The 139831-nt window shown below is 51.5% G+C and overlaps 4 protein-coding genes and 1 long non-coding RNA gene across 12 annotated transcripts in view; 4 read left to right on the plus strand and 1 right to left on the minus strand.

The window, feature by feature from the left end:
• Positions 1-881: 881 nt before the first annotated feature.
• Positions 882-55818, plus strand: LOC109453798 (sarcoplasmic/endoplasmic reticulum calcium ATPase 3). Its single transcript, XM_074320853.1, is given in 33 exon segments — positions 882-1193; positions 11692-11709; positions 11966-12048; positions 13548-13652; positions 13826-13964; positions 14252-14332; positions 14423-14508; positions 16097-16561; positions 18201-18289; positions 18470-18572; positions 19841-19972; positions 20344-20469; positions 21630-21848; positions 21964-22299; positions 24053-24273; positions 25199-25401; positions 26007-26092; positions 28699-28832; positions 29397-29514; positions 30021-30138; positions 40255-40375; positions 40377-40610; positions 49056-49203; positions 49482-49553; positions 49994-50063; positions 50318-50414; positions 50729-50809; positions 51063-51204; positions 52894-53021; positions 53481-53571; positions 53983-54048; positions 54378-54476; positions 54591-55818. Coding segments are annotated over 33 exon segments (4395 nt in total). The 5' UTR covers positions 882-1075; the 3' UTR covers positions 54657-55818.
• On the minus strand, positions 46167-50793 carry LOC141569013 (uncharacterized). Of its 2 annotated transcripts, none has more exons than XR_012492404.1 (4): positions 50675-50793; positions 50328-50492; positions 49365-49595; positions 46167-46773 (listed from the first exon to the last, which is right to left on the minus strand). It is a non-coding gene; the product is annotated as an uncharacterized LOC141569013 (long non-coding RNA). The 2 variants fall into 2 exon arrangements; XR_012492405.1 differs by lacking the exon at positions 46167-46773 and adding an exon at positions 47883-48943.
• Positions 55819-59305: 3487 nt separating the features above from the next.
• CAMKK1 (calcium/calmodulin dependent protein kinase kinase 1) lies at positions 59306-85756 on the plus strand. Of its 3 annotated transcripts, none has more exons than XM_074319509.1 (17): positions 59306-59443; positions 65841-65929; positions 66199-66583; positions 67474-67521; positions 67978-68031; positions 68416-68467; positions 68727-68860; positions 69252-69288; positions 70070-70091; positions 71326-71414; positions 74517-74716; positions 76580-76633; positions 77281-77354; positions 79083-79170; positions 79372-79500; positions 81461-81564; positions 83689-85756. In XM_074319509.1, the coding sequence occupies exons 3-17, from the start codon at positions 66218-66220 to the stop codon at positions 83759-83761; spliced, it is 1524 nt and encodes a 507-aa protein (XP_074175610.1). In that variant the 5' UTR covers positions 59306-59443; positions 65841-65929; positions 66199-66217; the 3' UTR covers positions 83762-85756. The 3 variants fall into 3 exon arrangements, with proteins under 3 accessions (XP_074175610.1, XP_019599358.2, XP_019599357.2); XM_019743798.2 differs by lacking the exon at positions 59306-59443 and adding an exon at positions 63853-63874; XM_019743799.2 differs by lacking the exon at positions 65841-65929 and having other exon boundaries at positions 59322-59443.
• A 9603-nt stretch (positions 85757-95359) lies between these two features.
• Positions 95360-129614, plus strand: NCBP3 (nuclear cap binding subunit 3). The gene is made up of 14 exons (XM_019743796.2): positions 95360-95606; positions 97516-97581; positions 99128-99233; positions 106854-106979; positions 109880-110008; positions 110209-110285; positions 111020-111128; positions 113461-113560; positions 113850-113953; positions 115793-116102; positions 117426-117580; positions 119404-119559; positions 120350-120512; positions 120974-129614. Exons 1-14 carry the CDS (start codon positions 95424-95426, stop codon positions 121080-121082), a joined length of 1893 nt encoding a protein of 630 aa, XP_019599355.1. The 5' UTR covers positions 95360-95423; the 3' UTR covers positions 121083-129614.
• A 118-nt stretch (positions 129615-129732) lies between these two features.
• Positions 129733-139831, plus strand: part of ITGAE (integrin subunit alpha E) — a 54411-nt gene continuing 44312 nt past the window's right edge. For all 5 annotated transcript variants that reach the window (XR_012492243.1, XR_002138378.2, XM_019743791.2 and 2 more), the window contains exon 1: positions 129733-130674. Coding sequence is in view for 3 of the 5 variants with exons in the window: in XM_019743791.2 (XP_019599350.2) it covers positions 130641-130674 (34 nt within the window). In the remaining 2 variants the exon portion in view is untranslated. The remainder of the gene's footprint in view (positions 130675-139831) is intronic.

Here is a 139831-nt window from a genome sequence, read left to right on the forward strand (position 1 = left end):
GTGGGGGGTAAGTTGGAGGATTGAATGAGACTGGCTGGGTCCCTCAAGCTGGAGGAGGAGCCAAGCAGACTTCTCTTTGCTGCTCCTGTTGGCCTGGTGAGTGGTTCTGCCTCCCCACAGCTCGCTTCCTTGACCTGTATCCCCTCTTCTGGCACCCCTGGAGAGGCTGGAACTCAGGGAGCACTTGAGGTGGGGGTTCCTCAGACACGCCTCTCCTTGGGCCGAGGCCACTCTCCCTGGGGGCCCTAGCCCTGGCCGGAGGCCTCCACCCCACCTCTTAGACCTCTCTAGGGAGCCCCACCCCCACCCCAGCAGTTACATTTCCTGCTGTGGTGAGGGTGTGCGTCTAAGGTAACAAGACTGTTTTGCGTTCTTAGGTACTGGTTTATTGTTAGAAGTTCTGCTTCTATGAGGAATAACCACTAATTGCTGGACATTTGGAAAAGAATGAAGAAAGCACAAACATCAAGAGAAGAACGCATCAAGTAATCTCCGAAGGAGGTGCGCTTATTCACAGGCTTCTGAATTCCCTCTAGACCCAGAGTCTGCAGAATTCCAGTTGGGAGTAGAAAGCCCCTCAATGGACACCTCCATTTTGCAACCTCCCAAGACTCCAGAAGGCTCAAAAGAAGGCATCTCAGAGCCCGGTGCTCCACAGCCCGCCCCGGATCTTGGCCCTTGGGGGCTCCCCGAGCTCTGCGGACAGAGGCCGAAGCCCCTCGGGCCACCAGCACTCGGCTCCCCCAAGCTCGGTGCGCTCTACGCCAGCTGCCTCAGTCCCTCTTCTGCAGAATGGGAGGGTGGCCGGGGGCACTGCGGGGGCGGGGCGGCGGGTTCCCAGGGCGGCCGGAAGGAGTGAGTGCGGGGGCGGGCCCCGCGCCGCCCCGCCCCGGGGAGGGAGCCCGGGGCGCAGCATCCTGGCGCGAGCTTTGGCCGCCGCTGCCAGTGCCGTCGGGGAAGGTCCCAGCGCGGACATGGCCGTGCGCGGCGCCCGCTCGGGCCCGAGTCCCCCACGCCGTGCGCAGTAGCCCCGCGAAGAGGCGGCCTCGACGGTGCAGACTGTCGGGCGGGAGGCATGGAGGCGGCGCACCTGCTCCCCGCCGCCGACGTGCTGCGCCACTTCTCTGTGACCGCCGAGGGCGGCTTGAGCCCGGCGCAGGTGACCAGCGCGCGGGAGCGCTACGGCCCCAACGGTGAGAGCGCGGGCCGGGCCGGGACAGCGGGGTCCGCGCGTGCCGCAGTCTCAGTTTCCCCCCAGCACCGCGGCCGCGGAGCGGTCCACCCCCACACCCAGCTCTCTGCCTCCGCGGGCGGGCAGGAAGCGAGGGCTCCGGAAACCTCTGCAGATGCTCTTGGGGCACCCGGCGGGGCTGTGCGGCCACTTTTTCGGGGGGTGGGGTGGGGAACGGGTTCCGGGTTGGGAGGCCGGACGCCTGGCTCCCCCTCCCCGTTCCCCTGCCTCCAGGACAAGGGACCTGCACGGTCCTTACGTGCTGACCACCTTCACAGACCCCATCCACCTTTGCAAACCCACCCCCATCGGCGGCCAGCGCTGGATCCCTGCGCTGCACTGCAACCCGCCCGCATGGTGCAGGTGCGCACACGGAGATAGACTGGCGATGGACCAGCCAGGGACTCTGAGGCCCAACCTCCCAGCTGGCCCCTAGCGTCTCCCCCAGGGCTCAGTAAAACGCCCAGAAGGTGCAGCCTGTCAGCTGGTAGCCTTGGTGCCCCCACCCCCACCCCCAGGTCTTCCTCTTTCTGCAACCCGAGGCGGATGTGGCTGGCGGGAGTCGGTGGGGGCTTTGAACTGCTGTGGCAGGAGACCCACCTCCCTGGGGGGTAGCAGGTTCAAGGCCACGCTAGGGGAGTTAGTTGCCTGGGGAGGCCTTTCTGTCCTGGGTGACCCAGAGCGCTGCCTGCCCATCTGGGCAGGGAGGGAACCTTCACGCTGGCGCTGTCTGGGTGGGAAAGGTAATACTTTTTCATCCTGAAAGGAGTGTGGGAGTCTCCGCCTGCCAAAGGGCACAGCAAGTGCCAGGTACTGTCCAGATGTGACCCTGCCACATTTGGAGGCCCTGTGAGGGTGGAAGATATAGAGCGACCTGGGGAGCCATATCGCTTCCAGGCAGGACTTGCCACCTCCTTCGTCCATCCCTAGAGTGTTAGGGGTCCAGAGAGAAATATCCCCTCCATCCCCAAAGTGCAGCCTGGACCTGTGTCCTTTCAGGATTTGGGGCCTCACTCTTTCAGAGTTCCCAGCTAACCAGAGGAGGACAGTGCTCTGGCCTGAGCGTCTCACTGCTCTGGGCTGGCTGAAAATTACAAAGAGCTGTCAGAAAGGAAGCTTTGGGTTTTGTATTGGTTTATAAAAACCACCTCTTATATAAATATTATCTTTCTGGAGCAGAAATCCTTTTTCAAAAAAATTAGTTGCTATATTTAGTTGTGCTGTGGGAGGAACTAGGGAGATAAATATTATTTAATATCCCCCCATTAGTGACTTGGCAGAGAGGGTGTCATTGCTGCAGGAGAATGGGGCAGCTGGACCTGTCCCCCGACCCTGGGGAGGTGGTGGGGGTCAGGCAGCAGGTCTGGGGTGCACAGCCTCTTCTCTGCCACTGTGGCCTCCAGCTTGGCAGTTCTGTTTCCCAAGGGAAACTCGAGACCCAGCTGTTAGTTCTGCCTCTAGAATCATATAGATTCTGCCCTGTATGGCCCTGGCCAGCACCCCTCTTTTTTCTGGCCCCCGTGTCTTCATCAGTTCAGCAGAAGAGAGGCTGACTGGGGAAAAGGGAGCCACTAGTTCTCTCCATGCTGTTTTATCTGGGTGAAGGGATTTTGGGGTGCCTTGGCCACTGAGCACCTGTGTGAGGTGATGGGCAAGAATGTTAATGTGATGTGTAGGACCACAGAAAGGTAGATGAGCATGGGAAGGGGGTACATCAGAGGATGTGCATTAGGAAAATTTGGGAGGCCATTGATAGGCTCCCCTGTGCTAGTAATAATAAAAGTTAATGTTCACTGAGCACTTACTATGTGCCAGACACTTTTCATCTTTTATTTCATTTCTCCCCCAAAACAACTCTGAAAACAATTGTTATCTCTATTTTACGGAGGAGGTAAACTAAGGCACCAGGAGGTTAGACAGCTTGCCCAGGGTCACACAGCAAGTGGTAGAGCTGGTTCTGGGTGCCTGCCCCTCTCTGGGCCTCATTTTCCCTGTCTGTGTAAGGGGGTCCCCGGTTCTCCAGGCTCTGGGATCCTGGTGTTGGTGCCTGTGCTGGCAGGAGCTGGGGTCAGCTGGCAGGAGCTATTCCAGCTTTGCCCCCGGCCTCCATGGGGCCTTGAGGGCTCTTCCCTTGGGTCACTGATGGCTTTTCCTCAGGAAGCATTCCAGGGCTCTGGAAGTGGTCAGGTGAGGAGAGGGGAGCCAGCTGCCCCTTGCTGCCTCATACTCTCCCCACCCAGCCCCAGCCTGAGAAGGAGGCACAGATGTCCTCCAGTCTCTACCTGCACAGCCTCTAGGGTGAGGCTGACGGGTCTTTGAACCATGTGATCCTGGATAAGCAGCTTTGCCTCTCTGCCTCAGTTTCTTCATCATAAGCGAGGCTACAAGAGGACCCATGTCATAGTGTTGTTTGTGAATGTTCGTGGTACATCAAACCATCCCTCCTTGTAGCAGAAGAGGCTGGGCCTGGCTCCTAGCCAGAAGCTGGGTGGTGTGGTGGGTGGAACCTGCAGGTGGAGGGGAACACCCCAGGGACTAGTGTCCCCCTTACCCAGCAGTCTATGCACCTGCAAGGTCGTTACCGCTGGAAACCACAAGGAAGTTATTTGCTTAAGTCCTGAAGTTTGCAAATTACACCAGCAGGAGGGAGGACGGGAAGCAGCGGCTGGGGCTCCTGCGCTCCCACCTTCTCACCCTCCTCCCTCCTTAGAGCTGGGGGAGGGGGCCTCAGCAGTGCTGTCAGTGAGAATGCCAGCCACCTGGGAGTCCCCCATACATACAGAACACCGCGTATCCCAACCCTGGCCTGGAGATGTGTCCTCTGAGGCCTGACCAGGGCGATGCGTGAGATGCTCCTGGCCCAGCGCCTCTTGTAAGCTGGCCTTTCTCTGCAGGTCCTAGACGTGCTCAGGGCTCAGTTTCCTCAGGGGGCTTTCTCCAGCCTTTCAATTTATCTTTTGAATAAAAATGCATACATAGTACAACATTCACAGGGTATCCACAGAAAGACTCTCCAGCCTGTCCCCAATCACCACCCACTCCCAGTTATCCTCTGTGTCTTGTTTCCCCTTCCCAAGATATTCTGCGCACATGCACATCTGGATCTGTGATCTGTGATCTTTTTTCCACACAAGAGTGGATTGCGAGCTGTTCTGCCCCTGCTTCCCACGTGACAGTCACTGTTGGAGCCGGTGCCACGCGGAGCATCCTCGGGCTTCCTAGTGGTTACGCAGGTGGTTACGCAGTCTTGCGTTGTGTGGCTGTCCCGGCATTTCTTCACCCTGGCTTTTGATTGGCACTTTGGTTGTTCGCAGCCTCCGCTATCCCACCTGTTACAAAGGCATATCCTTGTCCCCATGTCGTTTCACACACTTGTGAATATCACCAAAGGATAAATTCCCAGAAGTGGAATTGCTGGGTCAAAGGGCGTGTGTAATTTAGTTTGACAGCTGTTGCTAAATTGTTCTCCATAAAGTTCTACCAAGTGACCAGCCTGTTTCTCACCTCACCAATGCAGTGGATAATTGGACATTTTGATCTGTTTCAATTTGATAGAAAAGTGCCCTCTCATGGTTTTACTTTGGATTTCTCTGCTTACTAGTCAGGTTGGGCATTTATTCATATATTTAGGAGTCATTTGGTTTTCTTGTGTCTGTGGACAAGCTGCCCATCACCTTTGCTGGATGTGCCAAAGCAGGAGGCAGAACTGGGTTGGGCCTGTCCTGCCAAGTGGGCCAACACCCAGGGGCCCTGGAGAGCCCAGTGAGAGTCGGGAGCCATACCAGGAGGTCTCCGTGGCTGGTCTCTTTTCAGGGTAGCTGGGGGAGGGGAGGTGACGGGAGCTGGAGCCCCCCCCTTCCCGGGCTTCTCGCTGCCCATCTGTGCAGTGGGTGTGACAGCCCCAGGGCTGCCAGATGGGAGGGATGATTTGGATTTAGATTCCTGCCAGGGAAGTCAGCTGTGGCCTTAGCTCCTGCCCTTAGCACAGGCCCAGGTGGCCACTGGAACTCCTGGAAGCCCACAGAAACCAGGCCAAGAGGAGTGGGGCCGGTCAGGAAGGAGGAGGGAGTGAGATCTGAGTGGCCCACTGGCTGAGTGACCTGGGGCATACTTGCCCTTCCTTCTCCTTGGTGTCCTCAGTAGAGCAGAGATCAGACCCTGAGACTCCCTCAGGGCTTTATGGATGTGCAATGACTCTTGGACCTGAGAGGAGGGTCGCTTGTCTGCAGAGATTTGGAAGTTCCAGGTCATTCAAGCTTCACTCTGGTTTTCACACCCTCATGCTGTTGGGCAGCCTTAGAGCCCCCTCCCAGAGGCAGCATCACGCCCGTCCCTCGGAGCCCTCCATCCCCTTGTACCAGAAGCTCCCCGAGGCAGGGCAAGGTCTGCACACAGCACAGCTGGCACACAGATGCTGAGCAAAGCTTTCACTCAGGTGTTTTAGTGCCAAATCTGCCAGGTAGGCTGTGGGCCCTGCAGAGCAAGGCCCCCTGCAGCGTGGGGCCAGGTTGTCCACTCTAGGTGGGCCCTGGAGACCTGGGCAGGGCCAGGTGGGTTAGGTGGGGCTGCCGAGCAAGGGCCTCTCCCTTATTCTGCAAGTGACAATTTAATTGCTCTGCAAATTTACCTTTGAGGAAGATCTTGGTAAGCACTTGCCTCTCCCAGCTGGAACTGACCTTTAGAAGCCGAAATACCAGTTTCCAGTGTTGGGAGAAGGAAGGAGTTAAGAAAGGGGAATTAGGGTAGCAGGTGGTACTTGGAGCCTGGGGGCAGCCCTGGGCCTGCACCCTCCTTCTCCTGCGCTCTGGGCTGTGGGCCCAGGGCACTGGCCTGAATCGTGGGGCAACTGGGTAAACAATTCTGCCAAGCTGTGTGTGGACGCAAGGGTGACTCAGCCCCTCCCCACCCTGGAGGCGCTCCAGTCAGGGAGGGCATCCCCCAGGCTGATAACTGCTGAGAGAAGGACAGGGTGCTCAGGGTATGGGGCTTTTCTGGGAAGTCTTCCTGGGAGGCTGGAGTTTAAATGAGGAGATGGGGAGGGGTACCCTGCACGCAGGCAATGGCCCAAACAAAATCTTAGAAGCAAAAAAGCTTTAGCAAAATCAGGGGAGGAGGTAGCAATCCTGAGGCGTCTCGCTTGACTGGCAGATGGATGGATGTATGTCTAAGATATGGGAGTGATTCTGGAAGGGCAGGCTGGGGCAGATCCCAGAAGACCTTGAAGGCTATGCTAAGGTTGGACTTTATTCTGCAGGCCAAGGAGAGCCACTGAAGGTCTATGAGCCTGGCAGAGGCAAGGTCATTCATTCATTCATAGATTTTTATTGAGCACCTACTGTGTGCCAGATAATGTTGCAGGTACTGGGGTCATTGCACTTAAGAAAATCCTACTGTCATGGAGCATACATTCTAAAAGCTATTATGGCTAATGTTTATTGAACATTTACTGTGTGCTGTGCATATTCTAAGTGTTTTATGCATAGCATGTCACTTAATTTTCACATGAATCTTAATGAGGTAGTTACTATGATTATCCCCATTTTGCATATGGCGAAACTGAGGCACAAAGGGGGTCACAGAACTACCAAGATTTAGAGCAGGATTTGAACTCAAGCCCTCTAGACGAGACTCCTTGCTCTAAGCCACAAAGCTTCTCTGATCATATCAGACCTCCTAGGCCAGCCCCACATCAGCCTATCTGTGGGTATGGGCCAGCTCAGTCCGGCAACAGAGACCCAGAGCAAGGGTCGGCTGGAAGAGGCCGATATATGAGAGGTCCAGAGGTCTACTATTCCAGATCAGTGGGGGTTGCATGCTCCTGGGCCGGCCCAGCCGGGACATGGGAGACAGCAGCACATCCAGTGCAGCCTGGCAGCTTTGTGCAACCTACCAAGAGGTGGGCATGTGGCACTGCTGAGGGCCCAATGCCACTACCATTTCTAGGGGAACTGGCTTAGCCCCCAACATGTAGCCTGGGGATAGCAATGGGGAACCAGAACCTTGCAGGGGTGCCTGAGGAGGAGCTGGGAGGGTTCTAGCCCAACCTCTGGGCTCCCTCTGTGGCCCTGGGACTCGATCTTGTGAGAAGAGAATTGGGTTCAGGGTTTTGGCAGGATTGGAGTTTGAAGCAGACCAGGCCCAAGCAGACAGGGCCTAGTAACCCCCAAAACACCTCCAGTGAGGACAGCAGAGCCTTTGGACCGGGATGATTTTGGCTGGTGGCTCTGGGGCCACAATAAAGGGATGAGCTGGTTGATGGGACGAAAGTATCCAGCCCAACAATCAGGACATGGGACACCAAGTTTTTTCCGGTGACTTTGGCTAGGGGACGTAGAGGGACGAGGGTAGGGAAGGCAGGACAGCCTAGGAGTTAGCAGGAGGTCCTGAACAGAGAATTGAGGGCTAGACCGCCTGAGCTCTAAACCCTTTCTGCCACTTCCACTTCCCAGCAGTGTGAGCAGGAACTAGTCACCCAACCTCCCTGGACTTCAGTTGTCTGCTTTGTAAAATAGGAATAATAATGGCATCCTTCTCACGTTGTTTGAGAATCAAGAGAGTAATGCACGTGAGGAGTTAGCATGGAACCTGGCACACTCCCCCCAATCACTCGGCTGTAATTATTCTCCTGTGCTCAGCACAGTGCCTTCGCATTTACCTGTGGACATAATGGAGGTAAAGGACCTGGCACACTGCTTGGTACATGGTGCTCAGTAAATGGGGCTCTTATTAATATTAACTCAGTAAATGCTCAGTAAATGGGGCTCTTATTAATATTAACGAGAATCTTCACAGCAGCCCTTCAGTGTGGGGGCGGATACCCCATCTTCCAAATGAGACTCAGAGCCCCACAGGGAGCCAGCTGCTCGGGCAGCACCAGAAGCATATGTACAGAGGGTGCCACAAAACTGTGTACACATTTTTTTTTTTTTTTTTTTTTTTTTTTTTTTTTTTTTTTTTTTTTTTTATTGGGGGAAGGGGAACAGGACTTTATTGGGGAACAATGGTCAAATTGTTGTCCTTTCAGTCTTAGTTGTGGAGGGTTCTGTTCAGCTTCAAGTTGTTGTTCTTTCAGTCTTAGTTGTGGAGGGCGCAGCTCAGCTCCAGGTCCAGTTGCCGTTGCTAGTTGCAGGGGGCACAGCCCACCATCCCTTGCGGGAGTCGAACCGGCAACCTTGTGGTTGAGAGGACAGGCTCCAACCAACTGAGCCATCCAGGAGCTCAGCGGCAGCTCAGCTCAAGGTGCCGTGTTCAATTTTAGTTGCAGGGGGCGCTGCCCACCATCCCTTACGGGAGTCGAGGAATTGAACTGGCAACCTTGTGGTTGAGAGCCCGCGCTCCAACCATCAACTGAGCCATCCGGGAGGCAGCTCAGCTCAAGGTGCCGTGTTCAATCTTAGTTGCAGGGGGCAGAGCCCACCATCCCTTGCGGGACTCGAGGAATTGAACTGGCAACCTTGTGGTTGAGAGCCCACTGGCCCATGTGGGAATCGAACCGGCAGCCTTCGGAGTTAGGAGCACGGAGCTCTAACCGCCTGAGCCACCGGGCCGGCCCCCGTGTACACATTTTAAGAAAGGAAAAGTGTATTAAAATTGTAATAATATATACCAATAACAAAAGATGAATGCAATCACGTTTGACTTCTGCAATTACAAGAGGTGCTCCAAGTCGTTACCGTCAGTGTCCAGACCCTTCTGATTATGGAGAACTACTGCTTGTGCAACACTGACCAAAGTGTCCACTTGTGTACATTTTTTTGGCAGCCCCAGTATGTGCATGAGTAGGATGGGCAGGGCGTCTGCTATGACATCATGGCTGGCTGAGCATCCCCCCGGTGCAGTAGGTGGGGGTGGTAGGGGAGCTTTGTGGCAGAAGCCAGGTCCGGGAAAAAGGGTGTATCCGTCAGGCTGACTAGGTGATGCTGTAGTAACAACTCCCAAATCTCAATGGCTTAAAACAATAGAGGTCATTTCTTGCTCACGCTGTATATAATACATCAATGTCAATGGCAGGTCATCGGGAGGCTCTGTCTCCTGCACGCTCTCAGGGTCACAGAGCAGATACTATCTCACAGGTTGCTGGTTGCGGTAGCAGAGGGACACAGAGCTCCCGATCTGCACTGTCCAATATGGCGGCCACTAGCCTTATGGGGCGATTTAAATTTAAATGAATGAAAACTAAGTAAATTTAAAATTTAGCTACTCAGTCACACTAGCCACATTCCTAGTGCTGAGTAGCTTCCTGTGGCGGGTGGCGACTGTATCGGACAGTTCCGCTATAGGATACTTTCACCACCGCAGAAAATTCTGTTGGACGGCAACCTTCTAGAGTCTCGCACCAGCAGTTCAATGCTCCCATCCAGAACGAACACACATCCTGCCTTTCACAACGCACATACAGGGGCTGGGAAGTGCGGTCCTAATGTGTTCCCCCAACGTGGGGAGAATCAGAAGTACAGTAAGTTCTTACTTAACGTTGTCGATAGGTTCTTGGAACTGCAGCAAAACAATATATAATAAAACCAGCTTAACCGTAGGCTAATTGATATAAATAAGAGTTCAGTTCTGCTGGCATTCATCAGCGTTATAAAGAAATGACACTGAACAAAATGATGTTATTCAAGGAGCTGCTGTATTTGGGGAACAGCGTAATGCCCACCAGAGAGTGGACCCTAGGTCAGCTTGTGGATCAGAGAGCAGAAGGGGAGACCCAGGTGGAGGGGTAGAGAAAGAAGTATTTTTAGAGACTGACTGAGGCAGGCAGAGGGTGGTTGGTGGGGGGACTAGAGCTGGTATGTGTGTCGTGACATGTGTCCCAACCCCAGACCTCACCCTTGCCAGAAAAATGCCTTAAGTAATACGGTGGCCTAGGGGCTACATGCCTGACAGAGGGAGGGGTGAGGGAGACAGCAGGAGGGGTTCAGGTGAGGACTTAGAGATAAGCTCTTCCTTTGGTCAGGAACCCTGAAGATAGCCACAGAGGTGAGGGTTTTAGGCGTCTCGCGGGTAGAGCGCGGCAGACGCAGGCTGATGTGTGCCACGAGGTTGACACTGTTCAGTGCTGAGCCTGAGGCCAGGCCAAGATGACCTCTAAAGGACCCTACTTCATCGGAGAACTGGCCCAGAAACCAGGCCTGGCCCTCCCCCACCTTTCCTGTATGCTACAGCTAAATAGATCAGAAGGAAAAAGTCTGTTTGATTTTAATCTCAACGCAGGACACTGGAGATTACATTTTCCACGGAAAATGTCAGCCATTGCCTAAAATAGGACTTTGGAGAAAATGTTAGAAAGTGTATTTTTAGGTTATATGTTTCCCTCTTGGATTCCTGCAGTCCAGTGGGCTGCTTGATACTCTCCATGGTTCAGCTGCCAGGTGCAGACCCCAGACCTTCCAAACAGATGGTCTGGGAGTGGGCTCCCATGGGAAAAACTGATGGCAGGTACTCAAGACAAAAACAGGTGGACAATGTAAGGACCTGTGTCCAGGAGGAGGAAGAGAGAGCCAGCCTGGCATGGGGCCTCAGAGTCTGAACAAGCTCCTGAGTGATGCCCGCACTGCCAGCCTGGAGTCCATCCTCTGAGGAGCAGGGGAAAGAGGAGACAGGGCTCCGTTAGGCGGGGTCTGGGAGGAGCCTGAGGCCTCCTCCCGGAGCACGGCCTGAGCTTGCCCCTTGGAGGGAGAAGCCCATTGGAGTCCACCCTCTTCAGCTCAGCTCCCGCCCCTTTCTGCAGACCCACATAGACACACCTACTTGCTGTGTGACCTTGTGCAAGTCACTTCTCCACTCTGAACCTCAGTTCTTGCACCAGTGAACTGGTGGGAATTCCCGCCTTGCCTGCCCTATATAGGCTGTTAGAAAGAGTCAAAAACTTCAGATACTGAGGCCCCCAGCTCCTCCGGGAACAAAAGGTGCTTCGAGAAATATAGGAGATAAAAATGGAGCCCACAAAATGACAGCAGGTCTTGGAGGTGTTTGAAAACATTGTTCTTCAAAATGTTCTATGGATCTGAGTGGGATTGCGCACGCGGGGTGGGTCGTCACTGAGTTGGCCTGGAATGCAGGGCCTGCGATTCAGCCTCTAGGAGCTGAACTGTACAGGGTTCCTCATTGCCTGCCATGCTGGCTGCTGGGGTCGTGTCCAGGGGAAGCCCCCGGAGGGTGGGGCTCAGAGGGCTGGCTATGATGCCGACCTTGGCTCAGTGCTCCTGCGGGAGCAGGTGTGTCACAGGCAGCCCGAGCTGATTTGCAACTTGAGAGGGGGGCGACCTTGCTATGGGGGTGGAAGCATCTGGGCTTAGACCATCCATTCTGTGACCTCAGAGCTGTGGGGACATATCCAGACTATTGTGGTAGTCTGGGTGGGCACAGGGGGAGGGCTGCTCAGACCCCTCCAAGGCTCCATTGCATAACCTAGTCGTTTCTTGTCTCCTCATGGCTCCGGTGACTGCTGGATCCCGCAGAGCTCCCAACCGAGGAAGGTGAGGCTTGGGCCAGGGTGGGCTGCGAGGCCAGTCGGCGACATCCTTGGGCCATTCACTGTCAGATTGTGTCCTCCCCTCTGTGACAGAGTGAGGACCTGCGGAGCCCCCAGCGTCGCCCACCTGTGCCTCTCAGGGCCTGGGGCTCTCCCTCTTCGAATAGTAGGCCGGGTGGTCCCCGGGGACGACCCAGCACTGAATGGGGTCAGGTCCGTCCATCTGGGGTGCAGGCCTCACGCAGTGTCCCCCTTCCCAGGGAAGTCCCTGTGGGAGCTGGTGCTAGAGCAGTTTGAGGATCTCCTGGTGCGCATCTTGCTGCTGGCTGCCGTGGTCTCCTTTGTAAGTAGGGTCCCATCCCGTGGCATCAGGCAGCCTGGGGAGGAGACGGGGGGAGAGCCAGGGCAGGGCTGTCCTCTCAGCTGGGGGCACCCCTGGGTCCTCCACACCCCTGCCCTGCTCCGGCGTCAGCCTCCCTGTGAGCCCTTGCAATCCTCCACCGGACCTTCCTCCCACCTGTCCCTTCCATCCTGCCTGTCAGAACGTCTGACCCTGCTATCTTGGCACAGGGTTTCTCAACCTCAGCACTATTGACATTTTGTACCAGATGGTTCTTTGTTGTGGGCCTGTCCTAATCGCTGCAGAATATTATTTAGCAGTGTCCCTGGCCTCCACCCACCCAATGCCAGTGGCACTCCCCAATTGTGACAGTCAAGTCGTCATAAGTTGCCACATGTCCCGGGGGGGGGGGGAATCACCCCGGTTGAGAGCCCCTTCCGTGGCTCCCAGTGCCTCTCAGGAGACTTTCGGCCTTAAGTTCTTGCAGCATCCTCGGGGCCACTGCTCCTCTTTGCTCTTGCTCCATTCCTGCTGCCCGGATCCCTCCTGGACCCGCAGGGCCACGGGGCCAGGCTGGAGCAGTGGGGGAGGGGTCAGTGGTTGTCATCAGTGGCTGAGCAACAGAGACCCGAGGATAAAAGTGGCTTCCCTGAGGGTGGGCTTGATTCCTGCCCCTGGCCCTGTGCCCAGCAAGGCCTGGGGAGGAGGGAGACCTCATCTTGGTGACATGACATGCAAGAGCAGCATCGGCCCTGGTGGGACCAACTGCCCCTCCAGCCAGCTATGTCTGTCCCTCCTGGCCTCTCACTTTCCTTGTGGAAACCGAGGACTTTTACAGAGAAAAAAAAGGCCCATGGATAATTGACTTTCAGGGATAAAAGTCATGGATAAGGCAGGTGCCTAAAACGGCTGAGCCGAAAGGGTGCCGGTACCCCTTCACAGTACAGATGGGCACACGGAGACCCACGAGGGGAGTGACAAGTATCCAGTTGGGCCAAGAGGTGGGAACGAGATTTGAACCTGGTCTCCCGCCTCCGGGCCTGGGCTCTGGCTGGAATCGTGCTCCTCTGGCCCAGGCCTTGGAGGGTGAATGTGAGCCTGCAGCGGGATCCCCTGGGCTTGTTAACACGGACCGCTGGGCCCCACCCCAGAGTCTCTGAGTCCGGACATCTGGGATGGACCCTGAGATGCGTCTGTAGCAAGTTCCCAGCTGACGCTGATGCTGGTCTGGGCACCACACCTGGAGAACCACCGCCAGGCCGACAGTGAGACCTCCAGCTGTGGGGCAGCTGTCCGATTGCCCCCATCACTGAAAGTTGGCGGGTGGGACTTGGGCTGTGGCTGCCACTGCTTTCAGGGTCTGGGTGTCCTGAGTCAAGGCCTTCTCAGAATAGCCCTCTCCAAGCCCCGGGCTCCCCAGTGGCGTCTCCCCCAAGTGACTCGGTACAAAGGAAGTGGTGAGCAGACCCTGGCCCACAGCTCACCAGCTCTGATCCTGGCAGGTCCTGGCCTGGTTTGAGGAGGGCGAGGAGACCACAACAGCCTTTGTGGAGCCGCTGGTCATCATGCTGATCCTCGTGGCCAATGCAATCGTCGGCGTGTGGCAGGTGAGAGGCCCAGGGGTGGGGCTGGACCCTGGGTTCTCACGGCTGCTGCGTGGAACCTCTACCGCGTGCAAGTCCTGCTTCCATCTCCATCCCAAGCCCCAAGGGTGTCACTCCAAGGGGGTGGCCTACTGGGGCCAGCAGGGACAGACCTCTGCCTGCCTCGTGTTCTGTAGGAACGCAATGCTGAGAGTGCCATCGAGGCCTTAAAGGAGTATGAGCCTGAGATGGGCAAGGTGATCCGCGCGGACCGAACGGGTGTGCAGAGGATCCGCGCCCGTGACATCGTCCCCGGAGACATCGTGGAAGTGGCTGGTATGATGGGGCCTCCTCCTTTCATTACGTGACCCTGGTGAGCCCATCCCTCTCTATGCTCCTACCTTTCTGGCCGTATATGCAGAGGGGGTGGTTATCAGATCCCTCCAAAGCTCTTTGGCCCAAAGCCCGTTGGACAGATGAGCCTGCAGGCCAGGGAGCAGGGTCCACCTGAGGGATCACAGGGTAGGCCCCTGCCTCTCAGCCCCAGCCTCGTTCCTGGGAGCCCTCCTGGATTTCCCGGGGGGCGGCGCCCAAAGCCACACTCAGCCGTTTCCTCCCTGCAGTGGGAGACAAAGTGCCTGCTGACCTGCGTCTCATCGAGATCAAATCCACCACGCTGAGGGTAGACCAGTCCATCCTGACGGGTGAGGCCCGGAGGCCGGGCTCAGCAGGGGCTGGGGCGGGGGCTGTGGGGATCTTCACGTGGGGCTTCTCATTCCTGATTCTACAACCAGGTGAATCCGTGTCTATAACCAAGCACACAGATGCCATCCCGGATCCCAGAGCTGTGAACCAGGACAAGAAGAACATGTTATTTTCCGTGAGTCCCTGGGGCCTTTGCTTGGAAAATGATAATAAAAAGAATCCAGAGGAATCAGTTAAAGCCCTACAGGGAAGAACCTCATCGATTGTTGACAATACGTACAAACTTATAGTAAAATACTAGCTTGTGTTTACTGAAGGCTGTGCCTGGCACTGTTCTAAACCTTTTACATGTATTAATTTATTTAATTCTCACAGCACCTTTGAAATAAATGCTCTCCTTATCTGTATTTTCTAGCCAGGAAACAGGCACAGAGAGGTTAAGTACGTTGCCCAAGGTCACACAGCCAGTGAATGGCAGAGCTGGGAAGTGAATTCACATAGTCTGACTCCAGAGCTCTCCCTCTTACCTGCTAGGCCTGTCCTGCCTCAATCTGGAGAGGAGTGGAGTTTGCCTATAGTCACTCAACAGAGAATCTTCTAGAGGGAAGAGGGTTGCCAAAGTGGTAGAAGATGGCAGGAACAGTCCATTTCTCCAATGGGAAAACCAACCCCCAAGGCAAGACACCAGGCCCTCCTGGCTCTTTTTAGGGAGAGTGATGGGTTCAGCTCTGGTGGGAGTGATCTGCCCCAGTGGCCTCAAAGGGACTTAAGCAGTGATGCTCATGGGCTGCCCAGAAACAGCCTGAAGCCAAGCACCAAGGTCACAAGGAAAGCTCAGCCCAGTCAGCAGTGGCCCGGGGCCCCAAGTTATCACTTGCCAGAGAAACTTCCCGGAAATGAACAGAAATGGAGAAAGTGAATTTCACCCAGAGCGTTTCCTGAGGAGAGCACCCTGCCTAGATGCAGGGGAGCCTTGGGGTGAGGAGGGGACTCCCGGGGGCATGCTTGGGCATCAGCAGCTGTCACTAAGGAGTTTTTTCAGGAGGATGCTCTGGCTAACTGCCAGTCATTTCCTTAGCTGAGGAGCCTGCAAGTGGGAGGCAGAAGCTGCATTACTCAGGGCAAAGGAGAAGCTGTGGCTGCCACCAGCACCCTCCTCTCTCCAGCCTAGGCACAGGGCACCTGTCTGAAGGGGTACTGAGTGCTTAGCCTCCTCAGAGCAGCTGTGTCTTGGGCCTCTGTTGGATCACTTTCCAGAAGAGGACATGCAGGCAAGGCTGGCTGGCCATTACAACAGGACTTAGGGCTTTTACCAGGGCCTTGGGAATGGATGGACTTCAGCTCAAGTTTTCCGGATTCTTCAGTAAATAGTTACGGACTGTCTCCCTGGGATCATAGTAAGCTGCACTCCTGTCTGGCCACACTGGTTGTTTATGAATCATATTTCAATGGCTTGGTGCCGTACTGTGCTAGTTGATCATACTGTCAGTACGGACCCAGTGCTTCCTCTGTGCCAGGTCCCATGCCAGGCACTGGGGATGTGGTGCGGAACCCAGTCCCTGCCTTCCCAGAGCTGAACTATCATGGGGATGACAGCAGTCACTCAGTACTACGGCGCTACGTCAGTCTAGGAGCACTAAGTGGCGTGGAGATAGAGCGAGCCAAGCAGGGGAATAAGAACCCTACCCTGGCCTGCAGGAGTCCGGGGTCCTGGCCCTGGCTGGGGTGCTAAGCAGCCCTGCCCTCGTTCCTCCCTTGGCCAGGGCACCAACATCGCATCAGGCAAGGCACTGGGGGTGGCCGTGGCCACAGGCCTGCACACAGAGCTGGGTAAGATCCGGAGCCAGATGGTGGCTGTGGAGCCAGAGCGGACGCCGCTACAGCAGAAGCTGGACGAGTTTGGGCGACAGCTGTCCCGTGCCATCTCCGTGACCTGCGTGGCTGTGTGGGTCATCAACATTGGCCACTTTGCCGACCCAGCCCACGGCGGCTCCTGGCTCCGCGGCGCCGTGTACTACTTCAAGATTGCTGTAGCCCTGGCTGTGGCTGCTATCCCCGAGGGCCTCCCGGCTGTCATCACTACATGCCTGGCGCTGGGCACACGGCGCATGGCACGCAAGAATGCCATTGTACGGAGTCTGCCCTCTGTGGAGACCCTGGGCTGCACCTCGGTCATTTGCTCCGACAAGACGGGCACGCTCACCACTAATCAGATGTCTGTCTGCCGGGTGAGTGTCTACAGCCAGCTGGGGATCTCGCTGTGTTGCTGTGTAACACTCGGCAGTCTAGGCTCCCTCTCTGAGCTGTTCCTTGACTCCTTTTTGGCCAGGGATGGAGGACAGAATGTGTGGGCTGCCCCAAGGTGGGGAGCAGATCCAGGATTTCATGGGGCAGAGCAGCAAAGCCTGGCAGGACATGTGCTAGGTAGGACCCATGGGTCACTATAGGACCCTGGCAGGTCACTGCCCATCTATGAGTTTCAGTTTCCTCATCTGAAGTTTGAGTGTGCAAGCCCTGCCAGTTAACCAGAGAGAATGCAGGAGAGGGTTAAATACAGCCTTGGCATCTGAACCAAGCTGAGCTGAGACCCAGGTTCCATCCTCCTCCACCATAACTCTGCGGTCAGCAGTGTCACCAGATATGCCAGCTCCAATGACCTGGGAAGGGCCAGGGCAGGAATTATTCATTCCCTGGTACTTGATCCCAGATCCTGGGCCCACTGTCCACATGCTCCAGGGATTCTGGCTGAGAGTCCAGCAGACCCATGGGGCAGAGAGTAGGTGGGGTGATAGTGAAGGTTGTGGGTTTCCTACCCGTCCCAGGTTCTCCCATCACTCCTCTCCCACCCCTGCTCCTATAGTCTGCCCATTGGGCCTTGGAAACCCAGACTCTGTATCTGAGACCTTAAAGCCCCATCAAAACCCATCAGAGGCTGCTGCAGGGAAAGGGTCACCAGCAGCTTGACTGTGCTGCTAAAATCCCTCGTAGGACTTCATTTGAACAAACTGGTCCTTAACAGAAATGAAGACGTGAAAAGCACAATGTAGGGAAGTTGCAGAGGCCTTACATGCTGATGAAGGGCTGAGAAGAACTTGACTCCTTAGAGGCTGTGCTGGCTGGAGGGCTGCCCCCAGGAGCAGGGAAGAGAGCATGAAGGAAGGGACATTTAATGAGCACCTACTGTGTGCTGGGCTGGCCATAGCTTTGGGAATATGCAGTGAGGCAATTTCCAGGAAGCAAGAATTATCTCGCTGGCAGAGCTGGCTGACAAATGGTCTTCCCTGGGAGGGATGAGCCCCCATCCGTGAAGTGCACAGGTAGGCGATGGGTGACATAGCAGGCCCTTACTGTCTGTAGACACCTTTGGGCAGGAGGGGTCTGCCCCAGAGTGGGGTATGGGTTTCCTCCTTTGGAGGCCAGGAACTCATCCACTTGAAGGGAAAGGAGGGGCAGCTGGACTCTGATCCCATTTTCTCCCCATGTTACCAGTGGAGAAACAGGCTCAGGTGCTCAGCCCAGGTCACACAGCGAGATGGGCAAGCATCCAGGCTTCCTGCCCCAGCACACAGTTCTGTCAAGTTGGGAGCTGCCCCTAGAACAGTGAAGAGTCTGCCACAAACCCCTCAGGAGTCCAGAGCAAATGGGCAAACTGGAGCTGGACACACCTGGGCAGAGCAGAGGGGCCTCACTTCAGCCTGAACTCTACTCTTATGCTGCAGCTCTGAGACCCTCAGGGAAGGAAGGCCACAAGCTTCCCTGAGGGCCCACAGGACCCCTCCTTGGGGTCAGGCTTTATTCAAATCGGCTGCCCAGGGAGGAAGGAGGTGAGAGCTCAACTCAGCATGCCCCTGTGTTTCCCATTCCCAGATGTTCATTGTAGCTGAGGTGGAAGCAGGTGCCTGCCGTTTGCACGAGTTCACCATATCTGGCACCACATATGCTCCGGAGGGCGAAGTGTGAGTGCTGGGTGCGCTGGGCGAGTTGGGCACAGGTGGGCGTGGTTTGCTGGTGGACCCGGCTACATAGCACAGCTCTGGGAGTTTCAATGAGTGAGGGCTCCTGGGGGCGGGGCCAAAAGGCTGGACACCTCCCGGGGGCGGGGCCAAGGTCCTTCTACTAACCGCCTGGCTCGTCAGGCGGCAGGGAGAGCAGCTGGTGCGTTGTGGGCAGTTCGATGGGCTGGTGGAGTTGGCCACGATCTGTGCTCTGTGCAACGACTCGGCGCTGGACTACAACGAGGTGAGCCCCTACTCCCTGTCACGAGCTCCCTAGGATCCAACCTTTCAAGACAGACCCTTCGTCCACAGTCTCAAAGCTCCCAGGGTGGGTGGTTCCTGCCCCTTTGGAGTGCCACACCCCAGGAACCCTGCCACCCCTGCACACCCTCCACTGCCACTCCTCCCTTTTCGCCTGACTGGCTTCTGCACCAGGCTCTGGGGCTCTTGGGCCGTGGAGGACTGTACTGTAAGGGGCTGAAGGGCCTGAGGGAAGAGATTGGGGTGTAGGACTAACGAGGGTGTTTCAAGCATAAGGCACAGCCCAGAAAAGGCCACAGGCCATAACAGCCTGATGTGCTTTCGGCGTTGAAGGCTCTTCCCTGTGGCTGCAGCAGTGGAATGGTGCATGCAGGAGGATGCCCCATCTGCGGGGAAGGACTTGGCCACACCAAGTCAGGCCCAATGCCAAACTGAGGGCAGTAGACAGGCACTGAAGTGATATGGTCAGATTTACATTTACAAAAGATCCCCCAGGCTTCTGTGGGGGACAGAATAGACAGGGCAAGCCTGGAGCCAGGGAGCCCTGTGTGGTTGTCCAGAGCGATGTCGGCTGAGTCTTGGCTCAGGGAGATGGGATAAGGCATAGGTTGAAGAAAGACTCAGGAGCCCAAATCCTGGGATTTGGTGGCTGGTTAGGTGAAAGAGAGAGTGAGGGTCAGGGTAGCTTCTGATTGCTGTCCTGCTGAGACTGTCACTAAAGTGGCAAATGTAGGGAGAGAGGTGGCTTGAGGGTCCCCAGGGAACAAGGTCCAACGGGCAGTCAGTGGACATGTAGGCTTGGAGCTTAGGAGAGAGGTCAAGGCTAGTCTGGGCACTGGCCGTCGTGAGCCTGTGAAAGGTGGAGGCAGGGGCCAAATGAGGCCTCAGGGAGAGAGGGTGGGAGGGAAGAAGCAGGACCCCGACAGCAGGGTTTAGAAAGAGGAACCTGGCAAAGAAGATTGAGAAGGAGCCAGCAGAGAAGAAGGCAGAGGACAGGAGGGGTGCGTGGCCATTGGTGTCGGGAGAAGGGAGGGTCAGAGGAGAAGGTGAGTGTCAGTGCCAGACACCCCCCAGATCCCCAGTCAGCTGGACTGAGAAGGGCCCACAGGCCTGGAGCAAAAGAGGCTGCAGGTAACTGGCAGAAGGAGCTCCAGAGGGCAGCGAGTGAGTGGGGAGTGAGTGGGAGGTGAGGCTGGAAGCCCCTGTGGAGGCTGGCCTGCCCCTCATTCCCTGTACTCTGGGCCCCACCAGGCCAAGGGCATATATGAGAAGGTGGGAGAGGCCACAGAGACAGCCCTGACTTGCCTGGTAGAGAAGATGGACGTGTTTGACACCGACCTACAGGCCCTGTCCCGGGTGGAGCGAGCTGGTGCCTGCAACGCGGTGAGTAGGGTCGGGGCTCAGGCCACAGGCTTCATGGCTGGGCCTTCTGGGGCATCTGGAGAAGAGAGAGAGGAGAATGGACTCTCGGGAGGCTTCTGGGAGGAGGACCTTAGTAAGACTTGGCTAGGGAGAAGAGAAAAGAAAGGAAAAGACGGAGTGTGGTCTGTAACTTGGAGTTGGGAAATGCACAGCATGGTCGGGAAATGGCAACTTTTTAAGATTTCTGGGGCTGGAGAGGGAGATGGAGGCCTCGAATGCCAGGACCATTGTGTAGGGAGCAAGAGTCTTTTCATGGGGCCGAGAGACTGGTGAGAAAGCACTGAGAGCTGCTGGCTCTGCCCCTCACACCCTGATCCCCCTGCGCCCTGCAGGTCATCAAGCAGCTGATGCGGAAGGAGTTCACCCTGGAGTTCTCTCGAGACCGGAAGTCCATGTCAGTGTACTGCACGCCCACCCGCACTGGCCCGGGGGCCCAGGGCAGCAAGATGTTTGTGAAGGTGGGACCCGCCTGACTGGCCTGGGGCCTCTTCATACGTAGGGCCCTAGGGACCTGGTCTCCAGTCCTCTGAAGAGCCAGAGTCTGCAGCTAGAGGGAGGTGTGACAGAGGGAGGTGTGAGGCCTACTGTCAAAGCAATGAATCCAGAATGAGGGTGGTGGGCCTGCCGTGAGGAACTGGGAGAAGGATCCAGGATTGGTGGAGACGAAGCCAGGGCCAGGGGCTAAGGCCTGCCCCTCGCCATGGCCCCAGCTCTGGGCTGAGAGGCACTGCCTTGTCACATGACCTTGGGGTCACCCATGCTCCTCCATGGAGCTTGTTCTCCCCATCTAAATAGCAGGGTCAGGCTAACAGGTCTCCAAAGCCCTTAGCCTCTGACTGGGAGTGTTGAGGTGGGTCATGCCCGCCTTTGATGCTTCGTGTTACTTCCCAGAGGAAAGGCCTCAGCCCTGTCCAGACCTCTGCCCACAGCATCTCCTGTTGCTGCTTTGGAACCTGAAGTAGAAATCACAGCCCTCACTTCACCCCACCACGGAGGTTTTGGCCCCTTTTGAAATGAAAAGGCTTTTTCTGTGTGGAGAGCTTGGCTGTTTTGAAAATGTAACAGTGCCCTTTGGGGAGAAAAAGAAGGCACAGATGGCATGTTGTTCAGAGGCTAATCCCAGGCGTGGGGTGATGTCTGAGGTGAGACCCCAAGGCCACTGAGGGGTTTGCCACCCCCAAGACGTCCTTCTCAGAGCCATACCCACCACACTCTCTGCATGGCTCTATTTCTGGTCCCCAAGCAGGGTTCAGCCTGCCTCCTGCTGCCGACCCCTTTACAGAACTGGGATCCCAGTAGCACCAAGGGCCTACAGGAGGGCTGTCATTCCCACCCCCAAAATGCTATAGCAGGCCTTCCCAGCTACGGGCTGGTGTGGGGGGAGGGTGCCATCCCCTGGGTGGCCATGACCCGCTCCCCTTTTTCCTTTGGATTTTCTCGTAGTGGCTCCCTCTTGGTTCCCACTCTGGGCTTTCAAAGAATGGATTCTGATCCGTGCCTTGCTGTTTGTGCTCTTCAGTGGCCTTCCTCTATACCTGGGCCTCAGTTTCCTCAGTTGGGCAGGAGGGAGACGAGAGGTCCTGGCTGACAAGTTCCTCACTCCTCCCCAACCTTGCAGGGGGCTCCTGAGAGTGTGATTGAGCGCTGTAGCTCAGTCCGTGTGGGGAACCGCACAGTACCCCTGAACACCACCGCCAGGGAGCAGATTCTGGCCAAGATCCGGGATTGGGGCTCAGGCTTGGATACGCTGCGCTGCCTGGCACTGGCTACCCGGGACGAGCCCCCAAGGAAGGAAGTCATGCAGCTGGATGACTGCAGCAAGTTTGTGCAGTATGAGGTAGGTGCCGGCACAAGGCCTTAGCACTGGGCTTGTGCGCCCACCTGCAGCAGTCGGGTAGGTGGCAGGTTGTGGATGGGCCCAGGCCCCACTTGCATCTGCCCCCTCCCTACAGACGGACCTGACTTTCGTGGGCTGCGTGGGCATGCTGGACCCTCCGAGGCCCGAGGTGGCTGCTTGCATCGCACGCTGCCGCCGGGCGGGCATCCGTGTGGTCATGATCACAGGGGACAACAAAGGCACGGCTGTGGCTATTTGCCGTCGGCTGGGCATCTTCAAGGACACAGAGGATGTGACGGGCAAGGCCTACACAGGCCGTGAATTCGATGACCTCAGCCCCGAGCAGCAGCGCCACGCCTGCCGCACAGCCCGCTGCTTCGCTCGTGTGGAACCTGCACACAAGTCCCAAATTGTGGAGTACCTGCAATCCTTTAACGAGGTCACTGCCATGGTGAGGCCACAAAACGAGCCTGGGGGAGGTGGTGAGGAGTGGGAGAAGCGCTTGCCACAGGGCTTGGAACCCCGGCTTCTGTTTCATTTTTTTTTTCCCCCAGCATTTTGTTACAAAAAAATTCAAACACAAAGAGAAATTGAAATAATTTTCAAGTGAGTGCCTGTATATCCACCGTCTAGATTCTACAAATAATATATTTGTTATAATTTATTTATTACATACCTATCCATCTATCCATCCTTAATCCATCTTTTCTTAAATGCATTTCAGAGTAAGTTGTAGAGATGAGTACACTTCATTACTCTAGAGAGCAGTATTTGTGGTTCTTTTGTTTTTGGTTTTTTTTTCCTGTTTGAGGTAAAACTTGCATGCAATGAAACGCGCAGTTCGCAAGCATGCCATTTATTAGATGAGTTCTGCTAAATGCACACACCTGTGTCACCCAAAGCCTTATCACGACAGGGAACATTATCACCAACCCATGAAGTTCCCTCATGCTCCTGCCCCCTCAGGCCCCCTCCCACAACAGGCAATTGCTGTTCTGATTTTTTTCCACCAAAGGTAGTTTTGCCTGTCTTAGATTTTGACATGAATGGAATCATACAGTATATACTCTTTTGTGTCTGGTTTCTTTTGAGATTTTTCCATGTTGTTGTGGGTATCAGTAGATGATTGCTTTTTTTTATTATAGAGTAACATGCCATTGGGTGAGTATGCCAGGTTATCTATTTACCTGTGGCTGGACATTTGGTTTGGGTCCAGTTTTCATTCTGTCTCATTCTTGATTGCTGACCTGTTCGTCAACACTGATCTGACTTTTGACTTAGACCTCAACCCTGACTGGGCCTCTGTTATTAATTTGACCTCCAACCTAACCTAGTCCTTCACCCTTACCTTAATTCTGACCAGTGGCTCAGCCTTGACCTAGATAATGAACTGGGCACCAACCTTGATTTGTCTACAACTGAAACCTTGTTCTTGAACTTATTTTTTGACCTTCACACAGAAGGTTCCTGACCTTGACCTTAACCATCTTAATCTGATTCTTTACCTTGAGCTCAACACTGATATGGGTTCTAGTTTTGACTTGGACCTGGACCTGATCCCTGACATTGCTCTTGATCCCCCTAGGCTAACACTTTATGTTACCTCAACTTCGAGCTGGTTTCTAATCTTGACCTTGACTCAACTCTGACTTCAACCATGACATCACTCCTGATACGGACCATAGCCTTGACTAGGCCTCTGACTTTGACTTGACCTCTACCTTAATCTAATTTTTAATCTTGAGCCAGAGTCCAGTCTTGACCCTGACTTTGGCTCCAACCTTCCCCTTGACTACAACACCTAACCTGGTCCTTGACCTGGGCCAGGACCTTGACCTCACTCCTGAGTTAACCTTAACTTTATCCTTAACATCAATTTCATCTTCTGCCCCACGTCCTACATGAATTTCATCCCCACCCTCCTCATTGACGCACCCTCATGCCTATCGCCACCTCACCATCTCCTCTGACCTTAGAGAAGACCTGATGATCTTTTCCCCGACTTTGTCCTTGTTTGCACTCCTTGCCTTCCCTTTAGCCTCATCCCCACCCCAGTTTCTAAGCTCATGACCTCACTATTTGCTCTGTCCAGCTGTCTTTTTCCTTGGGGACATCCCTAAGCTTGGGGATAGGCTGAGTTGACGGGAGATGGGGAGGTGGAAAGGATGTTTCTCAGGTGTGAACCCACCTAACCTGGCCTCCAGACTGGAGACGGGGTGAATGATGCCCCGGCCCTGAAGAAAGCAGAGATTGGCATTGCCATGGGCTCCGGCACAGCAGTGGCAAAGTCAGCAGCAGAGATGGTCCTGTCAGATGACAACTTTGCCTCCATTGTGGCTGCGGTGGAGGAGGGCCGGGCCATCTACAGTAACATGAAGCAATTCATCCGCTACCTCATCTCCTCCAATGTCGGCGAAGTTGTCTGGTGAGGCCCTGCGTTCTGTCCTCCCAGCTCTCTGGACTAGCTCTGCATCCCTGAGACCAAGGAAATGCCTGTTCCTGGGATGGGGCTTCAGGGATGGAGGGACATGTGACCTGCCCTGGTTGGGGCCTTCTAGGGTCCCACCTCAGATGGGCTAGGACGGGGATACCTTGTCATTCTCCAGAGGCCCTGGGGCACCCCAGCCCTCAAGGAGGTGCCTGAAAAGTCCCCTATCATCCCTCCAGCCATAACCTTCCCATTTTAGAGTCGTGCAAGATGGGAGAATTAGCCCCACCTTTGCGCAGTAATGTGTTCGTGTGTGTCCATGTAGTGTGCACACAGTTGTGTGTGCACGGTGTGTGTGCCTGAGTGAGACTGTGTGTGTATGTGAGTGTGTGTACGCACGCACACGGTGCATGTGTGCCCTCATACAGCTATGGGCATGAGTACAAGCACAGAGGACTTGTGGAGGCGCGTAATGTGTGCACACTTAGATTTGCGTGTGAGAGACGCCTGTGGGGCTTGGTGAACACATATTTGCCTGGATACATGTGAATTCTGCATCTCTGTACATCAGGGCAAGTGTGTAAGTGTTTCTGGGATTGTGTGGCCTGTGCTAGGTTTTTGCTCATGTCTGTAAACAGATATATATATGTTTGGATAAGCACTGTCTACATGTGTGCGTGCCCTGAACAAGAGTATGTCCTAAACAAGAGAGGCCTAAAGAGCAGATTGTCCGGGCTCCAGAGCCGGCACTGAGGGAGACAGGGGTGGCCGAGTGTGAGGCAGAGCTGTGTGCACACACATCAGAACTAGCAGAGCAAGGTGGGGCTGCTAAGGAGGCAGTGGGTGGGCTCCCCAGTTTGGCATGTGAGCAGGAGCTGGACCCTCCATTTGTGGGAGCTGGAGCTCTTGACTCTGGTTCCAGCATCTTCCTCACGGCCATCCTGGGCCTGCCAGAAGCCCTGATCCCTGTGCAGCTGCTCTGGGTGAACCTGGTGACAGATGGCCTACCTGCCACGGCCCTGGGCTTCAACCCACCAGACCTGGACATCATGGAGAAGATGCCTCGGAACCCTCGCGAGGCCCTCATCAGTGGTTGGCTCTTTTTCCGATATCTGGCTATTGGAGGTGAGTGGGGGGGCTCCAGCCCTCCGTGGGGTTCCAGTAGTTTCCTGAGACCCTGTATCAGTTAGGCTTGCAAACTACAGACAGTATGACAGCCTGGCTTATGCCAAAAAGACTGTGTGGGCTCATCTAACTGAAGAGACTAGCACACGCGCCTCAGGCATGGCTGGATCGAGCCTCAGACAGTAGTATCACAGGCATATTTTGGTTCTGCCTCAGCTCCATTCTCAGGCTGTTGTGTCTTAGGGTGGCTGTTGCAGCTGCAGCCCTCCTGCTGACTCCATTACAACCCCATATTCAACAGAAGAGAGCCTTTTCTCATACTCCTCCTCAGTAGTATGGTAAAAGTCTCAGGCCTGTTCTCATTGGCCCACATTGGGTTACCTGCTTACCTCCTAGCCAATCGCTGTGGCCAGGGGTGTGACAGATGCTCTTTGCCAGTCAGGGCCCACCACTGGCACTGAGGGTAGGTGCCTGCAAACCACACGATCCCGAGAGGGAGAGGGTGGCTCCCTGACAAAAAGTCAGGGAATTATTATGAAGGGGAAATGGATACCAGAAAACCGCTTTTGTCCACTGTAGCTGGTTTCCTCCTGCCCTCCCTGCAGTGTACGTCGGCCTGGCCACAGTGGCTGCCGCCACCTGGTGGTTCCTGTATGATGCCGAGGGACCTCACATCACCTTCTACCAGCTGGTGAGCAAGCGACAGCCAGGGAGCCTATTGGGGTTATATCTAAAGTCGAGCTCATATCCGGTTATTGGAGTTCCAGGGGTGAGGGGTCCAGAACCCCATGGTTGACCAACGGCTATCCCTCCCCACCCCCATTCACATATATAGACATCCACCACCTAAGGAGCCAAGCTCAGAAGCCACGGGAAACGTAGGGAGAGCAGCATAGCCCCCGAGCCAGAGAAGAGGCTATTTCTTCTCCCAATCATTTAGTTAGAGGGGACCAAGGGGAATAACTGCCCACAAGTGTCTTATCTTTACTAGGGAACCCCCCAAAACATTGAAGACTCAGAGATATGAAGTCCTACATGGTGGAACTTGAGGCAGAGTGTCAGACTGAGGAAATCAGGGATTTGCCAGGCTCTCTCCACCCCCGTAGACCCACCGACCTCTTGAAGTCACCTGACTGACAGGTGTCCACCACAGGGCCATCTTAGCTCAGCACAGCTCTAGAAGCAAGCAAGGAGACCCTTCAGCTATTGTCTGTCAGCTCTCCCTCTGTTTGAGCAGCCAGCACGTCTCTGCTTGATAGAAGTTTTGCAGCAGTTCCGGCAAAGCCAGTTGAAATTTTCTTGTTTAAAGCCGAGAGCTGCAGAGATGCAGGATTTTCTTCCTCTGAGTGTGCCTGCCTTTGCCATTAGATAGAAGAGCTCCAAGGAGGGACCCTGACTTCCTGCCCCATCCCAGGGAGTGTCAGGGGACCGACCACCCTGAGGGCAGTGTGAGGGCTAGGTTACCACTGGCCATCCTCCCTGGGGAGGCTGTGATTTCAGGGGTTCTGCAGCATTATTCACATCTCGGCTGAGGCAGCCTGGGGATGCTTTTCTGGCACCTACCAGCCCTCAAGCACATGGGGCTCTCCCTCTGGCAGCAGCGCAGAGCATGGGCCCAGCTCGCATCCCAGAGGCTGGTGCCTCCAGCCCTTGAGAAGGCTCAGGCCAGCCTCAGGCACCTCTGCTCATTCAGCGCCGGTGGGAGCCACACGGTAGAGACAGGCCTGTGCCAATCATCCCGTGGCTGCCTTCTGCCAGCCCTGTCCCTATTGCCACCCTTTGTACTGCGGACCCCAAATCGCCAAGGTCCTGGGACATAATATATGTGTGGCAGGTGCTTACTCGTGAAATCCAGAAGGTCTGAACTGGGCAGGGTATTTAGGGCAAGAGCATCAGATCTATTGAAACATCTTGATGTGATCCTGTTGAGATTGCTTCCCTGCGCCCACGCATAAGGGCCCGAGTGTGCACGTGCCCAAGTGGGAAGTGTGTGCACTGCCTGTGTGTGTGCGTGTATGCATAGCATTAAGATCTGGGAAGTGGGGCCCGACAGCAGTGGCACAACCCCCAGAACATCTGGTCCTCTTGGCCTCTGAGGGGGTTCAAAGTTGAGGACATTTTCTCTGCTCTATGATCAATGCCAAACACTTAAAAACATGTACACTTGTCTCAAATCCTAGAGCTTGGTTTTTGGAGAAAATCCCACTATTGATTTAAGTAAGAGTCTCCATCTTTTTGTTGAAATAAGAAATCTAGCCAAGCTGTAGTCTTCTATAATTTTTCATCCTGCGTGAGAGAGAAGAGGACCGTGCCAACAGCCCCTTGTGGCTGAGAATAGTTGTCTTACCCACAGTTACGCAGTGTAGGAAAATGAAGGCATTTACCAGACAGGTTAGACAGCCGGTTGTTTTACAGGTTTGTCTTTGAGGGTTATTTTCACAGCCCCTTGGCCCCAGTTTCCAAACCCTTAGCTTAAAAGATCTCTGAGTTCAGATGAGACGCCAGAGTTCAGATTTATGTTATGGGGGAACGGAGCTGTTGAACGGTTAGGCCTGTTCACACTCATCCTGTGATGTTGAAGAGAACAAGACAGAAGTTCTCATGCATGGGCTCTTGTCACAGCAAATTGTGGGAGTGAGCTTTAGAAGCAGGAAGAAAATCCCCCGGGGCTGCAGGGACGAGAGCCACTTCCTTATCAAGCCTGTGCCTGACAATTCATTACTTCATGTCATAAGCAAAAGACTGTGCTGGCCGAGTTCGATTTCAATGTCGAAATGGAAGGCGGCATGAACGGAATCTAATTTAATAATGGGGAATAGGGCACATGTAGTCTTAGTCTTCTGTCCACCAAAGGTGAATTCTATTCAAGCATAGTTTTGCTTATTGGTTTTCATATGCATTTACTTCTTCGGTGGTCTCGATTAATCACCATCCCTACTCCTGCGCCTCCAGTACTTGGCCTGCCCCCCACCCCTGTGCACCTTTAGGATAAATCCTGGACCTGCTCCTTGATCCCAGGGCTCCCTGCCGTCCTCCCCAGCCTAATCCTAGCCACTCTCCTGCCCCACCATACCCCTGCCCCTGAACGGTCTTCCCTTCTCCCTGGCACAGTGCAGGCCACCTGCCCCCAATCCTGGGTGAGCACCCCTCCCTCAGACCAGCCCATGGCAATGCTTTGCTCACTATTTATATTGGGTCCTCAGATGTGGGCTAAGGGTGGAGTGAGGCTTCCCTTTTCCCACACACCGGCCCCTCCTCTGACCGCTGTTCTCCCTGACCCTACCACGGTGCCCTCAGAGGAACTTCCTGAAGTGCTCCGAGGACAACCCACTCTTTGCCGACATTGATTGTGAGGTTTTCGAGTCACGCTTCCCCACGACCATGGCCTTGTCTGTGCTGGTGACCATTGAAATGTGCAATGCCCTCAACAGGTGGGCTGGGCAGAGGGGCCTGGAGCTGGGGGTGAGGGGTTGGGGTTGAAGGTCACGTGGACCCCAGAATTTGGGTCGGAGGTGGCCAAGGTTGGGGTCTGAGAGTCAGATGTCCAGAATTGGGGAAAAGGGTCAGGGGGTCTAGGATTGGGGTCTGAGGGTCAGGGGGTCCAGGATTGGGGTCTGGGGTCAGGGGGTCCAGGATTGGGGTCCGAGGGTTGGGGTGTCCAGGATTGGGGTCTGAGTCAGTGGGGCCAGAATTGGGATCCAGGGGACAGAAGGGGGCCAAGATTGGGGTCTGATGAAACAGAGGGGCCAGGATCAGGTCTGAGGGACAGCGAAATGGAGCTCAAGCCCCAGGACAGGCCCCTGGGGGCTGAGTGGGCAGCAGTGACACCCCTTCCAGCTGCACTGGCCCCCAGAAGTGCTCCAGCACTTAGGTCCAATTAGGGAAATGCTGGGGCTCAGGCCACCGCCTACACCTCCATATGGAGGGTGGGTGGGTGCCTGTAGCAGGGCCTGTCGGTGTCCTGGCCCAAGGTGAGTGCCCTGTGCCCTTGGCAGCGTCTCGGAGAACCAGTCCCTACTGCGGATGCCGCCCTGGCTGAACCCCTGGCTGCTGGCGGCCGTGGCCATGTCCATGGCTCTGCACTTCCTCATCCTGCTGGTGCCCCCGCTGCCTGTGAGTCCCCTGCCCCCCCGCACTCACCGTCTCTGGCTCCTAGGGTGACAGGGTCCAAGTGCTCTGACATACGCCCCAGGGCTGGTTGCTGGGCCTTCCCGGGCCCCTGCAGGACTGGGAGAGGGGAGGACTGACATACTCGCTGCGTGCAGCCTGTGCCTAGAGCTTGGGCAGCCACCGCCGGCCGGATGTGTTCCCACCTTCAGGAGCCCCCAGACTTGGGGGACAGAAGAGGTGGGGAATCTCCCAAGGCTGGGGCAGGAGGAAAGACTATGTTCTTTCCTGGTGCAGAATCCCTCCCACTTCCCAACAGGACAGATGGGATTCGGTCCTGTGCATTAGGGCCGGGGAGGGCACTTCAGGCTGAGGAAATGGGGTGGACAAAGCTCTAGCGGTGGGACCTCAAGGGGCGTCTTGGATACATTCATCAAGAGTCCATTGTAGCCTGGGTGGGGGAAGCAAGAGCACCGGGCAGTCCTTTCTTTAACCAAACCTCCCCCCACCAGCTCATTTTCCAGGTCACCCCCCTGAGCGGGTACCAGTGGGTGGTGGTGCTCCAGATATCTCTGCCTGTCATCCTGCTCGATGAGGCCCTCAAGTACCTGTCCCGGAACCACGTAGATGGTGAGTGGGAGGCCCCAGCCCCTCCTGCCCAGCCTGCCTCTGCTCCCAGGCTGCAGAGGGCCAGTGCCTGGGTCAGTATCCCCATCTGGATGGGAGGAGGTGCTCTTCGGTCACCAAATGGAGGGGTGACGGGCGCTGCTGACTGGGACCCGAGGTGTCTGCAAGGGTCGGGGCCCTGGGCTTACTCGTCAGCCAGCAGGAGCAGTGCTCAGAGCTGCTCTGCCTCCCTCTCCTCACGCCACCAACGCTGCACAGCCAGGCTCGCCGGGCCCTCCCCTTCCCTGCCCCCGACTTCTCTGAACTTGGCCTGTCTTTACCTGGGCATTCTCAGTATGGTCTCCCAGGCATGGAGTGGGCAGCCACTGACCCCAGACCATATTGGGTTGGCCTCTCTGGTGTCACCTTGTGGGGGAGTTTTGTGTTTCTGAGTTAACAGGTCTGGGTCTGAACGCAGAATGGAGGCCAGAGTGGCAAGGGTTGGGGTGGGGGAGGCAGTGTGTAGGGGAGCAGCCTGGGGCATGGTGTCCATTTCCTGCCTTTGTCATGGGGGGCCTGAGAATGCACGACTCTACCCTGCAGCATCATTCTCCTTGTGAAAGGAGAGGGAGGAAGCAGGGAGAAACTCTGGTTCCTGGGTGTTGGAGCCAGGGCAGTAGCCCTGTGCTGAAGCTACTGCAGAGGCCTAGGTTAGGCCCAGCAATGGCTGAGGCCTGCGCTGGGGCAGCTGGGTCCCTGAGAGACACCTCTGGCAAGAATGTGTCCCGGTCCCAGGGGAGGTGCTGCGGGCTATAAATAGATCCCATGCCTGTCATTCCACAGGGGCCAAGGCAATCAATCGGCCCCCATCCCCCACGCTGGCCAGCCCTCCTGGGTGCTGCAAATATTTTATTAAAAAGGCCAAAACAAGTTGTCCTCTCTCTCTCTGGAGAAGGTGACCCACCACAAGTCTGCGTAGAGGGTGACCTGGCATGTGGGGGTGAAGGGCTCATGATGGGGGTGCTCAGCCAAAGCAAAGCCTGTTGAAGCCCACGGGTGGGTTAGGGGGAGCCAGAGAAGGCATTCTGCCCCCCTTTATGATTCTTTCTGGCCCATCCTCCGTGGACACTCCTGGGGAGGGGAACACAGGGAAATGGATCTGTTTCCTGAAACTCCACACACAGGAGCCCAAGGCATCCCCCGTTCTGGCTGGAGCACGGAAGTGGTCTACCAGGAAATCCCCTGGCCAGCCTCGGCCACACTGACCCAGGCTTCCTGGGGACCTGGGCAGCTCAGCAGCTTCTCTGTCTTCTTCAAGAGCCTTCCCTAAGTGGCCGCAGCTGCCAAAGGGTTCAGCACATTTTCTTAAGAAAACTTGAAAGTGAGAACATTTCTCTTCCAATGTGGAAAGGCTGTGTCTTGGAAAGCACTGGATGCTGGACAGTAGAAGATTCCAGGCCTGGGTGGAGGGAGCGGACCCCTAGCAAGATGGGACAGGTTGGAAGGGCTAGGGTGGGGGAGAGCGTGGTTTCTAGAAGAGGCAGGTTTTGAGTGGAGGTTTGAGAAGGGAGAATGGAGCCTCGGAGAAGGGGCTGGGTGAGTGTGGCTTGGCATCTCCAGTGGGTTCAGGATCTGGTGTGCAGGGTAGAGAGGTGAAGCCAGAGGTGAGGCAAGGGCCTCAAATGCCAAGGTAAGGACCCTGCACGTTATCCTCAGAGCAGTGGGAGCCACCGAAGGGTGCAAGCATGGGATGGACGGGGTGACTGTGGAGGACAGACAGAATGGGGTGAGACTGAAGGCAGAGAGGCTGGTGAGCTGGTGAGGGGAGGAGCCAGAGTCCCAGCCCTGCGGAACTGGTCCCAGGCAACATCTACATTTCCGCCATTAACCTGAGATGTTGACCATGGTCCCAGAGAGATTTGGCTTTAAAGGGTGGTGCCCCGCTGTCGCTGAAGCCCAGACAGCTCTGCCCTGTGCGGCTGCAGTCCCTCGGGCCTCCTAAAGCCAGACGGGGCGGGGGTGAGAGAAGGGACCCTGTTATGTTCCCAAGCCAGTCTGGTGGCCTTTTAGGGAAGTTTTGCTGAGGCCCGATGCTCGTGGCTTCCCCGTGATTTATGAGGGAAGTGTCCTGGGGATAATTGTGATGACGGGTCAGCCCCAGGGGGTTGGGGGGATGCTCTTGCCCCACCTCTTGGCTCTCCCCAGGTGTGGCTGAGCAGCTGTCTGGCAGAGTCCTGTGAGCTGGGCTGAGTGAGAGGAAGGGAATCCTGGAGAAGCTGAGTGGGGACAGACCTGGGAGGGTCAGGATACGGGGAAGGCTTACACTTTATTCTGAGGGCAGTGGGGAGCCATCAAGGGGAGGATGTGCTGGTTTGTACTGTAATGCTAGGAGGGTGGTGGTGAGGTAGGATGGAGGCTGAGGGCAGGGCTGAGAGGCCTAGAGCCCTGGGGGCAGCGGAGAAAGAGATGAGCTCACCAGACGTAGGCAGGCAGGCGGTGAAATCAGCAGGCTTGGGTATATGAGATGGGGGCGGAGTCAAGGAGGCCGTGCTTTCTGGATCTCATGATGCTTCATGGTGGTTCTTCAAACCGAAAACAATGGTAGACTATGCATTGGGGTGGGCTGGGGGGTTGATGGGACCCCCATCATGGAGTGCAGGGGGCCCAGGGAACATGCAGGGGAATGTGTCCAGGTTGCAGCTGAATACGTGGGGCTGCGGCTGCAGCTCGGGAAGTACAGAGGGGCTGGGGATCGACTGAGTGTTGTCATGGGAGAGGGGGCTGTCCTGGGAGAAATGAAAGATGGAAGGGCCAGAAGGAACCAGCCTGCATGTGTGCTCTCATCATACATCATAATATACTCTCGGGTTTTTCTTCCAGAAGAAAAGGACCGCAAGTGAGTGCTGGAAGCAGAATGGAATCTCCAGTGTGTACCTCAGACGGATGGTGCCCAAGCATTTGCCCCACTCCTCACCCTGCTGCCACGCTCACCTGCTTGCTCACCGGGCCCTACGGTGGTTGGAATGGCCACCCTCAGGCCTGGTCCCGAGTTCTCTGTCCCCACTTCTATCTGCCTAGGGACTCTGTACTTCATGTCTCTGGGACTCTCGTTGGAAATTCGCCTCTGAAGCTCTGGTCTGGGAGGGGCCTGCCCAGAAGCCAGAGTTGGAGGCTGATTTAGAGATGCAGAGTCTGACACCCCCAAACCCATGAGCACATTCTGGAGTCTGTTCCGCTTAATTGGAGGCTGGGTATTTACTTGGCAACCAGCGCCTCTGTATGGACGGAGGTCTCCTGGAGACCGCTCTCGCCGGCTCTGACCTCTCACTTAGAGCCTGGTCTGGAGCCTGGTCAGCTGGGGGAGGAAGGGGGGACATCTGGGCCCAGCTGTGCACAGCAAGGGCGGGCAGTCCCCCCTCTCCCCCCTCCCCGCTCTGCTTCCACAAAGTTGGCTCATGAGGGCTTGAGCCTCTTTCTGTTTATATGTGCAGGGGGTTGAAGGGTCAGGGAGAGGGACACAGGACTGGGAGAAGAGGCCGGGCAAGGACCCCTTTTCCCTGGAGACAGCCAGCCCGCCTGCCTGCCTCTGCTGGGCTCATTCCTGGACTCAGTTTCTGTCCTAAGCAAATGACACATAAGCCATCTCTGTGCTGTCAGGCAGGGCCAGATTTGCCCTCTGTGCCTGGTGCCTGAAACCCTAGACACCCTTGGGTTCCTCCCCCCAAACCCATGTTCAACCATCCTGAGGTCTACCTGGCTGGGTCGCTCTGAGTCCCTGGACTCTTTGGCCTTACTCTGTCCCCAAACCCATACACCCATGAGCTGAAAGGATGTCACCCAGGATGGCTAATTATACAAGGGCATTTCCTCTCTCTCCCTCCTTGCTGGAGGAACGCATGTCCATTTGGGTCATGTAAGATGATAGGAAAAGAGCGTTTGGTGGACAGAAATGTTCTCTTAACTCAGCTTTTGCCCCTTTGGCAACAATTAGTTGTAGAAGAAAGCAGTGAGTAAATGACTGTGTCTTCGCCCTTCCTACAGAGTGTACAAAGTGATTATTTTATATGTAAATCAAGACTCACATCCCTGCCCTGGTCCCCAGAATCAAGGCCCCCTCAGCCTGCCTTGCATACACGTGGGCTCCAGGTTCTGAGGCCCCCTCCCCGACCCCTGCTGCCTCTGGCTCACAGGTTCTGGAGGGGCTGTGAGAGAAGCAGAGTTCGGTGGGGTCCTCCTGGTACCAGCAGACATTTTCTGCTGCTTTCCTGCTGGGGGAGAGGAGATGTCGGCTGGAGGGGGTGGGGGCAGAACCCTGTACCCACCTGCTGACGAGCAGTTTGGTAGAGAAATAAAGGTTGAGTGCCTGGGGCACTGGAGGACCACCCACGTCTGTGTTCCTGGAGAGTGGTCCACCATCTACGTGTCTGAGGTCTACCTGGAGTCTACCACCTGTCCCTGTCCCGGCCCTAGGAAATGTGAGCAAAGGTCTGGGGCGCCCACATCACCAGCCGTCTCAGGAGAGGCACTGACTTCCTCCCTGGAAAGCACTTGACAGTTTGTGCATCTATCAAAGCCCTTTACACAGTACAATTCACGTGTCACCACTGAGGAAACAGGCTGGGAGGGCTTCATGCTGTGGCCTGAATATCGGGCCCCTTGCAACCCACAGAGGGACCCCCTCCCCCAGCCCTGGCTGTTCTGTGGGTCCTATGTCTCCCTAAAGTTTCTCTCCTGCTCTATTTCTGTCCCTTCCTCAAACCCCAATATGCCCACTTTTTGCCCAGCCCAAATGTACCTAACTCCCCAAGGCTTCCTCCAGCCCACACTGTCCAGGGGGCCTTGGCCAGGCTGCTTGACATTAACTACTGACTCGCCCCAGTGGTCCTGCCCCCTGGGAGCAGGAGCTCTGGGAAGGGACTAGCCATGTCCCCCCATCCCCTTGCTACCCTCTGGAGGGAAGACTTACTCGTGAAGGTCCTGTACCTAACCCTTTAATGAGCTGCCCGGGGAAGGGGACGCAGGCCCTGTCCATAGGACTAGGAGCAGGACTGACCACATAATTTGCGGGGCTCAGTGCAAAAGGAGGATGTGGAGCCGCTTGTTCAAAACTTAAGAATTTGGTAATAGTGACAGCAGAGCATTAAACCAAACCCAGGGCCTTTCTAAGCGCAGGGCCCCAACCGACTGAATAGGTCACATATCCGTGAAGCCAGCTGTGACCGGAGGAGACAGGGCCCATCCTTAGGAGCTCCCAGGTTGTACTGGGGTGTGGGGTCAGGGTTTGGGCATAACGCACAGTGCTCATCTCCAGGGTCCTCAACCAGCTCCGTGAGATGGGCCAGGCAGGGGTTAGGGCTCTATTTTACAGATGGAGCCCGATATCATCTGAGAATCTGACTCTCTGGCTGGCCTCATCATGGTGTACAGACAGGGCATGGAGCTAAGGTGGGCCCGAGCGGCTTGTGTAGGAGACGGGCTGGCTCGGGGGCTCCCAGCAGCCGCTGGGACTCACGGCCAGGCCTGCTTGAGTCTAGCTTTGTCCAACCCACAGCATGGAGCCGGACAGGCCAAGATGGAGTGGCCAAGGTAAACAGAGGTTTCACACCTCACCACCGCTCGCCAGGGGCTGGAGGGAATTCCAGGGCAAGCCCCGGCACATTTCCCACTGGCTTGGGGGTGGCAGCTGCCAAAACACCCATGGCCTCCCCCTGCCCGCTCTGGAGGCCAGGACCTTGTCATGCAGTACCCCTTAGGTAGGTGGGACCCTGTTGGGGCCACATTGGGAGAAATGAATGGTCAAAAACAAAGTGAAGACCTACATCCACACATCTGAACCCAAGTATCCATAGCACCTCTATTCATCATAGCCCCAAATTGGAAACAATCCAAATGTCCATCAACGGGAAGGACAAATAAACAAACAGTGGTGTATCCATAGAACAGAATACTTGGCAATCAAAAGGACCATGCCCATATATGCAGCAGCATGGATGATGCTGGGGCCGGCCCGGTGGCTCAGGCGGTTAGAGCTCCGTGTTCCTAACTCCGAAGGCTGCCGGTTCGATTCCCACATGGGTCAGTGGGCTCTCGACCACAAGGTTGCCAGTTCAATTCCTCAATTCCTGCAGGGGATGGTGGGCAGCGCCCCCGGCAACTGGGATTGAACACGGCACCTTGGGCTGAGCTGCGGCTGGGCTCCAGGATGGCTCAGTTGGTTGGAGCGCGTCCTCTCAACCACACGGTTGCCGGTTTGACTCCGGCGCAAGGGATGGTGGGCTGCGCCCCCTGCACCTAGAAACGGGAACTGGACCTGGAGCTGAGCTGCGCCCTCCACAACTAAGATTGAAAGGACAACAACTTGACTTGGAAAAAAGTCCTGGAAGTACACACTGTTCCTCAATAAAGTCCTGTTCCCCTTCCCCAATAAAATCTTTTAAAAAAAGAAAAAAGAAAACCCTGATGCTGAGTAAAAGAAGCCAGACAGAGAGCACATACTGTGTACCTCCATGAAGTTCCAGAAAAGGCAAAAGAAATCTGTAGCAACAAAGCAGATCACCAGGGACCGGAGGTTGAAGAAAGGTTGACAGCAGAGGAGCAGGAGGGAATGTGGGTGACTGATGGGGGCTGTAGTCACATGCATTTGTCAAAGCTCGTCCAATTACCTAAAATGTGTACGTTTTATTGTACGTAAATTATACCTCAATACAGTTTGATTTAGGGAAAAAAAACAAACCAGAGTAGGTGGGTGAGCAGACTGCTGCCATGTGGGTGTAGAGGTTCAGCAGCCTCAGGAGGAGGGGAGGACATGAGCCTCCTAAGGGGTGCTCACTGCCTGAGGGGTGGGGACCTAGGCCAGCCCAAGGAGTCCCCACATTCCGGGGGCAGCAAGAAGCTGAGGACCAAGAAGAAACAGCCCAAAAGGAGGAGAACCAGGGGCTTGGGATGCCGGGGATACTCGAAGAGGGGCTCCAGCCGGTCCTGGCTCATCGTTGGAGGACAGAAGAGGCCGGAGAAACAGGACAAGATGGGGGCAGTGGGGAGGAGCCCACCCTGGAGACCCCTGCTGCGGCCACACCATGGATGCCTACTCCCCAGCTCCCCCTGGACAGTGTTACGCTGGCCCTGGGCCCTGCTCCAGCCAGTGTCAGGGGCTACACGGCATTGAGTCCCTGGGACACCAAGGGAGCACTAGATGGTACGGGGGGTGTTGGACTGAACTCTGCAGGCAGAGGTTGACCCTTGCAACCTGGGAACTCTGAGTGGCTAAGGAGACCCACTGGAGTCTGTGCCGACCCCCTTGAGGGCCCGGGCTGGCCTCCAGGATGGGCACAGACCGCCTCCACAGTCCACAGAGGCACTAAATTTAGCCAGACAGAGGAGGCTGCCCTGGGGCCGAGAGCTTGGCAGCACTGCCTTGTCTCCCTACAAGGCCCGGGCCAGTACGCAAGCCGGCTACCCGGCCCTTGGGCTTATAAGGCAGATCTGGCGACAATCAAGTGCTGGAGCCTTAGGGTGGGCTCTGGGCCAAGCTCTCAGACTTTGGGGAGCCTCCTTCCCAGCCACCAACACACATGAGAACTACTTGTAGAGTGACCTTGGGCAAGGCACTCAACTGCCAGAACCTCGGTTTCCTTATCTGTAAAATGGGGATTCTAGTACTTACCCCAGAGGGCTGTTTTAAAGAAAACCTGCTGAGTGTGAAAGCACTGGGTGTCCCTGTAAACTCTGACCCCTACCCTGGCCACCCCTGCTCCCCACAATTCCTAGAATAAATACAAGTGTCTGCCCCTGGGATGCTGGAGTTGGAGCCAGGGGCAGGAAATCACAGGCTCAGATGGAAAGATGCACCTTAGAACTGGTGAAAGAGACACTGACCCTACCAGTGCACGTCTTAACTCTGGTGGAGTTATTAGCAAAAAAATTGGGAAGAGAAATGTAATTGCGTTTATTTCTTTTCCTTTGGGACATGCTTTGGATGTGACAACAACCCGGAATGAGACAGTTCTCCTTGCCAGTCTGTTTTCTGAATGTCAGGGTCAGAGCTGAGGCTGTAACAGGAGCACACGCGTGTACCCCAAGCAAGTCTGAGTGGCTAAGGAGGCTCTTTGGAGCCTGTGCCCACCCCCTTAAGGACCCCCCTTGAATGCCTGGGCTGGCCTCCAAAATGCTCACACATACCCTCCATTCTCTACAGTGCTGCTAAATTTAGTCCAGGGAACCCATCTGTCCATTGGTCCATCTGTCCGTCAGTAAGCCTGGCTCCTTGGAGGAAGAGGAGAAGGAGGAGGTCATGATGATGGTATGAAGGGGACAGACACAGATTGGAGAATGACGGCCTGACTTCCTCCCCTCCCTCCCTGCCTCCCCCTTTCCCCCTCTCCTGCCCTCACTTAGCACCTGCTGACCTCCTGACTGTGGTGTGCATGTCGGGAAAGTGTGGGTGGAGTGGGACACAGAGATGGCTCAGACGCAGAGCCAGCATCCACCCCGCTCCCCACTGCAAGCAGTTCACGTCCTGAGGCCTGCTATTCCAAGTTCCGTGGGGTCAGCTGGGAAGGGGACAGGCTCTTTTGTCTGGGGTCAAGACAGGGCCAAGGGGAAGTGGCCACCACAGCTCTGGCTCCCAGCATCTCTGGATGTTTTCCTGAGAAAAGCCCAGGATGTGGTTCTTACTGGCCCCATTGAAGGTGGCGTCAGACAGACCGTTGAGCTTGAGATCGGCAGGAACTCCGCATGGAATGAGGCTGATCTGTTTGACGGGGAGACTGGCCTGGGGTGCTGGATGGGGCCATGGGGACCTGCCCTCTGGGGGGCCCGTTGCTGTCCAGAAAGCAGCTCTGCTCAGACAGGCAGTTGGGGTTCCCAACCGGGGGCCTGGCTCCCTGCCCAGAGCAATTTCCCAGCTAAAGACCTGCCAGGAAGAAAACTCCAATCAGCCTTCAGGATGGTACAGCTTGGACTGGGGCAAAGTTGGGACTCTGAGGGCATTCAGCCTCAACCCCCATCTTCAGAGGGAGCCCTGAGGACCCAGCCTGGGCTAAGGGCTGGCCAGGGTGGCCTTCCTGCTTCAAGCTGGGGCCTTCAGTATATCCCAGGATGAGCTTAGGCAACTCACTTCTCTCTGAGCTCCAGTTTCTTCATCTGCAAAAATAGGCAGGGGGTTGAGGGAGGCCTCCAGCTCTAAACGCTCTGGGAGCCAGCAGGGACCCTATCCTGGGGACCTCTGCGTTCAAAGCCTGGGTTGGGGTTGAGGGTTGTACAGGGGCTGTACCCCAAGCTCATTAAAGTGGTCTCAAGCTCTCTGTCCTCAGTGTTGTCAGGACATATCTCCACGGGTCCTCTACCTATGAGGAAACTTCCATTATCATTCCCATTTCACAGATAAGGAGGCAGGCTCAGAGAGGACAGGCAACTTACCCAAGCCCCCACAGGCAGCAAGTGGCAGAGCCAGGGACCGTAACGGAGGCTGCCTGATGTCAGGCTTTCCCAGCTGTGTGTCAGGGATCCTGATGATAGCGTATAACACAGGTGGCCCTTGCCTTGTATGGCCACCTGCCTCCCTCTGCTTGTTTGGGTGGAGGTGTGACTGGGACAGGACAGATGGTGGGAGAGGAGAGGTCAGGGGATGGAGAGGCCAGCCTGACGCTGAGGTTGAATGTGCACAGGCCAGGTGTGGACTCAGGGGGTGGGTGGACAGAAGATGGTCTACAAGGACAGGGGTGGGGATCCAGACACGGGCTCGGGAAATGTCAGGCAGCTGGACCAGAAGCAGCCCCTTTTCCTCTGCCTTCCGGGCTGGAGACCCCCAAGGGCTGAGCTCCCCACCTGGGGGCAGAGGTAGGGTGGGGAGGATGTTTGGATATGGGGATGGGTCCCTGTTTTGGGGAGGGCTCCGGCCTGAGGCCACTCCACCCAGGCCCTGGCCAGAGCCCCCAGCCCTGTTCTGCCAGGTTCATGGGGGGGGGGGGGGCTGACAGCTTTATCTTTGCCTTGTGATGGTGGCCAGTGGTTTCCTGCCAACAGCTCCTGTTTCCGGAGGCCCAGCAGGGCTCAGGCGGAGCCAGGAGGGACAGAGGGGCTGGGCCTGGGTGGCCTACCAGCCCCGCCCCCATCTATCTTTGGGAATTTATTTGTCCACAGGCGCAGCTGCCCCACAGTCCATTGCCTGCCAGGGGCCAAGAGCTGCTCTGATCACCCAAGGATTCTCCCTCCCAACCCAGGTGCCTCCAACTGACCTCTGACTCCTGACCTCTGGCCCTGCCCCTGCCCTACCTAAGGGCCTGGGAAACCCCTAAAAGTTCTGCTATAGACGTGGGTGTTGACGCCTGGCTCAGCCCTCAGCCCCCCGCCTGGCCCACCATGGCCCGGCGGCTCCAGGATGAGCTGGCTGCCTTCTTCTTTGAGTATGACACTCCCCGAATGGTGCTCGTGCGCAACAAAAAGGTGGGCATCATCTTCCGCCTGATCCAGCTCGTTGTTCTGATCTACGTTGTTGGGTGAGTCCGGGACCCTCCCTGCTGCCCTCTTGTGCCAGCCCCCCGGGCTCTGTCCTCCAGGCTCTGGGATGCCTCCCATGACCCCAGGGAGCCCCTCTTTCTCTCCATTGGTTGTCCTCCTTCCTGACAACCCATGGTGCTATCGAGCAGGAATGGGAGCCTGCTAACTCGCTGTCAAGAGGGGGCCACTGAGGCGGAGAGGGGAAGCTCTGTCCTGGGTCATCTGGTAAACGAGGCAAAACCGCTGGGTTCTGAGGAACTGACTCAATGTTAACGGTTCCGTCAAGTGGTGAGTAGCTTTGGAGGCCAGGGCCCCCCAGGAACCCCTGTCAGCATCCCTCTATCTCTGCCCTCCCAGCCCAGCCAGGCCGGTATCCAGAGACAAAGGCCACAGCCCATTTAACAGGCCCTGCTCCCACCTGCCCTGCCTAAATGAGAAACATCCTGGGATATTGGAGACCCCTGGAGCAGAGAAGCCCTCATATTTGGAACACTTGCTGCCTTCATGGGGGCATGTCAGGCAGAGGTTGGAAGTCATTCTGGTCTCAGGGATGACAGCTCCTTTCAGGGCACCTTGGGACCTGTCCCATTGTCCGAGGAGTGCAGGGGCAGAAGCAGGGTGGGACTCCCCTGCAGTCTGTCCTGGGGACCATGCTACGGCCATCTTCCTGAAATCAATCTGGCTGTCATGGGAGGCAAGACAGGCCTGGCAGGGGCTTGCACACTCGTGTGCCTGTGCGAATACACGTGTGTGTGTGTGTGTGTGTGGTATGTGGATGCATGTGTGTCATACACAGGGCTCTGTGTAGGTACATGTGCCCTCATATGTTTAAGCATGTACCCAGTGAGTGTGGCTGCTGGGTGCGTCCTGGGGCTGGGTGCCCACATGTGCATGCCTTGTGGCTGAGGTGGCTGGGTGTCTGAGGCATGTGCCCCTGTGTGCATGGGGGGGGGCATCATGTCCACTCACAGTGACTCTGCAGAGGGCTCCTGGAGGCCACTGAGGGGGGCTCAGCCCCTGACGGGGGGTGTGGGGGCACCCGGCAGTCCCAGCCTGACTTTGTTGTGTGAATCTGAGGGCCGGGCCCTGCGCTTCTGGTCTCCATGTCCCCATTTTTGCTGTGGGACCAAACCGGGACTGCTGACTGGAGCCTGAACAGAGTCCTGGTCCTCCCAGGGTCCCCCCAAAACTGCCTTCCCTCTGCTTCAGCTAGCCCCCAAGGCCTCAAATTTGGAACACTTGGTGCCTTCATGGGGGCATGTCAGGCAGAGGTTGGAGGTCATTCTGGTCTCAGGGATGACACTGGTCAGGTGGAGTCAGTGCCAGGACCCAGCCCTCTGACACATTTTGGCCTCTGCCTCCCTCCTCCTTTGCAAACTGCAGTGTCATTTGAGCTTGTGAGGTTCAGAGAGGAGCAGTGGGGTTTCCAGGTCACACAGCAAGTCTGCCCAAGTCCCGGTGAGAACTGAGGCCTTCTGACCCCCGGGCCTCGGCTCTGCCTTTTCCTCTCACAAGGGCTCTGAGAACCTTCCGAATGGGACACTGATGATGTGATGCCAGGCACAGGACAGGCCTAAAAGCCCACCATTACCCATTCTCCTGACCGTCTGGGGAAGACAGAGGTTGGCTGCTCACCCCTCACCTGCAGCGGCTGGGAGAATGGTGTCCTCACTGTGGCCTCTACGGCTCCCTTTGTCTCCTTTCAGGTCAGCACTGAGAGCAGCACCAGCGCCCTCTTGTGTGTTGGTCACAGACTGTCAGAGGGAAAGGGATAGTTTCCCACTCTACCCCTAGCTGCATCATATGCCCCAAACCACATCCAGTCCTGAACACATACCTCCAGTGACGGGGACCTCACTACCTCCCCCCTCCTGTCCTCCCTCCCAAGACAGTCTACTCAGTTTCCAAATGGATGTCGCTTCCTCAGCATCCGTGAGGGTCAGAGGCACTGAGTGATTTAGCCTCGATCTCACAGCTAGAAAGAGGCTGGACCAGGATTTGAATCCAGCTGTGTGGCTCCAAAGTTGCCTTGCTATCCTGGGAGGGAAACATACTCAGGGAGGGGGACTGACTGCCCAAGTTACATAGCAGAGGATGGAAGAAGGCAGAGTCCTCGCGAAACCTCCCAATCATACCCTGAGGCAGAGGCGTGCTCGCCTGCTTAGGCTCTGACTCCTGCTGTCTCTGGCGCCCTCATCTGGCCACTGTCCACAGCTGCACTGACCGCTCGGCTAAGTGCCCACAGCTGCAGAAGGAAACCATCCTGGACTCACCCTCTCTCAGGCCTAAGTTTCCCAACTGTTCCATGGAGCAGAGGTGGGGGGAACCCCTCTAAAGACGTTGCACAAAGGCTCAACAATTTCTCTTTACTGAGGAAGGACAGCCTTTCTTTAATTACACACCCACCCCAACCCCCGCCGCACACACACACACACCTCTTTCCAAGGCCCCTATCTATCAGTGTCTGGTCCTGTGGGTGTTGCAGGGGGAAAGAGGGGAGCATAGGAGAAGAGCCAGACTCCCGGACCCCAGGCACAGCCCAGGTGGGGGATGGGCGGCCATAGCAACAGAACTCGACAGAGGGACAGACATTGGAGCACAACCACTCAGATGAAGAGAGAGGCTTTGAGACTTAGAAATGGAGAGAGAGAGTTATTGAGACAGAGGCAGAGAGGCTTAGATGCTGAGAACCTGAACAGTCTCTGAGGAGGGGAACTGAGGCTGTGTTTTCTATCTGTCACTTCCAGGAAGTCCAGGGCAAGTGGAAGGATCAGGTGGCTCTGGCAGGCTGAACAAAGACTCTTTTTGGCTCAAACTCTGGTGATTAATTTGTAGTTAGAGCTGTCTCCTGGGCAGTGATGAACTCTCCGTAACTGGAGGTATGCAGGCAGTATGACTGTCATCTATGATCTAGCAGGCCTATACAAGGGGTGTGCTGAGACCTGTCCCTGCCTGGGGGGGCTCTGGTCTGCGGAGGAGAAAGGTCTAGCTGCAGCACACAGAAGGGTCCTAAGGGGATTTGTGAATGCTGCTTGGAAAGGGGAGCCTGGGAAGGCTTCCTGGAGGAGGGGACACAGTGATGGAACCAACCTTGAACAAGGCCTTCAGCCCATCCCCCCCCCGCCCCGGCCTCTTCTCACCTCAGTCCTCACCCCTTTCCTGAGCCCCAACAGAGCTCTTGAAATCATGTGCTTCTGAGCTCTCTTAGCACACTCTAACCAGGGATACGGACAGATACAAATTATTGCTGGGAAATGTATCTGGGGACATTTCTACAGCATCTTCTCCAACCTAGTGCTGTGTTGGGCTCCATGAGACAGAGGTGGAATAGAGGGTGGACAGCAGGAGAGGGAGAAGATGAGGATGAATTAGCCAGAGCGCCTTTGGTTCCTAATGATGGAAACCTGATCAAACTGAATTTAAAAGGAAGAGTGGGGACATTGATTGGTTTATGTAACTGAAAAATCAATGCGGGCTTCAGGCCTGGCTGGATCCTCCCTGATGAGGGCGCAGGAGAAGCAAGTTGTAACTCTCATCTAGGAGACGAGGCATTGAGGTTGGTCCTGTTTCAATTCTCCAATGGAGCTAACCAGGATCTCCTCTTCTCAGCTCTACTTTCCCCTGTGGAGGCTTCATTCTCAGGCAGGTTCTATGTCCTCATAGTGGCAAAGTGGCCACCAGCAACAACAGGCTGACATCCCACCAGCTCAGCCACCCCCAGGGCACAAGCGTGTCTCTTTCTCCAGAGTTCCAGCAAAACTCCCAGGTCCAACTCTTATTGGCCTATGTTGGGTCAAGTGCCCATCTCATAACCAATCACCGTGGCCTAAGAAATGAATGCCCTGATTAGTGGAGCCTGGTTGTATGCCCACCTGGTCCAGGCACCCCTGCTACAAAGCAGAGTATGGTCAAAGGTCCTGGGGCAGAAAAGGAACAGCAAAAGGGTCAGTAGGACTAGACTGGGGAAGCATGAAAGGAGCCGAGGGAAAGGAGGTGGAGGGATAAGCAGCGTTAAGTGGCTCAGGCCTCTGAACGTCGGGCTGAGAAACATGGGCTATCTTCTGTAGGCGATGGGACCACAGAAGGGCATCTAACAAGGGAAGGCCCTGGGGCAGGCAGGGGCTGGGGTGGGGGTGGAGGCTAGAGGCAGGACAGTTGTGAAGAAGCAGCAGTGATGAGAGGAGAGGATGACGCTCAGGCAGAAGCAGTGAGCATGGGACACAGAGGTCATCACCGTGGCAGACCCTGCACCAGGAGTGCCCACTGTTCAGCTTCTGCCCATCATTGCTGCAGGGGCACATGTGCCCAGCATGGTCAGAGTTTCTGACTTCTCAAGAGCCATGGGAAATGGGAATCTAGGGGTGAAAGGAAGCTTTTGGTTTTCAGAGGTTGGCGACTCATTCAAAAATTGAAAAACACAAATTGTCAACCCGACTTATCTGTAGATTGCATGTTGATTAACCTCTGAACTTGGCCCTAGCTCTGAACTTAGTCTCTCCCAGGCCTGGGATCAGGTTTTGACCACCCCCGCAAGGCTGCTCTGCACCACAACACGTGCCAGGCCTGGTCACCTCCTGCCAATGGCCTGTGTTACACCCTGTGTCCCACCAGCCACAGGACCTGTCCTCCCAGCCCTATGCTGGAGCTGCCCCACCGTCTGCCCCAGCTCCCCTCAGTTTCCCTACAACAAACCCCCGGGTCCTTAGATGAAAGCGGAGGAGGACGGGAGGGATGGAGGGACCCAAAGAATGTGGATATGTAGGAAAGGGAGGGTGTGAGGGCGGGCACTGTCCTCCATGATAAAGGCACCCGAGAAACAAGTTCTGTGGGGAGATGAGGCATTCAGTTTGGGCCCACTGAATTTTTGTTTTGAGATATAATTCACATACCATAATAGTCACCATTTAAAAATATACAACTTGGTGGTTTTTAGTAGAATCACAGATTTGTGCAACGGCCATCTAATTCCAGACATTTCTCACTACTCCAAAAAGAAGCCGTGTACCCCTTCATAATCACTCCCCATTCCCCTTTCCCACACCCTACTTTGCCTACTCTGGACATTTCATATAAATAAAATCATACCATGTGTGGCCTTTTGTGTCTGGCTTCTTTCACGTAGCATAATGTTTGTAAGGTTCATCCATGTTGGTTGTAGTGTATCAGTAAGTACCTCGCTCCTTTTTACGGCTGAGTAATACTCCATTGTGTGGATACACCACGTTTTGTTTACCCATTCATTGGTTGATGGACATTTGGGTTGTTTCCACTTTTGCTTCTTATAAATGTTGCTGTGAACATTTGTGCATATGTCTTTGTGTAAACATGTGCTTTCAGTTCTCTTAGGTTTATGTCTAGGAGGGGAATTGCTGGGACAAATGGTCATTCCCCATGATTAACTTTTTGAGGAACTGCCAGACTGTTTTCTAGAGGGTTAAGTTGAGTTTGAGGTACCTGAGAGATGTCTGGGGTTGGGGGAAAGAATGTGTGTCACCAAGCAGTGGGAGATACAGACATTTATATAAGTTCCTTGAGTACTGAATTTTGGGTTGTTTTGTTCACTTCTGCATTTTTAGTGCCTAGAACAGTGCTTGACACATAATAGAGGCTCAATAAATAAATATCTGTTTAATGACTAAATGAATGCGTGGAATTGAATTTGGGGGGAGTATATAGAAGTGGAGATAGAAATCTGGGGAAAGCAGAGCTGTCTGTGACAGCTCCCATGAGCTTCTGCCTGGGCTGACAATGGAGGACAGGGCGATGGGGGCAGATGGACATTTAAAGAAAAAGTAGTGAAGGCGGAATAGAGGCAGTGAAAATGGGAGGGTTATTTATGTGCCTCCTGCATGCTGACTTCCTTAAAAAGAACTCATGGGAACTTCCCCCAAACAATTACCTAGATTCTTTTCCTTCCTGGGACCCAGCCCACCCCTCGTGCGTGGTAGGGCCTTGCTTATATTTGTTGAATGAGCAGTGTTTCTGAGGTAGGTGCCGTCACTTCTGTTTTACTGAGAAAGCCAGGGCTCAGAGAGGTTTAGTCTTGAGCTCAAAGCCACACAGCTGGTGAGTAGCCGTGCTGATACCTGGACCTTCGCCTCTGTCTTCCCAGAGGCCGCTCTCTTGGCCATTTCACCATTCGGCCTCTTCCATGAGGGGCTGCTGGAGAAGAGAGACTCAGGATAGGGTGTTGCTGAGGACAAGGTGGGAAAAATGGGAAAGAGAATTTCTGGAAGAGGAGGGACTTCTGAAGATGCCAGTGTCTTTGGCATCAGGTCCCCTTGGTGGCCTCCCCAGGGTGGTGACCGCAAGGCGGGGTCAAGGCGAGCATGGCTTTGGAGGGAGGGGGCTAGTGCCATGCTCATTCTATTATTTATTATCAGAACTGAGGTCTTTGGTGCCAGATTTGACTTCTCCCTTTGAACCCCAGGACTGACAGCCAGGGGGGCAGACACCCAAGAGTGGCTGCAGCAGCCCCACTGTGCAGCCCCCCCCCGACCCCCCCCCCCCGTGCCCTCCCCCTCACACACACACTCCTGGCTCCTGGTAGACATGCTGACACCTGGCTGCTTAGTGGAGGTGGGCAGAGTCCTGGGCTGAGGGCCCTGAGCCTGGGGTCTGCCTCTGACTCGGGAGAGACGCTTCCCAGGCCCCAGTTTTTCCATCTATATTGTGAAGAGTTGGTGTGGGCCAAGAGAGAAAGAAAGGCTGCTAAACATCAGGGGTCAGGGAGCAATGAGGGACGCAGTGCCTTCTCCTCCAGAGGGGTTCAGAGTATGGAGCAGCTCCCACATCACTCCCCAGCAGCTCCTTCGAGCTTGGGCATGAAGTCAGAGGCCATCCTGGAGGAAGGAACTTAAAGGAGGTGGGGGGATGGGTGATGCCCCCTCTCCCTGATGGGGCTAGAGGCAGTGAGACAGGCTCAGGACACAGAATTGCAGGCCTTTGTTATGCCTCGTCTGTTGCCATTTGGGACCTGCAGGGGGCAGCAGTGACCATGCTTAGGTTTGGGGTGGAGGGTGGTAAGCTTGGGGGTCGGGTGGCTAGTTCTAGTGCCCAGCTGAGGGAGGAGCTTGGAGGAAGAGAGGGGTGGACTACATGAGGTGAGAGGTGGACATTGGTGGGCTGCCTTCCTGGGGTCTGGAGCAGGGAGACAGCCCCTGGAGAGCTAGCGTGACTCTGAGACTAAGGTCTGGAGTATTGTGTTACTAGGCAAGGCACAGCCGAGGTGGCTTTGAGGTCTGCTTGGAGTGGTGCACTGGGGGTAGAGTGAGCTGTGAAGGGGTATAAATATACCTGCCCACTGTCAGACAGAGCCACAGGTGCGCTCACAGATTTGCCCCGGAGACACACAGCTACACACACTGATGGAAAGCATGGACACACATGCACAATTACAAGAATCTCCATGAAGTCTTTCCTTGAGGAAGAGAACCACGCCCCGGAGAGAAGTGTTATCCAGGACTCTCAGTTGTAAGCAACAGAAACCACACCCAAACTGGCTTAAATAAAGGAAGGGAACGTATTAGCTCATGCAACTGAAAAGTCCAGAAGTAGGTTTTTCATACTTTAGGCATGGCTGGATCCAGGTGCTCAGACAGCATTGTAGGATCCTGCCCCTCTCCAGGGCCTGGCCTGGCTTTCCTCTAAGTTGGCTTCATTCTCAAGCTTTTTCTCTCTGTGAGGTAGCAAAGATGACTAACCCTAGTTCTGGTCTTATAGCCACTTTGCTTAGTCACCCAGCAGACAGCATGTCTCTTTCTCAGTAATTCCAAGAAAAACCCACTCCCCAGGGCACGTGCCCATCCTTAGACCCATCATGGTTGCTAGGGTGATGGAACTTTGATTGGCAAGCCTTGGTCATGTGCCTACCCCGTAGCTAGGAGGGAGGTGAGCCCCACCGAACTTCCCAGATTGAAAGTGGAGACCCCAAAGGAACAGGTGTTCTGAATACTGGGAAGGGGTGGCCAGAATTTCCCAAGAAAGCCGGGAGGCCTCCAGCCTGAGCCACTCCCACAAGGGCCTCAACTGGGGGCCAGGCTCTCAGCCCTCATGCTCTGCTGTTTCTCAGTGGGAGGACCTCAGGAAGGAAGGAGCACTCTTGGAATGAGGATTGGGGTTCAACAAGCTAGGCCTCCAGACCCCAGAAAATCCTGCTCTTGGAAAAAGATCTGAAGGAGTCCTTCAATGGGTCTCCTCCTTGGGAATTAGTATTTTCATAGTGAAAAGAATGGTGGAACTTCAGGCACAGACCAGCTGGGAGACGCAGGTGAAGCTCTCCTGCCTCCAGCCCAAGATGTAGCTTTAGGAGCAGAGTGGCTCAGAGAGGTATCTGGGGAGGGAAAGGGAAAAGAGTGACCTGTCCAGCTGGTCCCAAAAAAGGCAGTGGCCCACATACCCAAATGCCATCCTTGAATGACCCCTCTGCCCCCACCCCTCCACAGGTGGGTCTTTGTCTATGAGAAGGGCTACCAGTCCTCGAGTGGCCTCATCAGCAGCGTGTCTGTGAAACTCAAGGGTCTGGCTGTGACGCAGATCCCAGGCCTGGGCCCCCAGGTCTGGGATGTGGCTGACTACGTCTTCCCAGCGCAGGTGAGCTGACTCAGGGGTACACCTTCCTCCCATAGGGCCTAGCTCGGAGCTGGGGTGGGCTCTGTCTCACCTCCCTATGGAAACAGTCCAGCTCCTGTCTCTCTCTGGGCCTCAGTTTCCCTAACTATGAATGAAGGGCAGAAGCAGTCTGGTAATCTTACCTCCCTTTGACATCATGGGGTATGGATTGTCATCATGTGGGTTCTAGAGGCTGCGAGGAAAGTCCTTGGGTTCTTGAGGCTTTTCGCCCAGCTCAGAGACCTGCCCTTCACTTCCAGGGGGACAGCTCCTTCGTGGTCATGACTAATTTCATCGCGACCCCCAAGCAGGCTCAAGGCTACTGTGCAGAGGTGAGGACGGCTGCCCATCCCCCTTCTTCAACCTTCAATAACCTGGGAGAGGAGGTCCCCTTGGGTATTGGAGGTAAAGATGGATAGGCTTCCTGCGGGGGCCACAGTGGTGGAATTCCAGGCATAGATTTACACAAAGTAACTGACCACCATTGGCAGTGCTGTGTGCCAAGCAGGATGCTGAGCCTCAGTGCCCGCCCAACCCACAAGCCCCAACCGCCCACCTCCTGTCAGCCGACATCAGCAATGAGGCAATTGGGCCTAAGCCCAAAAGGGTCCTGGGAGGGCAGCACCGGGAGAAAAAGGGCTTGAGCAAGGATCACCCCAAAGGTATCTGAAGACTCTGCCCCACACCCTCCTTAGGGCCCTGGTGGTGGGGAGGGTCTTTTTTCAGAACCCCAGCCAAAGGGCCTGGGGTTAGCAGCTCTCCCCTCCCCCAGCATCCGGAAGGGGGCACGTGCAAGGATAACAGCGGCTGCACTCCAGGGAAGGCAGAAAGGAAGGCCCAAGGTAAGGTCTGCGTCCTCCCATCCCCCTCCACCATCCCTTTCATCAGGCTGCCTCCACCAGGAAGTCCTTTCTGCCCTCTCCCCTCCTACCATCTTGAACGTGGTTGGCCCTGTCCCCGACCCAGCCACATTTCTGTCCTCAGGCTCCTGCTCTTAGGCACCCCATCAATGGGACTCCTAGCGGCAAGGCCTGTGGGGGCCTCCTCTGCAGCCCCAGCGTGGGGTGGGCACCCAGGGCTCTCTCCCTCCCTCCAGGCATCCGCACTGGCAAGTGTGTGGCCTTCAACAACACTGTGCAGACGTGTGAGATCTTTGGCTGGTGCCCCGTGGAGGTGGACGACGACATCCCACGGTAACGTCTTGTCCTTCCTGGGAGCAGGGAGCAGGATCCCCAAGCCCAGACAGAGGGGCGTCTGGATCCAGAGGGGCTCTGGAAAGAAATAGGCGCCTCTTCTTCCAACCATACCCTCACCCCATCTGTGAAGCCCCAGCCAAAGATCCTCCTGGACCCTGGTTGAGAGACCTGAGAATCCACCATTACGGCACCCGCCCCCCCCCACACACACACAGACACCGATCTCCAAACCCCAGGAGGATCCCGTAGGCTCTCACCTCCCAGTGCCAATCCCCGGGGAGGGGGCAGTGAGTGAGTGCGGTCTCCTCTAGCCCTGCTCTTCTCCGAGAGGCTGAGAACTTCACTCTCTTCATCAAGAACAGCATCAGCTTTCCACGCTTCAAGGTCAACAGGTTTGTGGGAAAAGTGGGCAAAAGTGCAGGTGGCTCCCAGAGGCTGTTCCTGCTGCTCTCAATTGCTTCTGTCACCCTCCACGCCTTCTGCTTTCACTCTGGAGGCCGGGCCCCCGGGGAGGGCTGCCTTCATTCTCGCCAAGGGCTGTCGAATGGGCATTTCTGGAGCCCCTGAGGGATCCCCAGAGCTCTGGGGCATGGTGGGCACCGCCCCAGCTGGCATATTGCTGCCGCCAATGCCCTCTGCCCATAGGCGCAACCTGGTGGAGGAGGTGAATGGCACCTACATGAAGACCTGCCTCTACCACAAGATCTCACACCCTCTGTGCCCTGTCTTCAATCTCGGCTATATGGCACAAGAGTCGGGACAGAAGTTTAGCGCCCTGGCCGAGAAGGTATTGTGCCAGGCGGGTGGAGGGCTGGGCCCCAGGGTCATCAGGCCAACAAAAGCTTTTCAGGCCCAGTTAATCCCCCTCCAGCCTCCTCGGTGTGGGCTGAGTTAGACATAGAGGTCTATTGCCTACTATTAGGGGCCCCTGAGGGTCATGCCTGTGTCCTCAGCAGGGCCTGCAGGTGCCCAGAATGAATGGATTTGGGTGGATGTTGTCACCTGGACATCTGCTGAGGTCCCGCTGTTTTTAAAATATTAGATAAAAGCAGTTTGAATCCCATGGTCCATGGCCTATGGCCCTGAGAAATCCAGAGGCCAAGATTTACACAGTCACTTGGGGTTCCAAGAGCAGCAGTACCTCATAGCACAGACCTGCCTGACTAGGTTGAAATCCTAGCTCAGCCCCTAAGAAGTGGTGCAACCTTAGACAAGTCCCTTACCTTCAGTGTGCCTGAGCTTTTGAGCCTGCAAAGTGGAGGCAATAACAGTACCTGTGTCATGGGGTTGTCTTGAGGATCATGTGAGTTCACGCATGGGACAGCACTTCAGCACGGCCTGGCATGTGGCAACTCTATGTACAGGTCCCACGTGGTCTTCATTTTCCTGCTCTCGCAACACCTCTTCAGGGATGGAAATCAACCCTTTTGCTGTGACATCACACACATATACACAAAAACTCACGACACGTTTTTCTGGAACAGGGATCAGCAAACTTTTTCTTTAAAGGACCAGAGACTAAGTATTTTCAGCTCTGCAGGCCATCTGGTCTCTGTTCCAACTACTCAGGTCAGCTGCTGGAGAGCAAAAGCAGCCACGGATACTAGGTAAACAAATTTGGCCCTTGGGCCTCAGTTTGCCTATCCCTGGAAGGGGTTTACACTATAGCAACACGCAGGACCAGAAAGCTGAATGTTAGGACCTCCCTGTTCCTAAAAACCCCCATGCCATCCCCACTGGGACCTTCTCATTTATCGCCATCATCTACAGGTACCAGCCTCCCGCCGAGCTGCCCGGCTCCTCACCTGCTTTGACCAATTCCCAACTCTCCTGTTGCTCAGCCCACTGCCACCTGTCCCTGATCCTTACCTAGACCAGAGGAACTTCGCTTCTCAAGTTTTCTTTCCCTAGCCGGTGTCTTTATAGACTCACTCTTTCATTCAACAACTATTCACTTGCCTCCCACACTATGACTTGTGCTGGGAACTTAGGAGTTCCTGAATGAGACAGACCACCCCACCCTATGGAGCTTATAGTCTTAGAGGAGATGGGTTAACAATAAATAATCATATAAAATAAATATATGATTAAAAGTGACAAATATTCCAGAAGAACACACAGAGGGAATAACGGGGACATATCTTAGACTGGGGTGGAAGTCAGGTAAGGCCCCTTAGGGTAAGTGACCAAAGAATGAGAAAGAGCCAGCTTTGTGGGAAACTGGGGGAACTGAATGTGCAAAGGCCCTGAAGTAGGAAGAACTTGGGTGTATCCTAGAAATGGTCAGAAAGCTGGAGTGTGATGGGTGAGAGGTGGGCCCAGAGAGGGTGACAGTACATTGACACTGGAGCAGCTTCTGAGGATCTCTTTTCAAGACTAAAAATGTTCCCTCTTCAAGAGACTGCTGGCACCAACTGTAAGACAGCTGTTTCTTGATCCTGAAACCCCAGCTCTTATCTGCCTGTGTCCCTGGCAGGGCGGGGTGGTGGGCGTCACCATCGACTGGAATTGTGACCTGGACTGGCACGTACGACACTGCAAACCCGTCTACGCATTCCATGGGCTGTATGAGGAGAAAAAACTGTCTCAAGGATTCAACTTCAGGTGCCTACCAGGACCCCACCAGTGCACCCTTCCTTGGGGTCCCATGGGCTTTTCTTCTCCTAAAACTGTGGGGGTCAAGCAAGGATCCCTGGGAGGGGAGCAGAGGAGAAGAGGAGCCTGGGGAGCTCCTGTCCTCCCGGGACTGGCCAAGCAGGAAGCCAGCAGAGAGCAAGACCTTGGAGCCTCAGCCCCTGCCCCCAACTCTCAGTCCCCTTGAGGCCCAGCTGGACAGGACTGGTGAGGGAAATTGCTGAAATCAAGAGTCAGGGTGAGGGTTGAATATAGCATTCCTGGAATGAGGTCTGGGATCCTGCCTGCGGCTCCCCCTCTATATAATGTTGGGGGGCATGGATCTGTCCTTATGGACCTCTAAGTTCACCTGCATCCCTGATGTTTTGAGAACTCCCAACCCAAGGCGGTTCTCCATCGTTTCCCCTGCAACCTCACCCCCTCCCCAAGGTTCGCCAGGCACTTCGTGGAGAACGGGACCAACCACCGGCACCTCTTCAAGGTGTTTGGGATTCGCTTTGACATCCTGGTGGATGGCAAGGTGAGTGTCAGTGTGAGGGGCAGCCAGAGACACACTTGGGGGTCCTGCGAGCACTTGTTAAGCATCTGTGGTTAAAGAGGACAGGAAGTTGGACGGACTTCATTTAGCTGTTCTGTTTCTAATCACGGATGGGCCTGGGTACCATTGAGGACAGGGCTTCCAGCCTACGACCACACCTCCCCCACTTCCTCCCTGTGTCCGAGGAGGCAGATCCAAGCTCAAAACCGAGGGCTCCTGACTGGAGATCAGTCAGCATGTAGCGACAGAGCCTGGGCAGCAGGCTGTGGGGCCAGCTGACAGTGCAGTGGGATGCCTCCTTACCCCGAGCCTGGCATTAGGGCTCCTCAGGAAGGCCTTTCCAGCCAGGCCCCTTCTGACTGTTAACCCTTCTCTCCCCGGCGCCATCAACAGGCTGGGAAATTTGACATCATCCCCACAATGACTACCATCGGCTCTGGGATTGGCATCTTCGGGGTGGTAAGTGCTGGGGACGTGGGGTCCCTTTGCTGGGGTCAGTCCCTTCTCTTCCACATCCCAGTAGCATCAACAGGTCTCTCACTCCATAACTTGACCATAATTGTCGTCCTTATTGAACTGACCCCACCACGCTAGAACCACAGCGTGTCTGAGGAAACCTAGGCCCACAGCTGGTACAGGACAGAGGTAGAATGGGCTGGTCTCAGTTCCCTGAGGGGCCTACAGTGCCTCATCTGCCCTCCAGGGCCTGAGGTCTCCATAGGGCAGGCGTCAGCCAGGCCCCCAGTCAGTAGGGACCCATGCTTCATCCAGCACCTTCCTTCCCCCAGGCCACGGTTCTCTGCGACCTGTTGCTGCTCCACATCCTGCCCAAGAGACATTACTACAAGCAGAAGAAATTCAAGTACGCGGAGGACATGGGGCCAGAGGTGATAAGAGAACTCCCTGAGCTGGGCCCTTCAGAGCCCTCAGGCCGTGTGTCTGTGGTGGGGAGGCAGCCCCTCCCAGGAGGCTGGCTTTTATCCCCCTCAACGCTCACACAGGGCGAGCGCGACCCCGCGGCCACCAGCTCCACCCTGGGCCTGCAGGAGAACATGAAGACATCCTGACTCTCAGCCCTGACTCCTGACTGGACGCAGCGTGAGGCTATTACAGGCAGCAGCCGTTAGCGGGGTCCCAGCCAGGGCAGAGAGGTCTCCTCCAGAACTTTCCCTCCCTCTCTGCCAGGCAGATACCAGGTTGCCAGCAGCTCAGGGTAGATACTGGGGAGACCTGCGCAATTCTGAGCTCTGGCTCCTACCCTGCACCCTGCCAAGAGGACCTCACCCAGCCTCAGCCTCTCCTGCTGCGGAGGCGCTGGGACTGGGCCGGGCTCCTCTCACACTCCTGTTCTGGAGCTTGTGCTTCTCTCTGGGCCCTCATCCATCCCACTGCCTCGCGTCTCTAGACCTGTGCTCTCCCATATGGCAGCCGCTAGCCACCGGCGATTATTTAAATTTAAATTAATTAAAATGGAATAAAATAAAAACTTCAGTTCCTCAAATTAACCACATTGCAAGTGCTAAGTAGCCACAAGTGGCTGGGTGGCTGCCGTAGTAGACAGCACAGAACGTTTTCAGCACCACAGAAAGTTCTATTGGATAGCTCTGCTTGTGCCCTGTTTTTCAGTGGCCTCAGATTTTCTTGAGGAGCTTATTAATTATGCAGGCCCAACCCAGACCTCCTGAACCAGAATCTCCAGGGCTGGCCACGTGATCTGCAAGGGCAGCAGACTCCCCAGGCCATTTTAAGGACCTGTGTTTAAAATGGTCTTGATCCGGTATCAGACTTAGCCTGGGCCTGCATCACCTGGAAGGTGCTGGTAGTGCAGGAGGTGTGTGGTGTGCTCACAAGCCACTGGGTGTCTCATGTACACGCCCCCATGTGCACACTCACCAGAATGCACATTCCCCCTTCTATCCACACTGTGTGTTTGAACAGCTTGGGCCCTGCAAACAACCATCTGAACACACCTACACCCCCAAGCATAGACGCCTGGTCCTTGCCACATCACCTCCATGGGAAATGCTTCTCCACAAGGGCGTCAGGCCAGGACAGCCCCTTCAGCCATGAATGCTTACTCAGCTACCTCTGGTCTGGTGGGAGCCTGGGCCAGATCCGGGGCTCCCAGCCTGTGGCCTAGCCCCAGCTCCCAAGGCCTGCCTGGCTCAGTCTGAACACAAGGTCTGGGGAAAGCGAGGGGTGGAGTACAATAAAGGGAATGAGGACAAACCTCTGCCTTCTGCACTTTCTTCCCTGCTCTCTGCGAAACTCAGTGTCCCCGTCTGTGAAATGTGGGAGCGAACTGAGTGATCTTTGAGGTCCTTCTGGATCTGTTGGTGGGTGCTGGTGAACCGATACTTTGCCCTGAACCCAGCAGGGTCAGTGCTGGGGGTCAGCTCACCTCTACCCATAGGCCAGTGTCCTGGCACAGCCCTGATCACTGGAGCTCTTCCCAACCCTCCATGAGCCCCTCTCGTGCTGTAGGACGCCTGGCACTTGAAGAAGCAGAGAACCTCAGGAGTGGCCTCGTGAAAGTAGAGGTGAGGAAGGGGTTGGCCGTCCCAGGAGGGAGATCTGAGGGAATCCCAAGGAGGGGAGGAAGGTCTTGAATGAAGATACTGTGGAAGGATTCTCCAGTGGCCTTGCTGTGGGCATGACCTCCAGTCTGAACTTACAGCCAGGCAGGGTCTCTGGGCACCCCCACCACCACGCTCTGTCTGGACCAGTGCCGTCCAACAACAACGATGAAATGGTCTCTATCTGTGCTGCCCCAGAGAGTCGTCACGAACCTCCTGTGGCCACTGAGGACTTAGAATGTGGCGAATGCACTCGAGGAATGGAATCTTTTATTTTATTCACTTTTAATTAATTTAAATCACCGACCATGGTGAATGGCTACCACGTTGGACAGCATAGGCTAGCCCTTCCCTTCTTCCTCAGGCCCTTGGCCTTCTGCTCTCTTTCCCAGCCAAGAACAATCCTTCAGATTTTAGGAGAGAGAAACTCCCTCTTCTTTCCTGCCTTCCTTCTTCAGAGCTACCTGCTTTTGTGCCTCCTGCCCTTTTCCCTCCTGAATGAGTAAAGGATTGTTTCTTTGTATCCAACCATTCTACCCAACCCAGGGGCCTCCCAGCAGAGGCTGCCTGTCCTCTCTCCCACTCCCATATTTGCTCCCCTCTTCTGCCTCCTTCTGGCCCATGATCCCCTGCGGCTCTGCCTGCTCTCCCTTCACTGTTACCATTCCAGAAAGACCAGTTTACAGTTCCTTCTGTGTCCTACCCTCTGCAGTTGGCCTCCAGCCCCCGCCCCCACTTCTCCTAGATGCCCTTGCCAAGTTACCAGCGGCACCTTCGTGGCCAAATTCAAGCAGACACTTCAGTTGTATCTTGCTTGGCCTGTCAATCTCTGACACTGTAGACTAAGCCCTCCTTTGTTGAAAGATTTCCTTCCAGCAGCTTCTAGGACCCACCCTCTCCTGATTTTCCAGCTATCCTGGTATGCAGGGAAAAGACAGGCTTCAGTTACAGTTCTACCGGGTCTGTATGTGTCCTTGGGAAAGTTGTTTAACTCTCCAAGCCTCCTCTGTGAGTTAGAGATAACAATAGCCTCTACTCGGGTTGGGGCAAGATAAGATAGAAAAGGGCCTAACACAGAGCCTGGCATACAGTGGTGCTCTGTCCTCTCTTTCACTGGTGGGGTCAGCTTATTGTCCCCAGATATCTATTCTCTCTACTGTGATACAACCCTTGATTCTTGGCTGGGTATGTGGCTGCCTAGAATAAAAGATGCACTTCCTAGCCTCCTCTTGCAGCTGGGCCTAGTCATGTGACTAAGTTTTAGCCAATAGGATGTATGTGGAAGTGTCAGTTCTGGGAACTTTCCTTAAAAGAGAGCTGGTGCCAATCCTTTGTCCTCTTCTTCATCCCACTGCCTAGAATGCATATGTGATGGCTGGAGCTCTAGCCACCACCCTGAACCATGAAGGCAAGTGTCATACCCAAAGGTTGCTGGAGCGGTGAGTGCAAAGAGTCACATCTAGGAGGTCTTTGTGGAGCACAGCTGACATTCCCACCCAGAACTTCTTCCCTGAGGCTCTTATGTGGGATTTCTGTTACCTATGTCAAAATTGATCCTACCTGGTATAGAAATCTTTCCCTCTTAAAAGTGAGTGTTCTGTTCTTGGCCCCTCTTTCATTTGCTCTGCATTATCTCACCCTTTCTCCCTGGCTCTCCTTACAACGATGGGTTCTTTCTGACAACTTAGAAAACTGCCTCGCTGGCCCAGCTCTCTTTCCTGAACTCCAACCCCATATATCCAACTCCCTAATTACCATATCCAATTAGTTATTCATTCGACAAACACCTTTTGAGCACCTCCACGATGTGTCAGGCTATGTGTTGGATGAATCAGGCACAGTCTCTGCCCTCAAGAAGCTTCCAGTCCAGAGGTGGAACAGGCAGGGAAACAGGTGCTCACTATGAGGAAGTCTCTAGGAGGGGTTACTAACCCACACTGGGCAGTGCGGAAGTCACAGGGGAGGAAAGGATCCTGGCAGAGGGGCATTGAACCAAGTCCTGAAAGGAGTTACAAAGGCAGATGGTTAGGACTGAGGTCATGGAGGGCTTGATTGGACTTATTCTCAGGGTACTGGTGAGCCATGGAAGATTCCTAAGCAGGAGCTGACTAGTTGGACTTATGTTTCTGAAAGATTGCTCTGGCTGCCAGGTGGAGAAAAGCTATTGGGGCAGGGTGGTGAGACTGGATGGGAATGAGAGGCCAATGAGGAGGCTGCTGCAGCAATCCGGGTGCAAGATGGTGGTGGCCTGAGTTCAGGGAGGGGCAGAGAGGTGGAGAGAGTGGCTGGATTCCAGGGCTAGTTAAGAGGCAGCATGGGCAGGGTTTGGTAATCAACTGGTTGGGGCAAGACAAGGGGTAGACCACAGGTTTTTGGTTGTTGATTGCGACAGGAACACAAGAGGCCAGGTTTGGGGGAGGGATATAAGGCTGTCTTGGGCAAGTGGGGGTGGTGAGGTGCCAGGGGAATCACAAGTGGAGAACTTGGCATAAGTGAACCAAGAGTTGATGAGTTTGCTGGTGGAGAGGTGAGGGGCAGAGTCCCCAGGAACAACTCCAGTGAGGGTCAGGCCGTCCTGCAGAGTCCCCTCCATTCCCTCTGGCGCAGCTAGGCCAATCCTGCCGCCTGCTCACAGAGCTCTTCCCCAAACATGAAGCTGCTTCCCGACTTCCTTATCCCCCCACCCAATAGATGGCTAAACACCTGACTGTCATTCAAGGCCTTTCTCCCTTGCCCTCGGTGGCGACTCCATCCCTTGTCGCCAATCTCACCTTGCCCCTCCCCTAGCACGCACCTCTCCTCAACCCCCGGCGCCGGGGAGGGGCGCTCTTGCCCCTTGCGAGGCCGAAATAGGGGCAGGGGTAGGACAAAGGGTTTTCTGGGGGAAGCACCCGTACCCCCCAGGCCCAGCTAAGAGGCCCAGGCCGGGGTGCCCCAGGGATCCCGGCGTCGGGGCGTCTGGGGTTTGACAAGGTCCAGCCCCGCCGCAGGGGGAGGGGCCCCTCCGGAGCCGCCGGCCCGCCGCGGCCCCTCCCTTCCAGAAACAGGGCGGGAGTCCCGAACTCTGATTGGGCGGTGCCGGAGGCGCCGCGCGGTCTGACCAATGAGCGCGGCCCGGGCGCGGCGGCGGGCGGGGTAGCCAGAGCAGCTTGGAGCCGCGGCGCCGGCGGTCTGAGCTCCGCGATTCAGGCCGGGGCTAGGCGGGCCGAGCGGGGCGCGCGCCGCGGGAGCGAGCGGGGCCGCCCACTGGGCTGCGGAGACTGTCGCCAGGCGCCGAGGTAGGGGTCTGCGGGGAGGGGGACCTGGGTCGGGGAGCGGGAAGGGACGAACACCTGAACGTCTGCTGGGAGCCCGCAGAGGAGAAGGATGGTCTCTGAGGCCGAGTCTACGAGGGCAGCCAGCGCCTTGACCTGCGGGGATCCTCCCGCTTGTGTCCGCAGGGCCGGCTTTACCGCTTGCCTCCCGGAACCAGCTTCTGTCTGCGCTGGCAGCCGGGACCGCATCTATGCGGGCGCCCCGTCGTCTGCGTCCCTTCCCCAGCTCTAGTCTGCGGGACTGCGTCCATACCCGGCGCACTACCCACCCCCGCCCCAGCTCTGCGGAGTGGGCCCAGACGGGTGCACCCACGTGTGGATCTGCGTGGAGCGCTCCTCCCACACGGCCCTCCCTTGAGTCCTCCTTCAAGAGCTGGGGTGGGGGCCGGGGGGAATGAATGGGACCGACGAGGTGCATGGCTTTAGCTGCGCAGTCCTCTCCTGGCTGGGGCGGGGTTGGAGGGGGGCGGCGGAGGCGGTCGCTGCGGCTTCTGGGGTCACACAGACACAGAACTGGTGGCTCAGAGGGCGCACACGTGCGCGGGGACCTGTGTGTGGTGTTTGGAGGCGGGTGTGCGTGTGTCACGTGGACACAGGAGTGTGCCTGTGTGTGTGAGGGGTGTACATTAGAGGGATGGAGTGGTGTGTGAGGGCCGGTCACGTGGACATCGGCGTGCGCCTGCCTGGGAGGGGTGTGTGTGTTGAGTGCACAAAGGTGTGTAGAGAAGGTTAAGTCCCAGGTCACAGGACTGCACGTCGGTGGTTGCATAGGGGACTGTATATCTGCCAAGTGGGCCCAGGAGTGCAGGGGAGCACACAGCTTGTGTCGCTGAGGGAAGATCCCCTGGCCTCCCCACATGCCTCACTCCATTCAGCTTGTACAGATTGAGCACCCACTGTGTGCCAGACTGTGTCCTATGCCCACAGACTCTGGGGACCCCTATCTCCTCCTTGGTCTCTCACTCTCAATTCCCATAGTAGGCACAGTGATCATTTTAAACCTCATTGGACGGAGCCACTCCCCTGCTCAAAACCCTCCTCTGGCTTTTGAGAGCTTCTGGTTTTTGTCCATAAAGACTTCCCTCATCCCAATCCCCCAAGCCAAGCCCTGAGTCCCAACCAGGAAATGGCTCTCTATCATGTACAGTTGTGAATTTCTGTCCTCTCCCTCTCTGAAATCCTTACTCAGTGGTCATGAAAGAGCTTAAATGCCACCTCCTCCAGGAAGCCATCCCTGAGGCCAGGCACAGTGAATGATGCTTTCTCATCCAGGTGTCACTCTGATCACCATCAGGTACCTCTCACATGCTGAACAGCCCACTCCAGCCACATTGGCCTCCTCGCTGTTCGTCAGACAGAGTGAGCACTGTTCCAGCTCACAGCCTGTGCCATTGCTGATTCCTCTTCCTGAAATGCCCTTCCTAGATGTCTACACTGCTCGCTCCCTCACTTCCTTCAGATTCTGCTCAAATAATGCATCAGAAAGGTCTTTCCTGACCACACAGTATAAATAGCAACCCCTCACTCTTGATCCCCCTTACATGATTGTATTTTTCTCCATAGCACGTACCATTTGCCATATCATCTGTTAATTATGGGCTTTCTTGTTTGTTGCATCTTGCCCCAGTAGAAATTAAACTGCAAGAAAGCAGGGACTTTGTCTTTTTGGTCCACTGCTTTATCTTTCAGCACCCAGCACAGTGCCTGGGCACGTATAGCAGGTGCTCAGTGAGTATCTGTTACATAAATGAATGACTCTGGGTTTGCATACCAGGAGTCTGTGTTCCTGGTTGCTCCCCAGCCTGTGAGCCCCAAGCCTGAGGCTAGGTCTCCTGCCCTCTGTCCTCCAGATTCCAAGGTCCTTATCTGGGAAAACTGTGACCATAATTGCCCATAGAAATAGTCCCTCTAGTAACTGGTATGGAGGATGGGCTGGGGTGTGGTTGGGATGTGAGCCTGGAGTTGGGGAGACCTGCATGGTTGGGAGCAGTGGGGAAGGAAAGCTGAGGCCTGAATCTGGACTTTTAGAGAAGATCAACTTGGTGACTTCCCCCAGCAGTGGGTAGGTCAGGGAGGGCTCTCTTAGGAGGAGATGTGGGGGCTGTCCTCTGGCAGAAAAGGAGAGGGAGGTGTGTTCCCGGCAGAAGGCATAGCTTGTACAAAGGCCTGGAGGCAGAACCCAGTCTGCAGTTCGGGAAGCTGCGAGTCGTGTGGTTTGGCCAGAATGGAGAGTAATTTTGGGGTGGGGGGTGGGGGTGGGGGAGAAGATGGTGATGAGGACGGCTCCTGGGTTCCTGGCCTGGGAGAACTGGGAGGATGGTGGTGCCATCTCTGTGATGGGAACAGAGGAGGAAGAGCAGACTTAGAGGAAATGCTGAGTTGAATCGGGGCCCTGTTGGATCTGAGCTGCCCAGGAACATGGAGGGGAGGAGACAGCTGGCTGGAAAGAATTGGGCTGGAGGTGCAGACCTGGTACGGAGGGTGAGGAGGTGTAGAGGTAGAAGTGAGACCATCAGCCAGGGTGAACTGAGGATGCGCTGAGGGATGCCTTGCCAAGTCAGGTAGAGCCCACCTCAGTGTTGGACGCCTCCCCTGGGATGGTGGGAGGGGGTGTCCTCACAGCAGGCATCCTCGAGCATGACTTGGCATCATACGCCTGGGCCTCCCTGGAGGGGACTGAGTCATCCCGGGTGGAGGCGGGAGCTGCCAAGGGGACTGGTTGCCAGGGCCATCCAGACACTTGTCAGGAGCATAAACACGGCTCCTGTGAGGCAGCCCAGTGATGTCAAGGCCACCTTCTGTGTCTGGCCCGGGTAGCTAGACCGTCTCCTTACAGCTTTCCCTTCTGGCCAGTCCTCTGCCAGTCAGGGCTGTGGCCTCTCTTCCTGGATCGTAGCTGGTCCCCTGCTCAACCTGGCCCTGCGGTTCACAGCAGCCTTCCAGAACTCAGAGTGAGGCCTGACTGGTGCCTGAAGTCATCCAGGCGGGGCTGCTTGACCCAGCTGGAATGAGAGCAGGATCTGCCGCTCTGTCCTGTTCCCCTGAAGGACCCAGGTGGATGGGGCACATTCTAAGGAGGAGGCCTGGCTAAGCAGGATCCAGAGCCAGGGTCTGCATCTCTTGGGGGTAGCCAGACACCTGTGGGTGGCGGACATAGTCTGAGAGGAGGAGCCTGAGGGGGCGAATGCTAGGCCTTCTTGGAACCAGGGGGAGATATGGTACTGCATTTTGTACATCCAGGCTTTCCCTCGGTGGCTTCCTGACACAGTCACATCCCAGCCCCACATCATTGGGCACAAACTGCTTCAGTGTCCACAGTCTCTACTTCCTTTCATAGCCCTGGGAGTTGGCAGGATGGGGGCCCTCTATCTGACTCACATACGAGGAAACTGACACTCTAAGAGGCTCAATGACTTGTCCAAGACCACATAGTCCCAGCCTGGGAGGACCAGACTGGGGTAGCTTTTCCCGGTGCGGAAGAACCTGAGTCTGGCCATTCTTGGCTGCAGGACTTGGCGGGACCCTGGGCGGCTCCCCGTGCCCATGGCCTTGCTCTATCCTGAGCCTGGGTCCCAGTGTGTCTGTCCTCTTTGCCCATGTGGCACCTCGTTATCTGCTGAGTTAGTTTCTACAAAGTGTCTACTGGGATCTCAGCTTGGGGAGGGCCTTGAGAGATCCCGTTGGGGAGCCCCCAGAGGCCTGGGTCCTGCCCAAGACACACAGCCCAGCCCAGCAGGCAACCCCAGGTTGGTGGACAGCTGACCGGTGGGAAGTTTAAACTTGACCTTCTGTGTTCAGGTTGCAATGGCCCCCACATGATCACACTTATATACACGTATAGAGCACACCAAGAGATTTCTGTCTTCATGCAGATGTGTGCCTATGTGTGCACCCCCCCCTCCACACACACACACACGTCGTCACTCCAGGCCTGCAGCCCTGCTCACACACATTCCCTCACGCGTGGACACATGCCCTAACATGCACAGCCTCGGGCACCAGGCCCTGTCGCTTGGACACGAGGCAGAAACCTGGGGCCTCCCGAGCTGCCTCACAGACGTGCTTAGTCACCTGAATTTGATCCAGGGCAGGAGGGAGGTTGGAGGGTCTGACGTCAGCACTCATAGCCTCCTTATGCCGCCCTCGCATCCATCTGGGCCACAGTGTGTGCCAGGCAATCACAACATCAGCAGCACAACAACAACTCGCTTTTACGGGGCTTCCTGAGTGGCAGGCTCAGTTCTGAACCCTGCATGGGCGTGCACTCCTTCTCACAACCACCTGCTCAGGGAGCTGAGACTGCTGCTCACCCCATTCTGCAAATGAGGAAAACCCAGGCAGAGGTGCAGTCACCTACCCATGGGCTCAGCCAGGAAGGTGCAGACTTTAAACCAGGTAACAGGGCCCCAGGCTGGAGCAGGAAAGCTCTGCACTGACTTCCTGTGTGACCCCTGTACCATCCCTGACCCTTGCTGGGCCTCTGTCCTCCAGAAAAGGGGAAGGGAGTTAAAGGAAGATGGCCTCGGTTGGTATAACAGCCTTGGGGAAATCAGATGCCAATCTGATGGGCTAGGGCAGCCTTTGATCTCTTTGGGTGGTGGTTCTGTCCCTTGGTCCCTGCCCTGGACTAGATAGAGGTCAGGAACTTCTGACACAGATTCATTCCCTGCCTTGGGCTGGGGCCTTAGGCTTATTGCGGTCTCCTCTCTGAGGCTGCTTTCCCATCTGTCTAATGGGGCCATAGTAATGGTCACTATAGAAACCACTCATTCATTCAACAAATATTTATCAAGCTCCTACTGTGTGCCAGGCACTGCAGCAAACACCACTAATCTTATGGAGATAAAGCAGATAAGAGCCCTAATGTGTGGAGTTTATATTCTGGTGGGAGAAGAAGGGCCTGCAGAGTGAGGAGACGGCAGACAGAAGCGTGGAATGGGTGGGCCAGGCGTGGAGGGCGCCCTTCAGCCTTGGCTTCCTCCTTCCTGCAAGGGACCTGGTTCCCAAAACCTCCCTGATACTCATCCCCATTCACTGCCCCCTCTTACCTCCTCCAGGGAGGCCTCCCAGATGCTCCAGCCCTACTCACTCTTCTCTCACCTCCACGGAAGACTTATTGAGGCTCTCGCCACACACACACACACACACACATACTCCTCTAGGTCCAGCCTCCATGTCCCTCCCCCCTTCCTTTCTGCGTGCCCACGTGAGTCCCACCACCGCCAGGCTTCCACTCATTCAACATTCTGTGTGCCAGGCACAGGGGCTCTGGACCACACCCTTACCCACGCTCTAGCTCCAAGCCTTGCTGTGGTTCTAGGGTCTCTGTGAAGGCCCCACATCCATAGTACAGATGGGGAGACTTAGGCTCAGTCGGGAAGGAGCCTGCCCACGGCCCCACAGTAGGTTGGCAGGCAGGACCAGAACCCAGCCCAGGCTCGTCTGTGGCTGGAGGACTCCAGCCAGCCCTGCCTCCTTTGACATCTGTCAAAGCAAGGTGGTGGGAGGATGAGGGGTGAAACAGAGACCTGTGTTCTCAAAGTGGGGATAGAGGAAGTTACCACCAGACAGGAAGGGCAGAGGGTCAGGAGTCCACTCACTTCCTTTTCCTGAAAAGATGCTTGGTTTGGCCCAGGAAGGGGGAGGGGCATTGGGTGGGGGTGGGGGTGGGACCAGTGCTTGGCCTGGGGCAGAAATGGAGTCCCAACCTGAGAGCCAGGCTTCCCCCCAGGATTGTGGTCAAGAGTGAGGACTGGGGCTGGATGTTGGTCAAGAGTGAGGACTGGGAGGTTGGTTTGGGGTTTAAGTCATTGGCCTGGTTTGGGGATCAGACTGGGTCTAGGTGGGTGTAAGGCCACGCCAGGGGGAGCATCTTGCTCTGAGCAGATGTAGCAAATATTTGGCCACACAAATAAACTGTAAGGAAAAACCAGGAGAAGTAAGGAATGACCTTTTAGGGCAGTGAAGTCTCTCTTGACAGCCACCAAAGCAGTAGCCCCCCTGCTCTAATGGACCCTGTCCTGGGCTGTAGGTCCTGCTGGGGGCAGAGAGGGGAGTAATGGGAGACTTGCCCTGTAGCCCTGGAGAGGCCTCCCTGGAGGAGATGAGAGAGGCCGGAGCCCCAGGAAAATTTTCCTGGAAGCAGTGAGAGGGGTGGTGTAGGGGGCAGGAATATCCGGAAGGCTGCCCTGGAGGAGGTGAGTGGGCCTGGAGCATCAGGAGGCCTCTGCATGACCAGCGCCCAGCTTCGCTTCCAGGCAGCAGCGTTGGAATGCTCTACTGTCAAGGGGTGGGGCTGGTGAGTCACTGGGCCGTCTGCTGGAGCTGGGCCTGAGCTGACCCTGGACTCTCTTTCTCCCAGGGCTGCTGGGCCTCCAGTGTTCTGCCTGTGTCTGTCTGTCCTGACTCCAGCGTATCAAATTCTCCCTGCTTCCCTGTGAAGCCAGCAAGGTAGACGTGACTATGCCTATTTTACAGATGGGAATACTGAGGTCTAGAAGGGCTGATGTGCAGCAGAGCCAAAGGAGTTCCTGGAATTCCTTCAGTTAGTAGGGACAGACCTGAGCTTGGATGCTGGCAACCCAGGCAGAGGGAGCAGGCAGGGAAAAAGCATGGGGGTGGAACACACAGGGTTGTGGCTACAGTGGGAGAAGGGCCTAGAGATCTGACCTCCTTGCTCCATGGCCAGAATTGAAACTTTTTCTGCCCTCTTTTCTCAGGTTCCTGATAAGGCTGACCATGGCAATGGAGGGGGGCCCAGCAGTCTGCTGCCAGGACCCTCGGGCAGAGTTGGTGGAGCGAGTGGCCGCCATCGATGTGGCCCACTTGGAGGAGGCCGATGGTGGCCCAGGGCCTGCCAGGAACGGTGTGGACCCTCCGCCACGGGCCAGAGCTGCCTCTGTGATCCCTGGCTGTGCTTCAAGACTCCCCTTATCCCGGCCTAGCCTCTCAGCCAGGAAGTTGTCCCTGCAGGAGCGGCCAGCAGGAAGCTGCTTGGAGGCCCAGGCTGGGCCTTACGCCACAGGGCCTGCCAACCATACCTCTCCACGGGCCTGGCGGAGGCCTACCATCGAGTCCCATCATGTGGCCATCTCAGACACAGAGGTCGGTGGGGCAGAGCGAGGCTGTGCACATGAGCTTGTTAGTTGCCTCCAGCAAAGACCCTTTCTGCTCCTGTCCCTGTCATGCAGCTGTCTAGCCCTTGGTTTGCATTCCCCCCAGAGCTGAGGAGCTCGCTACTTCACAGTAAGGCCTCTTCCCACCCAGGGAAGCTCCAGCTGAGCCAACCTCTCCCTCCTTTACGTCCCACGTTCCCACCCCCACGCGGTCCAGGCCTTGGAAATAGGCCCCTCCCTTGTCCCCCAAAAAGTCCTCTTAGAGATTTGAAACTAGACATTGTGTCCTTGTACCCCAAGCCGGCCCCAGCTTGAGCTCCCACCTCTGAAGCCTCCTTGGGTCTCCTCCGACTCAGAAGCTGCCAGCGCGCTTTCAGCCTGTAGGCTCCCACTGGCTCTGTGCTTGCCATTTAGATCTGAAAGTGAACCTGGATACTGAGCAATCGACAGCCTTCAGAGGCTGAGCTTTTTATACCTGAGCCAGGGCTCTGGTCCTCTCTCCCCAGGTCTCTTCTCCTCCTTCTTGTCCAAGTATTTCTGATTCTAGAAATACTCGCTCATGGGTTTCTTACAGATTTGGGTCTCCTAGACTCCAGCATCCAAGCAGGAATCAGTGCATTTTTCCTTCCCCAGTTCCTAGGGAGCAAAACATAGCCATGGCTTACCATTCATGTTTTCAAGCATCACCCAAGGCTTCTTGTCACTTCTGGTGGTATTGGCACCAACAAGTTTCCCCATCCCTACTTGAAAGGTGATGAGACCTGGGGTCTAGCAGTGAGGGACCTGGGACCAGGCTTGGGCCCTGAATAGGCTCCTGAGGTGAGAGCAATGCTGCCTCTGAATCCAGATTTACCTGATTCTCCCTCTTTTTTCCTCCAGGACTGTGTACAGCTGAACCAGTACAAGCTGCAGAGTGAAATTGGCAAGGTAGGACTGGGGCCGGCCAGAGCAGTGAGAACTTCATCTGGGGCTTTGCAAAAGCAGCCTGTCTGGATCCTCTCCTTGGCACAATCCCTTCTCCTCTGAGAATGTGAGGCAGAGAGGCAGGAAGGCACAAGCCTGGAAGTGAGGACAATGCTGTCCTTTGTAGGAAATACCTGGGGTGTGTGGGTGGGGAGCTGGGAGATGACTCCTGATTCCCGAGAGTTTTTGCTGGAAGACAGAGGGGCTGGGGGCCGCATGGAGCCACACTGAGCTAGGCAGGGGCAGTTAGCAGGTCTCAGGAGCTCCTCCCCTGTCTGCCTGAAATGTATGTCTGTTGGGGGGTGGGGGTGGAGATGGGATGCAGGAGGAGGGGACCAGAGCTATCCAGGCTCCCCTTTTCCTGAGCTAGTCTTAGGGGAGATTGCTGTATCCAGGGGGCTGACCTGTGTCTATCCGCAGGGTGCTTACGGCGTGGTGAGACTGGCCTATAATGAAAGTGAAGACAGACACTATGTGAGTCTGGGCATTGGAGGGAGGTGTTGCCCGGTTGGGCCCTAGAACCCTGGGGGGTGGGCAGAAGCTGTGCTGGGAAGACAGAGAACAACACTGCCTCCTGAGGGACTGAACTAGCAAAGGAAGAACTTCTTGACCCTGGGAATACGCAAGCAGAGGCTGGATACCTCTGAGGGAAGAGCTCCAGAAAGGCTTGTTGGGAATAGGGGTAAGGCCTACACTCAGATATGGCCGTCTCCTCGCCCAGCTTGACCACACCATCCATACCCTCAGTGCTGGTGGCAGATGCTCAATGTGCCTTTCTGCTCTCAGTCCACATATAACTAGCCTGTTCTAGCCCCTGGTGGCTACACACAAGTGACATTTCCACCCTTCCCTCCTCAGGCAATGAAAGTTCTTTCCAAAAAGAAGTTGCTGAAGCAGTATGGCTTTCCACGTATGTTTCTGTCAGGCCCTGTGCTTGGGGGCCCTTAGCCTGGGGGCAGGGGAAGAGGAGACCTTGGTCCCTAGCTAATTTTTGTTAGGACTGGCGGTGGAGTGGGGACAGCATAAGCAAAGTCCTGGTGGTGGTCATGTGCTTGGTGGATTGGGGATGAGACCATGGTCTTGCAAGATTCTTGCTTGAGGCTGGTTGTGGGGCCACGGTGAGGCCCGCCCTCCTTTCACAGGGGCTTGACTCCCCTACCTGGTCACAGGTCGCCCTCCCCCAAGAGGGTCCCAGGCTGCACAAGGAGGACCAACCAAGCAGCTGCTACCCCTGGAGCGGGTGTACCAGGAGATCGCCATCCTGAAGAAGCTGGACCATGTGAATGTGGTCAAGCTGATTGAGGTAGGTGGCGGTGGGCAGTGGTTGGGAACCCGTGCCCGAGGCCTGTGGAGCAGCCTCTGGTCCTGGGCACACTCAGCACAGACCCAAGGATCTCACTGAAGGAGCAGATATGGCTGAGCCCTCCAAGGGCACGGCTGGACTTGGGGCAGGGGCTGCAGGGAGGCTTCAGGAGTCCGTTCGGGCTGGTCTGGGATGTTCTCAAGATGTCACTGAGGGTGAGCGTGAATGATTTCTGAGGCCTCATCTGTCTGTGCCTGCTCAGTTCCTGCTCCATTATCTGGGGTGGCTACAGAGCATTCTGGGGGTCCAGGGGCTGGCAGGGACAAGGAAGCCTGGGACTCCCACCCCTGCCTCCTCAAGCCTTATCCCCATGTCTGCTCCTTCTGACCAGGTCCTGGATGACCCAGCTGAGGACAATCTCTATTTAGGTGAGTGACCCAGCTCATCCCCAAAGCAGCTCACCTGGGGTTGGTCCAAGGGCTCCTGGGAGACACACATGACCTTCACAGGGGCAGGGAGGAAACCCGTTCTCCAGCCCTGATTCCCTTGCCCAGCTCTGCTGAGCCAGGCTCAGAAGATCCAGTTAGATTCGATAGATCTTTTCAAGCCCCGCCTCTGCTGGTCAGAGAGACTATGGGTCAGGTAGATACAGGAAGCAGGCTACATACTGTGGGTTCCCAGACCCTGTCTGATAGCTCTGTGCCTCAGTTTCCTCACCTGTAAAATTGGGATAATAATGGTATCTACCTCATATGGGTTATTATATGCAAGACACATTAGCTGTTATTGTTAGTATGAACATTAAATTAAGTTCGTGGTGCCTGATTCATGGCTGGGCTCAGAGGCCCTCAGGAAAAGGGGCAGAAGGAACACTGTTGTACAAGTTAGAGGCCAAGGCTTTAGACTCCATTCCCTTTCCTACTTGCCTATCCTCTATGACCTTTAGGACAATTTCTGCCCCTTCTCTGAGCCTCAGCCCACCTCTACCCCACAAAAGGGGTTCATGGTGAATTAGATGAGGCAGGTCCATAGGAGACCCCCCACTCTTGCCCATTTATCTCCTGTGATGCCATGGGACCCCTGTCTTGTCCCTCCCTCAATGCCTGGATGACTGCCCCCCACCCACCCTCCAGAACAGGGAGGGACCTTGGCATCACAGCTCTGCCCGCCCGGCTGCACCTTACCTTCTTTTCTTTTCTTTTCTTTCAGTGTTTGACCTCCTGAGAAAGGGGTGAGTTCCCCATCCCAATCAGGCAGGTCAAGTCTCAGCCAGGCCTTCCTTTCTCCCTCCCTGTGTCCCTAGTCCTAGGGTCAGCTATTCTAGGAGAAAGCAGAGGCCCGGGCCCTGCCCTTGGGGATCTCTAGTCTGGCGGGAAATGAGAGACCAAGAGGACGATTCTTTGAAGTCTGATGGGGTCAGTGAGGCTGGAATAGTCAGGGAGGCCTCTGGAAGAGGGGGTGGGTTTTGAACTAGGCCTTGAAGAACTGGAAAGAATATTTTGATGGAGGAGACGAAGGAAAAAGGAGTGTTTCTCAAGTGAAAGTGTAGAGATGGGACTCAATTCTTGCCTGTATTCAAATCACAAAGAGTTATTTCAGCTTTACACGTTTGTGAGTTGGAAGGGTGGGACTCCTTTCCCTTCCATTTACAAGAGGGGAAGCTGAGGTTCAGAGGGGGTAAGTGCCTTGCTCAACATCACACAGCAAGTCACTGATGAAACCTAGGATTCTAACTCATGTCTGCCTCATTTGGCCTTCTCAGGGCATTTGTTAAGAAGCAGACATGGAGTCATGGGCATGGGCCTGGGTGGACCGGAAGCCCTAACTGCCAAGTCCTTGAATACAGGCTATGGCTGTCTTTCTGCTGGGGGACTTCTAATGACCTATATGGGCGTAGGGGCAGGTAATAGTGTTCCTTTAAAACTCGGGGGCTTTCAAAAGTTTTTGACCTTCATTCAAAGTGAGTTTCACGTTACCATCTATATCTGTAACTGAAACCAGTTTTACAAAACAGCACATATCCTTATTACATATGATATATTCCGATATATTCTACTTCATTAGAAAATAAACAGTAGCCACCCACTAAATTGATTTCCTGACCCTCTGTTAATTAGGTCTGGACTTAGTTTGAAAAACACTGCTTTAAATGGCATCTTTGCAACTGTTCAATTATTGATAATTAAGTACTTAGAAGAAGTTATATCAAGCCAGAAATGAAGATTAAGCTAATTTGAAATTATAATGATTGTAAATGGATATTTGTGTCTATGTGTGTTTTTAAATTTTCATTATATGGGAGAAAAAGCTAATTATCTTAGGTTCTCAGGACCCATTTAAGCATAGAGGGCTCCTGGGAGGTCCCAAGGGGCCTGAAGGGTGCTATTCCTGTTCCCTTTCCCCTGCTGTCTGCCTTTATTCAACCAGATTCAGCTGAAAATCCCTTTTCCCCTCCGTCCCCATAGGCCAGTCATGGAGGTACCTTGTGACAAGCCCTTCCCAGAGGAGCAAGCGCGCCTCTACCTGCGGGACATCGTCCTGGGCCTTGAGTACTGTGAGTGAGGGGCCGCCTGCCTCCTGGGACTGGGGACTGGGGACCGGGTAGGGAGATACCACTTGGGGAGCCCAGGCTGAATAGGCTCTGAGCAGTTGCAGTCAGCCAGCGCTGATCTGCCAATCAGCTTCATTTGGGGGCGGGGCATGGACCTGTGGGCTGGGCCAAAGCCTCCTGAAAAGAAAGGTGAAGGGGATGGTGGCAGGCTTCTGTCTGGCATGCCCCAGTCCTTCACAGTGCTGGGCCACCATTAAGTCGTGCTGCGCCTTGGGTGTTCTACTATATCTCTCCTCTGCTGAGTTCTTAGCCAAGCTTAGCCTCTCTACAGGACAAGAGATGTGGGAAGGAAGAGATTCTGTCCAGCTGCTTGAGAGTCTGTCCTGTCCTGGAGCCTGTGGGTGGTGGCAGGTTGGGTTTACTGTGAGGGGCCCTAAAATGATGAGAGTTGAGGAGGAAGAATGTTAGGTTAGCCTCTGTTTATGCAATTCCTTTATTCACGCATATTCATTCCATTCATTCATTTATGAGAACCTACTAAGTGATGGCTGGGGACAGGGAGGTGACAAGGACCTAGACAGGACCTCAAGGATCTCACAGCCAAGTAGGAGGGACAGGAATCTAAGCAAGTAGATGACATAGTGCGGTGCCTGCCCAGGCTGGGGAGGCATGAGGGCTGTCAGAGCACCGAGGGGCCAAGGGAGGCTTCCCAGAGGAGGTCACTTGTGGCCAGGGTCCTGAGGGATAAGTAGGAGTTTGTTAGTCAGGCTTGAGGGATGAGTGAGAGAGTACAGCAGGCAGAGAGAACTGCATGGCAGAGGCACAGAGGGGAGTGTGCGTATGTAATATTTAAGAAAGGGGAGAAGTTCAATTTTGTTGAAGCATGAGGGGAGTGGGAGGTTGTAGTGAAAAAGGATATAGGAAGTACTGTTAAGGCCACACCTTGAGCGCTGGGAATGCCTCCACAGAGGATTTTCAGGATCCATTCTGTCAGGGCATGAAACCCCCAAGGGCTTTGAGCAGGAGAGGGGCGTGATAGGATTTGCATCTTAGAGAACAATTGTGTGGGGGCTGGATAAAGGGCAGGAGGCAGCCAGCTGGTTAGGGGGGAGGCTGTTTCTATAGCCCAAGTGACAGATGGTAAGACCTGGATTAGGACAGTGGCAAGTGGGGAGGAGATAGGAAGGAGGTGGGGTGGCTAGTCCTGGTCATGGGGAGGGTCCCCAGACACCTGGGCTTCTGGCCTGGTTTGGGGAGCAGAAGTAGGGCCTGTCTCTCTAAAATCTTAGCTTGATTTATCAGGAGCATATTATTGCAATGGGGGAATAGGATAAGAGCCCAGATGAGATGACAGAAACCAGGACTATTCTTAGATCATTGGAGCCACTCCAATGCCTTCAGATGCATATTCTCTTTGTATATATGGGGAAACTGAGGCCCAGAGGGAGGAAGGCTTTGCAGAAAGTCCTGAGCGAAGGCCTAGAGGTATAGGAAGGGGGCATTTGACCCTTGGTGTGGGCACCACCCTGGACCAGCTTGACCTCTACCCCCTTCCTGTCCTGGGACCGTCTCCTCACTGGAGGGCCTGTTATCTCCCATCCTCTATCCCACCCTTCCACCCTCCCCCCCCCAAAAAAAAAAAAATCCCCAAGCTCATCCCATCTGACTCTTGGGTCAAACCTTATCAAGGCCCAGGGAATCGGGTGGAAGGCTTCTCAGGATGGACTGGTGAGCACCAGGGGCTGGACTGGCAGGTGAATGGAGGCTGAGCCTCGTGATTCTGGTCCCTCTAAGGGGGCATCGAGGCTATCCCGGGGAGGCCTCTGTGGGTGAAGAGTCCTGACCTGATTCTTACCGATGGGGCAAGTGCAGCAATGCAGGTGTGAGAAGCAGCCAGCTCTGGACTATATCTTAGAGGTTGAGCCCATAGGACTTGCTGGTGAATTGGATGTGGGGTGTGAGAGAGAAACCTGAGCAAATGGCGATATGCCATTAACCAAAAGGGAAAGACTAGAGCAAGAGCAGGGGTTATTCTGTTTGGTATGTTTGGTGGTGGTGGTGATGGAGATTGCAGACAGAGAAATCAAGTTCTGAATTAGACGTGTTCTTGAGAAATACTGAGCTATATATTGAGATATCTACTAGGTAGCCATGCGGATAAAGAGCCCCGAGTTCAAGAGAGAGGCCAGGGTTTGAGATAAAAATTTGAGACCACTTTACATGGTCAAATACACAGCCCCTGAGCCTCTATGCTCTGGTGGGTATGTGCCAAATCCCTGGTGTGTGCCTGGTACTATAGGATCATTGGTTTTGTTGTTAGGTAACACTCACTCACTCGGCCCCCAGCCTTACTTTTCTCCTCATCTACCCTCTTTTGCTTCCCTTTCCTTCCTTCCTCCCCTCCAACATCCTGGGGTCTGTCATCCCTCTAGTGGATGGCAGTGGGGTGGGGTCAGTGCCTTCTCTCAGCCTGAGCTGCCCGTCTCTTCCCGGCAGTGCTGGCCCCAGAAAGCAGGTTGAGCTCCCAGCCCACTAGGTGAGGCTGGCCCTTACCCAGCCATGCTAATCCCAGTGGTCCCAAGCCCTCTCTCTCTGAATCTGCTTCAGCCCAGAGTCCCTAGGGCCGAGGCAGTACCTCAGCAGGATACCCCACAATCCCACCCTAAGTCCGGGGAGCAGGAACATCTCTGACCAGGATGGGTGGGGAATGGGACTGGGAAAAGGTTTTGATGGGCTTTGGGCCTGCAGTAGTACTCACATGGGAGGGCCAGAGATGGCCCATGGAGAAGCCTCCCCACCCGCAGTGTCTTCTGACCTGCCCTAGCAACAGGTGCCTTGATTGCCCTGGAGAGAGCACTGAACTTGGAGTCCAAAGGCTCCCAAGGGTCCAGTCCTGTCTCGCGGCTCACAGCCTGGGCTGGTCGCAGTGTCTTCACTGCAGGGTGGAGCACAGGGCCCTGCAGTCCTCTTCTGAGGTCCTTATAAGAGGAGTGTGTGTGTGGGCTCCTTCTCACCTGAGACGGGCTACCCTGGCCAGGTGAGGGCAGGTGGGGGGTTCTGGGCAGTGGTCCCCCAGGCTCGTGCTCCAGCTGCCTCTCTCTGTAGTGCACTGCCAGAAGATCATCCACAGGGACATCAAGCCATCCAACTTGCTCCTGGGGGACGACGGGCATGTGAAGATCGCCGACTTCGGCGTCAGCAACCAGTTTGAGGGAAACGACGCTCAGCTGTCCAGCACGGCCGGGACCCCAGCGTTCATGGCCCCTGAGGCCATTTCTGATTCTGGCCAGAGCTTCAGTGGGAAGGTGGCTTCCAGGGCCTGGGCCGGGTTGGGGTTCAGGTGAAGGGGTGGCATAGCTTGCAGCGAGGCCTCGTTTCCAACCTGAGGATGCCGGGGTCCTTGTGTCTCGGGAGTGAATACTGAACATGGTCCCTGCCTTTGTGTTTGCCTCTTCCTAGAGTTTGACAAAATCCCTGACTTTGGCCTTCTCTTATTTTTCAGCAAAATGACCCTAAGTCTCCCCTGCAGATATTTCCTGCCAGCTGTTCTGGGCTGTGGAACAGACAGAGCTCAGGCAGCCCAGTTCCCTGCCCTTCTGGAGATGGTGGAAAGGGCAGGAGAGCTCATGTCTGGGGGAACGACAGGGTTTGAACTAGGCTTTGAAGACTGGGGAGGATTTGAGCAGGAAGTAGAGACCGGAGAATATATCGGAGAATGGAGAACAGAAGGGCACAGGGTAGTTGCAGAGTGGGGCGTGGGCAGCGTTCAGGCTGGAAGCTGGGGCTTTCTCCTAAGTGACAGAGGCAGTGGGCAGAGCTTTCTGAGCAGGGGGCTGCAGTTCAGTATGTCTCCCTGGGCACATGCCAGCTCTCACCTGTGGCATGCTGGCTGCCCCACTGTGCCCTGCCAAAGGGGCAACAGTCGAGGGGCATTTGAACATGTATGTGGGTGTGGAGCTCAAGAGAGAGGCAGGGATGTAGACAGAGATTTTTAAAAAATTTATCCTTGATATAATTCCAAATTTACAGAAAAATTACAAGAATAATACAAAAACTCCCATATATATTTTCCCTCAGATTCACCAATTATTGACATTTTGTCCCAGTTACCTTTTCACCATCTCTCCCTATATTTATGTGTGTGCATATGACATTTTTCTGAACCCCTTGAGAGTTAAGTTGGAGACCTTACCCCCTTTATCATTAAATACTTTAGTAGATATTTTCTAAGAACAAGGACATTCTCTTATATAACCTCAGTACAATGATCAAAAATTAGGAAATTTATCACTGGTAAGAAGACTATTATCTAATCAGCCTTATTCAGATTTTACCAGTTGTCCTGATTCTGTCCTTATAGCCTTATCTTGTTTCGGTTCGGGATCCGATCCAGGGCCCCTTGCGGCGTCCACTTGTCACGTCTCCTGGGTGTTCTTTAATATGGAAGAGTTCCTTGGCCTCTCTCTCTTTCCTGACCTTGACATTTTAGAGAACAGGCCTGTTATCTTGTAGAATGATGTCAGTTTGTGTTTGTCTGGAGTTCCCCGATTGGATTCCGATGAGGCATCTTTGGCTGGGATATTTAGGTAGAGATTTGAGAATCATTTGCCTAAGGCAGAAAGGCGATCCCAGGAGAGGAGGCGGGGTTCCAGAGGAGAACATGTAGAAAGCACATGTTAGAACCTGAGCCTGTGGGAGCCAGGAGGAGTTGTGGAGGTGGCCAAGGGCCAGGGCCTTAGTGTGGGCAGGGGCTGTTTCTGGGCTCAGAAAGGTAGATGGTGGCCTTGCCAGTGGATCATTAGGAAAAGAAATGACAAGCTGCTTTAGTGAGGATAAGTTCAGTATTCATGTCCAGGGTACATCTGTATGATGGATACAGCAAATGTGACCCTGTAAATGAAGGAAGTTCTATACCTGTTGAGTTGGAAATGTGTCTGGTTTGAGCCTGTTCCAAGGAGACTTGGAATCCCTGAAGGACAGGGGCCCCATTCCGGTCCCAGGCCTCAGCACACAGTGGAGCTTGGAGCAAAGGCCTGGGAGTATTTGTTGAGTGACTACGATTGAGGAAGGAGGTTCCCTGCATGCCGTCTCCCACAGCCCACTGGAACTGGGTGGGCAAGGGGTGTTGGTTCCTTTTGGGGAACTGATCTGAGCTGTTTTCTTTCTAGGCCTTGGATGTATGGGCCACTGGTGTCACGCTGTACTGCTTTGTCTACGGGAAGGTGAGTGCTGGCTGGGCTGGACCAGGAGGAATGACAGGTGCAGGCCCTTCCTTTGTGTCCTAAAGGAAAGTGACTTGAATGAGGTCATGTGGCTCAGTGACAACGGAGGGAAAAGAGGCTTTTCTGTTTTTCTCTTGTCCCCTGGGACAGCAGACATCCTGACGGGAGGTGTAGATGGCGGTCTCACCACCTCCCTGTCCTTCTGTCCTTGGAGGCCATTTATTCATTCACACAGTTCCTCATTCATTCATTCATTCAACAAATTATCCTTGGTTCCTGCTGTAGGTCAGGCTGGGCCTTGGGGACCCCCAACATTGACGTGGCTGAGATCCCCATCTGCGGTGCTCCCGCTCTCGTGACTGCACTGAGGGGCAGGAGGGAATCTCAGTGAACATGTTCCCAAATTCCAGACCTGGGACTGGAGGCCTTTCTGCAGGTGTCTGTAGCCGGTGGCTACACCCAGGCTCGTGGTTCCCTCAATGACTCGCTCCTTCAGTCAGTGCTTGTTGATCACTACTATGCGTCAGGCCCTGAACAAGTTAGATGAGGCCCCTCCCATCTAATGAGGAGCCCGGAGCGATGGGACCAGTCTCCCAGCACAAGTCGGGCCCTGGGCCTGCATCCTCTGTCTGCTTCTCCACCCACAGTGCCCGTTCATCGACGATTACATCCTGGCCCTGCACAAGAAGATCAAGAATGAAGCCGTGGTGTTTCCTGATGAGTGAGTTGTCCACCGAGGGCGCTCCGGCCCACCCCAGGGAGGCGGGTCTAAGTTTTAGCAGGGCTTTTGCCCTTTGAAGGCCCCACCCCCTCCTGCAGATCTGGAGGCGGGGGTGCTGTTCCCTGGGAGGGGCCCCTGAGCAGATGGAGGGCTGAGACTGTAGAGTGGGGTCTCGGAGACAACTGGGTCGAATGGATCTCATGCAGATGGAGGTCTGAGGCCAGGAGTTGGGCAAGTATGACCCACGTCCCATGTTCACCCTGCACCTTCACTGCAGGCCTCCATGGGGGCAGTGGCACCAATCCCATGCAGACCCTGGACCCACGGGGGGCTTTTACCATCCCCCCACCCTGTGTGTGGCTTCAAGATGCCAGTGTGCTCCCCCACTTCACAGATGGAAAAGTGGAGGCTCGGAGGAGTGTTATCAGTGGGTCTGGGATTTGAAGCTACTCCCTCCTCTCCCCACTTCCTTTGTGACTGAGGTCTCTGAGCCCAGAGGGACTGCTCATCCCCGCTTCTTCTCATTGTGACGTTGGCTATGGCGGCTCCTCATTTTTCAGGGCCCTTGTGCAGTCTGCTCAAAATGCCCAGGGCAAGTCACAAACCACCCTGGAGTTGTCCTCAGTGACTCCTACTCCCTCATGCCCACATCCTGTCTGGTCCCCAAGTCCACCTCTTATATATCTCTTGGCTCATTGCCACCTGCGCACCTGCCTCATTCCCCTCAGCCTTGTCCAGCTGTCCTCTCGGGTCTCCCTGCTGCCAGCCTCCAGCCAATCCAGCCACCACCATCAGGCCGGGTTGACCCTGATAAAGCACAACAAATATCACCGTATCTCTGGCTTCAAGTTTTTCTGAGGCTTCCCAAAGCCCACAGGAAGAGGCCATGCCCTGGCCCTGGCATTCCAGGACCTCTGCGTTCTGCTGCCACATCGTCCCTCGCCCGTAACATTAGCCACTTGCATCCGTCCCTTCCTGTAATTGCCGGCCTCCGTTCTTTTCCTCCTAAAGTGCCCCCTGCCCGGGCTATCTTTCTCCCCAGCCCAGGCGTTTTAAAAGAGCCTCAGTAGGTAGGACAGCAGAGGGAACCAAAGCCAGCAGTTCAAAGAGTGGGTTCCTTCTCCAAAGGTGTAGAGGGATGATCTCCCCGAGAATATTGGTGGCAAAGAAGCTGGAGTTTGGGTAGAGACATTCCAGGCTGATGTGGGGCTGAGAGCCCTGGACCCCCACCCCAAGTCTCGCCTCCCTGCCCTCAGTCTTCTGGGTGGTAGCATGCTAACCCACTCACCTCGCTGGGCCTCGGTTTCCTCCTCTGTCAAGTGAGAATCTTTCCTGGCTCCCTCCCAGGTTGGGGAGAGAATAAGATGGTGAGTAGGAGTGAAGGCCACTGGTGTCCCATAAAGCGATGCTTCTCACATTATCCTCACCATCTCTGCCACCCAGAGGAGTGTCTGGTGCCCCTGGAACTCTGTGCTTGTGGCCTCTGTCTCCTGAGGGAGACTGCTTTACTTCCTGCTCAGGAGAGAAGGGCAGCCATATACTTGTTCTGAAACTCCCTCCTCCCTTGTACCCTGGAAGTGTCCCTTCTGCTGTCTAAGAAATGAGGGTTGGGTGTCTCTGTCCTGCGTGCTAATCAGGGAGCCCCCAGAGCAGGGTGGGGAGGGAGAGGTGGGAAGGAAAGGTCCTCATCAACTGTCTCTCCCCCGTCTTCTTTCTTCCCCTCTTTAGGCCAAAGGTCAGCGAGGAGCTCAAAGACCTAATCCTGAAGATGCTAGACAAGAATCCTGAAACAAGAATCGGGGTGCCAGACATCAAGGTGAGGGAACCAGAGGTCTTAGGCTAGGCTGGGCTGGGACACAGCAAGCAGGCCTCAGTTTCTCCTGTACAGCCCTACCCCAGGACGTGTGTGTGTTGGGTTTGGGTTTGGGGTTTGTGGACTTTGGGCCCCACAGCGATGGCTGGTGAAATGTCTGCGGTTCCTTGCTGACTGGGTATCTGTCTGTCGTCACCTCTGCAGTTGCACCCCTGGGTGACCAAGAATGGGGAGGAACCCCTTCCCTCGGAAGAGGAGCATTGCAGTGTAGTGGAAGTGACTGAGGAGGAGGTGAAGAACTCCGTCAAGCTCATTCCCAGCTGGACCACCGTGGTAAGAGGATGAGGGGCAGAAGGCTCGCTTGTCCTGGGAGGGCCTGAGGAGGGCGTGGCCATTGCCTGAGACTTGCTCTGTCCCTGGCTGTGTGGGGATTCGGATGACCACGCGGTCAGCCGGCGTTGATGCTGGGCCCGTGGAGAAAGAGGCCACGTTCGTTATTCAGCCCTGTGGGAGGAGACTTGGTGAGGAGAGTGAATGATTTGAAAAGACATACTGCCCTCCCTGAGTGTCAACATTCACCATTACCGGAAGAGGCATTTTCTTCCTCCCTCCCTCCCTCCCTCCCTTTTTCCTTGCCTCCTTTCCTTCTTTCCCTTCTTCCATTTATTGAACTTCTGCTACTTTCCAGGCGCTGTAGTAGGTGCCAAGGACGTGGTAGTGAAAAGGCCTAGGAAGCCTCTCAGTTGGAGAAGCGGCCGCAGAGCCCTGCTGCACGTCAGTTAGGCAGCACCTGAATGCTGTCTCCATGCTCCTGCCCCATTTCAGTTTTTCTCGTCTTCTCCTGGACATCTTTCACATTAACACTGGAAGTTATTAACATAGCCCCTGATGGCTACTTGGGGGTTTGGGGACACAGAACCACGGCCCACCCTGTGCTGAGGCACCACAGCGAGTCAGAGTCTGCACAAGGCCAGGAGAGAGAGCTGGGCCGTGCTGTGGGCAGCCCAGGCCTGGGTGGTACTTCCCTCCCTGCTGGGTCCAGGCCCCGCTAGGCCTGCTGGCTAAAGTCCTGTCTGTTCCTGTAAAGCTCCAGGCCTCTGTGGGGTCCCTGGGCCCAGTGAGTTCCCACAGGGTCCCTACGGCCACAGCCCTGGTCACAGCCACCATCGCCTCTCTCCAAAAGCCCTGGAATAGGCTCCCAAGTTGTCGCCCTGCTTCCACCCTCACCCCCTATACAGTTACACCAGGGTGCTCCTGGCAACCTGGTCTTGTCGCTTCTCAGCTCAGACCCTGGTCACTCAGGCTCCCGTGTCACTCAGAGTAAGAGCCACAGACCCTGCCCAGCCTGCCCGTCCCCGTGACCTCGCTGACCTCATCTCTCCTCCCTCCATTTGCTTGGCTCCAACCATGTGCCACGTGAGCTGCTGCCCCAGGGCCTTTGAACTTCTCTTCCCTGCCCAGGATGCTCCTGCGCAGCTCTCCTCAGGGCTCACTTCCCCACTCCCTTCAAGTCTTTACTCCAAAGTCACCTTCTTCGTGAGAAGCGAGCCTTCCCTGGTGCCTTACCTAAAATTCCAACCTTCTCTTTGTTATATCTTGTCCCCCTTGTTTTATTTTTTCTCCTTAGCCTGTACCACTAACCAACATATTACATATTTTACTTACTTATTTATTGCCTCTCCCTCCAACTAGAATATAAGCTCCGTGAGGGCAAGAATTTTTGCCTCAGTGTGGCCCCTGTGCCTAAAATAGTGACTGGCATAGGGTAGGTGCTCAATAAATAGTTGTTGGTTGAATGAATGAATGAACAAGTGAATGCACCCCTGGTGCTATGCATGTGCGTGTGAGTTTGTGTGTATGTGAGGAGGGGCATGGAACTGTTTTTGTTGCAGGAGGAGGGACAAAGTCAGAGCCAGGGTGCAGCAGCCCCTCCCGCATCTCCCCCAGGCCACTGTGCAGCCTCCCCTCTGCACTGCTTCCCCTCCACACCTCAGCTAGAAGGCATTTCATAATTGCACTCCCCACGTCCTCAGGATAAAGCCCCGCTTTCAGCCTGGTGTCCCAGCCCCGCCATGCAGCAGCTGCGCTGACCGGCTCCTCCCCGTTCCCAGAATTCACCCTCAGCCATCACCCACCTTGCTCTTATCATTTCCTCTGCTGGGAGTACTCTTTCTTTCTCTGCCACTAGAAAGGGCCCGCCTAGCAGCTGCTCCCCCAGGGAGTCAGAGTGGAGGCGGCCGGTGTGTTTGGGTGCGGGGGGTATGTGTTCCTCACACTGATATGTTCTCCCCAGATCCTGGTTAAGTCCATGCTGAGAAAGCGTTCCTTTGGGAACCCGTTTGAGCCCCAAGCACGGAGGGAAGAGCGATGTATGTCTGTTCCAGGAAACTTACTGTTGTAAGTAGTGGTGGGCCAAGGCCTGCAGGACGCTCCCTGGCGTAGGGCGGGGGCTGCGGTGCATCCCCTGACTCTCACTGTCGTCAGGCTGTGAAGGCTAAGCCCGGAGCCTGGGGATTTGGCCAGGTCTCAGAGTAGGGCCTGTCTGCACCTCTGTCCTCAGCCCACGGCAGCCTGGTAGAGGTTTGCAAACAAGCCTCACATTTGCTGCTTTGGAAGGATGGCTCATCTGTGAAGGAAGGGCCCCTTTGCGGACTCTTCCTGGCTGGGGTAGTGCTAGCTGCTTTCCTGAGTGGCTCATGCTACCTCCAGCCATTGCTGAGGTCATGTGCCCAAGGCAGCGCTTTGTAAATGTTTGTTTAGCAAGTAAGCGTGGACAGGCTGGCTGGCTGACTGGGCCAGGGAAGAGGAACCCCCTTTGCTGCAGGCTCTCTGCTGTGAACCAGGCATGTGCGTTCACCACTTGATAGGAGAGGTCAGAAAAGCAGTTCCCCAAACTTCTGAGACCCACCTCCTCAGCTTATCCATCTTCTCCCACTAAAATAAAGTCAGTTTGGGATGTCAACAAGGTCTGCAGACGTGCGGACAGAAAGCCATGAGAGGGTCCTGGACGTGCATGTGGTCCTGGGAAGTCGGTTGCCTTCCGACTGTGAAGGGAGCCGCAGGGAGTAGCGTGGTGTCTTCAGCCCGCTGTGTGGAGAAGGTGTGCTCCCCAGAGAGGAGGCGAGGGACATGGTCCAGGTATCTCAGCCTCTCAGGAAGTACTTTCACGTGTGCTGTCCAGGGGCCTCGATGTTGGTTGTGTATGAGGCCACCCTCTTTTAGTGAGTTCTTCAGAAATGCCAGGCCCTGGGTCCCATCATTGTGGACAAGCTGGTGTCTGCTCCCTGCCAGAGGTTGCTTGCCCTCAAGGATGTCCATATACTAACCTCTTGCCCTCCTCTTGACAAACTTTCTGGCCAATGGGGGATGAGGGGTGGGGTCTGGGAGAGGCCTTGATATTATTGCGGGGTTACTTCTGATTCCGTCTCTCTAGTGAGTTGGCCAGGGCTGGGGGAGAGGGTTCTTTGGGTTTCCCTAGTAGGTTGGCTGGCCTCGATCCTGGAATTGGGCTTAGTATAGGGGATCACGTATTTTAGCACCCAAATGGAGCCACTTTTGAGAATGAAAGAGGTAGCTGTTACTAACTATGCCAGGACTTCAGGCATAGCCAAAACCATGACAGCAAACCTGGACTTCAGGTCACTCTAGCTCAGTGCCTATGACTCAGCGCCCCCTAGTGGTGGGACAGGCCAGTCACAGGCCAAAGACACAACCAGCGCCTAGTCCACACCTGTTCCAGGGCTGGCCACCAAGAATACAGTGAGCAAGGCAATCATTGTCCTTTTAGACACACGTTAATGGGGGGACAGGCCAGTTTTATTGTCTGGACTGTGAGAGGATTGGGCTTAAGACTTAACAGCTATAAAATTCTATACTTCTGTGACCCAAGTTTAATTTCGAACAGCAGGTTTTACCTCATCATAAAGTCCCAGATTTGTCCTTGATCAACTCTGTTTTTGACACTTGGGGATAATTTTTGAAACTCTACAGAAGAGTTGAATAAGATTGATCCTTAATTTTGAGCTATCCAAACTTGTTCATTGGTCATGTTAAAAAGAAAGGTCTTAGGAGAAAAATCAGATACGGGAATCTATTGAATATATGACAGAATCCTAAGACTGACCGATAGAAGAGATTACCCTGCGTACAAGACAAAGAAAATGTGAAACCCAAATCCCCTCTACTCAGGACCGTGGGGCTGATGTAAGCCAACGTGGAAGGTCTGTGAACTGGCTGGTGCTTGAGGATGCAGGGAAGTCAGCTGGGTCAGGTCGTGAGAGGCTCCGGAAGCCAGAATGGGAAGTCTAGACTTCATCTCTGGGCAGTAGGGAGCCATGGAGGCTTGTGGGATGAGATCTGGGGTGAGGGAGACCAGCAAGGGGCCACGAGATAGGGGCAAGCTTGGGGAAGTAGGTGAAGGGGGGAGGTGAGAGCCGATGGGTATGAGTGCCTGTGAGTGCTTCCTTCCTGAGTGAATATTCTGGCCCCTGAGGTCCTTTTCTCTTGGTGTCTCCCGACCAGGAAAGATGGGTGTGGCGAAGGGGTCAAGAGCCCGGAGCTCCCCGGTGTCCAAGAAGATGAGGCTGCATCCTGAGCCCCTGCATGCGCCCAGGGCCACCCAGCAGCACGCTCATCCCACGCCTCCAAAGGCCCACCGCCCTCATGCTGACAGCCGCCCCTGCGGGCAGGGGGCTGGGGACTGTGGCCCTTCTCCTGGCTCCCCTTCCCTCTCGTGCTGCATGACCTCCGCGCGTGTCCAGGGACAGGATTGGAATGTGTCTCATCTGGGGTTTGGGAACAGGACTCCCTCGAGGCCTTTCTCCTCATCCTGGCTCTCTTTGGTGGGACCCATGCTGTGAGGAAGGTAGGTACCCGTGGTGCCTTAGAAACCCCACTTGGCTTGTTGGCAAGGCCCAGCGGCAGGAGGCAAGAAACCAAAATGGCAGATGGAAGCCTAGCTTACCACCACTGCAGAGACTTTGCACTAGGGGCCGGGCAGGCCTGGCTCAGCTGCCACATGCACGTGGAGGGGTGTACTCTGCCCACCTCAGAGGGGTGCTGCCAGAGCTCGTTCTGCTGAGAACACTGGTATGGAGTCTCTGATCCCTTGATGGGGGTTCCTGGGCCTCACCTGGGCAGTGGTCAATATTGGAGAATTCAGATGCACTTTTTTTGTTGTCTTTTACTTTTATTTCTAACGTGAGGGGAAGGGAATGCAACGCCCTACTTGGGAACATCGAATGACCTCTCCTACAGCGTTGGGTTGTTCCTAGCACACCCCACCTTTATTTGGCAGCCAGGTGAACTGCACTGACCTTCCTGGATTGTGTTTCACACTTGGCACTATTTGAAGAATGGGCTGAATTAAAGCTCTGAGCAGAAGCCTCAAGCAGGAGCACAAAACCTTCCCTGCCCACCTTACTCCCTCCCTTGGTGGCTCCTCAGAGCCATGGCTGCAGAAGAGACACCAGGAGCTGACATCGACTGAGAGCCCTGGACTCACAGGGCTGTGTCGTCGCAGATGCTGAAGTAACTGGAATCCAATCTCCGATCCTACACTGGCCTCCCCGTCTGGCCCCAGAAGTGGCCCTCACACTCCTACCATGAAGGACAAACTGCCCAAGCTGGAGGTCGTGCTAGAAGCAGGACCTGGTGGGGTGTGGAAGCAGGCAGGTGGCCTCAGAGAGACGAGCCTTCTGCCACTGCCTCGCCCCCAGGACAGTTGCCACTGAACCTTTTCAGAGCTGCAGCACTGGAGCACGTGTGTGGACCTGACCGGGCTGGAGCACACGTCACCTTCTCTCTGGGATCACTTGATGGCTTCGGGTTCACTGATCAAATGCTCAAGGGATTGATCCCCAAAAGAAAAGACAGCAGGATTCAGAGACCTCCCCTGAAAATGTGGGCCAAACAAGGGATCATAGTCACCAGCGTGGGTTTCCTATTGCAGCAGGACTTGTGTTGAGAAGAAAGGGGAGGCTGGGCTAGAGCAGTGCCCCGTCCTGCACAGCCCTGTGCTTGTGGGAGTATGGCACGCCTCCACGCACGTATGCACGTGCGTGCCCATCTGCTGCACACAGCACACTCACATGTCTTGCACTGGCACATGCAGCTGTAATATAGTTTCCATGTCTACTTAAGGCTGTGAGCGGACTGTGGCCCATTGTCAATGGGTCCACATTTCTCCCTGGCTCCTCTCCACTAAGGCATTGTAACCCAGGGCTTAAAAGATAACTCAGTACTGTTTTTAAGAACACTTTTATAGAGTTCATAGAAGGCCAGTCACAGATCCGCAAGGTTTTCTTGAGCGTCTCTGCACTGGGGCCTGGAGGGTGGGGTTTTCAACAGGGCGACGTCCATGGGGCCTGCCCTTGCAGAGCTCAAAGGTGGGCCTGGCTTCATTGGCTGGGTCAGAACCGGATGGGCTGCTCATTCCGTCACTGAGGGTTTGGGTTGGCATCATTGTTTTTGAATGTAGCACAAGGGATGAACAAACTCCGTAAGAGTGTTTTAAAAATGAACTTCCCAGGCAGTAAGTTAAAACCAATAAAAGCCCTTTCTTGAGTTAAAAAACAAAAACAAAACAAAACATCTCTGTGTGTACATTCTCTGCATCTGCATATGTGTTCTTTCTTACCAGCTGGACCAGCTGGCTTTGCTAGCTTTTCTGGAAGGGTTTAAGCAGGATAGTAAGAGGCGATCTAGAGGGAGGTGACAGGGAAGGATGGGGGCTGGCTCTGGAGGGTGAGGAGCTACAGACCAGCCTGTGACAGTTTCCTGAGCAGGTCCTGCGGCCCCTCCTTGAAGGATAGGCTGTTTGGGAGCCAGCAGGCTGGCCATGAGGGAACCCTTCCTGTTTCGCAGGGACCCAGCGAGGCCGAAGTCTGGTCTCCGGGAGCCATCGCCACTCCTCATGATGCAGAAGTCCCAATGGAGCCTCATACGAGTCCCTGTGACAGGCCCTGTGTCCTTCTTGTGCCTCCCTAGCCGTGGGCACTGGCACGGGCTTTGGGGACCCTGCAGCTCCCTGCTCATACCAGGGCCCTCCATGGCCATGATGGAAAGAGTCATCTTTGAGGTCAGACAGCCTTGAGCTTGAATCCAAGCCTTGCCAAGTAATAGCTCTATGATCCTGGCAAGTCACTAGAGGAGTCTCGGTTTCCTGATCAATTGAATGCAGATAATATCAGCACTTCCTCGGAGTTCTCGTAAAGTTAAGTGAAGCGCTTGTGCCAAGCATCTGACACAGTGCCTGGCACAGAGTAAGTCCTCAGCAAGTGAGACACTGAAAATAAAAAGAATTTTCTGCCCCTGGGCTGCCTGGAACCAGCCTGACAGGCCCGGCCTCAGCACGTCCTGTATGATAGGTATTTGCCCCGCTGTGGAGCTCCCAGCTGGGTAAAACTGCCGACCAAGCAGGGCACCATGGCAGAGGCGTGGTGATCAGTTTTTCCATCTGAGAAATGGAGGCCAGAGCTGCTCCTGCCTTCTTCCTAGTCGTCATGTGAAGGTCCCATGAGGGGCTGCACTGAGCCCCCTCCAGCAGGGCTCCTGGCAGTCAGGCAAAAGTTCCCCAAAAGCCAAGACCAATTGATAAGGGGTTCTTCTTTTTTTTTTTTTAAGTGTGTTTTTCCAGGACCCAACAGTCCAAGTCAAGTAGTTGTTTCAGTCTAGTTGTGGAGGGTGCAGCTCACAGTGGCCCATGCGGGGATCGAACAGGCAACCTTGGTGTTATGAGCACCACGCTCTAACCAACTGAGCTAACTGGCTGCCCCGATATGTGGTTCTTATTCCCACTTCCTCACTGGTCTCCTGGCCTTGGTCCTCAGCACTCCAATCCATCCTCTTAGCAGCTGCTGAGGTGATCTTGGGTGCCCACCTGATCTTGCCCACCCCTCTCAGAACCCATCTGTGCTCCCTGCAGTGCTCATCCTCCCATGTGAGGCTCCTGCCATCGGCCCTGCCGGCCTCTGGATGCTCTCCTGACCCCTGCCCTCCTCTCCCACCACATTCCCTTCACTCCTCGTCCCCATGGCTCTCGGCCTCACCCACTCCTCCAGGACATGCCTTTCCCATCTCTGTCTCTCTTTGTCAAAGTTGTCCCTCCCTCCAAGGCCTAGCCTACAGTCATAAAAATCCCTGGACTGGTTCGTCGGCCCCGGTGTTGGTCCCCAAGCCCTGAGCCTGGGTCTGACAGGCAAGCTCACCATGCCAAGGGCTGAGTAGGACCATGGTACATGGTATCATTGCCCCATGAAGACAACCATTCGAACAGGCACATTTTGGTAGGGAAACTGAGGCCCAGGGGTCAGTAACTGGCTCAGAGTCACACAGCAGTCAGGGAAGAGCCAGCTTAGAGCCCAGGCCTCCTGCCCACCCACCCCACCCAGGTCTTTCCATACCAGCGGCCAGGAAGATCCAGAATCCTACACACAAGGCAGACATCTGGGCCAATCAGAAACAGTCTGCACTTCCAGACCGAACCACACAGGTGAGCTGAGCCCAGGCCAGGGGTGTCCAGCTGAAGGCTGGGGGGACAGCCCGAGGTTTGCCCTGGGAGGCCCTGGTTCCCAGGAGAGAATGTCTTTGGGCTCTGGATCCCACAGGCACTTTGCCTACTCCTTCCTCTCCCCAACCACTATCATCCTGTAAGGCCTCAGCCTGGAGGAGGGGAGGGAAGGATGGTCAGGGCCACTGAGGGTGCCTATTTTCCTAGGGGCGCACACAGACACCTACTGGGACCCCTATAGACACCCCACAGGTCACAGAGTCATCCCTCCCTCCCACCCCCACACACAGGCTGGCGCACCCACGCACACAGGCTGACACACCCACGCAAACAGGCTGCACACCCACACAGCCTCCCCGTGGGCAAACAAGCAGGCCTGGGACTCTGCTGAGGGAGGCCAGGAGAGTCACATAGTGAGAGCTACTGGGCCCTGGGGGTCAACCGAGGCCCAGGAGGAGGCCAGGAAGACCTGGGGAGGGGTCTGTCCCCTATCTCACCTGCAGAACTGCCCTGGCCTGCAAGGACTCCTGCTGGACTAGTTGTCCATGGCTTAAATGACCATCTCCTGTCCTGGTCCCCTCCTCCATACACACACAGACCTGGCTCTGCCCTTTGGGGTGTCATACACATCCATTTCTCTACCCAGGATGACCCAGGGAGCAAAGTCTGGGTCCTCTCACTGTCCAGGGAAGCTGCCTGTCCTCACCCAGGTGGGACGGATCCGTTTGTCATTAGCCCTTCCTGGTTTTGTAGTCAGCCTCCCTGCCTTCCCCTGACCATGCCTGGGCCCTGGCCATCTCGAGGTCACCCTATCCGGAAAGGCTTCCCCAGGCCACAGCCCCAGAGGGACCGTTGGCATGTGATATGGTGTCTGGTTCATCTCCTAAAAGGCAAATCAGGACGCAGGAATTGTAACCTTGCTCACTGGCTGAGTCACTTTCACAACTTGTATCTGCCCACTCCATCCCACCATGATGCAGACCATTCAAAGAGCATCTCTCAGCTGAATCATAAGAATAGCATCTTCCCTCTGGGAACCCCATTCTCTCCACCTAATCCCTAGTAAGCTGTGTCTCTGGCCTGTATATCTCCGGCCTTATCTGGTCCTCTGGTCTTGCTTCTCAGCCTGCAAACTAGCTCAGGCCTCCCCTGTAGCTATAACCCAGATTTCCACCCCCTTGGTTTTCCAAAGGCTGGCCCCACACGTTGGACATGCAGGAGGCCACCCCTCCTGCTTCCTCTCTCAGATGCCCTCTGCGCAGGCTCCTTGTCCCCGGTTACTGCCCAGCTCACTCTGTCCTGTCCCCAGCAGGACCAGTCACTGTTGGTTCTAGCCACAGTCCATATGATTAACTGATGTTCTCTGCATTGAGCACCGTTTGCCCCTCACCCCCCCCCCAATTCCTTTGGTCTCTCAAGACCCTCCCCCATGGTCTAGGCGCAAGTCTACACGGAAGGAATGGAACCAGAACAATGGGGGACTAACATAGGAAGGGGCTGGTTAAACTTCTCCACGCTTGGTCTCCCCAGAGTCCAGGGAACCATCCTTAAGGTGCAGGAGCTTTCATAGGAGAGGATCCCCTTGCCTTCAGGTGCTCTCCTCTCCTTTTAGGCAATCTGTGCCAATACCCACCACCTCCCCAGGAAACCCACTCCAAAGCTGTGAGAGGGCTCCCAGCTGTGGTCTGCCCCATCCCAATTCAGTCTAAACAGTAGTGATCAACCTGTCTCTATGCTAGAAGCGCCTAAGGAGCTTTAAAAAAATCCTGATGCCTGAGCTCCACCCTGACTTAATCGGTCTGGGGTGCAGTGTGGGTGTCAGGATTCTTTTTTTTTTTAATTAATAGACTTCAGTTTTTGGAACAGTTTTAGGTTTATAGAAAAATTACGTGGGAAGTACAGAGAGTTTCCATATATTCTCTCAACCCCCTCTCCTGCCGCCAACCCCCCCATTTCCCCTATTAGTAATATCTTGCATTAGTGTGATACATGTGTTACAACCAATAAATGGATATTGATGCATTATTACTAACGAAAGTCCACAGTTTACATTAGGGTTCATTCTGTGTTGTACATTCTGTGAGTTTTGACAAATGTATAATGACATGTATCCACTGCAGTTTTATACAGAATAGTTTCACGGCCCTAAGAATCCCAGTGCTTTCCCTATTCATCCTCCATTCCCACCCACCCCTCACTCCACTCCCCCAACCCCTGGCAACCACTGATCTTTTTACTGTCTTCGTAGTTTCGCCTCTTCCAGAATGTTGTACAGTTGGAATCATACCGTATATAATCCTTTCAGTGTCCTAGGTGATTAAAACTTTCATTATTTTAAAAATTGAAATATAATCGACATATAACATTGTATAAATTTAAGGTGCACAACATATTGATTTGATACATGTGTGTCGCACTATGATTGCCATGTAGCATTAGCTAACACCCAACATCCCTGTCTCATCATATAATTACCATATCTTCTAGTGGTGGGAACAATTAAGATCTAGTCTCTTAGCATGTTTAATGTTTAAGGTACAGTGTTGTTGTCTGTAATCACTGTACTGTGTATTAGATCTCCAGGATTTATTTGCTAGTCACAAGTATGTGCCCTACCCTAGATGATTTTAATGAACATCGAGGATTGACATGAATAGCTCTGGTCTAGAATTTGGTAAGGGGGGGTGTATATCTGCTGCTTCATGTTTCTAAATCTAATTCAGGAAAAGGTCTCATTTCCTTCTGATATGTCCATCTGTCCTTCCATCCATCCTTTCAATATTTGTGCAGAGTTTTCTATAACCAGGCACTGAGTTAAACACTAAGCTAAATCAATACTGTTCCTACTCTCATGGCCCTCAGTCCATCGCAGGAGACAGACATGAATCAAGTTGCCATGCGCATGTGTGGGTGATTTTGAATTGATATGGGCACTCTACAGGAAAGGCTCGCAGTGGTGACTCGCTGGTTGTGGCTGGGGAGGTTTCCCCGAGGAAGGGAAACCCCAGCTGAGATCTGAGGTTGAGAAAGAACTAGCGAGGCCAAGGGGGAGGAAAGAAATCTCAAAGCAGAGAGACTAGCTTGTGCAAGGGCCCTGTGGTAGGAGGGACAATTTGCTTTCCAAGAACTGAAGTAGTGATGTTGGGAGTGAGGAGGAAAGTAGTGCATGCAGCTGGAGCAGTGGAAGGGCTGGATAATGTGCTGAAAAGAGGAGGGATAGGAGTGGAGGAACCAGAAAAACAGAGAAACCAGTGAGGAGGCCACTGCAATGTCCAGACAAGAGGTGATAATGTTGGTGGCTGGGATGGAGAGAAGCTGAGGGATGAGAGCTGAAAGGAAGGACAGAAGCAGATGGGCATGAGGGACATGGGGGAGGCCAGACTGACAATTCTCTGTGTGGCCTGGCTATGGGAGTGGGAGAAGAAGGTGTGAAGGGTGGCTTCTGGCTTCCAGGCTTGCACATCTGGATTCACTACAGTGCTGATCAGAGAGGTAGGGAACACAGGAGTGACCCGGCCTGGAAGGAGGATTCTGAGTCTTAGGCAAGTTGAGTCTGAGGTGCCTTGAGACATTCAAGGGAAGATGTGCAGTAAGTAGTTGGACATGTGGGTCTGGAGCTCAGAGGAGAGGGAAGAACTGGAGATGGGGAGATGGCGTCCTCAGGCTGTGGATGGCAGTGGAATAGGAAGCCATGGGTGTGATGAGATGGCCCAGAGAGTGAGCACGGGCTGAGAAGAAAGGGCCCAGGATCAAGCCCTGGGGGATTGTTAATGTTGGGGGAAGGAGGAAGAACCCTAAAAGGCACTGGAGCAGGCGTAGCCTGGGAAGTGAAAAGAAAACCAAGTGTGACCATACAATAGAAGATTGTGTGTGGTTTCAAGACCTGGGGAGCGGCTATCAGTGTCCATGATGCTGAGCGGTCAAGTCAGGAGGAGAAAGTGAGGAACACAATCCTTTCAAGAATTAGGCTGTGTTGGGGTTGGGGAGCATACGAGGTCAGACCATTAAGTTTGTGAACTCATTCTAGAAAAACTGCTACATACCTCACTGCCGAATATCACTACGGTCACTTTTGAAGTGCTCCCCTTGGGAAGCTATGCACTGACGGCAGGGCCTCGTCCACACTTCAAAGCGATTTTGAAACTCTTTTTCTGGAATGGTCATCAGAACTGTCGTTGTATTACCCTTGATGTCCTGAATGTCATCCAAATGTCTTCCTTTCAATATTTCCTTTATCTTCTGGTAAAGAAAGAAGTCACTGGAGGCCAGATCAGGTGAGCAGGGAGGGTGTTCCAATACAGTTACTTGTTGACTGGCTAAGAACTCCCTCACAGACAGTGCTGTGTGAGCTGGTGCATTGTCATGATGCAAGAGCCATGAATTGTTGGGGAAAAGTTCAGGTCATCTAACTTTTTCACGCAGCCCATTCAGCACCCAAATAGTAAACTTGGTTATCTGTTTGTCCAGTTGGTACAAATTCATGATGAATAATCCCTCTGATACCAAAAATAAGTCAGCAACATTGTTGCAACAAGTTCACGAACTTGTCAGACCTGTAGATACATACATCTTCTGCATCAAGGTCAGCTGCCTCAAGACCTTTTCTTTAACTGTAGAAACTTTTCCTTAATTACCAACCTGCACATATTCCAAGGACGTGAACTGGGGGTGTGGGGTTGCAGGTGTCCAATTTAAAACTGCATCAAAGAACAACTCTGAATCAGCAGGGCATCACCTCAGGTCAGTGGACCATGTTACCAGTTCTCAAGTAGCATTTGATAGGAGCTTATATTACCTTTTAATGGCTTTTCCCTTTTTTATCCCAGGAGAGGTAGGATCCCATTATTCATTCCCCTCTTCCCTGGAAGAGAGAAGGAGTGGCCAATTTCAGTCAAAATTTTAAGAAAGAGGAATCTTTCAGAAGACCCTTAATATCCTCTTTGTCCCCTAGCCTCCATCTTCACAAACTTCTCAAAAGAGTTGTCCACACTTTTGCAAATTCCACTTTTAATCTACCTTCCTCTTCATGGACACCGTCTCATCAAGGTCACCGATGGCCAACAAACCTTCAGACCCAAGCCAAGTTTCACTGTGAACTTGTGGCTGCCTTTGATACTTGATCACTTCCTGGGTGAAACTCTTCTTTCAGTCTGTCCCAGTGTCTCACTCTCCTGGTTTCTTCTGTTAATAAAAAATCATCCAGACTTTGGAAATAGGAAAAAATAACAGGTAAAAGAACTACACTGATATTCTTTCAATGTAGTGCCAGGTGTTATCCAACGTACCTATTTTGCCCAGGAATTATCTGATTCTCTAGGGATGTGTACCTTTGAATACTTTCTGATTTACTATCTATTAGGGTATTTTACAGCTCTGTAAGGGTAGAAGTTAATTTATAGAAAATTCATAATGAGCAAATAATTCTTGTCCAATAGCGATGTCAATGTTTTCTGTCTGGTAGAAAAGGAAACCCCAAAGGTTACAGTTTTTTTGCCTTGTAGGACATTAAATTGTGTTGTTACATTAATTTCTGTGTTCTTTTGACTGACCAACTCTGTATTCATTCCCAAATTCTTTTTTGAACCAGTCTTAATATCTTATCGGTCTTCATCCCCTAATGAATGAATAAAAGCTTTGACATGTGTTCATTTCATATTGGGGAGTCATGTTTTTCAACTTTTTTTAAAAAAAGATTTTATTGGGGAAGGGGAACAGGACTTTATTGGGGAATGGTGCGTACTTCCAGGATTTTTTCCAAGTCAAGTTGTTGTCTTTTCAATCGTAGTTTAGAGGGCGCAGTTCAGCTCCAGGTCCAATTGCCTTTGTTAGTTGCAGGGGGTGCAGCCCACCATCCCTTGCAGGAGTCAACGAGTCGAACCGGCGTCCTTGTAGTTGAGAGCCCACTGGCCCAAGTGGGAATCAAACCTTCGGCGTTAGGGGCATGGAGCTCCAACCACCTGAGCCACCGGGATGGCCCTCAACTTGTTCGAGAATTATTTTTGACCACTTCTGTTTCCATGGCCCCACTTCAGCAGGCTGCACCGAGGACAGGAAAGGGGGGCGGGTGGTGAGTCAGGTGACTGAAAAGAGACAGACATGAAGGGCTTTCCTGACGGAAGTCTAGGAACCCTGGTGCTAGCCTGATGCCCTGACTTGCTCTGGGTTCCTAATTCTCCTGCCAGCTAGAGCTCGGCCACAGGAGCTGGTTCTCCCTGAGCCTAGCGCCTGAGTCCTCAAGCCACAGGCTCCTCACACACTGCAGGGTGAGAGGCCTGCCCAGCCTTCTCTGCTGGCCTCCGGGTGTCCATAGCTGAGGAGAGATTCCTCCTCTCCTCATTCCCCAACCCCTCAGGCCTAGAAAACACGTGTAATGGTGGGGTTTGTGACTGTCGTCCAAAGCTAGCCTCCAAGCACAAACTTTCTCTGAAATGTTCTTAAAAATGCACACAAATGCATTCCATGCATGCAAACCCATTTTGTAACTAGTGTTCCTTTTGTCAAAACTAGCCCTCTCAAGAGCTCCATCTTGTTTGTCCCGTGATTTAGCCCACATTTAAGAAGAACTGATGTACTGTGTCCTTTCTGTTCGATCCTGTATCTACATATAATTATCTCATTGAACCCTCACAACCTCCTTTGGGGGTGAGTAACGTTGTCCCATATTACTGTTGAAGGAACTGAGATTCTGAAGTGGTAAGTGGCTTGCCCAAGGTCACACATGGTGTAAGGAGCAGAACCAGCCAGCTTTGATGCTGATCATACTCTCTCTTGGTTTATAATTATTTGTTCCTCCATGATCATAGCTGGCAGGTCCTCAGAGACCCCAGGATCCCACCCATGCTCTCCTGAGATGGGAAGACAGGCCCAGAAAGGGACCAGAACTAGCTCAAGTTAACACAGGGAGGAAGGTGCAAAATCTGGACTCAAAGCAAAAACTGACCGGTGGCGCCCTCTGGAAGCTTACAGGACAATCCCCCTCTCCCAAGCAAGCTCTTGTTGAAACGTCTGCAAGAAACCATGTTCAGAAACTGACAATGGACTAAGCCCTCCGGAGTCAGGAAATTGAGGGTTAAGCTCTGGCCTTTGGGCAGCTCACTACCCTCTCCAAGTCTCAATTTTTGTGTATGTATACTGGGTCAATTATCGGGACACCTGAAAAAGACTAACGTTGGCAAGGCAAATACATTGTAAACCTACAGAATGCCTAGAGGTGATAGACCAAAGCTCATTCTGGGCTCTGGAGCCAGATTGTCTAGGTTCAGATCCAGGTTTTATCTCTTAAATAGTCTGTCACCTTAAGTAAATTTCTATGCCTCAGTTTCCTCATATGTAAAATGGGGACTAACAGTACCTACTACTTCATAGGGTTGTTGTAGGCATTCAAGCGCTTGTAACAGTCACTGGCACGTAATGACCTTAGTAAAGTTAGCTTTCATTACAGGCTTACTGTTCTAGGCGTAACTGTTTTCTAAGCCCAGAAAATACCCATCTCCTCCAGGCCCTGCCCCCTCCAACAGGCCCGTCCCCGTCTCCACTCGGTCCCGCCTCCTCCTCTCCCAGGTCCCGCTCCAGCCTGCCCGGGTTCCTCCTGCCACCAGGGGGCGGCAGCGCTAAAGGGGGAGGGGCCTCTAACTGAAGCTGGCGACGCTCTAGGTAGCGGCGGCGGCTGCTCTGTAGCCAGTGGCGGCGGCGCTCTAGCCAGCGGGTGTGCGGGGCGGGCTCTCAGTGGTGCGGCCGGCGGGCGGCGATGGCGGCCGTACGGGGCCTGCGAGTGTCGGTGAAGGCGGAGGCCCCAGCGGGGCCGGCCTTGGGGCTCCCATCGCCTGAGGCGGACTCCGGTTTGGAGCGTGGCGAGCCGGAGCCCATGGAGGTGGAGGAGGGCGAACTGGAGATCGTGCCGGTGCGGCGCTCGCTGAAGGAACTGATCCCGGTACGGGCGGGGGACGGTGGGCGAGGAGGAGGTCGCTAAGAGAGCGAGTGCCCCGCGCCGAAGCGGGCCGGAAGGGGAGGCGGCGGGCGCCCGGGCTGGGGGAAAAGTCAGGGGAAGGGGAGCGAGGGGGGAGAGCGCGGGGGTGGGGGAAGGGGGCTCCAGGCTGGAGGCGAGACCCGCAGCGAGAGAAAGGACGCTGGGGCGCCCGGAAATGGGTGTTGAGGGGGCTGGAGGAGGTGGGGTAGAGCTGGAGGGTACTTAAGGACGTCCCTTTCGCTGCCCCTCTGAGCGAGTCTGTGCAAGAGGGTGATTGAGGAGGGGCCGGGATTGTCTAGGGGCTTGAGATAAAGGGGGAACCCCAGGCGGGAACAGAACCAAAAGCGGCCCAGAAGGAACTGTGGCGCCAGCATCCAGCCCTCCTTGTGGGTCGTGCTCCGGTGGAGCTGGTGTCTGTAAAACCTAGCACTCGCGGGTTTCTCTTGGAAGGGTTGGACTTGTCAGCAGCAGGAACTCAGTGTTTCTGTTGTGGCTTGAGGGTCGTCTTGTCCCCCATGCAGCCCCACTGCTATGTAGCACCTACACCGTGGCCCCAGCATCTGACCCTTAATAAGCCCAGAACATCAGCGAACAGCAGTGGTCCTTGGTCTGTTTTTCTAATCACAATGGAGACACTGAGAGGTGTTTTGCTTGTGGTTTGGTGGTCCAATATCCGGTTCTTATGGGTGGTCTCAGACCCGCATGGCTCTTCTCAAGTACTTAATTTCTCACCCAACACAAACTACTTTTTACCACGTCAGCATACAGGCTTTTAAATTGAAATGGGGGAGAGGTGAAGGTGGGATCACTAAAGATAGCAAATGATAATGATTCTGGTAGCAACAATGAACAAAGTGGCATTTTCCCATTAACTACATTGTATCATTTAAATATTACTGCAGTTGTGAAGTCGATATCATCCCTTTATTCATTCAGTTTAACATTTATCTATTGCATCCCTCACTATGTGCCTGGCACAATCCTAGGCACTTGATCAAGATCAAACTCCCTGCTGGAGTTTATGTTCCAGTTGAGGGACACAAACAATTTCTGATAGTGGTAAATGCTATGAAGAGAATAAAACATGTTAATGGGAACGAAAGTGAAGGGGGATGGGTGCAAAATGGGCAGCAGAATGGGATAGGATGGTCAGGGAAGTCCTCGGAGATAGTGACATTTAAGCCGAACCCTAAACGACAAAAAGGAGTCAACCATGTGCAGATTTGGAAGAGAGTGTTCCCAGCAAGGGCAACAGTAAGCACAGAGACTGCGATGGGAACAAGATTGTTTTGTTGGAGAAATGGAAAGTTCTGCAGCCCAAGTAAAAGAGGTCAGGAAGGCCTAGATACCATGGTGGAGACCTAGGCCCAGAGAGGCCAAAGGAAACTGCACAGTGTCCTGTAATCTGTGAACTGCGACTTGAGTCCTGAGCTTCCAGATCCCACCCTCTTCATTGCACTGTGCTGTTTTCCCGTGGAGGCCTGGGTGAGTCCGGGCTTTCTGCGTTTTGGTGAGAGCTTGTGCTCCACCTGGTGGCCTGGCCTGATGACTTTGATCTGTCTGGGTTGGAGAGAGGAGTGTGCCTCATCATGGACGGTTTTCACGAAAGCCTCTAGATTTTCACTTACACAGGTACTTTCAATAGATGGAATTACTTCAGGTTTTGCACAGGCTCTGATCTAGAAAAGACTTCTCATTAAAGTGGTTGATGGCTACCATAGAGTCCCTGGGATGTTGTTTCCTCATAATAAGAGTTGTGAGGGTAGGGGAAGGATTGCTGAAGCGAATGACTATTCAAAAGGCATCAGCTGTCTTTTATTATGAGATTTTCCTCAATAGCGTAAACGTTTCATACCTTTCTCCCTTGTGTTAGGACACGAGCAGAAGATACGAAAATAAGGCTGGCAGCTTCATCACCGGAATCGATGTCACCTCCAAGGTGAGACAGACCAGGATTTATTTATTCATTTTGAGAAGCGGTGAACTTGGTCCCTAGGACTTGTGGAACTGCAGTTATTCTTTACCTCCTATTTTGCTGCAGAATTGAAAATTTGTAACTTAAATTTCATGTTGTACAATGATGCCTTCGTGCATTCTGAAAACATCTGGGCAGTATTTTGTTCTCATAGTCACGACAAGATGAAAATCACAATACCAGGGTGACTGCGTAACCACATCCAAGGAAAGGTTCCGCACTGGGAATGCTTTTTTTATGCTATGTCCCTTCTTTAAAAGTGCATATACTGTTTCCACTTTAAATGAAACAAAACATGAATAATAGCATTCTATTGCTATATTGGATGTATAAAAGCAAAAATAAAAATAAATATGTCATGCTTATGTTTTATCTGGGTCTCAGTCTGTCAGATGGCTTAAAGGTCAAAAGAAAAAAATGACCTTTTAGACAAGAAAATAAAATGAAGATGTTTTCCTGTTGTAATTGAAAAAGAAGTGGACTGTACTGTTCTTAATCCTACGCAGTTTGCCATTATATGAAACAGATATATGGGGGAAAGGGTAGTAATCCCAGAATTGGTACTTAAATTATGGCTAAAGGAAGGTAGATTAATTGGGAAGACTTAAGTGAAGAAAATTAGCATAACTGTTGGGAAATAACAGAAGTGTTGCTGCTTTACCAATCCCCACAAGCTTTCTACAGTCAGACCTTCAATTAGTGTGGCAAAGTTAATACACAGCTAGTGAAGGGTTCCTAAGAGCTATCCGAAACCCACAGTTGGACCCGATTTATTTTAGCTCTTGAAAAAAACTTATGGAGCTGATTATTTTGTTTTTCAGTGAAGCGTCAATGCTTCTTGTCACTTAAGGATGCAAACTGGCAATTCCATAGACACAGGCCTAGAATAGAAGACAGAGTTTCTTTGCCTCAATGTTATTTTTAAACCAGGAAAAAGCCTTAGGGAGTGGACTGCTCAGGCATACATAATGTGGAAGAATGTGATAGGTGTGATTACCATGCAGACAGTGTGAAATGGGGGTGGTGGTAGGGCTCCTAGAAATAGCACTGAGATCAGAAGATCTGCCCCCCCTTACTAGCTGAAGTACCTCCCGCAAACCTTTTAACTATTTTGTGCCTCAGTTTCTGCACCTAGAAAATTGGGAAGTTGAGATTGTTTAATTGTAATTTGTTCAAAGACTGATTGCTAATAATAAACGAAATGTCAGAGAACTAAAGCATTTATTACTCATTGAATCAACAAATATTCACGGAATTCCTATGCTTCTCCAGACACCGTGATAGGCATAGAATCATCATGAAGATTATTGCAAATTATAGCAACATTAGTGTGTGCCATCCTAGTAATTGACTTTGAATATCCAGTTTTTAAATTATTAAAGGTACATTGTTGCTTATTTCTCCTGATTTATTTTAGAGTTGTCACTGATGCATTATGTTGTGTTTGTGATTGTGTGTGTGATTCAACTTTCCTCGTCCATTGAAACATGGCTTTTTCCGTACCGTCTAGGAAGCAATTGAAAAGAAAGAACAGCGAGCCAAGCGCTTCCATTTTCGATCAGAAGTAAATCTTGCCCAAAGAAATGTAGCCTTGGACCGAGACATGATGAAGAAAGGTACGGGGTGTTTCGGGGGAATTTTCCCTCATTTCTCCAGAAAATAACTTTTCCCTGCTTGGCCTTGTGCTTCGGGCCTTGCCTCGCATGGCCAGTCATCCAGATACTCCCAAAGGAAGGGAACTTGTGAAGTCTCCATTTCTGAGGTGACCTGTTTCAAGTCGAGCTGCTGTTAACTGTGTCTCAGATGTTAGAGCTGGAAAAAAAGAGATTGTCTTATCAGAGGAGGCCCAGAGCAAGTCACCCAGTGAGTGGCAGAGCTGAGATTAGAACCTGTCCTTCTATAGACTCTTACTCATTTTCTGCTTTTATCACAAAAGGGTTAATTTTTCTTTCCCTTTAAACGTAGTGGACGTGTATCGCAGTGAGACCTTCTTTTCGGGGAATCAGAACAATATTGAGATTGGTGAGGGAAAGCCATCAATACTTCTGTTGATACAGGCTTGTGATTTTATTTAATTTTTGTGTTTTGTTAGGGAATTTTGCTTCCTAGAACTCACCATGAATTATAAAGAGTAATATGCCCCAGTCTTCTGAAACAATTTATAAATAAAAGGGAAAGTTATTACTATTTTAGTGAGTTCATTGCCTAATTTATTATTCCACTCTAATATAAATCCATGAATACAAAAGGTCTCCCTGTGTTGTATTTACAAACTTGGGTATTTGTGAAGGGCTTAATAGGCAGACCTGAATGCATGTTAAAGGTCTGTACTCATCTGTGTGAGTTTCTCTAGGCTTGCATGTTGAATGACTGAAAAAATAGTCTCTATTTATTGGGAATGTGCTCTCTTACCAGGCACTATTTTAATTAGCACGTTGCATGTTCATTTCTTATTACTTTCTCACGATGAGGAATATATTTTTTATTCCTATTTTACAAAGAAGTAGAAATAGGCTCAGAGAAGTTTCCTGAATGCCCGTTGGTACATAGCTAGTAAAAGTAGTCAGGGTTTAGACCTGGGTTTATCTGACCCTAAAGCCTTGCTCTTAACTGCTTTGCTCTATTACCTTATAATATGTGATATGATAGCGCAGACCCAACCTGCTCAGTCCATCCCAGTGGATGAAGTAGCTTAGATGCAGAGCTCAACTCTGGATGCTGCTTTACTCTTTTTCCTGCATCATGATTTCAAGTTGGAAATATGACCTTGCTTCCTTTGCAGGCTGAGTTTCCAGGCATCTGCCTGAGCAGCCTTCTGTTTCAGGAGAAGTCCTGTGAAGGCCAAGGACAGCTGTGCAGCTTGCCGTTCGTGTGCCTGCGTAGTCTGGGCCCAAGCAGAGTTCTCAAACCTCTCTCATAACTCCACCTTGCAAGCAGGACAGTTTCACCACACCTGTTTACTTCTAGTCCCGTGAATATTCCGTGTGACGTCTTGCCTCTGATCTTCCTGACTTTATCCCCGCTGATTTTGCCCTTCCTTACCCCATGCTTTGTCTGGTTCAGATGTCATTTCCTCTGTGAAGTATCCCTAATCACCCACTCAAATTTCTTTCCTATCTCTGTTGGAGCTCTTTAGGGTGCGAAAGCCCTCTTGGAATCTAGTCTCAGTTCCTTTGTGAATGTGAGCAAGTTATTAAACCTTTTTAGGTCTCAGTCTCCTTGTCTGAGTAATGGGAATATGATATCTACCTGAATGGGATCACTTTGGGGGTTAAATGGTTTTTTTAATTTTAATTTTTTTTTTAGAAAAACAATCCCGAGCTCATGGTTCTAAAGATATGTCCTCCTAAAAAGCAATAGATCTTCCGGGATGTCAGCTGGGGCAAGTTGCTTATTACACCCTGTTTTTCATCCAGGAAGCAGCATGGCCTAGGGTAGTGTTCCTGAACTCTGGAGAACCCTGCTGTTTATCCCAGATCAGTTTAAATTAGAATGGGAGATGGGGGGGGCGGGGGCGGGGGGATAGGTCCCAGAGATATTTTTCTATCTCCCTAGGTATTTCTAATGTACAGTCAAGACTGAGAACCATTGATAATTGTGGTTAAAAGTGTGAGTTCTGAAGCCTGACTGCCCATGTGCAAATCCTGACCTGTCACTTTCTATAATAGCTCTGTGACCTTGGACAAGTTCCTTAGCCCCTAAGAACCTCAGTTTCCTCATCTGGAATGGCAGATACCAGCAGTTCTCCTAGGATTGTTGGGAGGCTCTAACAGAATGTTACAGTTGGTAGAGTGGTGTCTGGCACTCAGTAAGTCCCCAATAAACGTTAGTTATTATTACCATCATCTGGAAGTTTTCCATCTTCCAAGTAGTCATCTAAAGGGCCCAGCCTCTTGGGTGAATGGGGACATTAGAATAAACATCTTAACTCCTACAGCCACACTAGATATCAAGTTATTGCTTCCTGATACCAATTACAATAATATACCTATTGATAAATGTTTACTATGTGCTACTCTGCTATGTGGTTAATTTACCCTTTCAACAGTCCTGTGAAGAGAAGGTATTTATCATCTCTGTTTTACTGATGGGGAAAATCAGGTGCTGAGAGGTTGAGAAACTTGCCCACAGCTAGGAACGTAGCAATGTTGGCATTTGAAGCCTGGCCTAACCGAAGTCCGTGTTCCTGACCTGCCAGCATTCTGGCCCAGAGTTTGGGAAATGTTGCACTGGACTATTTTGCAGGAATAGTGACGTGCTGCTGCTCTTGAGTAACTTGGTGTCAGGCAGCTTCAGTCTCCTTATCCCCAAAATCAAAGCTCTCGGGGTTGGAAGGCACCTTTGGGGTCATTAAAGTCCACCTCCTTCCAGCACTGCAGGCCGTTTGGCAAAGTTCCCAGTGGCCTTTTGGCTTCTGCCTGAACGTTTCCTAGCGATGGCAGTACAACTATTTATGAAGCCATCAGTTTTGGTTTGGGATATATATTGATACATGTTCCTTGTGTTGAACAGAAATTGCTTTCTAGTAATTTCTGTCAGTTACTGTGGACCCTTAGAACAACATTAAGCCCTTTCTTCATTCACACAAAGACTAGTTCCTATGTGATTTATGTGATTTGACTCTCTGGTCTCCCTCTTCTAGACTCTTTGCAATTTTTAAATGTTCTTCATAAGGACATTTAATGTAAGGTGAGGTGTAGATTCCAGATATGGTTGGATTCATGGAGAGTTTGGCGGAACTATTACCACAGTCTCTGTCCTCACCATTTCATAATGTTGTACCCATCTTCTAGTCAACCAAAGCACCCCGGTCTTTCCCCCAGGAACTGTACCCATTAAGACAGTCTTTCTCGTCTTGTACTTGAGGCACTGTTTAAAAATTAACCTTCTTATTTATCCCTATCAAGTTACATCTTGTTAATTTTAAGATTCCATTTCAACCTGTTGGGTTCATTGTCATCTTAACTGTGCCTTTTAACATTTTAGCTATGCTCGTCACTTTGGTGTGCCTGGCTTCAGCATCTCCTTCCAGTCGTGGCTAAATGTCGAACAGGGTAGTCCCATATTGTGCCATGAAACATAGATCCGTGAATTGTAAGCCTTATCAGATCTACATGTCACTTGATTGGCATGAGGACCTAGGTTACGTGCCTTAATGATCTCGAGACAGAACACCATCTATGGTGTTATTTGAATTTCTTGGCCTGCTCATGACACCACAAAAAGAAATGAGGTTTGTGTGGCTTGCTTCTTTGTGAACTCACATCATTTTCTATGGGAGAGCCTTGGTTTCTTAAAGGATCATAGATTCTGTCTGATACGCTGCTTTTTAAGAAATTTTAGGGATTGACATTAATCTTTTCAATTTGTTGTTTGGGAATTTCTCTTTTCCCCATTTAGAAAAATCAGTACAGGATGAGTCCTTCTCAAGGCTTTAAGGTACTTTGCTCCCTCCCTGTGACTTTTTAGAGATTACTACTTAATTCTGAGATCTTAGCTATGTGTTTCAGTCACTACATTGGGATGTAATTTTGGTCTAGAAGATTTCAGTCTATTAAAAGTAATTCTTATGCTTTCGAGACCTTTCTTGGATTTTAGTTCTACTTAATGATAGCTATTCTACTGTCATTAGTAGAAACAGATAAACAGTTCTGCCTTTTTTCCCACATTATCTTCCTAAAGTAGTATTGCTCTAGACACTTTTTTAATACTGTCAGCATTTTTGATGAGCGTGTATAGTCTGGACTGTACCCTTTCTTCATGAGATGTTATACAAACAACTCATGCTTACCAAAGAAAATTTGGAAAGTAGAGTAAGAAGAAAAGTTGCCCACAATCCACCACCCAAACCCAGTCATTGTCAATATTTTGTTTATTTCCTTCTAATTTTTTCTGCATGTGGACTTTATTTTTTTTTTTTTAATTTTTTCTTAAAGATTTTATTGGGGAAGGAGAACAGGACTTTATTAGGGAACAGTGTGTACTTCCAGGACTCTTTTTTTTTCCAAGATGTTGTCCTTTCAGTTTTAGTTGTGGAGGGTGCTGTTCAGCTCCAGGTCCAGTTGCCATTGCTAGTTGCAGGGGGCACAGCCCACCATCCCTTGCGGGACTCGAGGAATTGAACTGGCAACCTGTGGTTGAGAGCCCACTGGCCCATGTGGGAATTGACCCAGTAGCCTTCGGAGTTAGGAGCACGGAGCTCCAACCGCCTGAGCCACCGGGCCGGCCCTGGACTTTATTTTTGTTTCTCCTTTTCACTTGACAGTCTGTCATCAGCTTTTTCCATAGCCTAATGTTAGTCTTTTAGAGTCTTAAATTTCTTACACTCATTCATTCTCTTGCGTTTGTCGTTAGTACTTTACCCTTTATCTGTCTCCCATATGTGTTCTTTGGCAAATTGTGCTCACCCAGGCTTTGGTGCCTTCTCTTTCCTTGGGATCACCTCTCATCCTCTGAGTTACTGTACTTAGTGTCTTCCACAGTTTTTGATCATTCTAATCTGAAGCCATGGTATTGGCTACTTTTTCACTGGATATTCAGACATCTGCTTTCCTAAAGACTTGAGTTTTGTGTCCTACTACCTGTCATTTGTTGTCTTCTTTCCTTTAGAAAAATCCAAGACGGTACCCTCCCCCCCTTGCTTGTAGTCAGCATTCAGTAAATGTCCAGTTCTTGTTCCTTGATGTATCTGTTCACCTCCTCCTCAACAGTCAGCCCTATCTCATTGACTGGGCAGAAATCCGGGCTCCTGCTTTGTTTTATTTTAAGCTGTGACATTGTCAGCAAGGTGAGGAAGTATTGAGCATTCTCCGTTGGCAATCTTCCATCAAATCCTGAGCTTAATAAAGTTTCCATCTCTGGTGGGTCTTGCCACTGTCAGTTTGGTTCTCTTTTGAGAAAGAACCTGTTTTAATCCTCGAGCTGAGTGAGACTAGTTTATCTCTGCAGTGATATGACTTTTGCATCTCTTTCTTTTATATCTCTAGCTGCTGCTTTTGAACAAGATTATCCATTGCCCATTTCTAGATGTGTATACCATTCTCTACATTAAAACAAAGACATCTGAGGCCAGAAGTTTTGTTCTTTACCTTCTGTTTTGTTTTTAAGATGTTTCCTTAACTGTAGGTTTTTTTAAAAAACTGTTGTAATGTTAAAGCAATGCTCTGATGCTCTTGATATTTGTTTTTGTTGTTTCTTTTGGTCTTTATTTTCAGTTTGTCTCTCTAATGATTAAATCCTTGTTATCAGATCAAGACTCCTACAAGATCATTTCTCCCTGATCCTCAGTGTGTTCCCTCTGCCACCACCAGGAGCTCGCCCTGTTGTTTGTTATCTTTTTCAGAACCGTCTCTTTACTTCCCATGGGATCTTTCTCATCCAAACTCATGGCTTTTTTAGCTCACAGAACTGAGAGGGCCCCCTGGTCTAACCCCTTCAGTTTCCCATTCTGCATGCTAGAGTCACCCTGGATGTCCCATATGGACACCCATCTCATTTGGGCCTTTGTTCACTGTTGCACTGCTTGTCACTAATAAGGACTTGCTGGGATTCCTAAGTCTTAATGGCATCTCCGTCTTCATGAAGCTGGCTGGCAGGAAGGTACTCACCTTATACAGCCTGGCTCACATCTACATGGGCTCCCATTAAACCTGTCTTTTACTCTTCAAAATGGTAAAACAACTATTTAAAAATGTTTTATCTAAAGGTATTCTCATGTATTTTACATAAAAGTACTATAGGACATATCAAAACATACTTGGGAGTAATGGACATTGAATTCTTGACAGAATTACAGCAGAGAAGGGAGGGAGAGAAGGGACATGGAGAGCTTACACAGGGCCGTTTTGTGCGTAACATTTTATTTGCCTCAAATCTTTTTAAGAAACTAAACATAATGCTAGATGTTGGGTCTACAGATACTTAAAAATTATTTTTTCTTATTGATATATTTGCATATTTCACAAGTAAAAAGATTAAGTGAGGTAATGGATTGAAAGTATTTAGTAGAAAATTAACACAGTCCTGGTAGGGCTGAGGTTCCTTTGTGATTTCAGCCTCAACCTTTCTTCCTCCCCAAAGATAACAACTGTTATCAGTGTGGAGTGAATCACACCAGGCCTTTTCCTAGATCTTTATTTTCCCAAATATGCATCCTTAGAAAGTATATGTTAGCTTTTTGTTTTAATTTTTTTAGTGTCATCACATGATACATGTTTTTCTGCTCCTTGCTTTTCTTACTCAATAAGGTGTCTTAGACTCTTTCGATGGTGTATAAGTTATGTCATTGTTTCTAACTAGTATTCTGTTATGTGCTCAACCATGTTTGATTTCATGTACTTACACCATGATATATGACTCTGATAACTACTGGGTTATTAGAAGTTGTGCTACAAAGAGCATCTGTGTCAGCTGCTGTGGGAAGCCACAGCTGTTTAGAGGAGATACTGAGAAATAGAATTCTGTGCCTCTGGGGCGGCTAAACACCGATTGTGGTGGACACTCCCAATTTGTCCTTCCTTCAGAGTGGCTGTGCCACTTCACACTCCCACCAGCAGAGGGAGTGGCTCTTTTCCCCCACAGTAGCTACAGTTGGTAATAAAAGGCAAAGTTTATAAAAATCTAGTTGATGAAAACTGGTATCTTGTTTCAATATGCACTTTCCTAATTAGTTGTGAGGTCAGTCATCTTTCATATGTTTATTGTATTTCCTGGTGTGTGAATTGCCTGCTCATGTCCTTTGCCCATTTTTATTTTGGATTCTCATTTTCTTAATTGATTTGTAGGGTTTCTTTAATTTCCTTCCTTGCTTTATACCCAGGGGAGACCCTTCTTGTTTTTCAGAAATTGTCTTAACTATTGCACATTTCTCTTTGACATACATTTTAAATCAGTTTTTCAAGTTCAATGAAAAATCCTGTTGAATTTGGTATTACTTTAATTAAAACAGGTTAATTCGGGGAGAGATACCATATATTTTATCAACGCTATTTGTTTAATCTTTCTCAGCCAAATATGTCTGTTCTGAATTTAGTCATTTGTTTAAAGCTATTGGTCTGTGATAAAAATTAAAATAGTTGACCTTGGTGTCATCTCTCATTTTCTTTTGAAATGATTGCTATCTCGTTCAGCAAATTTCTTTTCTAAACACGTTATCTACACTGTTATAAAGGGGACTGGAGGATGTGCAATAGCAGATGGTAAAATTGTGTCATCTTTTCTGTGTCTTGTTTTTCTAGCAATCCCCAAAGTGAGACTAGAGACAATCTACATTTGCGGAGTAGATGAGATGAGTACCCAGGACATCTTTTCCTATTTTAAAGAATATCCTCCGGCTCACATTGAATGGTTGGATGACACCTCCTGTAAGTACACCCAAGTTTTCTGTTGAATATGCTTTTGGGTTTTGTTTGTTTTGTTTTGTTTTAGATTATTATTTTATTTTTTTAATTTTATTGGGGAAGGGGAACAGGACTTTATTGGGGAACAGTGTGTACGTCCAGGACTTTTTTCCAAGTCAAGTTGTTGTCCTTTCAATCTTAGTTGTGGAGGGTGCCGTTCAGCTTCAAGTTGTCCTTTCAGTCTTAGTTGTGGAGGGCGCAGCTCAGCTCCAGGTCCAGTTGCTGTTGCTAGTTGCAGGGGGCGCAGCCCACCATCCCTTGTGGGAGTCGAACTGGCAGCCTTGTGGTTGAGAGGACACACTCCAACCAACTGAGCCATCCGGGAGCTCAGTGGCAGCTCAGCTCAAGGTGCTGTGTTCAATCTTAGTTGCAGGGGGCGCTGCCCACCATCCCTTGTGGGAGGCGAGGAATCGAACTGGCAACCTTGTGGTTGAGAAGAGCCCAGTGGCCCATGTGGAAATCGAACCGGCAGCCTTCGGAGTTGGGAGCATGGAGCTGTAACCGCCTGAGCCACTGGGCCGGCCCTGTTTTTTTTAAACTTACTTATTTTAAACGCTTTGTAAGCGGGCATTTTCCCGCCAAATCGCGTCGTAACGCGGGGCTTTTTTGACATTTTCTCGCCAAAATTAGACTTTCTGTAAAATATTCATATCTTTCGATCTATTTGATATTTTTCTATGAAACTTTCAGTGTTTTAGTTTAAAAAGAGGTGCAAAATATGTGTTATTCTCGTCTCCCGCGCTTTGGTATAAAAAGCGATATGACGAGTTTACTCGTTTCCCGCAAAAAATGTGTTTTAAGTGTGTTTTTCCAGGACCCATCAGCTCCAAGTCAAGTAGTTGTTTCAATCTAGTTGTGGAGGGCGCAGCTCACAGTGACCCATGTGGGGATTGAACCAGCAACCTTGTTAAGAGCACCGCGTTCTAACTAACTGAGCTAACTGGTCGCCCCAAATATGCTTTATTTTTTTTTTTTTTTTATTTTATTAGTTTCAGGTGCACAAGACAAAGCACTACTTAGACGTTAATATGCTTTTGTTTTTTATTTTAAAAGTGTTCTTGCCATCTCAGCGTGAATGGTTATGGCTCAGACTACTTGTCTGTACCTGACCTTTGCCGTTAGCCTAGGAGAGGAAAAAATGCCCATTGATGAGAACCAGAATGCATTATCTTGTGTGCCAGGTTATATCCCAGGAGTATTCTAAGCCAGTTCAGAGGTGGTGACCAGGGTTGAGGAGGCTGGTTGCTGGCATCTGAGTCCAATGTATATGATTGAGGCCTTTTTAACTCCCACAATTTCCCAACAAGGGGGTGGATCCAACTGAATAGACTTGGGGCTGAGGGCTGCATTTTCAGGGCTTTAGACTGTCTTTGCAACTTGCTGTACAGAGAGCTGGCTCTGCCTAAGTGTCTCTAACCTAATACTAGACCAGAACCCTCTGACACTGTATTAGACCTCTCATCTCTGCTTGCTTTGGACTGTGTTTTCTGGAATTTCACCTGCTTACCCTAACAATTGAGCTGTTTCATTTGTGAATGTTATAACTGTAATTTTTAACTTGCCTCGCAGCTCCAAGTCTGGCCTGACCTATGGTGACCACTTTGCTGGCTTCTTGTCTTGACTCACTTCTAGTTTGGCTTTAGTTACTGCCAGCTTGCTCACCTACTAGGATGTACCCTGTATAGCAGCCTGGTTTTCTGGATTGCTTTCTTTAGAAGATGTTGATTCAGTGTTTTCACTGAAATAAGAGGAAACATTACTGAGTAAAAGATTTTTCTCCTTTTTCCTTCTTCCTTAACACTGTGCAAATCAGGGATTGGTAAACTTTTTCTCTAAAGGGTTGGATAATAAATATTTTTGGGCTTTGCAGGCCCATATAGTTTCTGTCGCATTTACTCAACTCTTCCATTGTGGCATGAATGTAGCCACATAGACAGTGCGTAATGGAATGAGCCTGGTTGTTTCTGTAGAACTTTATTTACAAAAAACAGACAGTGGATGTGTAGTTTACTGTACATTAATTATACTGAGATAAAGCTGGTCTACATATAAATAAAATAAATGGCATTTGACAGACTGGATCTGGGCTGCAGGTTGTAGTTTGCTAACTACGGTTTAAGTCATTAAAACCAGCTAAGGGATATCAGCGTTGGAAGGACCCTTAGAAATATCCAGTTCAACTACCTCATACTGTACATCAGAAACCCAAGGTGACGTGGTACGTCAGTAACAAAGATGAGACTCTTTAGACCTTCGTTTCTCAAACTGAGATATAAATGCTGTTTTAAACACTTAAACAGGTTTCTTTTCTACAAGACTTCTCAAAACATTTTTCTTGCTAAATTCTTTTCTTTAAAGAAGTGAATTTGGTTAGTTGCTACAAAGCCAAGTGTCTGTCATGCCTTCATTGCATGTATCCCATGATGATACCGTCATCTCCCATACTTGACAATGAGGGAGCGTCACTTACAAGCCTGTCCAGATGACGGCACAGCAGACAGCTTACCTATAGGGGGCAGGCAAGGATAATCCAAATTTATTTGGTAATTATCATCACTGTCCTCATCAGGAACTGCTAACACATGGCACTCACTGTGTGCCAGGCAGTTTTAATATATAGAACCCTTTTTCATGGAATCATTGACCACTATTTTGTGGAACCAAGCTTGGGAGTGCAGCTCTAGGTTAACTTCATGAAGGAAGTTTTACTACCACTTTCTGTCCTTTTCATTAGTTGGTTGTACACTTATGGATGCCAGTCTGTAGCTAGATGAGGCTGTATCAGTGAGTATGATGCAGTCTCTGCTCTCAAGGAAGTTACCATTTGGACTCAGTGTAACATTTTATTTTATATTTTATTTTAGGTAATGTGGTTTGGTTGGATGAAATGACAGCCACACGGGCCCTGATCAATATGAGTTCTCTGCCAGCCCTGGATAAGATAAGAAGCAGGGATGCCGGTGAGGACAAGTCATCAGAGAAAAGTAAAAAAGGTAACAGGGCCTTTGGGGCTGAAGGTCCCGTTATTGACGTTGTTGGTTTGGGTTTCTGTGCAGCGTATTTTACATCTTCTCATCACCACTTATTTCTATGATCCTTTGGATCATCAATAAATAGGAGGAGAAAACATCGGGCTTTTAAATGATGAGATGGAGTTCTGTGAAGGCTCACCTTGTCCCTCATTCCATTTTAGACAAGCAGGAAGACAGTTCAGAGGATGACGAGGCTGAAGAAGGAGAAGTGGAAGATGAAAACTCAAGTGATGTAGAGGTTAGTAATAGGGCAAAGATATATGCAAGGTTTGACTGTAAGAAACTGCTTCCTGTCTTCTTATTTAAGGCTTAAAGACTTAGTAAGTTGTGTTCTTCCTCCGGCTTTCACCGTTAGACCTTCTGAGGGTGCACCAGGCTCTTGGCCTTTAAGTTTGTATGGCTAGAATGAACGATTCATCTTGAGATCTTAGAATAGTACTCACACTACTGTGTAAAAGAAAAAGATTTTATTGAGAAGTACTTTGAAGTGTTATCTGATCAGTAAGATAAAGAAGCAGCAAGTAAGGGCTTGTTTCCTAATAGATTATATACTATTGTTGGAAAACTTAAAGTGGATTCATTTAAAAAATATTCGTTGAGTGCCTACTGTATACTAAATCTGGGTGCTGGGGGTATAGCATCAAGCTAAACAGTCTTTGCCCTCTTGGAGCCTGCATTCAAGTGGCGAAGACAGACAGTACACAGAAACACAGATGTGTAAGATAATGTCGGGAAGCGGTGAGTGCTATGAAGGAAAGGGTAAGTGGGCAGAGAATGATGGAGACCATTTTTGTAGATAAGGTGATCAGGGAGTACCTCTGGCTTAGAAATTCTACACACAGAGGAACTCGTGCTGTAATGCTGATGGAGTATTAACTAACAGCAGAATTCTTGCTTAATCAGTGCTAGCTTTGCTACTGAATAAATATGCAAGGCTTTAATTTTTATACTGAAATGCTCTTTTTTCTTAAGTTGGACACGTTATCTCAGGTAGAAGAAGAATCTCTGCTAAGAAATGATCTTCGTCCAGCTAACAAACTTGCTAAAGGAAATAGGTTATTCATGAGATTTGCTACAAAAGGTAAATGTGATATTTGGTATTGATATTTATTTTTAACCAACGTGATTTATTATTGAGTGACATCCTTCTCTTTTGAATCGAAAGTCAGATCAAGTAATCTCAAAATCCCTTCCAACTATAATATTCTGAGCTTATGACGCGATGGCTTGCTGCTTGAGTCGGAGTTTCTGTCTTTGAATGTGAATGTTAGCTATTTGTATCCTTTTGTGATTTCTGGCTAAAGTAAGTTATTTTCTTTTAAAGCTGGTTTGCCTCATGTGCTTTTCAGCCAATTTATCACCTGAACTATGAAAACCTTTTACAATTGTATATGTGTATATCATAGCAATATCCTCCTGGACATTGCTAATAGTGCCATTCAGCTCTAATTCCCTGAGGAATTAAATCAAGTCTCTAATAATTCATAAGGCGTTTTATGCACAATGATTTTTGGTGCATATTAAAAACAATATTTTTTAAATTGTACACAGTTTTTTAAAATTGTTTGAGAGTTAGAGATGACAACCCTTCACCCTTGAATACTTCAATATATATTTTTGAAGAATGAGGACTTTGTCTTACACATAGTATAGTTACCAAAGTCAAGAAATGTAGTGTTGATAACGACACTATAACCTAACCCACAGTCCACATTCAGATTTTGTCAGTTGTTCCAGTAATTGCCCCACTCTGTAAATTAACACTGCCTGACACACAGTGAGTGCTGTGTTAGCAGTTCTTGATGATGATGATGATAACTCAAATAAATTTGGATTATCCCTTGTACCGTCCCCCACTAAACTGGGATCCACTCTAGGACTGAGTGTTGAAGTATGTGCCATGTCTCCTCAGTCTCCCTGAATCTGGAACTACTCCTTTGCTTTCTTTTCCTTGACTGGACCATTTTTTAAAGAGTATAGGCTCGTTGTTTTTTATAGACTGACCTTTCGTTTGGGTTTGTCTAATGTCTCCTCCTGATTAAACGTGGGTTGTGCATTTTAGGCAAGAATACCGTGGAAGTGATGTCATGTCGTTTTCAGTGCGTCATATCAGGAGGCACGTGATATTTGTCCCATTCCTGGGGATGTTAACTTGTATCACTTTGTTAAATTAATGATCACCAGGTTTCTCTACACTATAAAGTTACTATTTTTACATTTGTAATTTTAAAATTTGTGGGGCGATACTTTGAGATTATGTAAGTAGCCTGTTGCTCATCAAACTCACTCGGTAATTTTAGCATCCGTTGACCTTTTTACTCCATCACTTCTTTATTAGTTGGCAGTCTGCTGTAAGGAAGAGCTTTCCCTTTTACCCATTTATTTATTTGTTTATATCAGTTTAGACTCGTGGAGTCTTATTCAGTGGGTTTGCATCCATTGCTATCATTTTGGTTCATGAATTGTCATGATTTGACCAGCAGAGCCCCTTCGAGCTGTGTGATTTTGACATGCCTCCATGATTCTTTGATCACTTTCATTAGGACACAATGAAACACACTGTTTTTCTAGGTTCAACTTGTATTTTCCCTGCCTCAGATCTGGAACCAGCCTTTTTTTTTTTAGCCATTTTTCCAAGGAGCTGGTGGGCATGTTTTTTTGTAGGTGGCACATACTGGTTTGTGCCACCAAGTTTACATAAGCACTGGCTTTGTTCACAGGGGGTGTTCCTCCTTTGCAGTCAGTGAGCACCCAAGAAGCTGTCAGAGACCTTTATATTATGAAAGTGTGTGTGGTCACTGACCACCTTTCCTTCCTATGAACTGGTGTTGTAACTTGACAAGTGGGATCTTTTCTACGTCTATTCCAGTGGCTGTTTGAGTGCATTCTAGATACATGGTACTGTGCTGTTTTCTTTAAGCCATTTTGAGGAAATCACAATAAACTAGAAAAAAATGGCTTATTTAAATACATGGAATTATGTAGTGTCTGTTTCTTTAATCCTGATTTTGTGTTAATTGGAGTGTTGTCAGACAGAAATAAATATCGTCTTTCGGGGCCAGTGAAAATGCCACCTCATCTAGAAAGTTTGATTCCTGAACACGTATCACGACTGAAGCTTCTCACGCTTCTTAGAACCTTGTCTCTTGTATTGTTGGTCGGTTTTAGTGCTGCTTCCTCTTTGAAGTCAGCTCCTCAGTGGCAACGTCATCTCGTCCACCTTGTATCGTGCTCCACCCCCTCCATTCTGCTCTCAGGCATTCAGTGAAGTTTACAGTGCAGCTTTCCCTTTTGCTGGCAGGTTGTGCTAATCTGATTCCAGCTACGGAAAACAGCCGTGTGTCTTTTTAACCATTGCACATTGTTTTCACACCCACAGGAAATCCTAGGTAACGGTTGTAATTAATTTTTAGATGACAAAAAGGAACTTGGAGCAGCCAGAAGAAGTCAGTATTACATGAAATATGGGAATCCAAATTACGGAGGCATGAAAGGAATTCTTAGTAATTCTTGGTGAGTCCAAAACTGTAAAATACAATAGTTTAAATAGGACTTAAACTTTTCTTAATCCTTTAGTTGGTATTCTGCAGTGGAATGTCAACACCATGTGTGGACTGGAAGGAAGACGAGGGAAGAATGCAGGATTCTTAACTGTGGTAAATAGTGTGAGAACGCTGAGTTTCAGATGTCTGTGTTAGCGCCTGACATTGCATCACGTCAGTAGGGCGTTGACAGTAATGAGTGAGTGTTGAGGTCCTTCCTGTTGGTTTTTGACTATGTGCTTATTTTGGCAATGTTGCAGGAAGCGAAGATATCATTCCCGTCGCATTCAGCGGGATGTGATCAAGAAGAGAGCCCTGATTGGGGATGACGTTGGCTTGACGTCCTATAAGCACCGACATTCCGGTAGTTGCCTGCTCAGCTCTTGGGTAGACACATGTTTGGCTCCCGAAATCATATTTTTATTCTTAACACAGTCTTTTAAGGTTCCAAACTTTATCATCCTCTCTTCCTTGCCCTCACCCTCTGCCAACATATAGGAAAGTAAGTCAAGTCACGATTAATTTTAAATTGCCCATACAAAGAGGTCGAATGATGTTATAAAAGCTGTTCTAACAAAAAAGGCCAAATATGATTTAGGGAAAATTAAAATAAAACTATGCTCAGGAATCTAATTTTTCTACTATTTATATCAAAAGCTGCATGAAACAAATTTTAAATTACCAGATTAGCTAATTTTATTGTTCCTTTGGTAATGATAACAGGCTGCTGTTTCTAGTGTTTTATGCTTATTGGCTTATGCACATGAATACCTCAGAAAAGTGGGATATCATGACTTGGGTTTTCTTCCTCTCTCCCTCCTTTCCCTCCTTACCTCCCTCCCTCCCTCCCTCCCTCCCTCCCTCCCTCCCTCCCTCCCTCCCTCTCTCTATCCCTTCCCTTCCCCCTCCCTCCCTCCCTCCCTTCCTATGCTTATTATAAAAGAACCATTTCCATTATGTTTTATAAGGATTTGTTTTTATTTTGAACCTAATTCGTGGAATCTTATACATGCTTTATAGAACGAGTTAATTCAGCGTACAAACGTGGAATAACGTGCATACACATTTATCTGTGTAGCAGGGAGAGGTGAAGTCTATGTAATGTGTATATTGAAAACTATATATTTAAAATCTTCATCTGAATGTAGTTACACTTTTCCAATTTCAGTTACGTTAAGATATTTAAGATATTTTCGTCATATAATCTTTTATTCATATTAAAGAATTTAAAAAGTAAATTGCCCCTAATTCTAGCACTCATATTAATATAACAACTCACTTCAGTTTACATTTTTTCTATTTGTGTCTTTTCATAATAAATATAATTATTGTGAACATATGTTTTATATTCTGCTTCCTCCACTTGTAAGCGTGTTTCCGTGAACTTTGAAGTTACAGTTGATTTTCATTATTTCTGAGGGTTATTTATGTTCTGTAACGTCACTGTGATCACTGAAGTAGCAAATACTCTGGTCACACTATTTCTGTCAGCTAATCAGTACATGACCTTGTTTGATGTGTGTTTCTGTTTCAAGACCCCTTACTGAATACATACTGTCCATTCACAAACATTGGACTGACAGGCAACAGCACTGTGCCTCACGCCTGAACAGAGCTTCTCACACACGCATTTCACTGTGAGGCACATGACAAGTCTCCTGGCTCCTAGGAACACTAGCTTTGGCACTAAGCAGTGAAGGCAACACAAGGCACAAAGATGTGAAAAACATGGCGTTCAGTAGCATGCGAAAAGGATACTTACAGTGTGAGAGCTGAAACAAGAAGGCAGAGCCCCGCTTTATTTTACCTAAGCTGGGAATGTGCGTGTCTAGTGACTCAGGTTTTTTTGCCACTCTGCACATGTCCATAAATGACCATGAAAGCACAGCACGTATTGATTTTGGAGTTAGAAATAAACTGAGCAAACTTGCAAATGAGGATCTGTGAATAATGATGATGGACTGTATTATAGGTAACGTTCTAATATTCCATAGGCTGCTAGATCATACTTCACCTAGCCGTTCTTCTGTTACAGGTCTCAGAATGGTAACCAGACTGACGCTTTTATAGATAATGCTCCAATAAAATCTTGGGGATGTGAACCTCCTTTTTTTTTAAAAAAAAAAAAGGTCACAAAGTGAATAGAAAATCAGACTTGTTAGTGTTGGTGCATCTCCTAATGGTTTTTGGTTAAATTCCTTAGGACTAGTGAATGTTCCCGAGGAACCTATTGAGGAGGAAGAGGAGGAAGAGGAGGAGGAAGAGGAGGAGGAGGAGGAGGACCAGGACATGGACGCAGACGACAGGGTGGTGGTCGAGTACCAGGACGAGCTCCCGGCTCTCAAGCAGCCTCGGGAGCGGAGCACGTCCCGGCGGTCCAGTGCCAGCAGCTCAGACTCCGATGAAATGGACTATGATCTAGAACTGAAAATGATTTCCACTCCTTCACCAAAGAAAAGCATGAAAATGACTATGTATGCTGATGAAGTGGAATCGCAGCTGAAAACTATTAGGTACAAATATTTTTTCTTTTTGTCAACACTACCTTTTAATTTGATGTTAAATACTAATCACTAACTTCCTCTTAATTCCGCTTAACTTTATAATCACATTATCTGTTCTAATTTCAGTCCTTTGTAGAGTTTAAATAAAAGTGTCCAAAATACGCAAGAAGAGATCCTTGTTATAAAAACTATAGACAATATAAAAGGTGAAAATCATCTGTGTAATCCTTCTGTCCTAAGATAAGGGCTGTAGGCAATTGGGTGAATAACCTTCCTGTAGTTTTATGCGTATACATAATGAGAAATTATAACCGTATTTGTACAAAAGTGAAGTTACGCTATTTTTATTTTTTGCAATATGCTTTTTCCATTTAATATATAGTAGACATCTGCTGTTTTCAACTGTACATAGTCCATTGTTTGAAAGTATCATAATTTATTTAACCCAATCCCTTATTGGTGGACACTGAGGTCTCTGTTTTCTTACTGTTGCACTAATAGATAAATTCCTTGGATTCCAGTTATTGTACAAAAAATATACGTGCCTAAGCATTGGTGTTGCTAAATTTCCTTCCAGAAAGGTTTTATTCACTTATATTGCCACCTGTTACTTACATACTGACCAGTGTTAGGTATTATCACTTTCTAATTTTTGCTAATTTCATGGACAAAAAAATAGTTATTTTAATGAGCATTTCTTTGATGACTAGTGGGGATGAGCAGATTCCTGAGGGCAGATACCGTATGCACACTCAAAGGTTTGGAATCTGGCTGCACTCTAAATATTCTTGGTGGTGTAGTTTGAGAAAGAGAAAAACATTCAAGCAGGTTTGTTTGTATGGCTTTGTTCACATCCTTATTTTCAGTTTGCAGAGAACTTTCTAATGGTGAATGCGCCAGAATAATACTGGTCTGCATGGTAGCAGACCTCTCTGATAGTAAAAAGAAGGGGATTGAAAACTGTTGTATCTTGACTACCACCAGATCCCAGCCTGCGTGAGCAGAGACCCCAAGCTCTTTGCAGGCCTCTACTTAACGTTTGTCTCAGGAGAATGGGCCTCACAGTTAGGTTCTCTGTGGTAGCTTTCAAATATGTGTGGGAACCACCCTGGAAAACTCAGGAAGCCGTTCACCCCACCTGATCTCTTTTCAGCAGGCTGATCATGACTTTTGTAAACAAATAATTACCAATGTATGGTATTTGTAAATAAATATTGGCTGTATTAGATTAGATTGGATTTCTTAAATTGTTTTCTCAAAAGTATAAGATTGTTGCATGGTCATGGTCCCACAGTTGAAGTTGGTTAACTGTGCTCTTTTCTTTTTTTTAAGGAACTCCATGAAGGCAGATACTATAGCCACAAGCAATATCAAAAACCGAATTGGTAACAAGTTACCATCTGAGAAATTTGCAGATGTCCGACATTTGTTAGATGAAAAACGTCAGCACACACGTCCACGGCCATCAGGCAGCAGTACTAAATCAGGTATTGTTCAGTTGTGTTTCTGGGCTTCATTCTGAGCTCCAGAAAGCAAACTGCGTCACGGATAGGTTCTTAGATAAAACATTGCCGTTTGTGGACCAATTTAGTTGTTCTGGTTCATCACTTGTAATTTTTGGGTTAGGCATTGGAACTTCAGGGCATGGAAAATAATCAGACTTTTGCAATACCGTGTTTCCCTGAAAATAAGACCTAGCTGGACAGTCAGCTCTAATGTGTCTTTTGGAACAAAAATTAATGTAAGACCGGGTATTCTTTTACTATAATATAAGACTGGGTATGGTATGGTATGGTATGATATGATGTGATGTGATATGATATGATATATGATATGACATGATATGGTATGATATATGACATGATATAATGTATAATACTGGGTCTTATATTAATTTTTGCTCCAAAAGACACATTAGAGTTGATGGTCCGAATAGGTCTTATTTGGGGGGAAACATGGTACTAGCTTTCAATATTTTTGAACCCAACAATTATTTTACTCTGTATGTCGTTGGCTTTATATATAAAGATACTAGAAATGAAGTTGAGTTATTGTAGCAGTGGTTACGAATTGGAACTAGATAGTTTATATGTGCAGACACATACAGCGGGTTCTTGGCCATGCCTTCTGTGGGCTAGGTGCTGGGAGCCTTTGGGGAGAAACACAAGTGCACACGTTCAGATAATTCCACCCAAAGCAGAATGGAGGAAGTGCCCTGTTGGATCTAAGCAGTGGGCTGTGGGAGCAGCGAGGAGAGCTGATCTACTGGTGGAACTGTGGAATGCTGCTCAGAGAAAGTGGCTTTAGAGCAACGTCTTGGGGGAGGGAATCGGATCTCATTTGGCAAACGTAGTATTTTGAGGAAGTAACCTGATCTTATATCCAAGTTAGAAAGATCACCTTGGGGCAGAGTGGGGTGGGGTATAGAGTTAAGTAAGTCACAAGGGCCTGAACTGGGTCAGGGACTGTGGAGACAGACTGAATGAGAATGTCAACCCTTGTGAAGGAAGAAGACTCAGCACTGGGACGTCAGAGGGGAGAGGGAGGGAAACCAGGGGCTCAGGCCTGACGGCCGGAAGGGTGGATGCTGCTTTCTCGGAATAAGCACGACGGGCACCAGCCCTAGCAGTCACTTGGTCGTGAACGTGTTTTCGTTGCTCTTACTGTTAGAGGGAACTCAGGAGGACAGGCAGATTTCTGGGGGGACTGGAGGAAACGCAGGTTTGATTTGGGACATCTTCCCTGGATCTTTTGCTTTTTGTTTCTTTTTTTTTATGGAGGGCAAAGCTCCCTGGCTCATGCGGGGATCGAACCGGCATCCTTGGTGTTATTAGCACCACACTCTAACCAGCTGAGCTCACCAGCCGCCCCCAGGTCTTTTGCTTTTTGCCAATCTCATAAATGTAGTAAGTTTATTGAGAACTTATATATTCAAAGATGGTGGCTTCTGCCCTCAGGGACTTTTAAGGATAGCTTGTTAGCTGAAATGTTTGTCAATTATGTGGTCTGCTTGGTTCTACTTAAAAGAAACAAAAAACTAAAAACAAGACAGTTGATTCTGCCTCAGAAATTCCTTTCTGGAGCAGTCAGCTGAGATTCCCCCCTCCCCCCTCTCAGCCCCTGCATCCTAATTTTCCTAAGGGAATCCAGACTGAGTAGAGAGAAGGCTTTTAGAAGCTTGAGTGTGTTGGGCCCTCTGTTCTCACTCAGGAAGATTTGGACAAGATCCTGTAGTGACCTCAGGTTGACAGTACAGATAGCAAAAGCACACACTCTTGGTAACAGCTGTACCTTTTTTTTCTTTTTCTAGATATACGCCAGCGGTTAGGAAAAAGACCATATTCTCCAGAAAAGACTAGTAACCCCGTTGTTCGGAGAGAGCCTTTTTCTGATGTACATAGTAGGCTAGGTGTTCCCAGGCAAGACATTAAAGGTCTCTACTCTGATACTCGAGAGAAGAAATCAGGTTGGTGACACTTCACGCTGATGGGGATGGGAATTGGTAAGCATAGAAGTACTTTGTTAGCGGGAGGCAGGAAACAGCAAATGCCAATCATAAATTATTTTCCCTCTTCCATAATCATCATCATGATAATGGTAACAGTATGAAAAATTTAGAAGTTAGCAAAGAGACCCACCCCGATTCTTTCTGTTTAGCACAAATACTTTTTGAGTTTCATGTGTGCTATTCCAGTCTTGGTCCATATACGTATCCTACTTTTTCATACAGCATTTTATTGTAGTCATTGTTACATTCTTTATAAGTAAAACTTCTAATTGCCTTATAGTGTGGCTATATTACGAAATTCTAAACATACGTTTCTCTATTAGATATTAGTAAAGTATATTTTTTAAATTAATGGATAGTAGGCAGAATCTGTAAAAATTAAGTGTAGCAGGCCCATCAGTTTGCAGAATGTTATAGCTGGGAGTGCTCTGGGGGTGGCCCACCCCTGGCAGAATGAGGCTGTACACAGAATGATGTGTCTCACCAGGTAGGGACAGGTGTGGCATAAACAGCCTCCCCCACGGTTCTGGTACTCCGGGGGTGGGGGGGTGCACATCTCCTAGCTGAGAATCTCCCCTTGGGTCCAGATCGCTCAGTTTGCAGAGAAATGAGATGACGTGTCCAAGACTGCGCAGTGGTTTCAGGTAGCACAGCCCCCGCCCCAGTGTTTCTTGCTCATCAGCTGTGGGCAGTGCCCCTGCTTCCCAGCACTGACTGCCAAGACTGAAATGCCTTCTCACCCAAACAGGTAATTTATGGACTCGCTTAGGCTCTGCATCCAAGACCAAAGAAAAGAACACGAAGAAAGTGGATCACAGGGCTCCCAGCACTGAGGAAGATGACTCCGAGCTGCAAAGGGCATGGGGGGCTCTGATTAAGGAGAAAGAACAGTCTCGCCAAAAGAAGAGCCGGTTAGATAACTTACCATCTCTCCAGATTGAAGTTAGTCGGGAAAGCAGCTCTGGTTCAGAGGCAGAGTCTTGATGCCCTTGGGGCCCATGGCAGCTGCCTTAAAGCCTGACATTCTTGCGCAGGGTGGGGTGCTCAGTAGGAAGCTCCCCTGCAGGAGTTGGCGCCCCTCCCACTCTTACTCATACAGTCACCCTCAGCTCTTGTTACTGCAGCAAGACATCTTAAGAATGTGACGTGTTTTGAAGGGCATCTATCTTTTGCTGCAGAGTCATAGTTCTGGGCCCTCGATTCTTTTCCTACCACCCTGCAAGCTTTACCCTTTGAGAAAAAGGCAGCCCTCCAGATTTTGTAGACGTTTTTCTTAATATTTTTAACATTGTGTCTTTTAAAAGAAATGTTTTACACAGTTCATCCAAAGAGCAGAGAACTGAACTTCTCACTATTGCCTTGGCCCTGACAGCTGTTACCAGCACCCTTTTCCCAAGAAAAGTCAATTCCCAGGTGCTTATTGGACAGCGTCCGAGGGGGAAGATGAGGGAAGCTGCCAGCTCACCCTTCCAGGACCCTAGTGTGGGGGCCGAATCTCATGGACCTGACCTCAGAGATGCACCAGTGCCACCCAGGTAGATAAGAGATGCAGCGGCGATCGTGCTTCCATCCCTCCCTGGGGACTTCTGTTAGGGGCCTCTTGTTAGCGATCAGCTTGAAGTGAAGATCAAGTTCAGTGCTGTGGGATTTTTAGGAACAAAAAACTGTGACTTCTGGATTTGGGGTGGATTTTTTGTGATGGGGCGGGGTCATGGGTTAATGTTGAACAATTTTTAAGTCGGTATTATGTTTAAAAAATATTAATGATTTAAAAGTTTAAATTTTTAATTTTTATATGTGAAAATACTTCCTGTTGGCTATAGGGGAAGCTCAAGTGGTGTCTCATGTGCTGTTAAATATATATTATATACTTTGGAAGAAGGCAAAGAGAGGAGTCTCATTATTTTTAAATGATCCTAATTGCATAGCCTTGTCTGTTGTACATAGAGTTCAACTCGCTTTTTGTCCCCTGTAGGAAAAAAATCCATCCATCCGAGATGGGGTTCTGTTATTATCACTTTAGAAGTAATACATTGATATTTGTTCTGTCTCCATGTTCTGGCATCTGAAAACACCTTCAAAACTGGCAAATAAGATAATAGTTATAGAAATTATAGTTCGTTTACTTCTGAACTCCTTTCAGATTGTTTTACCACAAAAAAGGTGTTAGATTATTTTGTTTTCCTGTCTGAGTTTTATTTTCAAGTATTTGATGTTTGCGTCCCTCTGCAGGCTTAAAAACTGTTTCGCTTCAGTTCACTAGAACCTAGGAGTTAGAGATAGTAAGCCTTTGTCCCTTCTGTGATGTCACAACTCACTTGTCTGGAGCGTTTCAGCAGCCAGTGCAGCCCTGGGTTCCAGAGATCTTTACTGGTGTCTGAGCTAAGAATGGTGGGTAGCTGATCGCACTGTGGTGTCACTGAGTGTGGAATGCTGATGATGATACAGTAAAGGGCTGTGAGACTCAAGAGCTGCAACAAAAACTGTATTGTCCCTATTTTGTTGGTTGACCTGTTCTTTTCCCCTTTCCTGGGAAAAATTAGAGCTTATAACCATGATAAGTTGCAGCTTCTAATACAATTCTAGGGAAGAGGTGGTTTGGGTTTCTCTGCCTGTTGAGCCTTAAGGTTTCCGAGGCTTCTCAGCTCCTCTTGCTCTGGGAAGCACACAGCTGAGCGTCGGGTTCTTGAGAAGGGGCCAAGGTTTGAGGAGTTGGCTGAATGAGTGAACAGTATGAGGCCCTGAGAGTCGGAGACCTGGATGTCAGCCTCTGGCTCTGCTCCATGGGCCTGGGCCTCGGTTTCCCCATCTAGCACGTGAATGGGCTGAGAGCAGAGCTTCTGGCTTTGTTGGTGCTTCTCAGTGGTGTCTGACGCTTTCCCACAGCTGTAGCTGCAGTGGGCTGGCCAGCACTGGTTTCTGTCGCAGGTCGGGGAAGGGTCTAGGAGACAACTGAGGGTGTGTGAGGTGGTGGTCAGGGACTCACCCCCACCCCATTCCAGTCTCCGGGGCGGCAGAGACGTCTTTGTGGTCAGGGTCCCAATTGACGTGGTCTCTGCACTGTTCAGAATATGCCCCCTCTTAGGCTTTCCTTTGTGTTTTCCAGTCATGGCCCTTTACCAGCAGTAGTTCAGGCCCATCCGTCCCACGGCCTTTTAGCTCTGACCAGTCTCCTGCTAGAGATCAGGGGAGACTTTCTGGAAGGGTGGTGGTGTGTAGTCAAAATTGGGTCTTTGATCTAACCAAGAGAAATGCCCACTTCAGCAGCCTGGCAATTCTCACAAACACGCAGAACCCAGAAAAGTATCTGTAAAGATTCAGTTAGTTTCCGAGTTGTCGGCCTTAGCGTCTCTTGCTCTCCAGCCTGCTCTCAGGCACTCAGATTCTGCAATATCTTACCCGAGCCCTGAATACCCGGACCCTTCCTTTGGAGTTTGGGAGGGAGAGTGAGCAGCGCAGTCCCCTGGCAGGCAGCTCTGGGCTTTTATCCTGCGCACTCTTCGTGTATGCGGACAGCAGGCCTCCGTGCGTTTCTGTATTCCTCGGAGTCTTTACATGTGCGAGATTTTAAATACGTTTTTGCTGCTCGATAATAGTTAGATACCTCATTTCTGTTTCCCACTCTACCTCTCGGGAGAGGTACCAGCTACAGGAGAACTTGTGGAGCCCCCACAAGGCATGAAGTCTCCTCACCTGGCTCCTCTAGTCTGATCCCTCGAGTCCCTCCCCTTAGTTCAACCTCTGTCGTCTCCCGCTCCATCCCTGTCGCGGCCTCTGCCTGCCTCTGCCCCGTCTCACGCTCTGTTCTGCGCACTGCAGCCAGTGTGCACTCATGTTTTTAGCGGCTTTATTGAGAGATACTTTTTATAGTATACAATTCACCCATTTAAAGTGTACACTTCAGGGGCCTTTCGTATGTTCACACAGAAGTACAACCATCACTTTACTCAATTTTGAAGCATTTTCGTCATGGAAAAGAAACCGCCTACCCGTTAGCAGTCACTCCTCATTCCCTGTTCTCCCCAATAACCGCTATTTCTGTCTCTGAATTTGCCTATTCTGAACAATTCATACGAGTGGAATCATACGCTTTGTGGCTGTTTGTGACTGGCTTCTTTTCACGAAGCATATTTTCAAGGTTCATCCATGTTGTAACTTGTGTTAGTATTTCGTTTCTTTCTATTGCTGAATAATAGGCCACTGTGTGGCTGTACGGCATTTTATTTATCCATTCACCTGGTAATGGGCATTTGGGTTGTTTCTCCCTTTTGGCTGTTACGATAATGCTGCTATGAACATTCCTGTACAGGTTTTTATGTGGACATATGTTGTCTTTACTCTTGGGTTACACACCTAGGAGTGGAATTGCTGGGTCAGACTGTAACTTGATCTTTGTAACCTTTTGAAGAACTGCCAGACTGCTCTCCGAGTGGCTGTCTCGTGGTTCATTTCCCCCAGCAGTGTATGGGAGTTCCGGTTTTTCCATATCCATGTCAGCACGTGTTGTTTTCTGATGTGAACTGGTGTCTCATGGTTTTGATGTGCATTTTCCGAGGACTAACGATACTGGGCATCTTTTCATGTGCTTCAGGATGAACTTTTGTAGGAATGTCATTCCCGTTATTTCTCTGCTTAAAACCTTTCTTTACCATTGCCCTTGGAGTAAATCCCAAACTCCTTTCATAGCTCCTAAGGCTGGTCAGGATCTGGCCTCTGGCCGTATTTCTGGCCTCTGTGCCTCATCGTCCCCTGGCCCCTGCTGACTAGTTCCCTGGACCCACGTTGATCTCACCAACCTTTCACACCTGCTCAGTGCTGTTCCTGCAGCGACAGCGACAGACTCGCCTGGTCCTCTCCCACTCCTTGCCACCCAGCTTCCAGAGCCAGGTCACGGGCCCCTGTTTGTGTCCCACAGCACTGCCACGTAGGAGTTTCAGCTCATTCCAGGGTTAGGTTAGAAAGTCATGCCTCTGATAAAAATTGAGTAATCGCCATTCCCCTAGGAAACCCTGAGGAAAGTGCCAAGTTGAAGACTAGCGTCATGAGGTCCATGTGAGCACAGCTGGTGCCTGCCCTGTGGGAACAGATCACGGTTTCTCTGGTTGAGCACCAGGTAAAGTGTTGGTCTGCAATATAGGGCCATGTTGTGTAAAACACACTTATTTGTAGGTGTCAGAATCACACTCAGGCGAGAAGCTCTCCTTGAAAGAGGCTCTTGGGAACTGAGACGGCCACAGGAGCCGCAGAGCACGAGCTCGCCTCAGGCCCTCCTGCCTCCCTGCTCAGGGAGTGGAGGAGCAGGGGGAATGGCCCAAATGACTGAAAGTGGTTTTTCGTTTTCCTGTCTCTTTTTTTCCATTGTGTTTGCTTCAGTGAAGTGTGTGTAAAATACCAAATGTCTGTACTCTCCCAAGCTAGCACACCTTTACACTGGATTGTATTCCCTGTTCCTGCTTTGTCTTTTTGCTAGACTGTAAGCTCTGTGAGAGCAGGGACCACGTCTGACTTGTTCCTGGGGTTTCCCCGGTCCTAGTACCACGTCTGGCACCTGGTGGGTGCCCCATAGACGTGTGATGAATGTGTGTGTCCCCAGCTGCAGGAGCAGCTCCATCTTCTGAGGCCCTGGGGTCCTCTTGCAGGCTAGTCCTTGCTTGTCTGCCAGGTACACACAGCGCTTGGTTTTCCCATTTTATTTTCCCTGCTAGCCTGTGAGCTCCTGATGAGCAGGTGTCTTCATGGTATTTCTCTATCCTCCCACCACGCCAGGACAGAGTAAGTGGTGCTTAAGAAGTGTTTGGTAAACGAATGAATTGCGGTAACCCAACCCCGCTGGGGCCCTTTTGTCTACAGGCTGCAGTCTGCTTCTGGCTGAGACCAGCAGATCCAAAAGGAGGAAGGTGAATCAGAAGTGCACACTGTACTTGTATAAGAAAAAAAATCTCATTAATACAATCGCAATAAAATTCAAAGTTTGGTGGTCTGGCCATGTCTGAGCTGAAGCTCACCCAGCTCTATACAGAATTTGCTAGGGAATAACGTAGATCAGAATAGTTTTTAGAAGGCGTTCATTCCCCCCAAGTGCAGGGAAGGAAGCTGGCAGGTGGATGAGAGGCCCCCAAGAGGGACCAGCTGGGCCAGTTCAGCCTCTGGTCCTATTGGTGAAGAAAGTGACGGCAGTCCCGAGAAGTCCCGAGGAAATGGAGCTTTTTGCCTAAAGCAGCTCTCACAGGGAGCACTCTTAACATTAGGAGAAATGCCAGCAGGCAGTTTGGATTCAAGGTAACACCAAATCATGGCTTCACAGCTTAATTGCTGCACAAGTAAGTTTGATGTGTAGTTATTTGCTTTTAAACCTTATGTAACAAGAAGGAAATTAGAAGTTAAGCCACTGTTTTCTTTTAAGAACTAAAAGGACAGTGTGTTTTGTAATCTTGAGAGTAGCACATTTGCTTCAAGGCTGATTGTTATTGTGTGATCTGACCACCAATAACCAGGACTTTCTCTTACATGTTTATATAATAAAGCTTAGAAAAAAAATACTGTAGCATTTTTTAAAATGAAATTTATGAACATTTCACAGAACTCTGATGTTCCTTGGAGCAATTAGGGAAATGCTGGCTCCAACACCTATCTCAAATAGTTATAAGGCATTGAGGTGGGATTCTGCTGTGCTATAAATAAAACTAGAGTATGAGTAGTATTTAACCTACCAAAACCAATGCCCTGCCTTGGGGTTCTTATTTGTTTTTGTTTGAGCAATTCTAGAGACCCTCTGGATGGCCAGCTTCTTTAGTGGTTAATTAAGACTTGTGTTACCTCAGACTGCCACCGTCTCCCCTGGGGGTTACTGAGGGCAAAAGGCCCACACGATTGGCAAGAGGAGACATGGCCTTCCTGTTCTTTCCTGGGGTTGTGTGGTTTGATCCTGCGATGCGTCCTCTCTTGTCCTTGATAAAGGTTCCTCAGAGAGCCTGTGAGCAGGAGGCAGTGCTTTTAGGTAGAGTGTCTTTCACGGAGGGTCAAATAGAATGGGGGCTGCGGCTGGGAATTCACTCTGTCTCACGTACAAACCGGAAACGACTGAGCGAGTCCCTTCACCCGTCTGAACCTCAGTTTCCCTGTCAAATGAAGGGCTCGACTGAGATAATCTCCAGTTTCCTTTTAGTGTCAATGTGAGTTCTAGGATCTTTGCTGTACTTTGCCAAGGAGCATGAGGATTGTAAGCTGGACAGGAAAGGGGGTAGGGGCAAGCCTGAGGCCTAAGCCCTCGGACCCTTGGCTCCATGACCCAATGCAAACTCCCCTCCTCCAGCCCCTCAGTTATGAAAGGACACAAGGAGCCTCTCCTTTGCTCCCTCCCCATGAAGGCCCCCTTTCCCAACACACACACGCACACACACACACACACACACACACACTTGACTGGGAGCTTTCTTAGGAGGTAGCCCAGTGTGAGTCAGCTTGGGCTCCCATTGACTGGGGGACTTGAACAACACATTTATTTCCTCACAGCCTAGAGACCAGAAGTCCAAGTTCAAAAGTCCATACTAGGGTTCTGGTGAGGCCTGTTCCTGCCTTGCAGATGGCTATGTTCTCACTGCTCACGTGGCCTTTCCTTGGTGCGTGTACATGGAGAGCGGGATCTCTTCCTCTTCTAAGACCACCAAGCCTCTAGGATTAGGCCCTACCTTTAGGACCTTAATTATCTCCTAAAGGCCCTGTCTCCATATATAGTAAAATTAGGGGTTATGGCATCAACATTAAGTGGGGGAGGGGACACAGGTCAGTCCACGGCACCCAGTAACAGAAGGATCCCAGTATATGTTTGTGGAATGAGGTCCCTGCTTTTTAATAGCTCATGAACTGGGGGGGATTTAGACCCATGGATCTAAAGGCACTGGGGTTTGTAGTGGTTCAGAGTCCTGGTTCTGGAGGGGACCGACCTGTTTGAGTCCCAAGTCTGCCACTTACTAGCCATATGGCTTTGGGCAAATGACTTAACCACTGTCTCCAAGCCAGCCTCCTCCTCTGTGGAATGGGGATGACCCAGCATGGTGGCCGTGAGGGTCAGATGAGGGCTTGCATGGAAGGCCCTTGGCACAGAGCCCGGCACGCCAGCCTGAGCGCTCACAACGGAAGTGATTACTACGTGCTACTCTTCGGTCTTAGCTGCTCTTTGCCAACTCTCCACTGCCGTCCTCGCGCTAGGCTTCCGTGTTGGTAACGTTCTCACTTCCAAATTCCCTCTTCCCAGCTTCCTAGGACTCAGAAGGCAAGTGGGTAATTAGAAACGTTTTCTGGTGTGGAGGCTATGAGGCAGGGCTGTGGGAACACCCCCACTCACTGGTGAGCACAGGTAGCTTTTGGCTCACTCTCAAGTCAGAGGAGTTAGTCCTTTTACTTCATGCTCCACATGGCTCTTCCATCCTATAAGTTTTAAAACTTTATTTTGAAACTATAGAACCGTTTCAACTGTGGAATAAAGAACACTTTGCCACATTTTATTTATTCTTTCCCTCGTCCCCTCTCCTTTACCTCTCTCTGAACCATGAACTATTTGAGAGTTACTTGCATAGGTTATGTCCCTTACCCCCTAAATTTTTAGTGTACGTTTCCTAAGAACAAGGACATTCTCTCATATGACCATAGTATAGTTATCAAATTCAGGAAACATAATTTTATCTAATCAGTAGTATCTAATCTATAATTCATGTTTCAGTTTTGCCAGCTGTCGCAATAACGTGGTTTTTTTCCCCAAATTACAGTGTATTATTATCTTATGACTTTACTTTTTTTCCCTGTTTTTAATGAAAATAAATTCCAGCTAGATTTGATGCCCTCCATGTAACTCTCCACAATCAAGCCATTCACTTCTTATCTTTCTGGCCATAACCAGAGACTTGAATTTCTGGTTACCATTCCCAGGAACAGTACTATATTTTACTGAACCAATAATGTTTTTTAAAAACAATTATTTTTCTGCTCTGGGATCCAATCCAGGATCACACACTACATGTAGTCTCCTTTAATCTGGAACAGTTCCTTAGCCTTTCTTTGTCTTTGATGATATTGATGTTTTTTAAAGACTTCAGTCCACTTATGTTGTAGAATATCCCTTCAGTTGGTCCCTTAACGTTTGGTTAAAGTCCGAACTTTGGAAGTCGTTTTCAAATTCCTTTTGGATACGTACGCACTTGCTGAACGTCCAGCGTTGTCCATAGCGCACCTGGCCCTTGGGACCGTAAGTTTGGGTTCGTGGGGACAGCAGTTCCTGTCAGACAGGCTCGAAGGGACCCTGTATGTGCTCAGGATTGTGGGTCTGCCATACTGGCACCAACAAGCTTAGATAAATACATCCTAGGTGGATGCAGGGTGAGTCCTCATCTCCAAAGATGCAGAAAGTGGCCCTGTGCCTGGTGCAGCATCCAGTCGTCCGCTTTGCCTGGCCTCCTGAGGTGTCCCGAAGTTCACCCTCCAAACGCCAAGCTCTGCTTCTCAGACACCTCCCGCAAGCTGCAGTCCTGGGTTCTAGCCTGTCCTGCTGATCTGCTCTGTGGCTTGGGGTCCTTGCTTGCCCCTCTGGCCCAGTGATGGGGAGAGGAGCCCCTTGTCACTCTGCCAAGTGCCCCTGACACTGAACATGTGTGGGGAGGAGGAGTCACCGAGCTGGCGGGGCGGGCGGTGTTGACGGCCAGGGCTGGCCTATGACGGGTCAGCCGACCTGGGATTGTCTTCATTGTGATCTGGGACGCAAATCGTCAGACCTGGAGCTTTGCTTTCTCAGCTGTTTAATTTCTCTGTTGGATATACAGTGTGAAAAATGGTGAATTGCTATCTATTCGAACAACTGTAACATCGGGGAATGCTCTTACTAGTTTGTAGGTATTTTGTGAGACCAAAGCGGGCAATGCAGAAATGTTTTAAGTGTCATCGATCTTTACAAAACTTCGGCCAAGCAAGCTTTTAATGTGAGAAACAAAATAAACGTGGTTTTCATCTAGTCATTAAGTCAACACCATTGTCTGCTGTGTTTTAACACATTAACACTTCAAAGTTGCTCTCCCTGGACTCACAGTCTTCTGGTCAGAGAGACATAGTCCCCTGCTTTTTTGAATGTAAAATAAAACTAAACAAAATTCAGGTCCTTGGTTGCACTGGTGACATGTCTAGAGCTCCATTGCCACCTGTGTGGCTCCTGACCACCGTGTGGAGAGTGTAGGTCTGGCACGTGAGGGCAGAGCTCTGGGAAACAGCCCGGCTCTGCGCATCAACAGTGGAACGGTTGTGAGAGCAGCTTCCTTCTATGACAGGCGACAGACTTGGTCACACAGGGACGTTAAAATATGACTGCAGACTGTTGGCAGTTTGCATCAGAGGCATGCTGAAATATTTATGGAATTCTACTTCCGTTGTTCTGGTAGCTCAGAGCTCTATTAAATTAGTTCTGGATCACGATGCTGCAGCCAGGGTTTAAAGAGAATGTGGCCAAAGCTGAATTGAGGAAGTGATTTCAGTCAGTTCGTTGGATCTTTCCACTCATCTGGCCCTCCACAGCCTCAGAGCCTTGAGTGCAGGACCAGGTGCAGGAGCCCAGTTTCTGGCTGTGGGGCATTTCCTGTGGGAGGAGGGACCCATTCTCACTGCTGAGGCGACTGGGTGCTGGGCTGAAGTGTGTGGTGATGGGCCCTGGGGCAGGGGGCTGGGACTCCCATGGACTGTGAACAAAGTGGGGCAATTCCTGCTCCCGCGCCTGAGACCTCTGCGCTGAGGACACCCAGAGTGGTGCTCCCAGGCCGCACCGCTCACCAATCCAAGTGTGGGTGACCGGCAGGGCTGACGGTGTCTGAGCTCCCAGGACCCAGCCCCCAGCAAGCGGCTGAGGAAGCCACGCAGCCAGCTGTGTAGAGTGGGAGCGTCTGTGTCACTTGAAAGTGCCTGTCTGCAGGTCCTTGCCTGTATGTGCCTCTGTCCCCGCCTCCTGGCTGCCCCAGCTGAGGAGGGGAAGCTGAACAGGCAACGCCGCCTCTGCCCCAGCTAAGATGTGGCTCTTCCACACTCTGCTCTACGTGACCAGTAAGTCAGCCTCACCCCCTGCCCTGAGGGGCTGCCATGCCCTCAGCACAGCCTTGTCTGTCTGTCTGTGTCAGACCAGAGATCAGAAAAGGTGTGAGAATGTCCCCAGGGAGAGCCTCTCTCTGGGTGGGTCAGATCAGCAGGCTTCCTCAGAAGGGCGCCTGAGGCTGTGTGACAGGCTGATGGCCTGTGGCCTCAGACTCCACAGCTCTGCCACCCTGTTCCTTCTCCAGCCAGCCTCCCCTCCGCAGCCTGGGCCCTCTCCCCATGGCACCCACTTTGGGCAGGTCCTCAGGTCCCTGCAGAGTTTGTTCTCAGAGTGGAGGTTGACAATGACCCTCCTCCCTTGTGCAGAGCACCCTTCTACAGACCAGGGCTTCAGCTGATGAGGGTGGGGACCCTGTGCGAATGTGAGGGTTGCCGAGACCACGGAGGTGTGTGTCTGTACTAGAGGGTGAATGCATTCCGGGAGCCTGCTTCCTGTTGCAGTATGAGAATCTGTGTATGTGTGTGTGTGTGTGTGTGTGGGGGGGGTCCCATTCTGGTCTTTAAACCTCCCATGGAAGCCACTTGGGGCCAGCCAAGCCCTGAGCCCCTACCTGCCCCCGGAGCCCCACGTTTGGTCAGCCAGCCCCTGGGGACCACTCAGATCAACCCGAGGCCAGGGTGGTCCTGCTCGGTGATCTGGGCACGCTTCCTGGGGTCTCCTGCTCTGGTCAGAAGCATGACAGAAGAATGGGATGGACGTCCCGTAGAAGTAGTGTCAGGGCTCCTGGGAGACTGAGTTCTCCCTGAAAGATGGGCCAGGGCCTGTCAGTGAGCACCAGTGTCTGAGTGTTGAGTCCATGCTGGAAAGGGGCCTCGGGATTAGCATCCATCATGAGGCCCGATCACCAAGAGGCAGGCCAAACGTGCAGGGTACCAGCGAAGCATGTATTTTGGAACACATTTTAGTAGATATTTCAAAAACAGCAAAATAATCATCGTGGAAAAGTCAGAACTTTGTTGTACTTTCTTTTCCTTATTCTACAGTTTAGACTTAACTTTGTTTTCAGTTACGTATCAGGTATGGGGAGGGTCTCAAGTGTTTTGTCTTACGGCTTTGATTCCCCAACACCAAGAATGCCTGGAGAAGATGCTTATACTCTGGTCCACGTCTTCCCAGTACACAGGAGGTGACAGGGTTACAAGCATTAGTAGAAATGGGGCTCCAGCCTAGGTCTCTGTCCTGCCTTCTGGCTCTAGAATACCCCATGGCCTGGAACACTCACCCTGGTGTCACTTGGCTCCTGCTTGTCTGTTTCCTGTGGCCTCTGGAATGACAGCCATCACCCCCAGCACCTTTTTCAGAAATGTCAATCCAGGTGACACTTACCAACCCCCTTTCTGAGGCCTCGGCACTCTGAGCTGATGGACAGTAGAGAGCAAGAGGAGCAGGCTTGCAATGCAATCACTTAGCTCGCAACTTGGCTAAGTTATGGGAGGTGTGTGGGAGCTGGGCCCCAGCAGCTCCAGTCTGGGTGGAGAGAAAGGAAATTGTGAGTTTTGTTCCAAGGTCTGAGGTCCTGAGACAGGATGGACCAATCCTAGAGAGCTTCTTGGAGGAGGTGAGACTAGCGCTGAGTCTTGAGGATGGGAAAGTGAGAAAGTGACAAGGGGCTGGGGAGAGTGAGAGGAACCCCCTTAGACTGACCCTGTCATGTGCCTGGCTGGGCTTCCCTAGGTTAGGGAGAATCCAGAACTGCTCTGGCCTGACCTTGACCTTCCACCATTCCCCGGCCACCCATTGTGGTCATGTCCTCTTGTCATCCATGGGAGCAGATGAGACAACATCAATTGAGGGCAATTTAGAGTTGGGCGCAGATACGCAGACACACTGAAAGCCTGCAGCTGCCCATACCCCTCCCCCATCCCTTCGCACTCTGCTACCTAGTGGCCTGTGCCCCTAGGTCAGTCTTCACCCATGACTCATTCTGTGACCACAGCCACTCACTTCTCCTCTTGGGGTCAGAAGTTGAGTCTACAGCCCTTGTATTACGAAGGGAACTCTGCTATCAGCCTACAAAACGTTACAGTGGTGAAGGAGCCAGAAGTCCAGGGCCTGCTCTGCTGTGATTCAGCCTTCAGGTTGAAGCCTGTGGTCTCACTGGGCCCTGCTGGGGGCTGGGGGGTGAGGGGGAAAGGCATCAGACCCAGCTCTGCCTGGGACACAACTCCAGACCTATGTGCAAGTGTGTGATAAAAAATCTTGGTCATTGCGGGGAGGGAGGAGACGGTGTCTGAGGTGGCCCTGAGATTGAGGAAGTTTGTAGCAACACAGATAGGTGGGGGATGGGAGCTTTCTGTGCAGGAGAAAGACATAGGGGAATCGGTTTAGGGAAGTGCAGGGTGAAGTTTGAGTGGGAGCAGAAGGTTGTCTCCTCTAATGTTGCCTGTCCCCCCCACACCTGGGACATGCTGGGCCCTTTGGTGAGGGCAGCACCTTCCCTGTACTGGGGCCCCTGTGTGAAAGGAAAGCAGGTTGCACACACACAAGCACCCCTCTAGCCCCAGACGGAGGGCCCAGTGCAGGATGCTTCCGTCTCACACATGGGGGAGTGGGAAAGGTCATTTTAGTTAGAGGTGAATGTCACCGAAATGCAGTGTTTGTGGGCAAGCCGAGTGGGGAGTGCCGCCCATGTGGGAGCCCAGCGTCTCCGACCTTCTCTGGGAGGTTGGTTGTAGGGTGTGGTGTGGGGGGCATGTGAGCAACCAGGCTGAAGGAGCTTGGACTTCTCCCTGAGCTGTGGCGTGGGAAGCCACAGCAGGTGTTGCATCGGGTGGTGACAGTGAGACTTGTGTGTTGTGTGGAAGGTGGAGTCCTGGAGAAAGGAGGCAGGGGGAAGCTGCTGCCATGGTTCAGGCCAGGGGTGTTGGGGCAGGTGAGCGCGGGGAGGAAGAGGCACTGGGGAGAAATACTTAGGAGGAAGATCAGAAAACCCACCAGGGCTTTTCCCTGTGCCTGGCACACAGGCAGCACTCAAGCCCTCTTAGTCATTGTTGGGCAGACCCTGAAGGGTGAGGCAGGGCCAGGGGCTCGTGTGGCTGAGGTTTCGGGCTGACACGCTGAGGCTCCCGTGGGAAAGACTGAGGGGTGGGCCAAGGGGTGAGCTGTTCCATGGGATGGGCGCTCTGTGGGTGACCGCCCCCAGGCCTTGTTGGCTGTTCTGCATGCCCAGGGAGGCATGCTGGGTAGAGGGAATGGGTAGAGGGCAGGCGGGTGGGCGTCAGGACACCTGAGCCTCGTCCTGGGTCTACAGCTCGCTCCTTGTATAAATTTGGGCAATGCATGCCCCCTGGGCCTCAGTTTGCTAAAGCGGAAATATGCTGTGAGAATGTATTTAAAATACCAAGTGTGGTGGGGGAGATAGGGAGAGGAGGGGCAGGCAGTGGTGGCTGACAGGATGGAGGGAGGGTCTTAGTCTGACTCAGCAGGCCCACGTGGCGGGGGACAGCGTGGGGGAGACAGCCCTGTGGGTAGTGTGGTGACAGACACTGGTTCGTCTGGGCTGTGATGTCTGACAGCCTGTGAGGGGAGTTTGGGATGGATGGCATGGCTGTCAGAGAGAACGTGAGAAGCCCTCCCTTGTGGTTATAACTTAACTTGGCACCCACACACTGAGCCGCTAGCGTGTCAGACGCTGGGTGGGGCATTGCCCCCTTTGATCTGCACAGCCCCACATCGCAGATGGGGACACTTAGGTGACATGACAAGCTTAAGGTCCTTCAGAGATTTTGTGGCAAAATGATTTAAACTCAGGACCCCCTCTGGGGCCCATGCTATTTTCTCTGAGTCTCAGTGGGAAGTGAGAAAGGAAGGGGTTAGCCGATGTAGGGACAGCCCGAGCAAAGGTTAATGTTGGGCCTGGAGGGATTCTGCCCCAGCAAGGTGACCCACCCCTGGCAGACCCCGGGCTCGGAGGGGTTGGCGGCTGTGACGGGAAGCTCAGCGAGTATGGTGACTCCCGCCACACAGGTTCTCATGCCACGCTACTTCCACAGGAGGTTCGCTAACCTCATTAGCAGCCCTCTACACCAGAGCTCTTCCCCAGCTCAGTGAGCTGCTAGCACAACTGGGAGCTGTGACCCTGCTCTCTGTTAACCAACCCCTCGAGCTTTTAATCAGGCTTTGGAATCAGACAGACCTGGGCCCCAGACACACATCCCTCTACCTCTCTGAGCCTCGGCACCCAGCGTGGTGCCTGGAAGACAGCAAGTGCTCCGGAAGAGTCAGGATCGGAAGGGTCAGGGTCGCTGTGAGTGTCTCTCTGCTCGTCTCCTCCCCGTTCCCACCCCTCAGGGATCTTGCACCGAGATCCCTCAGTTGAATAAAATGGAAATGGGGTGAGGATGGGGGTGGAGTGGGGAACAGGAATCTGGCCCATTCTGACATTTCCAGGACACCTCTTCTGGCCCTGGCCCTGTATTGAGCTGGGCTTTGCAGTGGTGGGGTCTGGGGTTGTCATGGATGACTCAGAGCAGATAACAGTTTGGGGGAAACACTTAATCACAGATCACTCTGATCCAGACAGGATATAGTCAGAGCCAGACAGTGACACCACAAGATGCTGAGGGGGCGCAGGGACCAGTGAGTTACTCTGGTGGAGAATCTGGATTGTCTCCTAGGGCAGCGAGTGCCTGAGCAGGGCCCCCAAGGATAGGGCAGAGGCAGGACAGTTGGTGAGGAAGGCATGCTGGGTAGAGGGAATGGCCTGTGCAAAGGCCCCGAGGTAGGACCTGTGCAGATGGTGTATAGGGAGTGGGGTGGAGAGGAGCTGGACGTAGCTGGAGAGCAGACTTGGCAGAGGGGGTACTGGGCTGGGCAGGGAGGTGCCACGGATGCCCAGTTGAGGAGACCAGACTTATCTCAGGAGTTTTAAATCATGTCTAAGGTACACGACAGTAAAAAGGGCAAAAGAAGGCCTTCCAGTCACCCCTTGCCAGAAGCTGGTAATTCTCACTTCTTAGTTCTCTTTGTCAGGATGCCGATATCCACTCTTACCCAGCCGGGCTGATCCAGAAACACAAGGCTGGGCAAGCAGTGGGTGGAGGAGCCTGAGTCCAAACTCCCTGCAGGCATCCTTTGTCTAAACTCTGTGTTCATGGACGACAGGGCTTCCCCTTCTCCGCCTGGGGTCTTGATCTGGAGCACTTGAGGGGCCCTGGGTCGGCCGCAGGGGATCTGTGAGCCCCCTTCACCCATCCAGTACCTAACTAGTGTAGGCCACCATACCAGGCCCTGCGATGACACACAGTCTTGTCTCTTAGGGACTGGTGGTGAGGGGACAGTCACAGGCAATACGTAAACAAGGTTGTGAGCAAGGTAATTTCAGGCTGTGAGAGAAAAGGCTTATGGGGGTACAGAGTGGCCAAGCAGGGGTCGAGGTCAGGAAGAGCTCTGGGAGGAGGTACACAGTTAGGATGAGGAGGAAGGCAGGAGAGGGCCTCAAGGCGGAGCGCTCAGGCAAGGCTAAGGTTGGTGCAAATGTGCACTTGGGGGGACTTGGGAAGGGTTCTGACGCTTCCATCAGATCTGCAAACGGTGTATGTCTCCCAGACAGGGAAGAGCTCATGGGCTGCTTACATTTTCTGCATTCTACTTTGGGGCAATCGTGTGGAGGACACGAATAACAGCTCCGGGAAATGTGGGGTTCAGGTTTATTCATTCAGTGTTTTGTTTTGTTTTGTTTAGCCCATCTTGTCCCTATTCATTTAGTGTTTTTCCTGAAAGAACCTGCAGGGAAATTTTTTCTGGTTTTCTGTGTGTTTTTTTTTCAGCTTCACCAGAATAGTTTTTGGGTTTCCCCTCTAATTTTGTGAATCCTGTGAATGATATAACTGATCATTTTCATCCTTGTGTTGGTTTCAAGAAAGTTCACTTATTTATGCATTTATTCAACAAATAATTTTATTAAGCGCCTACTGTGTGCCAGTGCTGTGTTCAGAGACAAAAGACGGGCCCGTCATAGAAAGTGCTGGCACTTGTTGATATACAAGTTAGTTCCTAAGCTCCTTCCTGGTGTGACTGTGCCGCTTTGTTTTTACACCCCTCTTGCAAACGACTATTTTCCTTCTGTCCTTTGTATGCCACCTGCCCCATTATTTTAAAGCAAGTTTTATCTTAGTGTATTGTGTATTTTTATGAGTCTTCACACATCATTCTGGGCGAGGCAGAGGTAGAAAGGGAAAGGAATAAAGTACAGATCCCCACTGTGTGCCAGCTCAGGGAGAGGCACTGGGAGTGAGAGACCAAGGAAGGGAGGTCTCCCTCAGAAACCTCTCACATTCCACCTCTTCATGGAGCCTTTGGAAGGTTGGGTTTTAATGACAACATTTTAAGCATGTACAATACCAAAGAAAATAACAACGAACCCAAGAACCCCATCACCCAGGTAACAGTTGTCAAGATTTTACCACACTGCTATGTTTATTTCACTCTCTTTTGGTTTCCTTTGCCAAAACATTTTAAAGCCTTGCTGCTCAAAATTTGGTCCGGGGACCAGCCATGGGGCATCACTTAGGAGCTTGTGAGACTTAGCATCTCAGCCCCATTTCCTGACCTATCACGTCAGAAGCTGCATTTTAACAAGATGCTGGGATGATTCATTTGTATGTTAACGTTTCAGAAGCATTACTTGAAGACAAATCCCAAATATCATGTCACTTCACCCCTAAATACTTCAGTACGCGTTTCTGAAATACGTGGATGTTTTCTCACCACAGCCACAATGTTTTTATCACCTCACGGAATTAACAATAAGTCTTTAGTATCATCTAATACCCAGTCCATAGTCAAATCTTCCTGACTGTCTCAAAATGTCTCTTTTTGTTAGTTTGCTCACGTCAAGATCCAGTCAAGGTTCACGCATGACATTTGGTTGCTAAGCCTCTTCGTCTAGAGCAGCCCCCTCGCCCATTTTTTGGTTTGTGTGTCCTTTTCAAGTCTTTGCTTTATTGCAGAACTTGTAGACCATTTCATTCAGGATTTGCATGTTTGCTTCCTCTGAGTGTGATTTGTTCTTCTATCCCCTACTTTTCCTGAAACCTGGAAGTTAGTGCTAATGGCTCGTTAAATTCAGGTTACACGTTTTTGGCAAGCATACTCTAAACAGTTCTGAGGATTTTGCCATATGTCCTGCGTTTATCTCACTCCCCTTTTTTGTTTCCTTTGCCGGAGTATTTTACACACTTGCTACTCAAAAGGTGGCCTCATTTAGGAGCTTGTTAGAAATGCAGTCTTGGGCCTCTGGGTCCTTCCTAAGGTGTCACACCAGGAGGCACATATGCCTGAGGACCCTTACGGATGCTAAGATTAACTAATGGGCTCAGGGGTGTCAGCCTACTTGTAAAGTGCTCTACCAAACTTTCATCTGGTAATTTCATCCACTGGCGGTTGTGGCCTGAGTTAATTATTATATAATGGCTTGCAAAATTTTGTTTTTGTTCTTCTGTTATTCCTCCCACATTTACTATAATAGTAATCATTCTATGTAAAGAGCTTTTTCTCACCAACGAGGATTATATGGTGACTGAAATGCAGTTCATACAGGAAAGGCAAGAAAATTGCTTACTATTTCCTTTTAATGGTCAATTTTCTGAATAAGGTAGTGCCCTCATTACTTCCAGTGGTGACCAATGAAGTATTTTTATTTCTTCTCTCTCTCTCTTTCTCAAATATCATTATGAACTCATAGAACTTTTATATTTTCAAGTGTTCCAAACACTTGCAATTATTATTTTTTAATGTAATTGTGTTTCGAAGTAGAGCGTACAAAAAAATGGAGTAATTCAGATCAATGAATTTTCACATGAAATCAAATCCATGTCACTGGTACTCATTTCAAGAAACAGAACATGGCCAACTTCCCAGACCTCGTGACCCCCTGCAGTCATTCATTACCTTACCCCCAAGGGGAACCACTCTCCTGACTTCTAATACCATAGATTAGTTTGCCTGTTTCAAACTTTATATAAATGGAATTGCACTCGTATACAGTATGTTCTGTTTTGTTCCTGGCATCTTTCACTCAACATTGTGTGCATGAGACCCATCCACCTTGCTGTAGATTGTTTTCATTGCTCTAGAGTATTCCATTGGTTAATTACCACAGTTTATTTCTCCTTTCTATTGTTGATGGATATTTGGATTGTTCCAGTTTGGGGTTATGAATAGTGAGGCCGTGAACATTCTTATACATGTTTTTTCGTGAACTTATGAACAAATGTATGTTGGGTGTGTGCCTACGAGTGGAATTGCTGGGTCATAGGTTTTGCATATGCTCAGCTTTAGTTGATACTGCCAAGGGTTTATACCAATTTATATTCCCACCAGCAGTATGGGAGAGTCTGGTTGCTCCATATCATTGTCAATTCTTGGAATTGTCTTTTTCACGGTAGCCATTCTAGTGGTCCTGTAGTGGTACCACATGGTTGTTTTAATTTGCCTTTCTCTGAAGTCTAATGAGTGCCTACTCACATGATTACTGGCGATTTGGATAATCTCTTGTGAAATGTCCTCCTTCTGTTAGCTTACATGCCTTTTTCTTATTGATCTTTAGGGATTCTTTATATATTTTGATATGAATCTTTCAACCTATAATCGTGTTGAAATATCTTCTCTCACTCCGTGGCTTGCCTTTTCACTTTCTTAACATAATGTCTCTTGATAACCAGAAGTTCTTAAGTTTAATGCAGTTCAGTTTATTGATTCTTTACATTTAATGGGTTTTTTTTGTATCCTGTTTAACAAATATTTGTGTACCCCAAGGTCCTTTGTTTTCTCTTAAAAGCTTTATTTTATTTTTTTCACAGCCCATCTAAATCCACATTTAAATCTCCAATCCATCAGGAACTGATTTATTTAAATGTATAAGAGAGGAGTCAAAATTTAATCTGTATTCCATATTGATATACAAGTGACCCAGCATGATTTTGTAAAGAGATTTTTTTTTCTTCACTGGTTTTCACCATCACCTTTGTTTTAAATCAGGTGACCATGTTTCTGGACTCTGTTCCATTGGTCTATTTGTTTGCCTTTGTGCCAATGGAATTCTGTCTTAATAACTATAGCTTTATAATAAATCTTGAGAAATGATACTGTAAGTCCTACAGGTTTGTT

The sequence above is a fragment of the Rhinolophus sinicus genome, linkage group LG15 (assembly GCF_036562045.2).
Source record: "Rhinolophus sinicus isolate RSC01 linkage group LG15, ASM3656204v1, whole genome shotgun sequence".
Taxonomy (NCBI): Eukaryota; Metazoa; Chordata; class Mammalia; order Chiroptera; family Rhinolophidae; genus Rhinolophus; species Rhinolophus sinicus.

What these genes read in the sequence shown, in the direction of transcription:
- CAMKK1 (XM_074319509.1), top strand. Translation starts at nt 66,218, where the DNA reads ATGGCAATGGAGGGGGGCCCAGCAGTCTGCTGCCAGGACCCTCGGGCA. An exon ending in GAAGCAGTATGGCTTTCCAC is followed by an intron (nt 68,468 to 68,726) that starts GTATGTTTCTGT and finishes ACCTGGTCACAG; the next exon opens with GTCGCCCTCCCCCAAGAGGG. An exon ending in CGTCCTGGGCCTTGAGTACT is followed by an intron (nt 71,415 to 74,516) that starts GTGAGTGAGGGG and finishes CTCTCTCTGTAG; the next exon opens with TGCACTGCCAGAAGATCATC.
- NCBP3 (XM_019743796.2), top strand. Translation starts at nt 95,424, where the DNA reads ATGGCGGCCGTACGGGGCCTGCGAGTGTCGGTGAAGGCGGAGGCCCCA. An exon ending in CTATAAGCACCGACATTCCG is followed by an intron (nt 113,954 to 115,792) that starts GTAGTTGCCTGC and finishes TAAATTCCTTAG; the next exon opens with GACTAGTGAATGTTCCCGAG. An exon ending in AGGCAGCAGTACTAAATCAG is followed by an intron (nt 117,581 to 119,403) that starts GTATTGTTCAGT and finishes TTCTTTTTCTAG; the next exon opens with ATATACGCCAGCGGTTAGGA.